General features: G+C 46.1%; 6 protein-coding genes across 14 annotated transcripts; 1 reads left to right on the forward strand and 5 right to left on the reverse strand.

The window, feature by feature from the left end:
- Positions 1–5,150: 5,150 nt before the first annotated feature.
- MRM1 (mitochondrial rRNA methyltransferase 1) lies at positions 5,151–9,178 on the reverse strand. The gene is made up of 5 exons (XM_058560472.1): positions 8,271–9,178; positions 7,977–8,070; positions 6,205–6,337; positions 5,984–6,103; positions 5,151–5,783 (listed from the first exon to the last, which is right to left on the reverse strand). The coding sequence occupies exons 1-5, from the start codon at positions 8,816–8,818 to the stop codon at positions 5,611–5,613; spliced, it is 1,068 nt and encodes a 355-aa protein (XP_058416455.1). The 5' UTR covers positions 8,819–9,178; the 3' UTR covers positions 5,151–5,610.
- Positions 9,179–9,904: 726 nt separating this feature from the next.
- DHRS11 (dehydrogenase/reductase 11) lies at positions 9,905–18,444 on the reverse strand. Of its 2 annotated transcripts, none has more exons than XM_058560476.1 (7): positions 18,169–18,444; positions 15,219–15,428; positions 12,477–12,571; positions 11,685–11,814; positions 10,942–11,034; positions 10,677–10,742; positions 9,905–10,569 (listed from the first exon to the last, which is right to left on the reverse strand). In XM_058560476.1, exons 1-7 carry the CDS (start codon positions 18,313–18,315, stop codon positions 10,534–10,536), a joined length of 777 nt encoding a protein of 258 aa, XP_058416459.1. In that variant the 5' UTR covers positions 18,316–18,444; the 3' UTR covers positions 9,905–10,533. The 2 variants fall into 2 exon arrangements, with proteins under 2 accessions (XP_058416459.1, XP_058416457.1); XM_058560474.1 differs by having other exon boundaries at positions 9,905–10,552; positions 18,169–18,443.
- Positions 18,445–20,830: 2,386 nt separating this feature from the next.
- Positions 20,831–51,211, reverse strand: GGNBP2 (gametogenetin binding protein 2). Of its 3 annotated transcripts, none has more exons than XM_058560465.1 (14): positions 51,052–51,211; positions 50,350–50,542; positions 43,085–43,165; positions 41,353–41,606; positions 38,838–38,936; positions 34,705–34,818; positions 29,048–29,251; positions 27,801–27,975; positions 26,547–26,741; positions 24,225–24,372; positions 23,560–23,685; positions 23,329–23,477; positions 22,550–22,798; positions 20,831–21,475 (listed from the first exon to the last, which is right to left on the reverse strand). In XM_058560465.1, the coding sequence occupies exons 2-14, from the start codon at positions 50,440–50,442 to the stop codon at positions 21,272–21,274; spliced, it is 2,091 nt and encodes a 696-aa protein (XP_058416448.1). In that variant the 5' UTR covers positions 50,443–50,542; positions 51,052–51,211; the 3' UTR covers positions 20,831–21,271. The 3 variants fall into 3 exon arrangements, with proteins under 3 accessions (XP_058416448.1, XP_058416446.1, XP_058416447.1); XM_058560463.1 differs by having other exon boundaries at positions 29,042–29,251; XM_058560464.1 differs by lacking the exon at positions 51,052–51,211 and having other exon boundaries at positions 29,042–29,251; positions 50,350–50,616.
- Positions 51,212–56,923: 5,712 nt separating this feature from the next.
- On the reverse strand, positions 56,924–61,839 carry PIGW (phosphatidylinositol glycan anchor biosynthesis class W). Of its 4 annotated transcripts, none has more exons than XM_058560471.1 (2): positions 61,783–61,839; positions 56,924–59,788 (listed from the first exon to the last, which is right to left on the reverse strand). In XM_058560471.1, the coding sequence occupies exon 2, from the start codon at positions 59,773–59,775 to the stop codon at positions 58,267–58,269; it is 1,509 nt and encodes a 502-aa protein (XP_058416454.1). In that variant the 5' UTR covers positions 59,776–59,788; positions 61,783–61,839; the 3' UTR covers positions 56,924–58,266. The 4 variants fall into 4 exon arrangements, with proteins under 4 accessions (XP_058416454.1, XP_058416451.1, XP_058416453.1 ...); XM_058560468.1 differs by lacking the exon at positions 61,783–61,839 and adding an exon at positions 61,206–61,277; XM_058560470.1 differs by lacking the exon at positions 61,783–61,839 and adding an exon at positions 60,901–61,176.
- On the forward strand, positions 61,467–102,548 carry MYO19 (myosin XIX). 2 transcript variants are annotated; one of them, XM_058560461.1, is made up of 26 exons: positions 61,467–61,525; positions 62,157–62,311; positions 63,532–63,683; positions 66,935–67,076; positions 67,427–67,575; positions 69,141–69,254; positions 82,969–83,101; positions 83,763–83,832; positions 84,386–84,488; positions 85,136–85,232; positions 85,373–85,449; positions 87,132–87,234; positions 87,698–87,869; positions 89,537–89,610; positions 90,402–90,523; positions 90,724–90,837; positions 91,096–91,272; positions 91,636–91,785; positions 92,874–92,981; positions 93,945–94,015; positions 95,799–95,902; positions 97,696–97,862; positions 97,991–98,120; positions 99,451–99,536; positions 100,482–100,787; positions 101,957–102,548. In XM_058560461.1, exons 3-26 carry the CDS (start codon positions 63,672–63,674, stop codon positions 102,083–102,085), a joined length of 2,910 nt encoding a protein of 969 aa, XP_058416444.1. In that variant the 5' UTR covers positions 61,467–61,525; positions 62,157–62,311; positions 63,532–63,671; the 3' UTR covers positions 102,086–102,548. The 2 variants fall into 2 exon arrangements, with proteins under 2 accessions (XP_058416444.1, XP_058416445.1); XM_058560462.1 differs by having other exon boundaries at positions 61,468–61,525; positions 87,132–87,222.
- Positions 102,549–102,627: 79 nt separating this feature from the next.
- ZNHIT3 (zinc finger HIT-type containing 3) lies at positions 102,628–107,628 on the reverse strand. 2 transcript variants are annotated; one of them, XM_058560477.1, is made up of 5 exons: positions 107,494–107,627; positions 107,331–107,362; positions 105,431–105,517; positions 104,326–104,409; positions 102,628–103,177 (listed from the first exon to the last, which is right to left on the reverse strand). In XM_058560477.1, exons 1-5 carry the CDS (start codon positions 107,577–107,579, stop codon positions 102,996–102,998), a joined length of 471 nt encoding a protein of 156 aa, XP_058416460.1. In that variant the 5' UTR covers positions 107,580–107,627; the 3' UTR covers positions 102,628–102,995. The 2 variants fall into 2 exon arrangements, with proteins under 2 accessions (XP_058416460.1, XP_058416461.1); XM_058560478.1 differs by lacking the exon at positions 105,431–105,517 and having other exon boundaries at positions 107,494–107,628.
- Positions 107,629–141,107: the final 33,479 nt, after the last annotated feature.

Raw genomic sequence — 141,107 nt, forward strand, 5'->3', positions numbered from 1 at the left:
CAGTTTACTGGCACTGTGCTACCCTGCTGAGGCATGGCATCCCCATTTTACAGAAGAGGCATTTGAATGTCCTAGTGGATAAGCAACTCGCCTTAGGTCATCCAGCTAGGAAGAGGTGGGTTGGCATTAGAACCCAAGACCGTGCTGTTCATGCCGAGTCATGGGAGATTCCAGAGGAAGACGTGGCCAGGCTGGGATGCAGTGGGGATGGGGGGACCAGAACCTACGGATGAGGGGTTGATGGGGAGGTTAAAGAAAGAGGGAGCCCCAGGTGCTATGCCCCTTGACCAGGCCTCCCAGACTCAGGGGGGAGTGGGCAGTGACAGCCTCCTGGCCAGTGGCCACCTCTCCGCCACATAAAAACCCACTTTATGTGCGTCTGAGCAGACCTAGGAGTGGGGAGCATTGCGCTCTGGGCCGGGTAGGAGGCAGTTAGAACTTTCTGGAGCCCCTCCCCCAGCAGGATGAGCTGAAGACCACCAGGGAGGTGTTAATGAAACAGAGAAGCTGTGAACAGACCCAGGAGTGATTCCAATCTGACACCTCCACTCCAGCCCCCACCAGTAATGAGCTGGGACCTGCCCTTCTCCCAAGAGAGGGGGGGGGGGAGAAAGGGAAGTCCTTGGGCATCTGTGTAGCTTCAGATGCCTCCTTTCATTATTATTATTTTCACTGCAATAAGCTTACATTTACTGAGCACCTACTGTGCCCCAGGCCCTATGCTAAGTGCTTTTCAGACATCTGATCACTAATCCTCACAACAGCCTATATGGTAGGTACTATTCTAATCTCCATTTTACAGATGAAGAAACTGAGGCTTAATCAGGTTAAGTGACTGGCCTGAAGTAGAGCCAAATTTGGACCCGGGACTGACTCAAAAGTCTGTGTTCTTTATGCTTTTGCTACTGTGCCTCTGACATGGACCCACTGAGGTCCTCAGCAGGAAGGTGGGTGGGGTAGAAATGTTCCCACCAGGGGACAGGTCGGAGAGCCCAACCTTTTGGGCACTGGGGGTGGGCCCACACGCCTGCAAAGGGAAGCATGTGTGTGTGTGGCCCCAGGGCCGGAACTGGCATGGTGAACAACGGCAGCATGTCCATGGTGTCCTACAAGTTCCAAAACTGGGAAGAAGGAAAAGCAGGATGCCAGCCCTACCACCAAGCCTCGTAGTCTCCCTGTCCTGAGTCCCCTTTCCACATGTGTGCAGAGAGCTGGGCCAGGGGGCTCCAAAGAGGGACCTCCAGCTCTGCCCACTGCCTGAAGAAGGGGACGGGGAGGGGTGTTGGCTGGGGAGGACTGAAGGAGTAGTGGGGGGTGCTAGGAAGACCCCTGCCTCCTGGCCAGGAAGGGAGGGGCTGAGCAGCTCTGTGAGTGGAGTTCCATGTTTGTAAACATCATTAATCAGGGATTAGCAGATGGGCATGCTAATTGCACCTGTGGAAGCCTGCGACCTCAAGGTTGATTACATTTACAAACTGCGGGGCTCATTGGTGCCCGGCCCTGCAGGAATAGGGAGGAGGGTCTGGTTTAGGACCCCAGCCTGGGGGAGGGAGCTGGCAAATTAGCCTTCCGCCAAAAAAGATTCCAGCCCTGGAGGGGTGCAGGGGCGCTGGCCACAATTCAGCTGCTCTGGGAACACCAACCTTCTGAGACCCTGCCCCTCTTCGCCGGGGAGCCCTGACAAAGAATCCTACAAACGTCATTTCAACAACCCCCAACTCCCTCCAGCTGTTCTCAGGGGTCAATCATTGCGTGTTGCAGCTGAAAGCGGCCCTAGAACCTATGAGGAAACTGAGGCCAGGCTGGCAGGAGAACAGAGCCCAGTGCCCTGACCTCTAGGTCGGCCCTCAGGTGCTGCAAGAACAGCTACCGCCCTCCTCCGGGCACGGGGCTCAGGGCTTTACCTGCAATGATCTTATTTAATCCGCACCACGATCCTCCGAAGTGGACACTACTGTTATCCCCACTTTATCAACGAGGAAAACTAAGGCTTGGAAAGGTAAGGGACATGTCCACATCGACACCAGCAGGTCAGAGCTGGAACTCAAAGCAGACACTCCCTAACAGCCAGGGTCATGTTCTTCACCAATGTTGTCTCCTCTGGCTTCGTCCCAACCCTGCCCTGCAGGGGAGGGACGCCCACCCGGCCCCCCTTCATACCCACGGTTCCCCCAGCTCCCATGTATTTAACCCACTTGCTGAGCAGCCTCTGTGTCAAGACCCAGAGGCCACTCCAAGGAGAACCAGACCCCGTCCTTGGTCTTAGGCCCTGAGGTGCTTTCTCTTGTTTTGGGAATGCCTGGTTTGCATGACACAACTACGTACCCGTGTGTGCCTGGCAGGTAATTACAGCCTCAAGTCCCTTTGGTTCAAGTGAACCTGTCTTCCTAGAGGCTGGCCAGCCTGCTGCCCAGGGGGTGAAGCAGGGAGCAGCCCCTTATGCCTGGCTGTGAGCCAAGGAGTGGCCCCTCTAGACGGTCCAGACCACAGGGACCCAGAAAGCTAATGAACAGCACATCCAACGCAGGTTAGATAGGGTTCAAGATACCACACAGGAGTCCGTGGGCAGGAGAGGAGGCTCTGGACCCTGAGTACCCCTCCAGCCCCAACCTCTAGGTTCCATGCTGGGTTTGGTCCTAGAGAACAGAGCTCGATTCTGTACCCCCACGGGGAGGGGACACCGGGACACCTGAGTTCACTTTCATCAAGTCTTGTAGTCTGGGTTCCCCAGAGAAGCAAAACCAACAGGAGATATATATACATACACACTTACCTACTGATTTATTTATTATAGAGAAGTGGCTCATGCGACTATGGAGGCTGGCATGTCCCAAGCTCTGCAGGGTAAGTCTGCAAGCTGGAGACCCAGGAGAGCTGATGATGTAGCTCCCATTTAAAGGCCAGCAGGCTCGAGACCCAGGAACAGCCCATGTTCAGTTCCAAAAGGCAGGAAGAACTCTCTCTTACTCAGAGGAGGGTCAGACTTTTTGTTCTACTCAGGCCTTCAATGGATTGAATGAGGCCCATCTACGTTAGGGAGGGCAATCTACTTTACTCAGTCTACCAATTTAAATGTTAATCTCACCCAAAAACATGTCTGACCAAACATATGGGCACCCCATGGCCCTGTCAAGTTGACACATAAACTGAACCACCATATCCAGGTTTGTGTGCTGGTCGTGGGGTGCACAGTCTAGTTCACAGAGCGCTTTTTACTGATACGCTCTCATTTTATTTTCATAACCTCCCTGTTGGGGAGCAGGTAGCCAGAGCAGGTGTTGATGGCACTATCCCCATTTTACAGAGGAGGAGACTGAGAAGCCCTCCAGGTAGGAAGCCACGGAGCCAGGGCTGGAACCAGTGTCTTCTGAAGAACCTCAGGGACAGACGAAAGGTTACCCGGCCCAAACTCTCAGGCCTGCGCTAAGGCATGGGCGGGAATGATTTGAAAGCAGTTACTTGGACATGAGCGGGTGGCTCACGGACCAGTGATTCTTGAACCTGGCTGCACATCGGCATCCACGGGGGAGCTCTAAGAAATGCTCGTACCTGGCTCCCTCCCCAGAGATGCGGATTTAACCGGCCTGGTGCCTCTGGGCACCTGGAATATTAAAAGCTATCCCCTTCTCTGACCCGACTCTAAGGTGCAGCCAAGGTTAAAAACAACACTAGGCTCTTGCCCAAGAGCACAGCAGGGATGGGGGGGCAGCATAGCATGCCCAAGGTTGACACGTGTCAGCAGAGGTCACAGCCTCTGCGCCAGTCGGGGACAGACAGCTGAAGGGGGACCAGTGGGGTGGTGATCTATGGAGCTTATGAAGAGGTTCTTCCTCTTCTTGAGAAGAAAGCTTTGACTTTAAAGCAATCTTGGGCCCTTTTTAAACAAATTCAAATGTCTTTCTAAATTGCCATCACCATTAGAAGTCCAAGATCAACCCATTTCACAGAGAAAAAGGCAGTCCTATTTACTGAGCACCTACTGTGTGCAAGGCACTGAGTTCCTACTGTCCTCTGTCTCCTCCCAGCACCAGGAAGGTAGGATTGTCCCCCTTCACCGAGGAGGGGCCTGAGGCACGGGAAGGTGAGGAACTGGCCCAGGGTCACGCAGCAGTCAAGATTTGAACTTAGGGCTGCTATCCTCCAGATCCACACTCTAGAGCAGTGGTTCTCAACAAGGGGCGATTTTGTCCCCCAGGGGACATTTAGCAATGTCTGGAGACATTTTTGGTTGTCATAACTGGAGGGGAGGTGGTTGCTACTGGCATCTGGTGGGCAGAGGGCCAGGGATGCTGCTAAACATCCTACAATGCACAAGACAGCCCCTCAGAATAAAGAGTTACCCAACCCAGAACGTCAATAGTGCTGAGGCTGGGAAACCCTGCTCCAGTGGTCTTCAGCCTGGGCTGCACATGAGACCTTTCTGGGGGCTTTAAAAATCCAGATGCCCAGACTGCACCCTGACCAATTACATAAGACTCTCTGGGAGTGGGTCCAGTGTCAGCTGGTGTGTGTGTGTGTGGAAGATCAGCCCTGAGCTAACATCTGCCAATCCTCCTCTTTTTGTTGAGGAAGACTGGCCCTGGGCTAACATCTGTGCCCATCTTCCTCTACTTTATATGGGACACCGCGGCCACAACATGGCTTGACAAGTGGTGTGCAGGTCCACACCCAGGATCCCAACCTGCGAACCCCAGGCCGCTGAAGCGGTGTACTCGAACTTAACTGCTGCGCCACCAGGCTGGCCCCCAAGTGTCACTTGTTTTTTAAAGTTTGCCAGGTAGTTCCACTGTGCAGCCGAGACTGCTCTAAACTCCTTATTCTAGCGGCTTCTGCTCCATTTGTGGGGCCTGAGGGAGGAGGACCTAATCTGTCGGGCTGTACAATAAACGGCAACCCTGTCCTCACCACCTCCGACAACCAAAGGCCAGGGCTCTGGTTTATCAGTTCTTTCCACAGAGGCTGACTGACTGATGACTCACCGGTGGGGGTACTGGAGGGGCAGTGTTAGGGGAGGTGTTTGCTAATCCTTCCCTTGCCTCTGCAGAGCCACAGCCAAGAATCTCCCCAGGTGGCTGCGAGAGCTTTGAAGAGACTGTGGACCAAAGAGCGAGGCTGCCACCTAATGGAGGAATTGGACAGAATGGCCTGTGGTGGAGTGCCTGCTGGATACTAGGCGATGTTTTATTTGATCCTCACAACAGCCCCCTGAGGAAGTGTAGACAAGGGCCCTGAGGCGCAGAGAGACGATGCCATGTGCTCAAGGGCCTGCAGTGGGGCAGGGCTTGAGCCTGGATTTGCACCTGTCTGGCCCATAAGAGGGTCCCAGGCCTCCCTCTACATTCTCAAATGGATTCTTCCTCAAGAGGAAAGGACTGGGCTGCCCGATTTCCTTCTGAGTCTACACTTTCCCTTGACTTCCAGTAGGAAGAAAGAGACCCTCTGTCCCAGCACGGCCTAGAAATTAATGAGCTGCCATCTCCAACTCCCTGTCCCCCAAGACAGCGGTTAATAAACAGGGGCCTGGGTGCACACTCAGGCAGGAGGCTCTGGTACATTCGAGCATGTGGATGTGTGTGCCCTCCAGCACACACACACCTCGGACAGTCCAAGTCAGCCTCCATCTTGCCTCTCTTTTTCTGATCCTGAGGACAGTCCTGGATGCTGAGCCACTCTCGGCCCTTTAGACATGGCTGAAAGTTCTTGAGGGTCTTGGAGAAGTTGCCCTCTCTTCCTCTCTGCAGGAAAACCCTTCCTCTGACTGCAGATGGAGTGAAGAAGAATTCCTGCACAGACAGACAAAAGGACAAGGGGAAGAGACAGGGTGGGGAAGAGGAAGGACCATGTGATAGGCACTCCCTCATTTCATCCTCAAAAGTATGTATTTTCTTCATTTGGCTCATAAAACAATTGAGACACAGAAAGACTGAGAAACTTGTCTAGGATGAAACAGCTACACGTGTGATCAGAGGGAGAGCAGACTCACCTGCAGCCACAGAGACATTCAAAGACTCAAATCCAGGAGGCAGCTGCCGGCCGGGCAGGATGGTAAGGAGAAGCTGGCAGGAGGCCTGCACCTCTCGGGACAGACCAGAGCCCTCGTTCCCTGCGGAGCACAGGGGCAGAGGGTTAGGGATACCTCAGCGGGACATGCAAGCACTCAGGAAATGCACGTCTGACCATGGAAAAGCAGGGGCATCTACCTACCCAGCACTAGGAGAGTAGGCCGGTCCCAGGGGAACTCCAAGCAGCTAGTAACGGGGATCTCAGAGGACGGGGAAGTCTCAGGGCCCGGGCAGCCCACCGTGCCCACCACGAGCCAGCCCTGCCGAGCTGTGGCCTGAAAGGTGGAAGAAAAAATCTTGTGCTAGCTCACCAAACCCTCATCAGAGCCCCGGCCGAGGAGGACCCAGGCTCTGCCTCTGTATTCATTCCCTCGCTGATCCATTCAATTCAGTCCACAGTTATTAAGCACCTGGAACGGGCAGGCTCTGTTCTAGGCACTGAGGATACGGCGGTGAACAGGCCAAAATCTCAGCCTCGTGGAAGGGTGGTCGGGAAAGGCCTTACTGAAGTGACCTGAAGGAGATGAGGGAGTACCGTGTAGACATCTGGGGGAAGAACATTCTAGGCAGAGATCAGTAAGTGCAAAGGCCAACAGGTGGGTGCTTACCTGGCATGTGTGAGGAACAGCGGAACAACAAGGCGGCAGTGGGAAGGGAGCCACTGAGACAGGAGAGGGAACAAAGGGCCACATAAGATAGGACCTCAAAGCCCACTGGAAGGACTTGGGTTTTTACTCTGAGAGAGATGCAAAGGCTTTGAAAGGTTTTGAGCAGAGAAGTGACATGGCCTGACATGTTTCAACAGAATCACTCTGCCTGCTGTGTTGAGAGCTGACAGCAGAAGCAAGGAAACCAGGACTCTTCTGCAACAATACAAGGAAGAGATGATGGTGGCTTGGACCAGAGTAGTGGCAGTGGAGATGAGCAATGGTGAGAATATGGAAATAACTTCAAGGTCCAACCAAAAGGATTCACTGAAGGGTGGGACACACGGTCACGAGAACAGGAAGAATCAAGAATGACGCCACAGTTTTTGGCCTAAACTGAAGGGACACAGTTGCCATGGATCAAGCAGGGTAATTCTGCAGAAAGGACAGATCCTTGGCTTTGCAAATGTTAAGTTTGAAATGCCCCTTAGACAGCAAAAAAGAGCTGTTGAGTTAGGCAACTAGCAGTAGGCAACCGCAGATGTGAATCTGCGGTTTAGGAGCAAGATCCAGGCTGAAATACACATTTCAGAGGCATTCAAATATAGATGGTATTTAAAGCCATGAGACTGGATGAGACCAACAGAAAATGAATATATGGAGAAACGAGATCCCAAGACTGAGACTTGGGAGATCTGGGGGATGGTCAGGGGAGCTGCCAAGTGCCGGGCAATACTGCCCCCTGGTGTCCAAGAGGGGAAGCACAGCCGAAGACAGAAGCACAGACCAGGAGAGAGGTTTCTTTACTTAGGTTTGCCTCTTCCTAGGTTTTTTTAGTGGTGGTGGTGGTGATGGTTTTGCTTTGCGGAACGGAAAAGGGGAAAGGCATACACTAGTCCTTGTTCAAAGAGCCTTTCTGGGGGAAACCTCTGGAGGAACCTGGGACTCTTGGCCACCAGCTCCTCACAGCTGAACATTTACTGAAGACCTACTGAGCAGGCACTGCAGTAGACGCAGGAGGATTAGAGGTATGCCCGGGGAAGGAGTGCAGCAAGGGGAATGACGCTAGAAAGTCCCTAACTTCAGATTCTGCTCTACTTGTGGTTTTAAAAACTCCGAGATCCTCCCCTTCCCAAAGAGATTTAGAAGGACGTAGGGAGCGTTGCCAACACGTCCCCTTCTCCCATCAGCTGCTAGCTGTGTGCCCTCGGAAAGGCTGAGCTTGGCTCATTTCTGCTCCTTTACTCCTCCCGCCCCCCGCCATTACCTGTATAAAACCGGCCAGGTCATCAGTGGAGAATACGTCCATCACCTCCATAGCGCCGGCGCTGGCCTTGCTGACCACTGGAGTGAGCGGGCAGCTGCAAAGTTTCCCCACGCCCCACATGAGACTAGGTAATCTCAAGCCCGGTGCCCTGCCCTCCCCTGGCCCCCCAAGGGTTAGGGGTGAGAATTCTGGCGATGGGGCGACCTGCCTGAGGGATCACCCAAGGGTTAAGGTGCTTAGGAACTCGGCTTCGCCTCCATATTGGGGCACATGGGGAATAAGGGACGTCCGTGCCTGTTTCTCCGGCTGGTGATGACTTTATCCACTCCGAGGAAGTGAGCGGAGCGCAGCACGGCCCCAAGATTCCGGGGATCCTGGAGCCCCTCGAGGACGAGCCACAACTGCTGGGGGTCGTCGCCTGGCCTCGCCTCACGGCTCTCAGTCCAGGGCAGGGGCTGCAGCGGGCTTGCCTCCATGCAGACGCCCTGGTGGACCTGGTAGCGGCACAGGGCGTCCAGCTGCTTCCGTCTGGGCCGCAGCACTGGGATGTCCCGTGCCTCGGCCACCCGGAGCAGCTCGGCCCGCTCCCCCTGCAGCCCGGACCTGCCGGCCTGGAGCAGGAGCCGGGCCACGCGGCGGCGGGCGGCCTGCAGAGCCAGGAGACACGGGGACAGGCCGAACAGAAGCTCCAGTCTCCCCTCAGACCGCGGGGTCGTCGGCAGGTCATCCAGTCGCAGGCGGCTTAGCTCCTCCCCGCCAGGCCGCACCCCACGCCGCGCCGCTCCGGAGAAACGACGCGTGAGGAGGCGACCGGAGCAACGCCAGGTCGATATCAGTGCCATGGTCAGTGACCCCTGCTGCGTCCTCGGGAGCGGTCACTCCGCCGTGGCCCGTCCCCAGGCCCCCAACACGGGCGAAGGGGACCCGACCGCTGCCCCCGCCCCCTCAGACGGAGGAAAGAACAGCGCGGACACCCCCTCGAAGACTGCCTAGAACCGGGTAGCAAAAACCCGACCGCCTCCTCCGCGGCCCCCACGTGAGCTGCCCTGCTTCCGGGTTCAGGGGGCCCCGCCCCCTGCCGGCGATGTATCGCGCATGCGTAGCCGCTAGGCCATTCCTATAGCGCCTCCTGCAGGGCTGGCTGAGCAGCGACCTCCGCGTCGCGGCCGGGGGTAGGCGGTGCTCGCAGCTGAGCTGACCATCTGTGCCCTTCCAGGTCCCAGGAGGCTGGAGGACCGCATTCACCATACACCAGCAAAGGACATTTTAAGCCAAGGTGTTCGACCAGGCCACTCGCGGTGTTTCCCTCCCCACATCCAGTCCACCACCAGGTGCTGGGGATTTTCCTCAGAAGCTTCTCCTGCATCCAGCCCCTCCTCTGCACCTCCACTGCCTTGTCATACCCTCAGCACCAGTCAGCAAAACCCCCACAATAACCTTCTATCCTGTGGTGGCTGATTCTCTAAGTCAGCAAAACCCCCACAATAACCTTCTATCCTGTGGTGGCTGATTCTCTAAGTGACAGCTCTGTCTGTCCTGCACCTGCTGACAAGCCAACTGATGCCGTTGGCCCACAGGTGATGGCCAGACTGCTTGCTCAGCACTCAGATCCCCAGTGATCAGGGCAGGAGCTGCCTTCTCAGCCCCATCTCACTCCTGCACTAACTTCTGTGCTGTTCCCGCAACACTGCATGCTCTTTCAGGCCTGTCAGCCTTGCACACCCTGTTGTCTTCTTTTCTGGCTAGCAAACTCCTACCCATTTTCAAGACCCAACCCAAACCCATGCCTCCTACCTAAAGTAATCCACAGTCCAGGAGTGATGCCCCAAATCCACCCACTTTCCCTCTCACCTGGAAGAAATTCTGAGACACAACCGCCCCTGATGACAGAGAAGGGGAAGAACTAGAAGACGCCAGAAGCCAAGGCAGGTTGTTGCAATTTTTCCTTTTTAATTATCACAGTGAAATCCACTTGGGAGGCAGGCCCTGGTATTCTGCTGTCATACTCAGAGTGGTCTGATGGCCCCACCGGGGACCGAGAAGCCAGGATTGGGCTGGAGAACTGGGATGCAGGGCAGGGGGTGTGCAGTGGGACAGGGAGAGGAGGAAGCCTGGAGCCCTGGATAACCGTTCAGATAGAAGGTGAGGGCTTCTCTCTGCCACCTCATCCCCGAGGGACAGGGGGTGGGGTGCAAGCAGATAGGGGAAAGATTCCCTTTTGGCCACAGTCCCTCCCCCAGGTCAAAGGGAAGAGATCAAGGCAGCAAACAGAGGCCAAGGAGCCCAAGAAGGGGATCAAGAGTCAACAGGTAAAACAATCAAGGGCACCACCCCCTCTCCCTAGCCCATTTTTCACATTTGCAGTGGAAACAATTTGACAAGATTATATAAAAACCTCAAAAAATTTTTCTAGTCCCTGGTGGGGGTGGGGAGAGGAAGTGGAATCCAGGGGTCCAAAAATCAACACCTAAGATCCAGAGGCAGGAGCCAAGCTGTGAGGGGTGGGGAGGGAAGGAGGCGCTCCCCACAGGAAACTAGGTCACCTGCTCGGTGGGCCTCATCTGGATGTCTCCGATCTGCGGAAGGCACAAGGCTTAAGGCAGCCAGGACACTCTCCCCACCCCCTTAGGGCCTCCCTGCTCTCCTCCTCTGGGGATGGTTGGGCTCCTCCAGGGGGTGGACAATCAAGGCCAGACTCACCTGGACATGTGGGGGTGTGCTGAGAACATAGATGACAGCCTCAGCTACATCTTCGGGCTTGAGACACTGAAAGCACCGGGGGAATGGGTTGAGATGAGGACAGAATGGACCCAAGTTCCCTCCCACTACTGAGGTCCTCTCCACAACCCCACCCCAACCCTCCAGGAAAGGCAAGGGTCTGGCCAGAAGGGTGGGGGTCTGAAGGCCAGGGTTCTCTCTCACTTAGGGAGTGACTGGCTTCACCGGGCCCAGAGGGAGGCCCCACCTTTATTTGTTCATAGCCGGCAGCTGCCTTCTCAGGGTCCTTGTCGTAGAGTTTGAAGGCAAATTGTGTCTCCACCAGTCCTGGAGAGATGCACTGGGCCAAAAGAGAGGCCTGCTCAGGGGCTGAGCTATGTCCCACCCCTGCTCCAATCAGAGGCCAGGCCTTGGGGAGGCTGGAGGGAAAAGATGGAGGCCACAGGGCCCCATCTTCACAGTGGTGGCCTGATGTCCAGCAGCCACCTCCTCCCTCCAAAGCTGCCACCAGTGATTATCACAGAGACCTACCATCTACAGGGCCCTTACTATGTGCCAGGTAAATATTTTACAAAATGGTGTCCCTTAAAACCTCATAGCCAGATCATCATCTTTACAAATGAGAAGACTGAGGCTTGGAGAGGTTAAGTGAGTTGCCCAAGGTCATGCAGCCTTCAAGGGAAGAGCCTAGAGTCCCGGTTTCCAGCCATTGAGCACCTGGTTTCCCACAATCCCTTGCCTTCCCTCTGTCTCACCCCACCACGTTCCCTTCAGGTCAGCCCCTCCCACGTCCAAGTCAGTGAAATGAGGAAACTGAAGTACCAAGCAGGTCCAGGCAAGCAGTGGCAGAGCCCAGGAATTCTGTGCCCAGTACACTCCCAGGAGTTCTAAGCAGGACACCCTGGCCATGGGCTTCCTGGGCAGAATGTGTGTGGGGTGGGGAGGGTCTGTGCCTACCCCATACCCCCCAGGGCCAGGCCACACCCTCACCGTGGCTCGGATGTGGGACTGGGCTTCCCGAAGCTCTTGCCTCAGTCCCTCTGTCAGTGCAGTGACGGCATACTTGGTCGCACTATAGAAATGGGTCATGGAATGGGGTACCACTCGGTGGCCAGACATGCTGGGTAGAGGGAGAGAAGAAGAAGAGTGAGGCTCCCAAGAGACCAGCGGTGCCCCCTGCTGTACGGTCACCCATCACCTAGACGCCACAGGGAAGCCTTCTCAAGGGGGCCTGTGGAGGCCATCCTCATGGCCCACTAATCTAGCTTCTGTTATTCAACCAACTCCTGAAAGTCCTATTCTTCCTAGAAGTCTTCCCTATGCTGACCACAGAATCCACTCTCCTGGTCATGCAGCCTGTCCAAAATCTCTCAATTTCACCTGCATGTTCACTGATACGGTTTTGGTGGAAGATCTCTGGGGGCAGAGGCCATGTCTTCTCCCTCAGACTGGGGACTCCCCAGTGATATGGTGTACTCTCCAAAAGGTGGCGTTCATTCCAGGGCCTGAGGAATGGAGAACCTCAGTCCCAGGAGAACCCCCAGGCTTCAGCTGCAAAGAGAAGGGGCTGAGCTACACATTCCAGCCAACAAGAGACCAGCACTTGACATGCACTGTTCTTTCCCTCACCATAATCGTGCCATCTGGTGTTAACTGGGTATTAAATCCCTATTTTACCACCACGGAAACTGAGGTCCAAAGAGGTCAAATAAGCTGCAGCAGGCCACCCAGCTTGGAGGATGAGCAGTGATCTGCGCTCCAGCCCTCGGCCACCCGCCTCACCTGTTGATGTTAATGATGTGCCCGTCGTCCACTTTCCGCTCCTTCATGGACTGGTAGGCTTCCCGTGTGCAGATGCTGAGGGCCAGCACGTTCACCTGCAGGCCAGGGAGGGCATGGGGTGTCTTCAGCTAGGGCCCATCTGAGCAGGTGATGGAGCCACAGAGCACCTCCCCCCCGGGGGGGCATTCCAAAACAGTGTCCAGATCCTACCAGAGACCAAGAATGGGCCCAGGGCACCTTGCCTTAGGTACCCCTTCCCCTAAAGCCACCAGCCCCTGGGTGACTCCCCAAGTTCCTGCAAACAGTAATGGAAATCCCCCAAACCCACCCATGACCTAGGAGATTCCCTGTCTTTGGCGTCTCCTCTGCAAACAGTAGAACCTCTGCCTTAGGGAACCATCTCCTTTTCCTCCCCAAATACCCTAGTCTTTTCTTCTCTGAGACAGCATCCTTGGACCTGCTGTCTCCTAAACAGCCTAAAATCCTCCCTGAAATGGCTTTAAAAATATTTCCTCAAGCACAGACCCTAGCCTCTCCCCACCTTACCTAGCTACTCTCTGCTCCTTTCCTGTCCCCTCCTTTGAGACCACAAATAAAGAGAAGGCCTGACCCTCTTTCCTTCCATGCCTTCCTTTAACCTCTGTTCCAGCTACAAGACTAGGCACAGAGACTCTTTAGAGGGTAGGGTAACTTGTCAGGATGGCACGGACCTCCCAACACATGGGGGGCTTCCTGCCTTCCTTGGCCCCTGCCCACTCCTACTTGCTCTGGCAGAGGTGACTCCAAATCCCCACCTTTCATGGAACAGAGGCCTGAAGAAGTCTGTCTGCTCCAAAGCTCCTGCCCAGCCCCACCCCTTAGCCTCGCCCATGAGGACAAGCCGAGATAGAGCTTTCAGCAGGTCCTCATGTCTCTCCTCTTGGGAAGAGAGGGGACCAGTGGGGAGATTAGATGTTTCTCTTTATCGGGTGTCAGAGCCAGCCATAAGGACAGAACACCCTCGGTGTGAACCTGCCTCAGCGTTCACGGCAGAAGGACACTGGGAGTTTCCAGCCATTTCTGGTCCTCTTAGCCATATGGGTTTGTGGGGCAGAGAACTCAGCTCCTAAGGATGGAGGGAGTAGGAGAAACAGATCCCCTGGGGCCAGGGGAGCGAATCTCCTAGGTGTGGGGGCCAGGGGTGGGAGTGGAAAAGATGCCTCATAAGATGAGCCTAATAGAATTACATAATGTTCACGTTGAAAGGGGCCTTAGGGATTTAATGTAAGTCTCTCATTTTACAGATGAGCAAGTTGAGGTCCAGGTTTAAAGACCCACTTACTGCAAGTGAGGACCACAGCCTGGATCTCCCAGAAGGCTCTCTGAGGGCAGGGGCAGTGCTTCATTTTCACTGTTCATTGTTTCACTGTTCATTGTTCATTTCCAGGCCCAAGCATCTATTAGGTGCTAAATCTACTGTGAGCAGATGTGAAAAGGACTGTGGGGGAAAAGATGCAGCGTATCCCGTTTACACACTGCTTTCAACTTCTCAGGATACTTGCATACTCTAATATTGCCCCATAATACAGTCCAGAAGTTGAAAATTCATGTTTTCAAGGCTGTATTTGGTCCATACATGGTTTTAAAGCATTTTAAATTCATTTCCAACACGTATTGGAAGGTTTCATTCATTCAATAAATATCTATTGAGTGCTGACAGGCTGAGGCTATACCAGAGAATAAAACAAACAAAAATCCTTGCCCTCATGGAGCTGAGGTTTTAGTGAATGGGAAGGCTGGGGCTCCCCACTCCTCTCAAAGAAATCATAAGATCTGGCCACGCTGGGTCCACACTGTCCTGTAGCAACAATGCTGGACTTCAGCAGCAGCCGCCCCTGTACGTGGCTGTGTGCTCTCCCACTTACTGTGGACCCCACCTGACCTGTCTCACATAATGCTGTACCTACTTGGCCCCAGGGGACACTGGAGTTTGTGACCTCAGATACTGATGGTATAGGTGTATTCATGCCAATTAAATGTGACAAGACTGAAGCTCAGAGAGGGTAACTACCTGCCTGATGCCACAGTTACTGGCAGGGCTGGGTGAGAACACCATCTGCTGTCTCTTGGTTTCTTTTCTTCACATAAGACCATGTTCCCAAGCACTTGGCACAGTGTTGACACGAGGGGGACATTTAATAAACAGCACTTCTCTCCCCTACCAACCTTTCTTCCAACAGAAGAAAATCAGCCTAGACTTTAAGAACTGCCCCCAGGGGCTCAAAAGAAAGAAGAAGGGAGGGGCCAGCCCGGTGGCACAAGCAGTTAAGTGCACGTGCTCCGCTGCGGCGGCCTGGGGTTCGCCTGGGGTTCGCCGGTTCGGATCCTGGGCGCACACCGACGCACCACTTGTCAAGCCATACTGTGGCGGCGTCCCATATAAAGCAGAGGAAGATGGGCATGGACGTTAGCCCAGGGCCAGTCTTCCTCAGCAAAAAAAAAAAAAAAAAAAAAAAAGAGGAGGATTGGCAGATGTTAGCTCAGGGCCAATCTTCCTCACAAAAAAAAAGGGAAAAGATGTGGTCATTCATCCACTCACTGTCCCTCTGGTAGGGAGAGAAGCAAGGGGAGAGTCAAGGTACCCCAGGCAGGAACCCAAAGCTCCCTCTTGCTAGATGTCCTTTCCCAAGCAGCCCTCTGATCCACAGACCTCTGGCTCCCTCCTCTCCTGCCAGCCCCCCACTCCAGGCCTGCAGCCCTTACATTGAACATGTCCTTCCAACCGCTGGTGCTGCCTGCAAGCAGAGTGTCAGGCCGGGCGAAGCCAGCATTGTTGATGCAGATGTCCACACCGCTGTGCTGAGAGCGGACAGCCGAGAACATGGAGAGGATGTCCTCCTCGTTTGACAGGTCACATTTGTAGGGGATCAAAGTCCCGGGGTAGCCTGCACTCTTACATTCGGCAGCCAGCTCCTAGGAAACCCAACAGGGGTCTAACCAGGGTGAGCTGCTCACTCCCACACCTCCCCACAGAGAGACAAGCTCCCTCCGCTGTCACCACTCATACAACTCTCTCCTTGGCGGCCACCTCTCAGCCACATAGATGATGGGACTGCCCATCCCCAAAGCTTGTCCTCTTTGGTCAAAGTCCAGGGGATGAGAGCACTCCCTGAGCAAGGGAGGGGAAAGTTGAAATCATCAGTGGAGGAATCTCAGGGATAAACTCAAGTCTTTAGTTCTAAACAGGGAGGAGGGCTGGGGCTCTGAGGGGCCAGACAAGGAGCCAGGGTCCTAGGAATGGAGTGATACCTCTTCTCTGCCTCCCTGCAACAGGAACACCTTTGCACTCATAGGTAAGATGCACCTCTCACCCCACCTCTTCCACCCGTCCCAGGAGTCAGTGAGCTGGTTACACAAGGGCCTCGATTCTCTTCTTTCCCATTGCCTCACCCAGTCTCTCCCAGAAGGGCTTATATCTGAACTGTCACTCGCCCTCCACAAGCTGCAGCCAGTTGGCTTGGAGTTCTCACACGTACTTTTAAATCAAGCCCAACTGCCAATCTACCCTCACCCTACCTATAGGAGGGGCCAGGAAGTCAGGACAGATTCTTTCTCTCTGTCCCATGTTGCACCAGCCTCTACCCCAAGGTTTCTCTGGAGACTATGAGGCAAGTCAGGTGGCAGGTGACACTGGGCACCACCTGTGCATCACCAGGTGATGCACTGAGGAGCCCTGAAAGACCTGAGAAAGGAGAGCCACTGAGAGATGGCTGTGAGGGAAGCTGACATTCAGAAGCAGGAAGAAAACAAGCAGTGTGGCCTCAGAGGCCAGTGACTGGGCACCTGAGTCTTGTGAAGGTGACTGTGTACATGTGTGGGAGGGAGAGGGTCAGGCGTGTGGGGTGCTCTAGAGGAAGGCCACCTTGGCCAGCTGCCCTGGCCTGGAGCCCCTTCCTCCCCTCAAACCAAGCTGGGAATAAAGGGCTGGATCAGGTGACCTAGAAAATTCCTTCCTCCTTTGACTTTCTGTAAGTTTGAAAAGTATATTCTTCTGGCACTCAGAAACCCCTCTTCAGCCAATTTCACCTACTCATGACCACCTCAGGAAACAGGGCTTCTTTCTGTAGGAAGCCAGAACTCAAACTCTGTTTTAATATCAATCAATCAAAGCAGACTGTGGGCAAGGAAGCCTGGAAGCCTGGAATCCTCCCCTCCCCTAGCATGTAACCTCTCCTTTCCTCCTCCAGATGCAAAGCCCCCACAGGAGAGCCAGAATGGAGGGACTGAGAATATATTTCTCCCTGTCACTGCCTTCTCATTGCCCCACCTGTCCAAAAATGACCTGAAATCATGTCAGTGCCCTCACAGCAGAGGCATTCTCCCCTCATTAAAGGAGTCACCTGGGGCTGAGCGATCAGCCTGGGGATCCCCTTGGGGCTCAGGGACGCCCTTTCCTGGCTAGTTTGGGGCAGGGGAGTAGGAAGAGATGGCAAGAGTGTCTTTAAAAGGGAAGCCAGTGGTCTAATCCCTAGCCTGACCGCCTAGGCTCCAAGGCTGGGACTGGGCTCTGAGCTCCTCAGAATAGGAAAAAGGGAGGGGCAGAGTAGGGCAATGGTGTAGCCAGGTGACCTTGGGACTATCTAGGAGGCTATAAAGTGTACCTTTGGTCAGCAGCAGGGGAGGGGACAGTCCTCCTTCCTGTATACCTTCTCCCTCTGTCCCCACCCAAGGCCTCCTTACCCTTGCCCTGCCAGGGGACTTTGAGCAAGGGTGGAGATGAAGCCCTACAGCTAGGCACTGGCCCAAATCTGAGAATCATCTTCCCAGGGGCAAATCCAAAGATGACTTATGATGGAAATTTCTCCTCTTCTTCCTCCCTGCTCTAACATGGCCAACTTCATTTCATTTTTCTCTGAGCTCTTGTTGCTCACAACTGTCGGGGCTCACAACCCCCCATTAAGAAAAAACCAGGAGTTCCAGTTCCACTTTGCTTTGTCCCCTCAGGGCTGACATGTTCAAAGCCCTGTTTCACCTACTCAGTCCCACCTAGGACAGTGAAATTGGAAAAAGGTCTACCTATGAATATCCCATTTGTCCCTTCTACCCATTGGGTAGGGGTTAACCCTCAGATTTGGGGGGCGGGGGGGGGGTTGAGCCTCTTCAGAAAAGCTCCACTCCCACCACAACCCCACCCTCAGTCCAGGATGAAAAATGATCATGATCAAAATCTCTAGCTCCTGCTCATCTGGCTGGCCAGCCACTTTGCTTGGCTTTGTGGGCTAGGTCTGGGGACCAGAGGAAGCAATCTAGTAGCCAACTTAGCCACTGAGGCTAGAAAGCTGTCTTTCCTTCTTCCTAGCTGCCTACCTAGCCCCTGATCTCTGTCTTCCCCTTTCCTCAGCCCAATATCCTGGGCAGGCAGGGAGGGGAGAAGGAGAAAGATGCCGGAGAGTCAGAGATTAGGTCCACTGCAGTAGGGGCTGTCAGGAGAAAAGGCTCCTTAAAAGATGGGACTTAAAAAAGCGAAGGTAGAGGTCTGCCCTACTAGACATCCATCCCTCCTGCCCGAACCCGCTGCAAATGGCCCTGGAGTGGCAGGCAAGTGAGGGCAGTGTCACAGCCTGGCTCTGGCTACTCCCCCTCCCCCACCCGGAGCCCAACCCCGGCGGAAACGACGCCCCCCAGAGCGACCCGCTCCCGGGCCAGGCCTTACCTCGATGTTGCCCACGGTGCGGGCGCAACCCACCACCTTAAGTCCCTGCTGGACCAGGGCCCGGGCCACAGCCGCGCCAATGCCTCCCGAGGCTCCGGTTACCAGTGCCAGCCGGTCACGCCACCGCTCCATGCCGGCCCTGGCCATGGTCCCGAGCCGTCCGCCCACCTCACTCCGCGAGCCAGGCACTTGGATCGCGGAGCTCCGCCCCGGGTCGCAGGGGCTCGGCCGCTCTCTTGTCACCGCCGCCGACCTGCCCCTGTCCGAGCTGCGCCTGGACCCGCCTCCATCCCGCCCAGCCTCCGGCCGGGGCTCCACCTTCCGCGCCTCGGCGACGTGCCACATCCGGCGGGAGGACGGCCGCGGCCGGGACGCCCCGCGCCACGCGCCCTCCGCCCGGTACGGCCCCGCCCTTTCCGGTCCCGCCTCGCCCCGCGCGGAGGAAACCCTGCTGCCGGCTGCTCGCGGGCTGCCGCGGGAGGGTCTTGGAGTCTTGTCCTGCTCCCCTGGTGAGGTCTTCCCCTTGGGGCAGGGAAACTGAAGTTTCGTGGGGGCTTGCTCCAGGCCCCAGTACACACGTACTTTCGCCTCTTGCTCACTCTCCTTTCCCTCTTCCTGACACCTAAGGCCGGGAAGAGAAATTAAGGGTACCTAAGGTGACTCCAAACGTCCTCCTAAACCTGCCGGTGGCCGAAGGGAAAGATTCAGCCCAGAAAGGGCTGTCTCTCTGCCACCTACGCTGGGTTACCTTGGGAGGGACTCTCAACCCTACCTGATCCCTCAGCCTTACTAACCAAGAACTGATGGTTAAAAATGGAAACCCGCCCAAGTACAGGTGTATTGGGGGATTGTATCCCTGATGGCCCACTTTCTCCAGCTGTTCTGGACCCTCCCACTCCCACGATGTATACCAAAAATTAAAGCAATAGCTAACATTTACTGAGCACTTAGTGTGTGACAGACACTGTTAAGCACTTTAAATATATTACCTAATATGCACAACTGCCCTATGAGATAGTACCTATTAATATCTTCATTTTGTAGATGAGTATACTGAGACAGAAACGAGCGAAGCACGGTTCGGATCACAAGCAGTCCAGTCTCAGGCCAGGGGATGTTTTCCTAAACTGCCTTCACTCCATTTTCCGTTGTCTTTTTGGTTGTTGGTTTGTTCTGAGTAGAGCTCACTTTGCTCTCTGACCAGTTAGGATATTCCACCAAAGCGCTGCAAATTGCCTCACTTCTGCATTCTTAATACAGCCATCCTTCCAAAGTAAAAACTTCTCTGCATAACTACTGGAATCCCTCCATTGCAAACAATGGAATAAGCAGTGAACGTGGCTGGTTTATTCATTCAACAAGCACTCATGTGTTTGGCCCCAAGGGCAAAGATGTAAACAAAACCAAACCAGTCCTTGCTTTTAGGGATCGCAAGAGAAAACTTGACTGCAACAGGTGCTAGAGAGGGGACTGGGCTCAGAGCCAAAGGCTGTGGGAGGCCCTTAGGCATTTTTTATGGATTCCAGGATGAAAGCAAACAAGGGTCAGAGAGGAATCACGACTCATTTTACCTCTACCCCAATCCCTACACAACACTTAGATTTGAAAAGACAACTCAGGGTGGATCAAGGAAATGCCACCACCTACAAAAATTAAATCTCACTAAGCTTCTGCTGTTGCCCACTTGAAATCGGATTAATTGATAGCCCATAAAATTCACTCCATCCCCACTGCACAGAAGTATTGAGTGTCCCACTGCTTGTTTGCTGCCCCACTAAGTATTATCAACATGCAGACAGAAAACTCTGGGCACATGTGTTTACTGAACTATGGACTCCACCTTTTTTTTTTTTTTTTTTTTTTGTGAGATCAGCCCTGTGCTAACATCCGCCAATCCTCCTCTTTTTTTTGCTGAGGAAGACGGCCCTGGGCTAACATCTGTGCCCATCTTCCTCCACTTTATATGGGAGCCGCCACAGCATGGCTTGCCAAGCAGTGCGTCGGTGCACGCCCAGGATCCGAACCAGCGAACCCCGGGCCGCCGCAGCGGAGCGCGCGCACCCAACCGCTTGCACCACTGGGCCGGCCCCTAGACTCCACCTTTTAAATGGCAGCCAAATGCTGCTACTGGCGCAATCTCTCTCCTCCTTTAGTACTTACAGCTTGTGAAAGCAGTAAACTGTAAGGCCACAGTGACTTTATTGTTGGAAACCAGATAAGGAACATGCACTTATATAGACCGCAATGTGGTTAGCTCTCGGCGCAGCCTTTTGATCCCAGTTCTACATGCTCAGTAATTACTTATCAGGCAACCCTTGGTTGAAATTCTGCCAAGTTTTGTTTTCATTCTTCTAGGTCAATATGAACCTCTGAATTTAAGGTGCTTTGTGTTACGTATCAGGGAATTTTTAATAATAGCAATTAAGTCTCATGAGAAAGTAAGATGCTAGCCAGTATTTAAAGGTATCGCAGCAAATTTATTCTTTCAAAACAGAAGACTGGTTCTTAACTCTGATCAAGGGAAGAATTTTAGTCTTCAACAATCTGTATCTCTATCCTCATTTGCACTTCATCCTCTCTAATACCAACGCTGACCAAGTACCAAGCCCACAAGTGGCAATTAAAATACTGCCACACATTAAGTAGAAACATGTACAACAAATTTTACTATGCGTATTAATAAATATTCTTTATTTTAAACTTTGCACATTGCGCTTTAACATTACATCCAAACATTTTGCAAGTGGATGTCTACTTTGTAAAACCATATATTCAGCTCATTGTCATTTCTGTACAGAAGTATAAGTACAACATTACTTTTTGCCACTAAGTTGCTTTAGTAAGTCTCACAGGAAGAGAAACATTTAATGAAAAGAGATGGCTTAAATCATATGGCAGGCCTGTTCAGCCACGCAACTAAAGACACAAGCCTGAAGAAAGAACAAACTAATGAGGTTACCTCCACCGTCTCCCAAAACAAGAAAGAATCACATTGATTTAAGATAAAATTTTGCCGTAAGTCACTAAATTAAGTTTTGTTTGAAAGAGAAGGCGCAGTAGTCATCTTGAGTGTTTCATTGAAAGACAGAGCTATTTTATTTATTTAATTTGCTCCAGCCGTTGTCAACCAGCCACTACAAATGGGCCTCTTGTGATCATTTAAGCGGCAGTATTTATTAAATTTCTCCTTCAGATGCTGTCGGTATTGTTCTCTATTGCTGTAGAAAGACTGGTTATTAGCCATAAATGACTGTATTTCATCTTGTGAGATAAAGACTTCCTCATCTGAAGTACATTCAGACTCATCCTGCAAATCAAAGCAGTAGTTAAAACTATGATTTAAATTAAGAATGCAAAATGCTATGCTGATGGAGGACAGCTAAAATTAAAGCAGTCTAAGCTTTTCAGTTTCATTTCTGTCACATAAAGCCTTTAATTGGAATGTTTACAGAATAAGCATAATGTCATTCTGTCTTAGAAAGTACTAAGTAATAAAATCCAACCCAACCTGGTTTAAAGCTCTGGATCTATAATTTGTCCTAGAAGCCTGAGCCTTGCAGACTACCAACATACCGTTGCCTTAAGAAATAACTAATTAGAGATGGTTACAACTAGTTTCCAAATTTAAAATAACCATACTTATCTTAAGCTAGTCTTATGCTGAAATTTTTATCTCTACAAATTAAGTAAAAGTTAACCTTTTTTTAACTTGTGAAATAAATTACACAGCATCACCATTCAACTTTACAACCAGATACAAAAGAGAAAACTAGTATGCTAAAGAACTTGGTTCCATTAGAATGCTAATTACTATAGAAAAGACACCACCTTTCTCCTTTCTTCCCCCTCCTCCAAGCCCCACACAAACTATGCACAGGGTCACTTGGAATCACGTATAATTCATCTCAAGTATCAAGAATTGGAGTGAATTATAAAAGATTTTCCAAGTTCAGTTATGTTTTTATCCTATATAACACCTAAAGGAAATAAGCTAGAAAGTGGGCTCTGGTTCAGATTCTATATTCTTTCCTGGTCCAGAAGGGTGGCTACCATAAACTGCCACTCAAGAAAGCAGTTTGCTTACAATAACCCTCTTCAAGGAGGCAGACTCCTGGATATAATGCTAACCCTATCCCCCTCTCCCCACTAGTCTCTTCTACCTTTGAGACAGAGGAGGACAAGGAAACATGCTCCAGAGCAGGTGCAAAAACCACAAGTGGAAGAGCAGAAATGAAGTCACCAAAAAATAATGAAATACTGTCCTTAATTTCTTAGAAGCCCCCCCACCCCCCTCAAACTTTAAACCCTCAAATACTGTCTCCTCCCACATCTACCCCACGAGCAATCGGTTATCCACAACAAGACATCATGGCTTACTTACAAGGAGTTCAACTAAGCTCTTGGCACCTTTTCCGGAATCAGGACCAAAGGACGTTTCTGTAGGTTCTGCAAACTGTGGTACATTTTTCCTATGCTCAAACCAAGGCAGTGGCTGCCCACCCTTTTCAGAACTGCAACAGCTTTCAGGATGTGCATCTTTGGTCTTGTCACGGTGAAACACTGTGTGCAGGGTATTTCCTGAGGTCTCTCGATTACCTGGATCTGTAATACAGCTTCCAAGCTTTTGAATCTGAAACCACAGCAAAGGATTTCCCAAGTAAAAAGGCAGGGAATAACAGCAATTATTCTTCAAAGAAAAAAAAAAAAACGCCCTGACAGTGTCTTAAATTTTTAGAAGGAATACTGAATAACAGGGGCAGCTAGCCCTTACTACATACCAGATGCTATGGTAACCCATCAATATAATCTCATTTCATCTTCACAGAACCTAATCTGATAGGGACTATTATCTCCATTTTACAGATGGGAAAACTAAGATCAAGCAAACTGCTTAAGATTACATAGCTAATACATTTAAAAGTATTATGAAAAGAATGAACTGTATTTATGACTCACATGGACTGTTGGACAAATGATCACATCAGACAAACATATGCACACAAAAATTACAAGATGAGCAACCAATGAAACTGCATAAAGTACTCATTCTAAAAAAAAAATAAATCCTAGCAGCTAAGTTGCACACTTGCCACTCCAAGGAAAATAGGTTGTCCTCCCTTCAACAGCAAAGGTTTAAGAATTATAAGTTATGACACTTACATGTTCATCACACTTCAACATCTTGCTTTTCTTTTTCTTCTTTTTATTTTTTCCTTTGGTGGTGTTCTCTTCGGAATTTGCCCAACATTCAACACAACTATCACCATCATCCTCTTTGTCTTCACAGTGATGAACACAGGAGTCATCAACTGCAGAAATCAATAATCTCTTATTTATGTGCTTAAATCAGTCACGTAGTAGAAATAATTGAGAAGCTTAACCTGAACCTACCATGTTCATCATGATTACAAATGCCTTCAGTGCAGGCAACATCCGAACCCTCCCGAGAACCTGTTTCACTCCCTTCCATGCTAGATGAATATCCACAGTCACTACCATTACAGTGTGGAGATAAGCCTAAGAATAAATCAGGTAAAAGTTACAATTAACAGAGCACTAAATATATTAAGATAAAGAGTGAACCACATGAGACCAGAGAAAATTTTCAAAAAAATTGAGGGCTTGTAGAGAGTAGAAAGTAAATTAAATAATGAAAATATGATTAAGGATTTACAGGGTTTTTGGTCAAATAATAACAAACCAAACACCAGAGAGAAAAAGGAAATGCTAAGTATCTGACTAAAGTATATGATATTCTTGGAGCTATAAAGCAGTTCCTAAATTCTAGGTTACAGGATCTCTAAAAGCTTTTATATTTCAAAGACAGAAAGAATAGGGGCCAGCCCCGTGGCTTAGCTGATAAATGCTCATGCTATGCTACTGGCAGCCCGGGTTTGGATCTGGGCGTGCACCAACGCACCGCTTATCCAGCCATGCTGAGGCGGCGTCCCACGTACAGCAACTAGCAGGATGTGCAACTATGACATACAGCTATCTACTGGGGCTTTGGGGAGAAAAAAAGAAACTGTATTTAAAAAGAAACTGTATTTACTTACCTTTCTTTATTTTAGGCGACCCCAAAAGATTGCCACTGCTAGGACAGGTACACGATGTATTTTCGTTGGTAACAATTACTTCTACACAACTATTACCATCTTCAGTGCTGCCACAGGCTTTGCAGCTGTTTTCTATGAAGTCTGTTTCCTTTAAGGATCATATTAAGAGAGAGTAAAAAGCTTTACCTCCATAATGGCTACATCTTAATTTCCTTAACAAAAACTAATTAGATAGGAATTATGAAGTTAACAAATGAAAAAACTATTCTCATGAAAAATCATTAATTCACTTCAAGACTACGAACCAACTAAAAGCAAGTTAAGAGTTAACGGTAACACATAAGTCTAGGATAGCAGTTCTCAAAGTGGGGTCTGCTGATCCCAGGGGTTCCCTAGGTCAAAACTATTTTCATCATAATACTAAGATATGATTTGCCTTTTTTACTGTATTGACATTTACACTGATGGTACAAAAGCAATGGTGGGAAAAGTTGCTGGTGCTTTAGCACAAATCAAGGCAGTGGCAACCAAAGCATACTAACAGTTACTATATTCTTCCTTGTCAAGCACTCTCAGGAACTAAATAAATAAAAGGATATTTCACTTAAGAATGTCTTTGATGAAGCAGTAAAAATACTAATTTTATTAAATATCAATCCATCAGTAGATTTTTTTTTAATAGTCTATATGACAAATGGGAAGTATGCTTAAAGCACTTTCACTGCATACCAAAGGACAATGGTTGTCTCAAGGAAGAGTACTTGTGCAACTGTTTGAGCTGCAAGCTGAACTACCTGCTGGTTTCCTGAAACATCAATTTCACTTGAAAGAAAAAATGAGAGGGGCTGGCCCCGTGGCTTAGTGGTTAAGTGTGCGCGCTCTGCTACTGGTGGCCCAGGTTTGGATCCCAGGTGCGGCACCGATGCACCGCTTCTCCAGCCATGCTGAGGCCACGTCCCACATACAGCAACTAGAAGGATGTGCAACTATGACATACAACTATCTACTGGGGCTTTGGGGAAAAGAAAGGAGGAGGATTGGCAATAGATGTTAGCTCGGGGCCGGTCTTCCTCAGCAAAAAGAGGAGAATTGGCATGGATGTTAGCTCAGGACTGATCTTCCTCACAAAAAAAGAAAGAATGAGAGACAAACTATGACTATTCAGACTTGGATATTTAAAAGACATTTTCTCAAAAATGAATGAAGTCAGCCCATCACTTCAAAGAAAACAATGGACAGTATTTGTTGTCAATGATAAAATTCCAACTTTCAAACTATACATTAGAATTTTGAAACTTGCATACACAAGCACAATGAGCTTAAAGCTTCCCAATACTTAAAGACCTTTCTGATGAGATCAGTAGTGGTTTTAACGTGACTGTCTGCTATTATATAATGAAATGTCAATATCTGGGAAGACCTGCTTAACTCAGTTAGCCATTATCTTTCAAATGACCAATGCATGATGTTACAAAATCATGCATGAGTAAAAGAACCATTCAAAGTGCAAGACAGACCAATGGATTTTAATTTAACAGAGTATGATAAGGTCACTGATAAGGTGTCAGGTTCCACTTTGCAACTAACCTTTAAGAAACCACCACTTGTTGAGGTGTAATGCCAAAGAATATCCACAACTATCTGAAAAGGTTTATGTTAAAATACTCCTCCCTTTTCCTACTATATATATCTGTGTGAGGCCAGACTTTCTTTATATGCTTCAACCAAGCAACATACGGAAATAGACTGAACGCAGAAGCAGATATGAGAACCTACGTGATTCCTTTTAAGCCAAATATTAGAGATTTGCAAAAATATAAAATAATGCCATCCTTCTTTTTTTGTGGAAAAGAGCTATTTCTCAAAAAATGTTATTTATATTAATATATAAAGGTCTTATTTTTATTTTTAAGTGAATTAATAAATAATTTAAAATTTCTCCATTTTCATTTCTAATACAGTAAATGTTGATAAGTATAATCCACATGAACAAAAAAGCTCATTGAGCACCATAATTTTTAAGAATGCAAAGGGGTCCGGAGATCAAAAAGTTGAGAACTGCTCTAGGTCATGCATGGAGATAACTTTCCACATTTGGACTTTGATCTAACAGTATAGTAAGGTTAGGTAAAAAGATAACTACCTAACACTGTCTTTATAAAACAAACATAAGACATTAAAAATTTTGGCTTGTACAGATTATAGTAGGAAAAAAGCCAATACACAAGCTGCAGCTCACATTCTGGAAAAGCATAGTAAAAATGCCCAAATCTAGCAAAAAGTAATACTATGTATTTATGAGTCAATATTAAGGAATATTACCTTCTCTTGGCTTACTTCCTTTTCATCTGCTGTTTGTAAAGGAGTAGGAATATCACACACACATTTATTTTTTCGTCTATTCTTCCGCTTTTGGCGTTTCTTTTCTTGCTTGAGTTCTCTTACTCGTTCCTCCTCTGAAAATTCTTCACAAAGTTGTTCCAATCGGCTAATACCCTGTACTTTTTCCACAGTCATCTATTATAAAAACAAAGTTGAGAATGAATATTGGTCAAAACTTCCTTTATTTTCCATGGAAATTCTCATTTGTTAATTTTAAATGACAGCACACACAGAAACTGATATTTCATGATGTAATTTTGCCAAGTAGTCGCTACAAAGAATCTTAAATTTTAATACCTTAAATGATGACAGTCTTAAAATCTACTCAAGAAGTGAATATACAACTAATCCCTATGGGAAAGGTAGACTTATACACACTCCTATTCCAAACCAGCAATATTCTAGTTTCAAACTTCAGAATTATAACACAGCAAACATTCATTCATTTCTTCACACAATGAGAAGACTATTTAACCTGATTAGATGATCTACTTTCTGAAGACACAAACATACAAAGAGAAAAAGAGTAAGAAATCTGTTCAGCAAGAATTAGTACAAATCTCCTCCAACTCCCCAGAACAGTGCTTACAGTTCATGGATGGGCTTCTGAATAAAGGGTTTATAGCTTTCATACCATTCTCAAAAGGGACTGGTGACCCAGTTAGAGGGTTACAACCATGCCCTATAGAATATAATAAAATTTCACTAGCCAAAAATTTATGTTCTACAGAGTTTAACTGAAAAAAATATTACCAAATCACAAGCACTAAACCCTAACACCAGCATTATAAAGAATGTGCTTCTAAAATGCAGTTCTTACATCATGGCATTCAAACAGCATTTACTTCATACTACTGGACATCAGCAGGCAAATGGGACTCATTAAATGTTTCCAATTTTGTTGCTTATTTTTGGGCTGCTTTTAACTTTTCATTAGTTATGTTTCATAGCAGCATCTTATGAAATAATCATCAACTTCAGTTTTCTTCTCTGAGAAAAAACCAAAGCTGGTAACAGGATTAAAATTAAATTAAATTCCAGTTCCCCAGGAAACCCCTCCCCTAATCCCTCAAAAGCCATAACATTCTATCACAGTGGATCACAGCCCTCTGAGGCAAGGTCAGACTGGTGACTTACATTAACATTTGGTAAAATAACATGACTAAGCAATCTTGGAGAGCCCACTGTTCTTACCTCAAAACTCTTGCGTAAAGCATCAACACCAAGGTAGAAAAGCATCTGCCACGTCTGCTCTTCTGCTCGTAGTTTTTGCCAGATGCGATGCAGTCTTTCATAAAGATGAATTCCCAAGCAGGTCAGAACTTCTTCTTGAGCTATATCTATTGTCTTAGCATGCCTTTCTCTTCGCCTATAAAGGAGAATAAATCATACATAATTCCTAATACCCTTAAATGAAACAGTAAAAGATGGATAACACATCTGCAAGTCCAGGTTTTAAACAAGATCTGCATACCTAATAACAAGACAACTATACATTCAAATTCAATTAAGGTATATATAAATACACAAGCCTACATGTACACAGCCAATGAGAAATACACATGCAGGTAGAACTCAGTCCTAATGCTGCTAAAAATAAGGTAATTCAGGAACTGGCCCTAAAGAGATGGTTTTTTGGGCACAGAGAATTCATGTGTCTAGCTCATAGCAGGCACGACAGTTCCCTTCACCTTCCAATTATAGCAAACACCTATTCTGTTTTTGTTTCTTTTTTTGAGGGAGAATGGAGAAAGGCAATGCCAAAGTGATTCAATCACGGGCAAAAGCCCTCTAGGCCAGTCTTTAGTAGACGTGTTCACAGAATTTCAGTGATAAAAGAAGTCTTTGTATTCTAAATGCCTAACAGAAAGTAGGCACTCAAACGAGAGTTGGTACACAAAACACAAAGGGAAATAGGTTTCATTTATTCTATAAACAACTTTTTCTGATTTTATTTTCACAACAAAGGCAGAGATAAAATTTTATACTCCTATATAATTTAGTAATAATATACACAGTTCATGAATTACATTCAGTAAAGCATTTCTTAACCCCCTGCTGCAAAGACCTCACTTCCTATGCAAAAACCATCATTATGAACAAAATTTAAACACGGAAATGCATGGATGGAGGGGGAAAAATTCCTTCTAATCATTTTCAAATGAAAATGATAATCTATAATAATGAAAGCAAAAAAAAAGCTTGCCTACTTCAAGCAACAAAAAGCAGAGGACTGAACCAAACCCACAGAACACTTGCTCACTATTTTTACTCGGTCAGTTAAAAAACGCATGTTTTAAAGAAAGCAAAATCTTTATAGGCACACTCTAATTTACACATATATCATACGTACTGAGGCAGAAGGTGATGGAAATAAACTTTCAGTAATAAAATGAAGCAAAGCGCTAGATAGCCCATTCTAGCAAATTACATACTCATACCCTCCTGCGAACTCTGGCTCAGCACGACCCAAAAGATGTGCAATGAAGTCTGTTTCACAGCAAACATGTATGTGTCGTTCATGTGGACAGCACCGCAAGCCTTCATAAAGTGCAGCACAGTAGCCCTTCTCTTTGCTGCAATCAAGTTCACCAATAAGGATATTGTATGCTCGGAGAACTTTATTTTTGCAATCAGTACAAAACCTGTTGAAAAGAAAAACCTTAAAATTAAGAACCAGCTGTGTAATTACTTCACATAACATGTAACAGTGTACTAGTAACAGTGTACTAGACAATGACACTCCCCTCCCATATAAAGCATTAAAAAAAGCCACCATACACACATTGAAAACATACACATGTAAGGTAAATACAAATTTAGAGATTATGTAAGTACAGCTAGATCTCCATTTGCAAATGATTTTTAAACTAGAGAAGCACATGGCCTAAAAGAAGGCGGCAGATATATACCTGTTAGTTCATAAAATACATGCCGAGAAAATATTAGTTGCCAAGGACTTGGATATCTCTACTTCAAGAGCTATTTGTACAGGACAGAAATAAAACAAAGGAGGCTACAAAACAATGGCTTGTAGGATCCCTCTCCTTTCAGTCTCTGAAAATAGTTGGTATCTTCAGCCAGTAAATCTTGACTCAAATTTTTACTACAACATTTTAATATGTCAGTAGCTAGGCATTTGGGGTGGGGTGGGGGGAGCAAGAAGAATGGGAAAGTGCTACATGTATTTTTAGTTTACTGGTAATTTCCAAAATGTCAAATTCTTTCTTCCAAAAAAATGCATGTTTCTCAATACAGAGACATAATATAGACAACATATACATAGAAATGTGCTTTAAACTTAAGTGTATATAAACGTGGGAAAAGTGTAGACGAGTGTGTGAATGTAGAGGATGACAAAATTTTCTTTTAGAAACCAAACATTATTCAATCAGAAAAAAAAAAAAAAAGAATAGAACCTGGTTTCTTTATCTTTGAATTCCTAAAACAAAGAAGAATTTGGTCTGGTGAAAAAGCCAGATTCACAATATTACTAACTGGCCCTCTCAGAAGATCAACTGTGGTGGAACGAGGAAATTTTCATCTCTTTGATTTAAATTCGTCTCCCTAGGTGAGCTCATCTACTCCAGTGGCTTAAGCCAACAGGTCTGAGTCTCAACTCTTCAACTCTGTTCAAGTCTCTGCCCTTGCCTGAGGGCCAGACCCATATTGGAAAATGGGGGACATCACAGACGTCTAATAGGCAACGCGTTAAACTTACTGTCCAAAATAAAGGGCAACATGTTCCCTTCCACCTCTGTTAAGAACATCACTATTCACACAGTCACCCAGGATGAACCCTTAGTTAACTCCAACTTCTCCTTAGGTCCCCCTTTTACGGGTGGAATCAACTGGCATCAATTCTGTCTTTCTTATATCTCTTGGAGGTCCTTCTTTCAATTCCCTCTGCCCTGTTTTAAACTGCCTAGACAATTTTTTAAAGCTTCTTAACCAGCTTCTCTGCTTCCACTCTTCCTAGCTCTAATGCATCACTCATACCAAAATAATTTTTTAAAACAAATCTGATTCTGTCTCTCTCAACTTAAAAACGTCCCCACTGTCTACGAATAAAGTTCAAACTCCTTATTAAGGCCTTCTATAACTTCTCTTACCAAATCTACTATTTCCAGCCTTATTTCCCAAGACTCACCTCTCCCTTCATGCTTCCCCCAACTCTATGCTGCCCCCATACACACACCATATATACAATGGATCACTTTGAATATAGCCAACATGTCCCTACTTCAAAGTCTTTTTTCTTCTGCTTCCTCCCCACTCCTCTCCATATCCTTCTTCATTTGCTTAAATCATGTCCATCCTTAAAGAAGCTTCTCCATATCCTTCTTCATTTGCTTAAATCATGTCCATCCTTAAAGAAGCTTTCTACAATTCCCATAATCAGAATTCAATCTTCCTCTGTTACAATTATTTCTGATTTACACTTCCTTATACTGCCATGCATTAGTTTGATACACACATCTTTCTGGGCCAATAGTAAATAACTGTGTTTCTTGAAATGAATATATACTAAAATAGACACTCTAAGCCCACTTGGTAAACACAGGCAAAAATGCTGACAAGTAAAGTTAAATCACTATGTTTCACTAATGCTTCAAAAATAGACATAGAAATATACAAAAATTAACTCAAAATGGGTTAAAGACCTAAACATTAAGACCTGAAACCATTAAACTCCCAGAAGAAAACACAGGGGAAAGAAATTTCATGACACTGCAAAAGGCGATGATATCTTTGATACAACATCAAAAGCACAGGAAACAAAAGCAAAAACAGACAAATGAGACTACATCAAACTTAAAAACTTCTGTGTGGCAAAGGAAACAATCAACAGAGTGAAAGACAATCTATGGAAGAGAGAAAATATTTGCAAACCATATATTAGATCAGGGGTTAGTATCCAGAATATATAAAAAACTCCTAAAACTCAGTAACAACAATAACAAAAAACCCAATTAAAAAATGGGCAAAGGACATGGATAGACATGTCTCCAAAGAAGATATGCAAATGGCTAACAAGCATATGAAAAGATGCTCAACATCACTAATCATCAGGGAAATGCAAATCAAAACCACGAAATATCACCTTAAATCCATTAGTATGGCCACTATCAAAAAAACAGAAAATAAGTGTTGGTGAGGATATGGAGAAATTAGAACCCTTGCACACTGTTGGTGGGATTATAAAATGGTGCTGCCACTATGGCAAACAGTATGGCATTTCCTCAAAAAATTAAAAATAGAACTACCATATGATCTGGCAATCCCACTTCTGGGTATATATCCAAAAGAATTGAAAACAGGATCTCAAAGAGATAGTTACACACTCATGTTCACTGCAGCATTATTCACAATAGCCAAGATGTGGGAGCAACCTAAATGGCCACTGACAGGTGAATGTGGTATATACACACAACAGGATATTATTCAGCCTTAAAGAGGAAGGAAATTCTGTCATACGCTACAACATGAAGGACCTTAGGACATTATGTTAAAAGAAATAAGCCAATCACAAAAAGACAAATGCTGCATGATTCCACCTATGTGAGTTCTCGAGAGTAATTAAACTCACAGAAACAGAAAATAAAATGGTGGTTGCCAAGGGTTGGGGGGAGGAGTAAATGAGGAGGAGCTGTTCAATAGGTATAGTTTCAGTCATGCAACATAAAAAATTCTAGAGATCTCTAGTACAACAATGTGCATATAGTTAACAATACTGTAGTGTATACTTAAAAACCGTTAAGAGGTTAAATCTATGTTACGTGTTTTTTCACCACAATAAAAAAAAGTCTTTCCCTTGGGGGAAGAGATGGACATGGACACAGAAATAACAATACTTCCACATTTTCAGGTTACAAATCTAAGTTTACATTTTCAGGTAAATAAATGGTTAAATGTCATACAGTACCACTAATAAAACTTGAAATATTTTCCCCCATCTTACTGCTTTAAATCCTTCAAGTAGTTTTAATATATGTCTAATTGTACATAATCATTAAGTAACATAAGCATAAGTAAACAGCACTTTAAAAATATTACATAGAAGCCATAAGAATGAAAGTGATTTTTCCTGTTTTCAAAAGTAACCTTGCACATACATTTAAAAAACATTTTTTTAAGGCAGAGATTTCACAATTTCCTAACACCTCATTTCTAACAGAGGTAATGTACTACCATAATACTTAACTAGCTAAATAGTGTTATCAAATCTTTATTATAAAGTGCTCAGAAAAGTCTACTAAAAAAAGAGCCAAAAGGGTACATTATTTAGACGTTTTAAAATCATTTTCAACTGACTATACCCCAAAAACTCTAACTGTACCTAAAACAAGAACTAGAAACAAGAATAACAAGGATGCGCAAATCTGGCAAATGCACTGACTGATGTGCTTACTATGTGCCAGATACTGTTTTAAGTAAACCTTGCTATGTATCATCAATCCCCACAACAAATTTAATCCTACAATAAATCCTGTAAGATCAGTACTATCCTTATTTTTGTCTTAAGAAAAAAACTGAGGCACATAAAAGTCAAGTAACTTGCACAAAGTTATAATCACTAAAACCCAGATTCAATGCAATCTCTCTTTTTTTTTGTTTTTGTTTTTGTTTTTTGTGAGGAAGATCAGCCCTGAGCTAACATCCATGCCAATCCTCCTCTTTTTGCTGAGGAAGACCAGCCCTGAGCTAACATCTACTGCCAATCCTCCTCCTTTTTTCCCCCTTTTTCTCCCCAAAGCCCCAGTAGATAGTTGTATGTCATAGTTGCACATCCTTCTAGTTGCTGTATGTGGGACACCGCCTCAGCATGGCCGGACAAGCGGTGCCTTGGTGCGCGCCCGGGATCCGAACCTGGGCCGCCAGTAGTGGAGCGCGCACTTAACCGCTAAGCCACGGGGCCGGCTCCCTGCGATCTCCCTTAATTACTCTCTTAATCGTACTTCTCCCCACCCTTAAGATATTTATAAAATGGACTCCACCTTCCTATAAACAAAAACACTGCCTCCAAAACACAGGAAATATCTACAACTGTTATAAGAAACTCCAAAACATTAGCTCTGATAACTAGTAATTTATCACCCAAAAAAAAAGCTTTCTTTTGGATGGACCAATTCATAGTGAATATAAGGATCAATTTATAACGAAAGAGAAAAGAATCTATAATGGACCTATATATTTATATATGTTTTGTGTCTATATAATCCCCCTCCAAAAATTCAAATAATTGACACATTCTCTACTCTCTTGGGTATAATCAACCAAAAAGGCAAACAGACAAGAAAGTTTATAATTGAAAAAAGAAAAACTTAGTATGCAGGTTAAGTCACTAGCTCATTGCCATATAAACACCAATCTTGATAATGCCAGTTTTTATCATTCATGTATGTTTTCTAAGTGTTCCCAAAGGAATTGTGATATCTGTCCCAAGGTCAAAGGACACACAACCACAAACCCAAAAAGTGACAAATTTATATTAAAACAGTACAATTCCCCCAAAAAACATCATCTCTAGATGGCTCCCTTACCAGTTTCCTTTCCTACTTCACTCTCCCTCCCTATGAATTTCCAAATGTTAATGACACTTAGAAAATTCCTTTGTAAAGTAGTATTCTAAAAAGAAAAATCTGAAGTTACTTTTATCATAAAGTACATGAAGCACATGAATTATGTTTAGGTTTTGACAAACAACTACAGAAGAAATCATTCAAAAATCAGTAAGTGAAAGCTGCTAATTTAACTTTTAATTTTGAAAATGACATCATGAAATGCTTCTATCATAAAAACAAAGAGTACTAGAGTTTACAAAGTGATTAAAGTACACTTTACTCGATTCAGTCATTCTGTGTTTTTCTGAAAGGCTGACCTGGAACCAACAGGTAAAAATTACAAAAAAAGGCACAAGAAGGCTAACTCTAAGAGTCATCCCATAAAGGAACTGCCTACTCTGACATTAAGCTCCACCTAGCGCCAGGCACGTTGAACAGGAAGGCTGGAGTACTACTACATGAAAGACAGGTCAGTCTGGATGACTGACAGCTAAGGCACCTTCCAACTATACCACAGTGACCTTTAGTCTTACCTGTGTTTTCGCAGATATGTTTCTAGTGTTTCTAAAAGACAACTAGAGTCAATTAGAACTACTTCATCTCTGCATTCTTGGGACATTAGTTCCCATACGTCCATCCAACAACCTCTGCAGAAAGAAACAAAGAAACAAAGTGAAAAGGAGAAACAGATAAGGGTAAAACATTAAAAAAGGCAGAGTAAAGGATTGCTTGATTTTACCTGGCTGTTCCCTGGAAAGGTCCATAATGGAAAATGATCCTACACTTGCTGTCCTTCCTGTGGTCTTCACTACTTCTCTTATCTGTACTTAACTTCTCTGAACTGACACTGCTACTGCTCCCTTCACTGTAGTATACAGTATAGTACAAAGCTTAGTGACACTGAGATAATCTGAAGGAATAATTTCTATAGTCTAAATCAAAATCATGAACTCTTTAATACATTACGTTATTAGTAGGATAAGTTTGTAAATTTGTATAATTACATATTCACTTTAACCATATTAAAATGTTATTTAAACGTGCTCATATCCTTATATTAAAAACTTCTGCTCAAGTATTAAGTTTACCTGATATAATTTAACAACATTTACATTTATCAAGATAGCAACTGGTTAATATACTAAGCATTTTATGAGCAAATCTACTCGGAATGTTTTAAAGTCAAAAGGGCTGAAAAAAATTATAAAACATTTTCACCTATAAACATGGATCAATCTTCCAAAAATTGAAAATTCTAACAAGTTTTGATCTACTTAATGTGATTTTATAGCTCGCCCATGGCAACAAACCTCTTATGTATCTTCACATTTACACGTAGCTGAGGAAGTCACAGATTAATTATAGTATATAAATTTTTAGGTTTACTAAAATAAAGACAGCATACTACGACGAACACTTTACACAGCCTAAATTAGTAATAAGGACTATACAAATAATTTTTTAAAAAGTTCCCAGACTCTCCCTCCCCCACAGGTTGCAATGTGGCGCTGGTCATGCATTTCGCTTTGCTGCAGATGTGCATTCCAAGAGAAATGTGTGTCTATATTATGATAAGTCTTCGTGATTTTTCACGATATTGAACAACTGGCTCCTGCCTGTTCTTCTGCAGGTCTCACTACAGTCCTAGAAATTTATTACCTTGGATGCTTGAGATGGAAAAACTTCTGAATCTTTACTTAACCTACTCTAGATAGCTAAATAGGTATTTCTCAAGCCCCTGCCCACCATACAAAGTCATAAATACAATTCAGCTCCCTATTCCCTCTCGCAAGGGCTTAGGACAAGATTTAGCGCTTCTTATTTTTGAAATAAAAAACCTCAACTCCTGCCCTGCCTTCCACGTTACACCCTTTTACCCTCAACTCGCATATTTCCTCTTTTTCTAATTATGCTTGAGTGATCCATAATCTCCTAAAACTGAGTTAACTCTCAAACTCAAGATCTCATCGAGGGAAAGGTTCATAAAATCAGAGCTGGGCAATGATAATTATATCACCAGAATGCGCAAGTATTCTAAAAAAACCTTTTTCGAAAAAATTCTACAGCTCAAATCAAGATTTAATCCATAATTTCTCTAGATTGTCTTTATATCACTCCTTCCTTTCAAGATTAAGCTTTCTGAAAAACAAGTCTTTCCACTTCCTTGTTCTACTCCCATAGTTTTCACTCACAGCTTACTCCATTACAACCTTACATCGCATTCACTTTTCTACCCATTCTAATCTGGTTTCCACTTCCACTCAACCACAGATCTGCTCATCAAGATCACCAATTATCTCAGTGTTGCTGTATTCAATGAACACTTCTGGCTCCTTGATGACTCAGCAGCATTCAACACAGCCGACCAGAACCCCCTGAAACACTCCTTTCCCTTGGCTTCCTCCTACCTATCTGGCCAGTCTTTCTCAAGTTTCTTTACTGGCTCCTTTTCTACCATTAAATTGAATTCCTCAGCATTCTTCTCTCTTCTACTCTTCCTCTAGGCGATCTTATTCACTAAGATAATCTTCAATCATCAGCTAGAGGCCTACAACTCTGGCTTAGACCTTTCTTCTCGATCTCAAACTTACTCCCAAGACATACAATAACGGGTTTACTTGCATGGGAATACTCTCAGGAAGGCTGAGCTGGATTGTTGCTATTGATTAGGCTGAAATCTAATCAACTGCACAATACTTTCCCTGGAGAAAAGTCTAAACAGAAGAAGGAGGGAATAACAGTGGAAATATAAAAAATGGAGAGTGACAGAAGCATACAAAGGTGACCATCCAAAGCAGAGGCAAGGGAGTCTTGGCTAAGTAGACTGTACTCCCTGGCCCACTATCCATACAGCATGTGAGAATAACTGAAGCTTATGATCAACTCAGGAAACAATGCTTATGATCAACTAACTCCATTCATACTGATTCCATAACTCAGGAAACAACTTTCTAAAACATTTAGCTTCTCATGTGGTGGCGCTGTAACTGAAAGGGGATGTGAAGTCTGTGGAGGTTTGTTTTTTGTTTTTAAGCTGAAAGACAGGAAAAGATAGCTGTATGTCAACTTAATAAAAGTAGATAATTAATGAAGCAAAGTCACTGAGAACAAGAGAGGAGATGGAATCCAGAGTAAAAGTGGAAGGACTGGTCTTTGAAGCAAGGTGGCAATGGCACAGATGTGTAAGACACTGGGGTTTACATGTTGCTTTTTAGTTCCTCAACAAAGAATATTCATAATAAAAAAACCAGCAGGCAAGCTTTTTATTATACCATACTACTCTGTGGCTTTAGCCAACAGGTCACTCAGATAAAAGTTATTGTCTAATTAGAAAACTAGGCTGAATTCTGCATTCAGAAAGTCGGCAATTTTCTAAAGATACTGGTAAATCAGGCATGTGAAATAAATTATCCTTAGATAACCACTTTAAGTTGTGTAGAGTTTTACTGGGTTCAGAGCACTCTCACATTAAGATGTTATGTAACGTGTGGTTCTTGTTTAGATCCTGATTCCAACAAATCAACGTAAAAAGACACTTTTAGAGACAGTTGAGGAAATCTGAATATGAACTTGGGTATAAGATTATTTATAGTTAATTTTGTTAGGTGTTATAATGGTACTGTCATTTTGAAAGAAAATATCCAAATAGAGATGCATGTGAAAATATGTAGGAGTAAAATAACATGATGCCTGGGACTTGCTTTAAAATACTTCAGCAAAGAAAAAGGTTGATAAACAAAACAAATATGGCAAATCTTGATAACTACTGAATCTGGGTGAAAGTGTCTGCGGGGAGGGGAATCCTTGTACAGTGTCGCTACTTTTCTTTGTGTTTGACAGTTCTCATAATAAAATTTAAAAAAAATTTTTGATCCTAAGTATAGGAAAAAAAAACAAAAAACCTTGTTAACAGATTATTAACACGTGGCCACCTGGTCATCCAGGTCTTTTTATCAGGGAGAAAAACGTCTATATAACAGTGGTGTCTACATTACTGATGAGATATTCAAAAACTAATTTTTAAAATTAATTCGTAAGTATAGTTTTATATCATCCCACTCTCTCCACAACACGTTACTTCTTAGAAACTCTTTTCTAACTCCATGGCTTCTCCTTACCACTCCCTACCCCAAGCAATTTTGTAGGGGTCAACTGTGGCCCTGTGCTGGGAGAGGGGGGCAAAAGCAGCCTTGGGCATTGCAGTACTTAACCAAGAAGAAAACTGCAAATTAGTTACATAAATACACATTGCTATAACTGATGCAAGACTTTTTTTAATCCTTGATAAATTATTAAGGAGACCTAGAGACAAGAAAAATACTTTATAGATTATGACTATTATATAGCTTAGAGAATATCACTAATTTGAAAATCTTAATGTTGACTACATAAATTTCCACAAATATCTCAACCTCCTTCCTCTGAAACATATTTAATATAAGAAAAAAAACTTAAAAAAATAAAATAAAATCTATATTGAGACCATATATAGTCACAATGCAAAAAAGGCCTACAGAACCAGGAGACATACTTATTTTGACCTATGTTATAGTGTAACCAAATAATGAAATAAAACTAGTAGTGTTTTTTTTTTCTTTTTACTAAATATGATGAACATTTATAATCTTAACAATGACAAAGCATCTTGATATTCAATTCTACTTACCCCAAAGGTTTTGGTTTGTGCGTATCTAAGGAGTGCAACTGACATCTCTTGTTCTTTTTACTTTTTGGAATAGCATCTATCATGTCATTTAGTTTGGACCTAATTAAAAATAAACCATTAAAGGTTTGATTAATATTCATTTTTCTTTAGAATTTTCAAAATCTCTATTTACTGCCTTTTAGGAGAAGTGTATTTAAAGTATTATAGACACATCCCTTACTTTGAAAATTTCTCATCAAACAAATTCTAACCCAAGAGTCTACACACTTGTCTTCCCGTTCCATCGCCAGTCTGTCAAAATGTTGAAAGAGACATGCTCTGTTCAACGTACTCTTTCCCCCAGACTGCATCTGTCTTACTCATCCTTGCATCTGCACTGTTATCTAGCAACGTGCCTGGTACTCAAATATTTTACAACTGATTGCTACCTAACCCTCAGCCATCTTCCCTCGTCCAAACATTATCTAAATACACACTATCCTTTATAAGAAGCCATCAACAGAAATTTTATGCAAATATATAAATATGTATAGCTAATATCTACACCCTACATCCAACCAATCAGCAACCTGTCAACTCTAACTTTTAAATATATCCAGAATCAAATCACTTCTCATTACCTCCACCATTACCACCCTTGTCCAACTCCCCTCTCTAGCTTAGTTATTTGCAATAACTGGCCTCCCAAATAGTCTTCTTGCTTCCAGCCTTTGCCTTTACATTCTGGGCTTCACTTAAGCAGCTGGAGTGATCTTTTCAAAACAAAAATCACATTACGTTATTTCTCTGTTCAAAAACCCTCCAAGGCTTCTTTTCTCAGGAAGAATAAAAATCCAAAGTCTCTACCACCACCTTTAAACAGGAAAGCCCCAGGATTTGGTCTTCAAACTTCTTCCCTTTTCCTATTTATACTCACTCTTTGGTGATCATATCTCACCTCATGGGTTTAAATTACATATATGTAAAACTTATATACCATACATACACACACACACAGACACACAGTCAAGCACTGCATAACAAGGTTTCAGTAAACAACAGACCACATATATGACAGTGGTCCCATAAGATTAGTACCATATAGCCTAGATGTGTAGTAGGCTATACCATCTAGGTTTGTGTAAGTACACTGTATGATGTTCACTCAATGATGAAATCGCCTAACGACGTGTTTCCCAAAACACATCCTCATTGTTAAATGATGCAAGACTATAGTTTAAATACAATATATATATGCAGATGATATAAATTTTTATATCTATAGGCCAGACCTTTCTGAACTCTACCTGGATGCCCAATTGGTATCTCAAACATAACACATCCAAAAGTGAGCTCTGCAAAATTGCTCCCCACGTCATACCCATCTGAGTAAAAGGAAAGCATTTGTCCTGTTCTTTAGACCCCAAATCTGGGAATCATCCTTGTTGCCCTCCTCCATGTTGAATTTATCCAAAAATCCTTTTGGCTCATTCCTCAAAACATATCCAGGATCCATCCATTTTCCATTACCTCTGTGGCCACCATACTGGTCACCATTATCTCTTGCATGAATTATTAAACCACCTCTGTTTCTCTGCCCTTCCACCACCCTTCCATTTATTCTCAACACAGAAGTCAAAGTAAGCCAAACTTCAAGTCAGACCACGTCACTCCTCTGCTCAAAACCCTCCCAAATCTTCCCATTCCAGAGTAAAAAAAAAAAAAAAAAAAAGAACTCAGGATGGCACTACATAATTGTGCCTTTTATTACTTCTGTGACCTCATCTTTCATCATCTTTTATTACTGTTCCCTTCATTCATCTGGCTCCAGCCACAATAGCTTCCTTGCTATTCTTCAAACATGCCAGGAAAACTCCAACCTCTAACCCCTTACACTTGCTGCTCCTTCTCTGCCTTCCTCAGATATCTACATGGTTCATTCATTCACTTTATTCAAATCTACATTCAATGTCACTTTATCACAGAGGCCTTCCCTGACCATTCCCCATATTAATTCTACCCACTCATTCTCTACCTCTCTTACTGGTTTTTCTTTGTAATTTATCATACCTGATAAATTATATATTTGCTTACTGCCTGCCTCTCTCCACATGAGAAGAGAAACTTTCTAGTCACTGGAACATAGAAGTTATTCAATAAAATTGTTGAATTTGGACTAAAGGTTTGCCCTGACCAAATTAAAAAAAAAAAAATACCACTGTCATCAAGTTTAAAAATTCAACAAAATTTGGGGCCGGTCCAGTGGCATAGTGGTTAAGTTTGCATGCTCCGCTTCAGCAGCCCGCAGTTCACAGGTTCAGATCCCGGGTGCAGACCTACATACCGCTCATCAAGCCATGCTGTGGCGGCATCCCATATACAAAATAGAGGAAGACTGGCACGGATGTTAGCTCAGGGACAATCTTCCTCAAGCAAAAAGAGGAAGATTGGCAACAGATGTTAGAGCAGAGCAAATCTTTCTCATCAAAAAAAAAAAATTTAACAAATCCATTTTTTCCAAATTGATTATACTTACCCATGTACATAAAATAAGGTATAAAGCTTCTTTGCATCAGTCATGCAGCTTCGAGTTACAGATAGGACTCCCTTGGGCCCTACTGTCAGAGGTTCAAGGGCAGGATTTCCAGACTCTACAAGCTGGGAAAAGAGGCGCTCCACACTGCGACGACAACCAACACATGGGACAAGCTGAGAAAGTGCACTCAAGACTTCACGTGATGTCACCACCATGGCAATACTTAGATCTTGTTGCTTAAGCATACTATGTCGCTGAGAGAAAGAGAGAAAGAAAAATGAAGAGTCCTTAAGAAAGACATAAAATTACTCTTTCACTACTACTTCTGGTTCCTATCCTTGTGCAGTAAGTACAACCTGGGCAGGGCTTGCCATCTCTATTTGCAACTGAGTCAGAAAATATGTACTCCTTGTCCATGCTGTACTCAGTTCGCTCCACAAACCCCCCATTCTAGAATCTAGAGTATAAAAAACTCTGTTTAGGACACCAGGGCTAAGCAGTATGTACCCCAGCATAGCAAAAAAGAAGCCCTGCATCTGGAAATTTAGTGCTTGTTCAGCATTACGCTTTGTACTCTCACTTAAAATAAGAAAAGGAAAGAAAGAAAAGAGAAAAGAATAAAGACACAATGCAGCTTTACCATGTCTTCTTCTCAACTTTTAACAACACACTATGTTTAGCTACAGGATCAAGTTAGATGGTGATCATGTAGAGCAGCAATTCTCAACCTGGAGGTATGGACAGGTGTGTTATGGATTAGTGGAAGAGAACAAGGCCTGTCTTACCTATACAGGAGCCTGCAGTGAGTAATTAATATGCTGGTGCATATGAATGTTATCTGTTGGTTACGACAAGGTAAAAAAATGACTGAGAACCACAGCTGTACAGAAATGGGCAAAACTCTAGTAAATAACTTCTACCTGGATGGAGTTATAGTTACACTACTAGTAATGCCTCCAGCTTTACCAAAACAGATGGGAAAGTAAGATAACTCCCAAGAAGGACTTTCTCACATTTACCATTAATCTTTCACTCAAAGTCTTCTCCAAAAGTAGAAACAGAATTTTGAAGTAAAGTAACAATTTATCCTCCATTACCTTGATTATATAGAGTGTATTTATAAAGTATCATATTGCTTATGAATTAAATAAAAATCAAAAAGTTCACAATACAGGATTTTTTTTTTTTTACTTGAACAACAATTACTACAGAAGAAAACCAACAAGTTTTCAATGAAAAGTTGTATACCCTAGCTTTAAAAAACAAGAAAAGGGGCCAGCCCGGTGACACAGCGGTTAAGTTTGCATGTTCTGCTTCGGCGGCCCGGGGTTCACCAGTTCAGATCCCTGGGCACGGACCTACTCACCACTCATCAAGCCATGTTGACGCAGCATCCCACACAGAAGAACTAGGAGGACCTACAACTAGGATATACTACTACGTATTGAGGGCTTTGGGGAGGAAAAAGAAAAAAACAGGAAAAGATGGCCTGGTGAAATTAAAGCCTTATGGACATGTAAAATAATAACATAACACCTCCAAATCTCTTTTACATGAAAGGTACATAAATACATTCACTGTAGCAATAGTAAAAGAAAGCAATTTCAGTGCAATCTTAAGACCCAAAGAGCCCTAGGTAAAATAAAATTAATAATTATAGCAGAAATTTTAAATGACTCTTTAAAACATACACACACACACCATTTAAAACATTGATTTTTAAAACTATTACCTGAATGAACTGCTTTAGTTGTGCACCATTATTTTGATGCCCATCGAGATTTAACACATTGTCAGGAAATTCCATCACCATCTTAATATGCAAAAGAATAAAAATCAATTATTTTATCTTCTTCGAACACGATACAGACTATTTTATAAACTCCTAGGACAGAAACAGACCCCCAAAACCAGATCTGCTCCCCACACCCCACTCCATCCTGCCGCCCACCGAAAAAAGTTAAAAAAAAAATTCCAAGTTATACAAGTTTCTAAAGCCAGAAACGGTACAGTCATTAGGAGCAAGGATACTGAAGTCAGGCAGACATGAGTTCAAATCCCAGCTCTGCCACTTACAACTCTGGGCAAGTTACTTAACCTGATTTTCAGCTTCCTCATTTGTAAAATGAGATTAGGTAATAATTTTTAATCTCTCTCTCAGAGTGAGTTGGAAGGATTAAATTATATTTAAAAGTGTCTGTTGCAGTAGCCAGCAATAGCATTTAATAAGTGAAATAACCTGATGTTATACTAAACACCCTGGTATTTTTAGTTATTCCTCTTAACTATAGAATACAGTAAATCTTACTGTATTATATATATGTAAATGATCATATATATGTATATATAGACCATATATGTAATGACTTCATATATACACACACACACATATATGAAGTACTCAGAACAGTACCTGGCACATAGTAAATGCTTGCTCTAATTACGAACAAAAAGGATACACTGAGATATTTATTCAATTATCAAAATTCACTACCAGAGGAAGAAGGATAAAGTTTAAGGATACTTCAGGATGTCAGATAATGAGGAATTAGTAATTAGCACATTTTACTGATCCGTGACACCACTGATTTTAAGAAGTACCATCGTTATGTACCACTAGGAAAAGAGTAATTATAACTGTAAGACGTCACCAAGAAGTATCCCAATTTCAGAGACGTTAAAATGTGAAAAAAAAAGTATGCCTTCAAAACAGTGAAATAAAGTAACACATTTATATCTTAACTAAAACATTGTTAAAGGTATCAAACATACTGTGCTAGGACAAACTTCTATTTCCAGATGACAAGGGCCACAAACTCCTCCACACCCGAAGAGTGAAGTCAGGATAAAGAGACCCATTTGAGGCAAAACCAAAAAACTAAAAAAACCCACCCAATTGAATGTAATCTTAAAAAGATTCCTCCCTTCACCAACCACAAAGATCTGTTTCTTTAATGAAAGTGACCATTCTTTTCCCTCCACATTAAAAATGAGAGCCTTAAAACATGCTTGTTCTAACAACAAACTGAGGACTGAACAACTAAAGTAAGTGTAAGCAATAGATATAACATCTTTTCTTGATTTGGTAAGGGGAGGATACTGGATATGTGAAGAACAGAACCAAGTGGATACTAAGGATGGACAAAGACGCAAATACCGACTCAGCAATCCAGAGGACTTAACAGAGGATTTCACGGAATCAAAAACTGCATGCACAATATGATTCAAATTTTTTATGTGTATATTTTCTTACAGAAAAAGAAAATACATACTACATTAGATGTGGCTATCCCTAGGCAGTGAAAAGATAGCTTACTTCTTTCTTTATGTGTTCCTATCTTTCCCAAATCTATTACAATGCACGTATCCATCCTACTTACTATCGGGGGAAAAGTTAGTGTTCCTTGCTTCCAATTCTGTATTCATTATACCACGTTCAGAGACATGCTTCCAGCTCAACAGCTTTTACTGTTCTGCAAGTTTTTTCTTTACATACAGACTATATGTCCAAATCTCACAGTTTCAAAGATCAATTATCCAATTTTCAGGTTTATCAACTTCTCTCTAGTTTTCCCTCTCATAGTCTTATTAATATCTCCAAAGGGTGGAGGTAATAATAATAATAAAGACATTTAATGTAGTTTCATATATAGTAGATGTTGTTCTAAGCATTTTCATATATTAACTTTATCAACAGTACAAGTAAAACTGGTCACTATTCTACTTTAATAATGTAGCTCTAAATGAACTGATGAAGATGACTGAAATGGGCAAAATATCTAATAATCCATACTGCTCATTGTATTTATCATATTTAACAGAGTCTACTTAAATTTTTTTAAAAAATTTAATTATCTTGGTATTAGAAATCCTGGCCTATGAAAACTGATAAAAAAATAAAAATAGTTAACAGTACAATTAACTCGCATTATGTTTTCTGGGATCACCACATGGTTTAAAACACAGGAAATTTAACTGTCAAGTCATAAAAAAGGTGTAGGATAAACTTTTAAAGTCATGTAATTCAACAGAAAACTGCAGGGCACTCCAAATCTATAATTTAAGCAACTAACAACTTGATTTGCATTTTCACTTGCTTGATACAAATATACCTTTTCACCACATATCACTTGCCACCATAAAAAAAAGAAATTTAAGACAATTACCTATACTATTTTAAGATCAAAGCTATCAATTTAAGAAACATTCAAAGAATGTTCCTTATTTAACCAAGTCAAGATCTCTCCAGTCCAGTTCATGGGTGAAATCCTAAATTCTGACTCTGTGTAAGTGAACTATTTTTATTCTGATCAACTGCTTTATTGTTTAATAATTAAAGCATAAGTCAAAGAACACATGTAACATATTGAGACCTACTAGCTGAGCTTTAAAAAATATATATCTGTATGTGCATATATATATTTGTATATGCATATAATTTAATGGATAATATCTGCTTTAGGAATTCTTTTTTAAAAGTCAACAAAGAACAAGATTAAAATTTTTAAAAAACAAAACCACCCCTAATTTCAAATAATTTCATTTTCATCTAACCAGTACAGATTACTATCTAGATTAGGTCTATTACTGTGTCTTTCCTGGGTTTCACTGTCTTGGATAGTACTAAATTTTCTCTTGTACTTATACTCTATATCACCCTAGTTAGAAACTCCGCACTCAGACTAAATAATCACTCTGTCCTTGTCTTCCAAACACTTAGGACAATGGCTTTTTACCTTGCTATTTTCTGGCCAATCACTATCTACTCTTTAATGTTGAGAGATGACAATAAGAAGAGAAAAAAGAAAAAGGGGAAGGTAAAGAGGATAGTAGCACTATTTTTTCCCCATTCTTTAAAACCACTTCCTTGACTTCACCTTCAGATTGGTTATCTAAAGGAAGACAGTCATGTGAAGTATTTCAGGTGTGGTTTCACAGAGGCATCATTAGTGTTCAGCTTGTTGATGAGGGTGCCTATCCCTAGCTAGCCAAAAATAGAACAAGTCATTGTCCCACAATTACTGCTTTATAAAGTTTATTGAATCCATTACCCACTTTCACTCTTAAGGATCTGTCCTGGTTTCTCCTGACCACAAATAATGTGACAGCATTCTGACAAGCTCTAACCAACAATACCAAGTTTGTATTTATTAAAATCCATTGTCACTTTAGTTTCAACTTTTTTAACTTCTTCATCCTCACAGCTATTTGTAACATCGATCACCTTTGTTAAAATTAAATATTTAATCAAGAGTTAAAAAAAACATTAAATACTAAACTTTCAACAAATGCTAAACACTTAACCCACAAGTAAATACACTACCATTTATTATCTTTTTAAAGTCTCAGTTAAAAACCCTTATGAGTTTCTAGTCCATTTAGATTGGTTTGAATTAGGAGGGTAAACTATGTTCTAGAAATATTATAGCCGTTTGACAGTAGGTATCAAGAACTTTACAAAAGGTTCTTATCGTTTGAGCCAGTAACTGTACTTCCAAAAGCCTGAGAAAAAAATTTTATTGCAAAGGTTTATGCAATATTTATAGTCTTATAGTATTTATTATTCATAGCAAAAACTAGAACCACGTCTATGTCCAACAATGAAAAAATAATGAAATCATGGAATGTCACACAACAGAGTCTTACATGGCCATTAAAATTGTTTAAGAATGACAAGAGAAAATGTTCTCAATATTACATTTAGTGAAAAAAACAAGACAAAAACGTTACAGAAGACAATACATCTCAACTTTGCATCTATGTATCTGTCTATGACTGGAATTACACTAAATGCTGCTATATCCTTAGTTATCTCTGGGAAGTGGGACTAAGAATAAAGTTTTGTTTTGCGGTTATTTTCCAACATTATTTTATAAGAAGTATATATTTCGAGTCTATTAATTGTTTTTTTTTTTTTTAAACCCACACGGGGCCGGCCCAGTGGCACGGTCAAGTTCCCATGCTCTGCTTCGGCAGCCCGGGGTTCACACGCTCAGATCCTGGATGCAGACCCACGCACCACTTATCAAGCCATGCTGTGGCAGGTGTCCCACATACAAAGTAGAGGAAGATGGGCATGGATGTTAGCCCAGGGCAAATCTTCCTCAGCAAAACAAAGAGGATTGGCAACAAATGTTAGCTCAGGGCTAATCTTCCTCACCAAAGAAAAAAATCCATGCTTATAATTATTCAAAGATGTTTCTATAATAAAATCTGTATTCTGTCCATCTGCTATTTTACAATTCTAATAACACTGAAAAGCATTTTGGCCACATAGCATTTTCTCAATATTCCACTTTCCTACATATTCCACCAGCTTACTTATTTGGGATTTTCTTAAATACACCTACATCAGCACTACACTCAAGTACTCAAACCCACTAAATTACTGAGTTTTTAAACTGTAGATACAACATACCCCATAAAAGAGGAGGCTACTTCCTCACATACCAGCTTCTCAATTTCATTTTACAAATCCAACTTAAAATTGCCAGTTTAACTAAGGCTAGATGTTTCGCTTCTGTTACTAAAATGATAAACATTTGTAACTGATTGTAAACGTCTGTCGTGACTACACCTAACATCTAGGAGCTAACAAGATTCTAAGACTACCGTACTTGAAATAAAGATCACACAATGTTCCCTCAGTGCATTACCTATGAACCCTAGGAACAAAGATCAAACCAAATGTTAACTTTAGTGAGACACTGCCATCAAACTATCAACGGATCAGTGCAGAGCTTAAATCTCTGCTACAGGCATCTTCCCTCCCTCTTCCCCAACAGCTCTGCATTCTTAAGTAGTATTTGGTACAATGGTTCTGAAAGAAACTTGTTTCCCTAAACATGATATATTCTTTATGAGAATTTTCACTAACCAGCATTCAATGATTGTGCAGAAGTTCCAAGATGAAGCAATAAACAGTTCCACTCATTCTCTAGTAATAAAAACTCTTCCAAAGCAAAGAAAAACTGCACCTTTTCCTAAACAAAATACTATTTTGAGATATTTAAATTAAATAAGCCTAAATTTTATTTGCCTTGGTCACAAGTCCACAATACAATAACAGCAAAACTCAACCATCAGGTTCAGTCCAATCCCAACTTCTCTGGAAAAATAAGTACAACAATAAATTACGGTGCAAGATTACATCTTTTTCTACGGAAAATTTTGGAAATTAATATCATTGTACAGAGAACAGAGGATAAAAACACCCCCAAAGTTGGCTATTTTAAAGTGCTATATGACAGATGTATCAATGCTGCATTCACAGTAAAGATGGTTATGTGGGCATAAGGAGAGAATCATAAATGTCTTTAAAAATTTTGTAACTACTCAAATTTATGTTGATTTCCCCTATGTTTTGATATTATACACTTAAGGGTAATCTTATGTCAAAACCCAGAGAATTTTTTTTTAAACTTCAAAGGCATTCTAGGACAATAAACTTAAAAGGTTTAATACCAAACTATGTGCCCTAGAAAACTGTGTTGGTGGGGGAGAGAAGGAAGAAAATATTAACAGATGAACTCATATCAGGAATTTTCAAATTGAGAAATGTATCATTTAATTTGATCATAGTGCTAGGTTTTTTTTTTAAACTATTTAAAATACAAGTCCCTTACACTTTTAATGCAAAAAGTGCAGAAACCATAATCAAAGCATACCAGTAATTTCTAATGCATCAACACAAATTCTATTTACCTCATGTCAGGCCAAATAATTCTACCCTTTTCCATGGAAAAAAAATGCACTTGGGTATTACAGATGCTTTCACTTAAAAAGTTCTAACAAATTAAGTCATTCAATAGCTCTTCTAATCCTTCTAAAAGTACTGCAGCTCAATCAAGTCTTGAGACTGGCAAACAGAAAGGCATAGAGTGGCATCTCTACAATGACTTGCATTTTACATAAAATTTGAAAAAACTTCAATAGATATTTGCAAAAAAATTCAGGAACAAAACAGATCAATTGCCTTTGAAAAGCAAAAATGCCAAAGGTGAAAAGATAAAGAGACTTAGTGACACCTTTTCAAAATAGGCAAATGTATAATCAAAAGCTTCAGCATCATCAAAATGCAAATTTCAAAAGATACTCAGAAAAGGTTCATTTCATTTCTTAAGAAATAGTGGCAAGCAACTGCACTCATTTCCTGTTCAGAGTCAATTCAAATTTCTGCCATTTCCTTTTAAAGGAAATACTACAGCAACACAGGGCAGTGGGTCGGTAATGCTCTACTACCACCAACTCTAAAAATGAAAACTACCCAGAACTAGGTTTTGACACTCAAGATGAGCAACCAGCTTTTTACAACGCTCTCACACATTCAGTAATTCTGCTTCCTTAAGAAAAAAAAGAAAGGCTACCTGTGAACTAAAGAATAATGCCAAGAAAGCCCATTTTGAAGAGTCATGGCCCAGCAACACAACCATTTCGAAGAGTTTTAATGTACTAGACAATACGAGACTATGTACAACAAAATCAAATCATTTTAGTGGAATCTTGACTGTGCAAGAGCATGTCACTCTGCCCTCAGTAATTATGCGTATACAGTGAGAGCTACAGTATTAAGATAGAAAATATACAGGTAGCAGTGCAGCTGCGACACTGCCGGATAATTAAGCCTCCCCGAGGGTAGGTGGTTTCTGTAAGGAACAGGCCCTAAAAGCCCAAGATCCTTCAACCTGTCTCCGAGGCGCGTGCTTTGGCAAAAGCAGCGTCTCCTAAAGGTAAAGGGTAAAGGGAGAGGGTTAGAAAACGAAGGAAAACCTGTGGAGAGGGGCTCAAAGGGCACACGGAGCGCTAGGCTAGAGGCCCGCAGAGGTTACCGAGCAACCCACTGCAAAGGCGAGTTTGTGGGGCCTGCCGGAGAAAAGGCCTCGCCTAGGAGTTGCAACACACTCTTTCTCCAGTGCGCAGCGCTCGGCCTGGGGGAGGGGGAGGAGGGGAGACAGCTGCCAGGGGAGCGGCGAGCCCGGCCCGGCCCGGCCCGCTCACCGTGAGGGTGTCGTCTATGTAGAGGGGAATCTGCCTCCTTTCGAAGGGGAACTCCTCCTCCCCGTCCCTGCACACTGCCACCAGTCGCGCCATCGTCCCCGACGCTGCCGTTGCCACCGTCACCACCTCCTCCCAGCTGCCGCCGCCGCTGCTGCTCCTGCCGCTGCCGCTGCCGCCTCCTCCCAGCTCCTGCCTGCAACAGCCAAACCCCGCGAGCGTAAGCACCCGCCGCCGCGCAGCACATTCGCCACGGGGGGGAGGGAGAGGAGCAGGAGGGGACGCCAGAGCCGGGCTGCGTTTCCCATCACCCGATTCCACACGGGCTCAGCCAATCAGCGCCGAGCAGCGCCGGGACCCGCCCCCTCGCGCCGCTCTCCCTCCCCACCCCCCACCCCGCCGGCCTCCAGTCAGGGTCCAAAGAAGAGGCGGAAGGGAGCCTCCGGCCCCGGGGCTTCCCCAGCCGGTCAGCGGAGTCCCGGCTCCAGGACCCCACCCCTGGCCTCAGCTCCACAGCCCACTGCTCGCTTCCCTCCGCCCGGGAGCCCTCAGCCCATAGCTGACCCCTTCTCCCCCTTCCTTGGTGCGCCCCGCCCAGTCGGTCCCCTGGGCTGCAGTTGCCCAGCGCGACCCCGCCCCTGGGAGGGGTCGACCCCGCCTCAGCTATGCGGAGTGCGTAGAAGGAGGCTCAGACCCTTTCCTCACCCTTCTCAGAGGAGGCCTCTCGCTTCTGACCTTCACCGTTTCCGTGGTCGCCTCCCTGACCCACACCTCTGCTCCCCGTTACCAGCTGACGAGGCTAGCGTCAGGGCCAGCCTAGGCGGGAGCGCGGCTCCGAATGCCGTTTCCTCTCCAGGCTCAGTCAGCCGCTCGCGCCACGGGGAGTGGGGGAGCGAGGGCGGGGGACGCGGGGAGGGTGGGGCAGGGAGGGGCCGAGAACGCCGGGCGGGGGGGCCCACCTCCTCTCGCGAGATTGTACACTGGCGCTCCCGGGTCGCCTCTTTCGAAACCCTAGCGGAGGGGGTGGGGTCCTCCTCCGGCAGTCTCGAACGCGTGTTCGGCGCCCTCCCCCGAGTCTAGCTGCTCAAATAAACCCGAAATAGGGCTGCTAGGAGTGAGTAGAGCTAAAGCTCCCTTCTCCCGCTGCGCTGGCCTGGGAACAGCTCTCCCGAGGGCCGAGGGGCGAAGAGAGCCTAGCCGCCGCGACTCGGGCCCACTGGAGGGTCGAGGCCCAGGGAGGACTTGGGTAAGTGGCGAGGGGCTGAGGCTTTCCAAGTCAGTGAGCGCGAAAGGCGGGAGTGAGGGAAGGGGAGATGGGCATCTGGGGCGTAAGGGACAAACTTTGGGGCTTGGTTTCCAGGTACTTGACGCCGCTTTTCCTGACATCCTGATTCGCCGGGAGCCAGTCGCATCACCGCTTTCCAAGCTGAGACTGCGGCGAGATCCCGCCGAGGGGACCGAAAATATTTAAGTGCTGACAGTTTTTGTTGTCGTTGTTACACTAGAGGCAAGTAGAAGACCATATGGAGAGTGGCTTGTGTATGCGTCCTGGCCAGCTGAGGCTGGGTTAATATTAACTTAGGGACTCAGGACACCGATTCCCTTGGGCAAAGTACTGGTACTGGTCAAAGGCCCTTCCCTCTGACCCTTTCCTGAGAAGCAGAGCTGCTGTAAAGATAACTCATCTACACTCTGCGTGCCAGCATGTACTCAGTTCCTACCTGGAAAGCTTTGGAGGCCTGTCGTAAAGCCAGAATAGTTGTTGGGAAGTATTTTGCCTATGAAAGTCTTGACGATTTTAAGGATAAATCGATTTGCCGCTCTTACAACTAACTGATCCTGATGACAGATCTCTAGTTCCTGGTAGAATAGGCTAGAGCTGTGACACTGACCTTTAAACAATATTTTGGTCATCACACGGAGTCTTAGAGATTCACAACAACAAAAAACCCCATAGTGCACCCTTAGCCCTGTTGACTTATGACGTTGTGTGGTCGCTGCTAGGGTAGGTGACATAATAAACTAGAAGAACCATTGTTCAGTCCCAAAGGTGTAATTATCCAGTAAGTATGTCTTTTGGCCACGTTAGGAGAGCAGAGTTTGATCGTTAGGTTAATGCCAATAGGCATATGGGACATGCATGCTGCTTCTGACAGGTTAGACTACATAGCTGAAACTTGGACATTTTTAGAGAATCTTGTTTTTTATGTAAAAACACTCCTAGGAAAAAAGAATACTGTGGCTTTTAAAATCTAAAGGTGCTCCTATAAAGACTATATCAATTCATGTACCTACTTTATACCTTTTAAACTTCCTATTGATTATGGTTGGTAACGGACATTATAAATGACAAGTTCAATATATATGTGCTAATTTTAATAACTTTCATTATTGAGTACACAGTGGGTACTAGCAAAGAACAGTATTCACCCTGGGGAGTTAAATCTAAGTTAGAAAAGGCATTAAAACTCAGTCATAATAAAATGATGAGACCACAACAATCTCTTTCTATCTGAGATTACTTTCCCTGATTTGGATTTATCTTTTAGGTCCACTGAGCACACTGCTTAGTATCTTTGAACAATGTTTCACATACTGTAGGTATTCAGTGAATACTTATTGTAAGGCTAAAAAGGTGGATAATTTGCTAGTTAAGTTGTTCTTTCTCAAGGAGGTAAGGAGATAGCCTGGGTGCTACAAATATGATAAAAGCAATTATTTGAAGGAAAATGCTTAGAAAATTATTTCAGTGCAAAACAATTTTTAGAAGTTTTAATATGTATCTTCTTAGTTTAGAGCAGGCACTCATTTTTACTTTCACTTTTGGTCTATCTTCTGCTATAACCAATAGTGCTGCAGCAAATGTTTCATGACTAAGTGTCTGACTTTAGAGATCTTACCTCTAATTGACAAAATAAGTGATTACTACATAAAAAAAACCAGTTGTTGCTTATTTTTAAATTTTGATATTGACATTGTGAAGGGCAAGGTTGAAGGATTTGAAAGGCCGGGAAAGCGAAAGCAATCAACAGTAGAGGACATTTTGCTGGTACCCAATAAAGAACCATGGAGTGATGGAGATGTGATAAATTATCAGCAAAATACCATTCTTTTTCTTCTTAGGTCACCAATGTGTGACAGCCAGCCACAAAACTCAGGCATAAATGAGATATGACTGTTCTCCAAGCTACCTAAGTTTAAAAGAAATGGATACCCATTTATTCTTTATATTATTTCTTATCTTCGTAGCCTGTAGTCATGTGCCACGTAACAACGTTTTGGTCAACAAGGGACAGCATATACAACAGTGGTCCCATAAGATTAGTACCATATAGCCTGGGTGTGTAGTAGGCTGTACCATCTAGGTTTGTACTGTAGAGGAGGAAGAAATTTTCACTACCTCCTAAGTTCTTCTGGCTGGTCTAAGAATTAAATTGACATAAGAGAGATTAACAGGGTATTCCAGCCCAGTGGAATAGTGGTTAAGTTCGCATGCTCCGCTTTGGTGGCCTGGGGTTCGCAGGTTTGAATCCCAGGCGCGGACCGACGTACTGCTCATCAAGCCGTTCTGTGGCAGCATCCCACATACAAAATAGAGGAAGATGGGCACAGGTGTTAGCTCAGAGCCAATCTTCCTCAGCAAAAAGAGGAGGATTGGCAACAGATGTTAGCTCAGGACCAATCTTCCTCACTAAAAAAAAAAAATAAAACAACAGGAGAAAACGAAACAAGTTTAATAATGTACACATGGGAAAAACCCAGGAAAACCAAGTAACTCACCAAAATGGCCAAAGCCCTCACCTTAAATACTATCATCAGCTTAAGACAAAAGAAGATGTTGGGGGTGGGGAGAGTTAGGGACTTCAGAGGAAAGGAAGGCAATTCACAGGTAGGTGAAAAGGAGGAAACGTTTCCAAACAAGTGTTTGGCCACAAAGAAACAGAACTACACAGAAGGGAGCCCAAGAAAAAGGTTTTTCTAGGTTCCTCTGTCTACCACCTAGTTCATGTTATTAAGTTGATAGCTTGCTTCCTGAGACAGGTTCTTTTAATCTGAATTCTTTTAGGCAGTTAAGGGGGAGGTAACAAGAAAAACTGTTTGTTTCTTAAAATAACCAGCCTAAAATAATCCTTATGTTAAAGAGACACATTTTGGGGTGGCAAATTTTGTTCCCCTTCAGTATGCTCTATGATGTTTGAACAACAATGAAATCACCTAACAACACATTTCTCAGAATGTGTCCCCATCATTAAGCAATGCATAACTATATTAAACTCCTAGGGAGCAAAGTATGTTTTTGTATGATTTATACAACATATTGGACATTGATGCTCACTAAAAATAAAACTGGTTGTCATCTTTTAAGCACAAAGCTATTGATACATATGTGATAGATATCCCCAGTTTATAATTGTGTGAAATTAAAGTCATGGGAGTGAGTCATTTTCTGAAGGTCATAGATAGGATAAGGTCCTAGACCACATTATATTCTTCCTTTCGTCTCTTTCCCCCTCCCTTCTCTGTCCTTAAAAGTTGGTAGTTGAAAAGAAAATTAATTAGAATACCTTCTATTGTTTTCACTGTAATAACTGCTTTGTTTCATGTGGTTGTAAAATCAACAGCAGAGAGCCAGCCCTGGTGGTCTGTCCAGGTCTGGGTTCATTTCCTGGTCATGGAACCACACCACCCATCTGTCAGTTGTCATACTGTGGCGGCAGCTCACACAGAGAACTAAAAACTAACAACTAGGATACACAACCATGCACTGAAGGTTTAAAAAAAAAATCGACAGCAGAATGTTATGTAAATTACCACAGTTGTCCAAATCTGAGGATTTGTGAACTGGGTTTTCTTTTTCATAAGCTGACAGTGGGAAGTTGTGTTGTATTTGTCAAAAACAGAGACACATTTTCCCCACTTAGACTTTTTAAAAGGGAAAATAATGTCCACAAGTTAAAATGTAAGCCCCTTGAAGGCAGGGACTTTGTCTTATTTTCTCTTATATCTCTGGCACCTATACCTGGTACATTGGATCTCAATAAATCTTTGTTGAATGCTCTCTTTCTCTTCTGTAAACTAGAATCATGTCAGAATGGTCTTTTTTTTTTTTTTTTTACTAATTCTTCTGTTTTCATGAATACTATTTCATTAGCTTTCTCTTACATGACTTTCATAATTAGAAGTGGAAAACACACAGAGTACACTTTGTTCTTTAAGTTATGATTCAATATCTGTAATTGTGAAACATAAACTTATTAAGAGATATTTAAGACCTAGAAAAGGATGAAGGAGCAGTTACTGTTACTGACAGGAAGCACCAGACCAGTTAGACAACATGCTCATTAAGTCATCAAATAACTTACTTTAAATTACTTTTTTTTTAATGAGAGAACAGTATGGTTAGAGCCTCTCAGCCCTCCTCTAACGCTTTAAACAGATAAGTTGTGGGGTATTAGCACTGTGACATAATTAGCAGGAAGACCAATCACCTTTCCTAGTCATGCTTAATTTACATACTATAATCTTATTGGTTAAATTTCAAAAGTTTTTTTTTTTTTTTTTTTTTTTGGTGAGGAGGATTGGCCCTCAGCTAACATCTGCACCAGTCTTCCTCTATTTTGTATGTGGGATGCTGCCACAGCATGGCTTGAGGAGTGGTCCAAACCTGCAAAGCCCAGGGCACCGAAGTGGAGCACACAAACTTAACCACTATGCCACTGGGCCAGCCCGATCAAAAGTCTTCCTTTTTAATTGAAAATAAAATGGAATCTGATTTTTGTTTTTATAGCTATATCCCTATTCAACATACTGATTTTTTTAGGGGGACATTCCTTTCAATAATAGATTACCTCCAAATATAATTGATTGTAAATATAAAATGCCACATAAAGACTAAATTAGCCATCATCAATGTAGCAAGTTAAAGTAAACTAGTACAACAGTCATATTTAACAAATTAAGGAATAAAATTTTGAACTAATTTAGAGGCTACTAATTAAACCAACAGCAAATCTATAATTTAATATTAGAGGAGGCTCCACCTACACTATACAAATAATTAGATTGCTTACTAAATATAAAATTAATTTGAACATCCGACCCCTGCCTATTTCTGCAATAATCAAATTTTTACTTGAAAATACAACAGAATAGAAAGGCAGATTTTTTTTCTCTCACTTTAAACAATATACAGAGAACATCAGAAATGGAAACTAAGAATTTTGTGAGTTTTTTAAATCTTAGATTTTGAACAGCAGGTTCAAAGGTCTGCTTACTTTTTAAATGATTCAAGCTCTCGGTAGGATATTAAAACTTAATATAGGGGCTGGCCCTGTGGCATAGCAGTTAAATGCACGTGCTCTGCTGCTGGCTGCCGGTTCGGATCCTGGGCGCGCACCAACACACTGCTTGTCAGGCCATGCAGTGGCAGCGTCCCACATAAAGTGGAGGAAGATCAGCACGGATGTTAGCTCAGGGCCAGTCTTCCTCAGCAAAAAGGGGAGGATTGGCATAGATGTTAGCTCAGGGCTAATCTTCCTCTCACACACACACAGAAAATAATTAAAAAAAAAAAAACTTAATATAGCCATAGTTTTATTACCTTAGAATAGGCACTTGATGACTTTCTCACTAGTTCTCTTTCCCCTTAACATGGAGATGAAGCATGCCTGATATGGCCACTGCCTGCCTCTTGAGCTCATTAGTCATGCTCCGGTTTCTGAGCTCCAGCCTTTCAGTTCCAAGATGTGCTAGGTTCCCTCCCAACTCAGGACCTTTGCTGAGGGATTCATCCTTCCTAGATTGCTCTCTGCTGTGTACTCCCTCCCTTACCGGCACCTCCTCCCTGCCCCCACACTCCTGACACATGAATATTAACTCTTCATGCCATCCATCAGCTCTAGCTCAGAAAAATACCATGTGTGGGGAAAACTTTGAGTCAGCTAGGTCACTTCTTGATTTAACACTCATGGCAACCTATACTTCATGACTTAACACAGTTTATAACAGTTGTTTAATGTGTTTCCCCACTAGATCGCAAGCTCTAAAATATCAGGAAACTTGCTTATCATCCCTAGCAGAGTAGGGTAAAAAAAATGAACTAGACATAAGGCAAAACTATCGTCTCGGGGCCGGCCCAGTGGCTTAGCAGTTAAGTTCAGGCATTCCATGTCGGCGGCCTGAGGTTCGCCGGTTCAGATCCTGGGTGCAGACCTACTCACCGCTTATCAAGCTAAGCTAAGACAGTGTCCCACACAGAAGAGCTACAACTCTACAACTATGATACACAACTATGTACTGGGACTTTGGGGAGAAAAAAAAAAGAGAAGATTGGCAACAGATGTTAGTGCAGGGCCAATCTTCCTAAAAAACACTGTCTCATAATTACTAAGGGTGTAAACTACATCATACAATTCAGTCTATTCTTTGGAGCACTTAACTGTTTTCTGACTTGTAATATACTATACTTACTTATACTTAGGCTTTTTTAAAAGATTAAAATTGAGCAGTAAATGAGTATTGACAATTTGATAATTCACACTGAGGTGTTTTAACATAAATTCTCTATTATAAAAGTAATACATACAAAAAAATACAGAATGGTGTAAAGTGACATAAGATGTAAAGTAAAAATCCCCTCCCCACCCTCCAATCTTCCAGTGTCACAACTATAAACAACTTTCTTTAAAATACTTTTAATAAATATCTAACAAGTTGCAAGGCTCTTTTTCTTCTCGATTGGTTTGTTTTATATAGTATTGAGATACGTTAAAATATTGAGCATCACTGTTATAGAGAAGGATTGAAACTCTTATAATAAAATAGAGTTGATACTGGGTTGCCAAAAGCCCATTTTTTTCACGTTCAGTATTTACTCTTCCTTACTAAAATAATATTGCTCACACACACTACCCCTATTGATCACCAAAATTTTATAGTCTTATCTTGCAAGTGTAGCACATATATAACTAAACAATTGGCAAACATATAGAGATTGAGCACAAATAAGGCCCACAAGGTACTGCTGTGTAATGTATCTACCAACAGGTTGACCAGGCCAGTTGTTATATTTGACAGCAAGAAAAAAGTTAACTGGTTTCTGTTCATAGCTGTGATTAAACAAAGACTGGGTTCCTTTCTTTCAGCTTCAGAGACTAGAGATTCTGAATGCTTTTTATTTGTAGCAGGTGACTGGATAAGTGTCCAAGAACATGGTACTTGAGCCCCTTTAATTAGAAATTTGGCAAAACTCAAAATTATATCACCCAGTAATAAACTACTAACAAGGATCAGGCTAGAAGCAACTATCCAAATACAAAAGGCTAAATTGGCCATTCTTCGAGATGCTACTTCTACATTTACCTGAACTATGTACAGAGATATGAAGAGGCTAATAGCTGTCAGTAGAATACAATATGCTACTTTTATCCAGTCTTTGATATGTGATCTTTTTTTAAGCACATATGCTCCTGTTTGCACACCAGCCATGTATATTGCCACATACCCCAAGGTAGAGATTATTCCTTCTCGGTTGGCATTTAATAAACCAACCCTTGTGCCACTGCCATCAGTGCCATACAAAATTAACTTTTTCAGTGGGGTAAAGTCAAGGGCTAGCTGGTATAATACAGTAATGCTGATGGCCACAATCCAGGATTTATTTAGGGGAAAAATAATCAAAAGCAGTGATGTTATCAATTTCACAACTATTAAGGTAAAGAAAAAGTTCCAGTGAACTCCATACTCAGTTAAATGTTCCTGATAGCCTATGGATTTTATAATGACTAATCGTCCTATTCCTAAGAAGACTAATGGCCAAACAGAATACAATGACTTTGTAAGATGATAAAATCTGGACCCTTTTGTGTATTTTCTCCTAACCTCTGGACAAACCACTGCAGTCCCAAAAACAAAGCCTCCTACTCCAAAATCCATTGCTCCTGTCCCATAGAGCTCAGTTTTGGCAAATCTTCTGGGAAAAAGTGGGAAGTCCACAGCCAAAATGGCAATAGCAGTAAAAGCACTGTTAATTACACGAAAGCAAGAGATGGCTGGAATGTAATCTGATTCTAGACTGGTTTTCAAGAATTTTTGAAGGATTTTCTGGACAGGCATTCTGGCGCAGCAAGTTCTCCTGCAATATATTTGATAGAACAGTCCTGCCCCCAAGATGATTGCAGCAAGGTGCTCAAGGAGGATAAATGAAGACAAAATGGTCAGAGTGGCCACCAGGGGAACTATTAGGATAACAAAGTCAATGAAGAATCTAGTTCCCCAGGTATGTGAAGAAAACAAGTGCTGTGAGAGAACGAGCAGGAGCCCTCTGCACAGGACACACAGTACAGGCAAGCACAAGCCCTGGGTGATTTCCAGCACGCTGGTTCCATTGTGATTACTGACAAAAGCTTCCTTCATCTGCTTCTGAGACATTTTTTTCTTCTTCCTGTGAAAACAAGAGCAAAGGAGTGCATTTGTGCAACCTTCTTGTGGAATTGGCATGTATGTGTACCTGACTTGATTTTACTCTTATTCCTAGATTTCAGAGCAGAATTCTAGGCCCTAATGATTTCAAATCTGAGCAGAACCTAGGACTTGTGATTCCCCTTCCAAGGATTGTGGGAAGAAGCCTAGCACTAACACATTTAGGATAAGAATGTCATACTAATAGTATGAAATTATTGGTTAAAAATCTTTAGAATAGTCTCAGTGTAAGGCAGACTCTCAAAGTGAATTTGGGATATTAACTCTCAGAATGCAACCAGTCGGATAGGAATTCCTACTAGGGAGCATAGTAGATGTCATGAAGATTATGAGTACACCTAACTAATGACTTCAGGTCAAATCCGAGAAGGAAGGGAGAAAGCGGCAAGGAGAGAGAAGGCATTCAAGTACACTTTGGAGTTGATTGCCTTGATTTCTGTTCAGAGCCTCTCTGAACCTACTGTCTCTAGTACAAAATGCGAGTCCTCCAGCGATCTCCTGAGCCCCAGGCTGTTCCTGACCTCATGTGCAGACAACTACATTTTCAGGTTAAGGTGTAGGTAGGCGGAATGGGCGTGTGCAGATAGCGCGTACTAGTGTTAGTTGTTTTAAAGGGATTTAAAACACCTCTCTGCCACATATCAATGTCTGACAAGTGGCACACAGGAAGAACACATTTGTTGGCCAAACAAGAACCATCTTGAACAAATGAATGCACGCACGCATGGTGGCCTGTTTGGGCCCAGCAACAATACCTCACGTAACCGATCCGAATCGGCTGGCCTTTAAAAATAAGAGTCCTTTTCCTGACAGACACGCGCCAGGGCCGCGCCGGGCCCTATACCTCACGTGCTCCTGGTGGTCCCGGCGCCCCCCGGCCCCTCCGCCGGGGCAAGGGGCAGTCAACGCGGGCCGTGCAGCCCGTGCTCCCACCGCACCCGCAAGGCCACGCGGGAGCACCAGCTTCCGCCTGCCGAGCGGCGCTTCCGGCCGACGCGGGGCTGCCTGCGCTTCCGGGCCGGCCAACTCCGCGCGGCCCCCGCCCAGGATGGTGACCGTTTCCCGCGCACATACTTCTCTCTCAGGGGCTCGCCCAGCCCAGGTCCTCTCGGGTCGTGGCCGTGGCCGTGGCCGTGGGCCGGCCCGTCAGAGGGGCCGGAGCGGAAACGGCGCGTCGCGCGCCTCCTCCCTGCCCCTCAGACCCCACGGCGATGCCCTGTCAGAGCGGTGGGGTCAAAGGGCCCGGCGCAACCTTTCGGCCACGGCGTCCCTTACTGGAAGCCCTCACGGCCCTGTGGGGGCCCGGAGGCCCAGGAAACCCGGCATCCCGCGCCTCTCGCGTCACAACACGAGAGGCCTCCCTTTCACCCCCACCTTACCCCAGGTTCGCAAAACACTTCGTCCCAGATGGACCCCCAACTCCGGACCCCGGCGTCCCCGGCGGGCCACGTGCGCCCCGCGCCGCGTGTGCGCGCCCCGCCCCGAGGGAGGAGCCAGCCGGCTCCCGGCCCCTGGGCCAGAGCGGCAGCCGTCCCGGTGTGATCCGGAGGTCCCTGCTTTCCCTCCCGCCCCGGCTCGCACCCGCCCCCTTCTCCTCCCTCCCCTCTCCGGCCTCTTCCCGCCGCCTCGCCCGGCCCGCCCGCCTTTCCAGTCGGGCACGGTGGGCGCCGCACGCTCGGCGGCTCAGGCCGTGGGACCGGTGAGTGCCACCCCAGCCCAGGTCCGAAGCCCTTCGCGACGCCGAAGGGGCAGGGGAGGCCGGTTTGCCCCCGGAGCGCTGAGGAAGAAGGGGGTGTCTCCCCCTCCCCTTTCCAAAGTGCCGTTTCTCTTCCCTTTTCCCTTTGACTATCTCTTATCCCAGGACAAGGACCTTTCACGGTCACCCTCCACCTTGCCGGCAGGGGGCGGCCCGAGGTGGGGGAAAGGTCCCGGCTCCTGCACCTCTCCTCGCCCTACCTAGGGACAGGGGAGGGGGCGGCTGGCCCCGGGAGGCGTCAGGGCAGCCGCGCCCTTGGCTGGGGTCACGTTCACCTTCCCGGGAAGGACACACTCTCCCTGTGCCAGGTGCTTCTGGGGTGGCATCCCAGCCCTGGGCCCGGCAGGCACCTCGCCGAAACAGGGAGTCCCCGGTTCCCGCCGGGAACCTGGGGGCGGGGCCGGCTGGGCTCCCAGGACCCTTACTCGGCTGTTCTCGTCTGCCCTCCCACTCTCCTCCAAGCCGAGAAAGAACCTGAGGTTGAGGAGGAGGAGGAGCTGGTGATCAGGTTGCCGCTTGCCTTGCCTCGCCTCGTTGTTTCATCTATTCGTTACCATCTCCCTTCTGCCCACAGTGGTCACACCCTTTCCAGAAATTTTTGGCTGGTAACCGCGAAGCCGACGGGGAGCAAGAGCTGGGCGAGCTGGAGAAAACCGCTCTAATCTGACTTGACTGTCTGGGAGCCGACGCTGCATCGTAATAACCAATATTTGCAAAGCATTCTCAGAGGTACTATCTCCTCTGATTCTTAACTCAGCATTGTGAGGTCTGGATATTGGTATTCTTTTTTGCAAACGAGGAAACGAAATAGGGCTTAGAGAGCTTTTCTGAGCTGTGTTCTAGATCTTGTGGGCTTTGGATTCTAACCCCTACAAGCTGTTGTGCTCTCCCTCTGGTCCTCTTAACATGAGCCTCCAGTTGAGAGAGCTTTTGTTCTCCTTGAGTCTCGGGAGCCCTCTACATGGTTGTCCCTTGGGTGGAGTACAGTCAGTGTCCAGGGTGAATGTGTCGAACACAGTCCTGATGCCCTTCTTTGCTTGAATTGTCCTTTTTCCAGTTTCCATGGAAGTCCCTATCCCTGAGTTCTTTCAAAGACTAGATGTATTCAGAGCCTTGAGAAAGTCTCTACCAGGGTTAATCCCTCCTCCTCATCCTTCCTTGCTGGGGAGGCTAGAGGCCTGGGAAATTTCAAGTCTGAGGGTCACTTACAGTTTTTCAGACGTTGGCCTAGGCCCAGCCTCACAACATTCCCTCTCAGACGGATTCCCCTCCTCTGAAATCCTTGCCTTATTGAAGTTGACACTGACTGTTCCACCTGACTAGTGCCCCTAAGTGGATTATCCATCGTTAGTAGGAGTACTAACAATATTCCGCCTCTGAGTGAATATTCAGATTGTACTTTGTGGGGTGCTTTCAATCTATGACCTCGTTGACATTCACAACAACTCCTTGTGAGGTAGATTTTTCTATCCGCATTTTCAAGGTGAGGAATCAAGGTGGCCAGGAAGGTGATGACTTACCAGTGAATGATTGAGCTGTGATTTCTCTCCCACACAACAGCTTTCCTGGAGCATCAAGAGTTGACTCTAGCCTCCCTGCCCCACCACCTACTGGCTGTACTAAAATAGGATACTTCTGTCTAGTGGAGAGGCACGAGGTTTCTCTGTCTCCCAGTCATCCTCCACGGCACACTGACCCAGAAGATTTGCAGCCCCACCCCAAACCCCTGTAGTAAAACTGTCCCAGAAGGAGACCAGGGAGCCTCTAGAGGTTCTCGTAAAAGTTTCCCCTGTTCTCTAATTGGCAGAGAACAGGACAGACTCTCCTTCTGCCCAGGCTCGCCCTGGTTCTCATTTTGTTTCCTCCTGCTTGGTGGGAAGAGCAGGAGAGAGTCACCTTGGAGAAGCCCTCATCTGTGTGTGGCCCTTATCTTCTCTCTCATGCCACAGGCTTGGGGGTGACTTGTCTCGGATTCCTCCAGAACTGAGTTCTTTGCTGGACCCATGCTTCAGCCTGTGCCCCCATGACCAGGTGGATAGCACTCCTTGTGCCGGTGACCCAGAACCCTGGCTGACCACGTTGAAGGAGGATGCTCCAGCAGGTAAAACCTCACCCTTAGATAGCCCAGGCCCTCAAGTGCCTAGGCACCTTCCCATCTTGCACTTGACTGAATGAAGATTCCACTGCCTTGACCTGGAAGGAAGGGAAAGACCCCTAAAGGTCTTTCTTCTTTTCTCTCTTCAGATAGTCTAATGCCTTTCACCTGTCGTCAAGAAGCTCTTCCTGATGCCTAATTTGAATCTCTTGTAGTTTTAGCTCTTTTCCCTGGGATGGGTAAGACAGGAGGAGTAAGGGAATCCTTAGGGCACTTTGGTGACTTTACAAACCTAAACCAGTGAGGGAATCCTGAGAGGTGTCCCTGCCAGCCTGAATTGTTGAGGCACACTGGAAGCCTGGGGCTTCCAAGAGGAGGTGTTCCTTGAAGCTGAGCCTTAAAGTATAAGTAGGAATTACCCGAGTGGAGAAGGAAAATAAGCAGTCCAGGCAGAGGTCAGCCTGTGCAGAAATGTGGGAGAAGATGACCTATGTGGAAATATAGAAGGATTCTGATGAATGGATCATGGGGTGCATGGGGGGTTGCTATTGGGACATGAAACCTGCCCTTACTTCGGATCTCTGCCTCTCTGAAAAGGCTATTATGGCCGCAGGCCTGCAGAATTCCAAATCACCCTTCGCTGTGGAGCCCGATCTCATACCCATTACCATCCTTCACATGCAGCTCTTGGTCCAGAGAATACCAGTAGATGTTTGGTGAATTTTTGTTTACTAAGCATTGCCAGACACTGGGCTGAGGCAGATATTTAAGACGATACCTGCCCTCAAGGAGCTCACAGTCGAGTGGAGTCCTAAGCAGGTAAGTGCCTGAGACTCAACAGGATGACTGAGTGTGAGGCCAGCCAGCCTCAAGGGAGCTATGGTAGACACTGCTGCTTGACCTTTTTCCAGCCTTTTGGCTCCTGAAACAGGCTTGGAGGCTGGAGAGAAGCAAGCAGGCCAGTTATCTCCTCTGGGCTTTCTTATTGTTTGTTTTTAACTTGTTTTTTTCTTATTAAAAAAGCAGTAATGTTCATCATAACCATACTAGCAGCTGCTCTGTGTGAGCCTTTACTCTGTAGTAGGCACAATGCTAAGTATTTTACACATATAATTTTTTTAGTCCTCAAGAAAGATACAGTATTGCATATACAGTGCTGTTATATCCCCATTTTGGAGATAAGACTCGGGTTAAGTGACTTCTTCAAGGTCACTTTTCATTATAAACAATGTGGAAAATATAGATAAGCAAAAAGCACATTAAAATTACCCATAATTGTGTTACCCAGAGATAACCAACATTTTAGAGAATATCCTAGATTTTTTCCTTAATTATATATTTTTAAAACATTTAAAGATATCATACTTTTTGTAACCTGCTTTATTCCCTTGTAAGGATGTACTGTAATTTAAGCTATGTACTATTTGGACATTTGGGTTGTTTTCAATTTTCTTACAATAATAAATGCCTCTGTATACACTCAACATTCTTATGACATTTACATAGGATCATTTTCCTGAAGTAGAATTGCAGGCTTAAGAGACGTGTAGTTTTAAGGCTCTTGATATATTTTTGCCTAATTAGAAGAGCCACTTTTATTTATTTATTTATTTATTTATTTATTTATTTTGTGAGGAAGATCAGCCCTGAGCTAACATCCTCTTTTTGCTGAGGAAGACTGGCTCTGAGCTAACATCTATTGCCAATCCTCCTCCTTTTTTTTTTTTTCTCCCCAAAGCCCCAGTAGATAGTTGTATGTCATAGTTACACATCCTTCTAGTTGCTGTATGTGGGACGCGGCCTCAGCATGGCCGGAGAAGCGGTGCGTCAGTGCACGCCTGGGATCCGAACCCAGGCCGCCAGTAGCGGAGCGCGCTCACTTAACTGCTAAGCCACGGGGCTGGCCACAGAAGAGCCACTTTTAAAAGAATAATAATAGCTAACCTTGGGGGCATATACTAGGTGCCTTTTCTAAATTCTTTATGTGCTTATTAGTATCTATGAGGTAGGTACTACCACCATTCCCATTTTACAGATGAGGAAAATTGAGGCACAAAGAGATTAAGAAACTTACGTAAAATTATACAACTAGTAAGTGATAGAATCAGGATTGACACCTAGGCAATCTAGCTTTGAAGTCCAGACTCTTGACCATTATACTCAGCTATCTCTCTGATTGGATCAGAGCTCTTCATAAATTATGGCTGGGTTTGTGAGAAATTTTTTTTCCCTAGAGCAGACAGAGTTGCATGAATCCAGCCATGCTCTGATCTCAGCACTTATCTAGGAAGCCAAGAGCCTGCCTTCTGCGTTATGGTGGGCTCAAGTTCAGAGAAAAGGCAACGTCTTTGGAAAGAAACTTGTTTCTGGGCCTCTCAGATAACACTTGCCACCATGACTTGAGAGGTTTCAACTTTTAGGGTTCACTAGACTCACTAGAAACCCATACATGTCATATCATGGACCCCTTCCTCCAAAAGCAAATTTCAGCCAGGTTACTGTCTTCTACTCCCACCCCATCTTTCCTGCAGCCCCTAGGGAGACAAGAGGAGAAATAGGACCATGGGGGGAAAATGGGGAGAGGAAACATGAGGAAAGTGTTAGCCTCAAGGATGGGCAAGGGAGAAGGAGAAAGGGCCTGTTCCCCTTGGTGCCCATTCATCTGACTTCTGAGCCAGGCTTCCTATCAAGTAGACCCAGGGCAGAAGAAACTAATTAGCCAGGCTAAATTTAAGCCCCAAGAGCCAGATGATGAAGGTATGGGCTACCTCACAGCTGATTTTTCATTCCAAGCTGAATGGTCTCTTTAAAAAAGGCTCAAACCATGGTTCTTTTCCTTTGTGATACTTCTGTAGCAGCCCCCCATCTTGGGCCTCAACCCTGCCAGGCCGAGTAAGGCTGGTAGCTGGCCAGCCTGGAAGCTGGAGCTCATGGCAGAGGAAAGGGGATAGCATTTATTGATTTATTGAGTACATACTGTGTGCCAGGCACTAAGTGCTTTGTATATCTTTTATTTTTCTTCCCAATAGCCCTGTGAACTGGTTTTGTTTTCCTTTATTTACAAATAAAGAAGCCGTGGCTCAGAGGGGTTAAATTACCTCTGGTCACAGGGCTAGTAAGTAGCAGAACTGAAGTTTGAACCCAACCAGGTTATGATACTAGAGGCCTGTTCTCTTTCTACTCTATAGCCCCCCACCCGTACACAGCTGCCAGCTGGTCTGAGTCCCAGCTCTCATGGCCCTGTTATTACCTCCCAGGTTAATGGCCATAGTTCAGGCTCTGATGCCCGAGGCGAGGAATCCTTCAGAGAAGACCTGCAGGAGTTCCTGGGCGGGGAGGCGCCGCCACTGCACCAGCTAGATGACCTCACCAAGGTGAATCCTGTGACGCTGGAGACAGGTATGGGCCTCCCCCTCCTCAAGAGTGCCATCTCCAAGTGGGAGGAGGTGTGATGTCGGTATTCAGCACAGCTTCCCCTGGCCAGACTGAGGCAGGCAGGACTCCTGACCTGGAGCCTGATAAGCTGCTCAGACGTCTGCCTGGCAGCTACAACCGAGCTCCCCAGCACAGACTTTGCTCCAGATTTGGGGCTCATCTTAATTAGATCTTGTACCTATTCATCAGGGAGCTGCTGGGATCTAATGACACTTGGCTAATTGCAGAGGGAGCGCTGTTAGGCGGATGTTTTTCTGTGTGTGCGGTTGTGTCTACATTTGAGCCAGAGTTTGCTAAAGGCGCCTCTGCCTCAGTCCTGAGGTGTCTGCAGGCCCGGTACACGGCAGACACGTTCTACACCAATGCTGGCTGCACCCTGGTGGCTCTGAACCCCTTCAAGCCTGTCCCTCAGCTCTACTCACCAGAGCTGATGAGAGAGTACCACGCTGCTCCTCAGCCCCAGGTAAGACTCAGCTGCTTCCTGGGCCTCAGGGCTCCCCTACCTTCCTCTAGGCCTCCTTGTGCTTCTCCTTATCATCTATTTACCAGACGTGCAGTCATTCAAAGTCTGCTGGTGTCTCGGCCCTGCCCACCGGGAGCTCGCAGAATTTTGGACACATGAGAGTAGGTGCAAAGTGGGAGATAAATAAATATTTAACTGAGTTTGGAACCTAAAATAGGAACATAGGACAAAGGATTTTTGTTTGTTTGTGAATTTATTAATAGGAAAGGATTTACAAAGGTATTTTTGTGTATTTAACAAACCACTTTTTGGAAAAGAATAAAATTACATGTGATAAGGATTGTCATGGATAATTCAGCACATGTTCATCTCTACTGAGAGGAATAAATTCTTATGGGGGTGGGGGTGGTACAGGCAGAGAATAGACTAGTTGGTGTTAAAATATATGATGTGTTCAGGGAGAGGCAAGAGCAAACTTGCTGGCGGGAGGAGGGCTTTTGGGGAGAGAGGCAGTAGATGAGGTAGAAAGATGAGATAAGGCGGGGCTGGTGGTGAAGGGTCTGGAGCACCACAGGAGGCAGAGAGTGTCCCCAAAGCTTCTTCACCAGGAGCAGAGGTGGGACTGAACAGAGCCCACCATGGGGATGATTACTCTGGAAGTTGAGAGAGTCAGGTTCAGGAAGGTGAGACAGGAGGCAAGGAGAACAGTTGGAGGCTTTGTAACAGTCCAGGTGAGAGGTGGTTGGGGCAAGGGCAGGTGGAGAAAGGGATGGCTCTGGCACCTTCTAGAATGATGCCTTCTCCATTCAGGAAGCTATGGGTAAGTGATAATTGCTGGGTAGGCAGTGCTGGGCTGGCTAGCCATTGTGCAAATGGCCTGGCCTTCCAGATGCTTATACATGATTAAGTGTCCAAGTGGAATCCATGAAAGTCTGTCTTGAGTGTCTGTTTCTGACTGTCTGCCTGTGTCCTGTCTATCTCTGCTTATCTGCCTCCTCAAAGGCAAAAGCCACGTCATGGTCCCCTCTATTTCCCCAGTGCCCATCTTGATGCCCAGCACATTAAGGACAATTATCTGTTGATGGAAAGGAGAACAGTGGCCTTGGAATTCAAATCACATGGTTGCACTTATTTGCTGAGTGGCCTTAGGAAGGTTGTTTAACCCCTCTGAACCTCAGATTTCTCATCTATGAAATAGAGTTAGCTATCCAACTAATGCACAGATTTCTTAGGCAGTGACTTGGAAGACAGTTCTTTGCAAAGTACGGTAACATAAAATAATAGCAGAATAAGACTGTTAAGGTAAGATAAGATGGGAGGATAAAGTGTTAATGTCAGAGACAGGTCAAGGCCAGCACTGCTTCCAGACAGAGAGAAGATGAGTTGGTAAAGCTACCATGGGGGTCCCACAGTTGGGCCTAACACTGTTACATCCAGGAAATTTTTCTAGAGGAAGCCTCCTGGCACTGCTCTTGGCAGCCTCCGCATCTCAGCGATCATTGCATCAGCCACTCCTTAAAGACAGGCATTCCCTCATGTGACCCTTTCACCGCTTGATGTTTCAGAAACTGAAGCCCCACATCTTCACTGTGGGCGAGCAGACCTACAGGAATGTCAAGAGCCTGACTGAGCCAGTCAACCAATCTATCATTGTCAGCGGAGAGAGTGGTGCTGGAAAGGTAGGAGGGCCTCCTTCCCACCCTGTCAACTTCATGACTGCCTAGGTAGGCAGAGAGGCAGGGGGTCCTTGTGGCGTCGTTTGCTGCCTAGTCATTCCCAGATAGGCTGGCTCATGCAGGGAGTCGGGGTGCAGTGGTAGGCAAGCACTGGGCAAGGAGTCAAGAGGCAGGGTTCTAGTCCATTCTCTTCCAACAGCTGTGATTGTAAGCCTGGGTGAGATACTTTCCTCTCTGAGCCTTCATTTTCTCATAGAAGGTCTCTGCCAGCTCTGACACCATTGGGAACAAAAGACAGCTGCTGGGGATTCCAGCATAGTGGTTAAGAGCACATCATAAAGATATTTGGTTTCTGCAAACCTCAGTTCTTTTACTTGTAAAATGGCAGGGAGGGGAGGGCCAACACCTAACTCATGGGACTTCTGTGAGAGTTAAATGAACCAGTGCATATAAGGTACTTGGTGGCATGCTTGGCACGTGGCAGCAGTCCTCTAAAAGTAGCTGGGGTTACTTGTGGGCAGGGGTTACTGGAGTAGCCCACCTGCACCCTCTGGGTTGCCCTTGTTGGCAAGGGCAGTGCACTGGGCCAGCTGTGGGGAAGGACAGAAGATTCTGGTAGGGGTCATATGGCCCCCTGGGAGGCAAAACCACGACAGGTGAGACAGAACGTTGCACAAGGATGAGTGAGGAGTTGCACAACTGGTCAGAGGAGGCTGCTGGCCCAGGCCTCACCACCTTCTTGCCAACCCTCACGCAGCCACCCCACTCTTTCCACAACATTACCTTCACAAGGGATTCTTTGGACCATAAACCCCTCTGCCTACACTTGACGTATGAGAGAATTGCTGAACACTGAGGACCTGCCAGGTTGTAGGCCCTGAGCTAGCCCCTGAGGAGTGGCAGAGGGAGGAACAGAGATGAAAAATGCAACATCTGACTTTAAGAGGGCTCTTAGTCCACTGGGAAAGACAGATAAGGAAGCAGATGAAGACAGTAAGCTGCAGGGATGAGGGCTTGGACTTGGGTGAGGAGGGGATCTTTGAGAGCTATATCAAGGTGTCCAGTGCAGTGGCTGATGCCCAGCTCCTAGATGAAGCCCATTGTCCCCTAGAATTGCTCTGGGAAGCTGAGTCTGGACCTGGCCTGAGACCCATGCAACCCTTTACTGGGCAGCTGCTGTAGTCGTGGGCTGGGCCTGGTATATTTTTTAAGTTTAATTGATTTATTTTTTTTGTGAGGAAGATCAGCCCTGAGCTAACATCCATGCCAATTCTCCTCTTTTTACTGAGGAAGACTGGCCCTGGGCTAACATCTGTGCCTATCTTCCTCCACTTTATATGGGACGCCACCACAGCATGGCCTGGCAAGTGGTGCGTCGGTGGGCTCCCGGGATCCGAACCCAGGCCGCCAGCAGCGGAGTGCGTGCACTTAACCGGTACGCCACAGGGACAGCCCCTTAATTTATTTTTATTTATTTATTTATTGTGTGTGTGAAGAAGATCAGCCCTGAGCTAACATCCATGCCAATCCTCCTCTTTTTGCTGAGGAAGACCAGCTCCGAGCTAACATCTATTGCCAATCCTCCTCCTTTTTTTCCCCCAGAGTCCCAGTAGATAGTTGTACGTCATAGTTGCACATCCTTCTAGTTGCTGTATGTGGAACACGGCCTCAGCATGGCCAGAGAAGCGGTGCGTCATTGTGCGCCCGGGATCCAAACCCCGGCCACCAGTAGCGGAGCATGCGCACTTAACCGCTAAGCCACGGGGCCAGCCCTTAATTTATTTTTAAGGAGTAGTAATATAGTTACACAGTTTAAAAAAATCAAGCAATACTATAAGACTTACAAAGAAAAACAGCAACCGTGCCCCATCTCTCTCAACTCTGTTCCCTCTCTCCAGAGGCAGCTGCTTTCTCGTCTTTTAGTAGTTTATTTGGGTATTTGCATCCATATTTCTAAACGACATGCTTATATTGTTACTGATTTTTCAGTTTTGGACCTTATCTGTTTATTTCCTGCTTTGATGAGGATTTAGCCCTATTTCCCTGCTCCCAAATACATATGTAATTATATCACAATTTCTAAGTTAATATGCAGTGTTTATATTACAACCATGTATATATTGTTCACAGCAGAGCTGTGTAATATACTGATTATATTTCCTTTCTTGTATAATTTTTACTTTCCCTCTACTTAATAATTGTCCCATTTTTTCACTTCTTTAGTTTCTATATATGTATTATTAATTTATTACCAAACTTGTCACCCAAGCTGGAAAACACTTACCCAACTGGCAAGTACATCAAGTTCTTTTTTTTCTGGGCAACACCCTTCCTAGAGCTCTCAGATCTCCCTCCCATCCAGCTATTGCCTAGGAGCTCTCTGCCTCTGGGGATCCAGATTGCCCTCTGTCTCATGATCAGTTCCCCATTGCTGGAGCCCATGGCTCCTGCTTCTTCCTTTACTGCCTTGTTTTTATGGAGCACATTCTTTAGCAGCTTCCTGACAAAGGTACATGAAGGGCAAATTTTTGAGTTGTTGCACATGTGGAAATATTTATTCTGCCTCAAATTTGATATGTTGGATGGGTTTTATAATTCCAGGTTGGAAATAATCATCTTTCCAAATTTAAAAGTTTTTTTCCTATCTATTTTTTTGAGGGTTGCTATAGAGAGTCCCAGTCCATAATGGTGATTTGGTGTTTCTTTCCAAAAGCTTTTAGAGTCGTCTTTTTTTTTTTTTTTTGAGGAAGATTGGCCCTGAGCTAACATCTGCCAATCCTCCTCTTTTTGCTGAGGAAGATTGGCCCTGGGCTAACATCCATGCCCATCTTCCTCCACTTTGTATGGGACGCCACCACAGCATGGCTTGACAAGGGGTGTTTCGGTGCCCGCCCAGGATCAGAACGCGTGCACTTTAACTGCTTGCGCCACTGGGCCGGCCCCCTTAGAGTCTTCTTTTTAATCCGTAGGTATTAAGGTCTTTTTTCACTTACTGTGCTAGATACTTTGTGTGGGTCTTTTTAGCCTGGAAACTCATGTTCTTTTGTTCAGGGAAATATTTTTGTATTATATCTAATAATTTAATAATTTTCTCCCCTCTGTCTTCTCTTTCAGGAACTCCTATTAGTAGGAAGTTTGATTGTCTAATGTTCTTATTTTTCTCACCTATTCTTCCGTCTCCTAATATTTTGTTCTGTGTTCTAGGAGATACTCTCTACCTTCCAATGCTTTTGAGTTTTCATTTTGTGTTAAAAATTTTAATTCTAAGAGTTCTGTATTGCTCTCTGAATATTATTTTCGCCCCCAGCTTCCTGGTCTTATTTCATAGGGTCAATATCTTCTCTTTCTTTGAGGATATTTCGTGATTTTTGCTTGTCCTCTGCTCCTTGCATTGACTATTTCCTTCTAGTTTCTTTTCCTCTATTTGTTGTGATATTTGTCATTCATGTAAAAGAGGTTTGTCAAATAGTTACTGATCCTTAAGTTTCTGTTCATATTTAAGAATAAGGCATTAAGTATCTGATTAGAATCTCTGTTTATGGACAGGATTATCAACCAGAGGGCCTCACTGTAGGTAGCTTTTTCAGCTTGTGGGACCCTGAATAACTTTTCTCGTGAGCTTGTCAGTGTCTCCAGAAAAGATTCTTCCAGTCTCTTCAGCAGAGAGATGGAAACTAGAAAGATTTAAATGAAAATGATAAAAATTAAAAACATAATGAACAATTGCTTTATGCTTATCAGCAGACTAGACATGTGGAAGAATACATCAGTAAACTTGACAGTAAGTCAATAGAAATCCAAATTGAAAAACAGAGAAAAGCGCATCTAAGAGCTGTAGTACAATATTGTATGGTCTACCATACTTGTCACTGGTGTCCCGGAAGAAGAGAGAGAACGTGGATCAGAAGTAATATCTTACAAAATTAACAAAAGATGGCAAGCACAGATTCAAGAAGTTCAGGAAACACCAAGCAGAGGAATACAAAGAAAACACACCTAGGCTCATTATAGTCAAATTGCTGAAAACCAAACATAAGGAGAAAACCGTTTTTTGTGTTTTTTTCAATTGAGGTAACATTGGTTTATAACATTATAAACCAGATTTCAGGTGTACATCATTATATTTCAATTTATGTGTAGACTACATCATGTTCACCACCCAAAGACTAATTACCATCCCTTACTATACACATGTGCCCTATTACTGCTTTCGCCCACCTCCCTCCCCCCTTCCCCTCTAATAGCCACCAATCTAATCTCAGCGTCTCTGTTTGGTTGTTGGACCCTCAAGGTCCATCCATGTTGTCGCAAATGGCAAGATTCCATCTTTTTTTATAGCTGAATAGTATTCCATTGTGTATATATACCACATCTTCTTTATCCATTCACCCCTTGAGGGTACTTATGTTGTTTCCAAGTCTTTCCAATTCACTATTGTGAATAACGGTGCAAATATCTTTTCATATTCGTGTTTTCATGTTCTTTGCATAAATACCCAGAAGTGGAATAGTTAGATCTTATGGTAGTTCTATTTTTAATTTTTTGAGGAATTGGCATACTGTTTTCCATAGTGGCTGTACTAGTTTACATTCCCACTAGCAGTGTATGAGCATTCCCTTTTCTCCATGTCCTCTCCAACATTTGTTATTTCTTGTCTTTTAATTATAGCTGTTCTCATGGGCGTGAAGTGATATCTCATTGTAGTTTTGATTTGCATTTCCCTAATAATTAGTGATGTTGAATATCTTTTCATGTGCCTGTTGGCCATCTGTATATCTTAGGAAAAATGTCTGTTCAGATCTTTTGCTCATTTTTTAATTGGGTTATTTGGTTTTTTGTTGTTGAGATGTATGAGTTCTTTATATATTTTGTATATGAATCCTTTATCAGCTGTATGATTTGCAAATATCTTCTCCCAATTGGTAGGTTGTCTTTTTGTTTTGTTCATGGTTTCCTTTGCTGTGCAGAAGCTTTTTAGTTTGATGTAGTCCCATTTGTTTATTTTTTTCTTTTGTTTCCCTTTCCTGGGGAGACATCGTATTCAAAAAGATAAAGCTAAGACCAGTGTCTAAGAGCGTACTGCCTGTATTTCCTTCCAGGAGTTTTATGGTTTCAGGTCTTATATTCAAGTCTTTAATCTAATCCATTTTGAGTTAATTTTTGTGTATGGTATAAGATAATGGTCTACTTTCATTCTTTTGCATGTGGCTGTCCAGTTTTCCCAATACCATTTACTGAAGAGACTTTCCTTTCTCTGTTGTATGTTCTTGGCTCCCATGTCAAAAATTAGCTGTCCATAGGTGTGTGGGTTTATTTCTGGGCTCTCGATTCTGTTCCATTGATCTGCATGTCTCTTTTTGTGCCAGTACCATGCTGTTTTGATTACTATAGCTTTGTAGTATATTTTGAAAGCAGGGAGTGTGATACCGCCAGTTCTTTTCTCTCGGGATTCCTTTGGCTATTCAGGGTCTTTTGTTGTTCCATATAAATTTTAGGATTCTTTGTTCTATTTCTGTGAAAAATGTCGTTGGGACTTTACTAGGGATTGCATTGAATCTGTAGATTGGTTTAGGAAGTACAAACATTTTAACTATGTTAATTCTTCCGATCCATGAGCACAGAATATCTTTCCATTTCTTTGTGTCTTCTTCAGTTTCTTTCAACAATGTTTTATAGTTTTCAGTGTACAGGTCTTTCACCTCTTTGGTTAAATTTATTCTTAGGTATTTTTTTTTTTTTGTTGGGGTTGTATTCTTAATTTCTCTTTCTGCTACTTCATGGTTAGTATATAGAAGTGCAACTGATTTTTGTGTGTTGATTTTGTACCCTGCAACTTGAGTGTATTGGTTTATTATTTCTAATAGTTTTTTAGTGGATTCTATAGGGTTTTCTATATATAAAATCATTTCTTCTGCAAATAGTGACAGTTTTACTTCTTCCTTCCCAATTTGGATCCCTTTTATTTATTTTTCTTGCCTGACTGCTCTGGCTAGGACTTCTAATACTATGTTAAATAAGAGTGGCGAAAGTGGGCGTCCTTGTCTTAGTCTTGTTCTTAAAGGGGTAGCTTTCAGTTTTTCACCATTGAGTATGATGTTAGCTGTGAGTTTGTTATATATAGCCTTTATTGTGTTGGGGTACTTTCCTTCTATACCCATTTTATTCAGAGTTTTTATCATAAATGCATGCTATATCTTGTCACATGCTTTCTTTGCATCTGTTGAGATGATCCTGTCATTTTTATTCTTCATTTTGTTAATGTGGTGTATCACGTTGATTGATTTGTGGATGTTGAACCATCCCTGCATCCCTGGAATAAATCCCACTTGATCACAGTGTATGATCTTTTTAATGTATTGTTGCATTAGATTTGCTGGTATTTTCTTGAGGATTTTTGCGTCGACGTTCCTCAGTGATATGGGCCTGTAATTTTATTTTTTTGTGTTATCCTGGTCTGGTTTTGGTATCAGGGTAATGTTGGCCTCATAGAATGAGTTAGGAAGCTTCCCCTCCTCTTCAATTTTTTGCAAGAGTTTGAGAAGTATAGGTATTAAGTCTCCTTTGAATGTTTGGTAGAATTCACCAGGGAAGCCATCTGGTCCTGCACTTTTGCTTTGGGGGAGGTTTTTGATTACTGTTTTGATCTTCTTACTAGTGATCAGTCTATTCAGATTCTCTATTCCTTCTTGATTCAGCTTTGGAAGGTTGTATGATTCTACGAGTTTATCCATTTCTTCTAGATTATCCAATTTGTTGGCATATAGCTTTTCGTACTTTTCTCTTATAATCCTTTGTATTTCTGTGGTGTCTATTGTAATTTCTCCTCTTTCAGTTCTGATTTTATTTATTTGAGCCTTCTCTGTTTTTTTCTTGGTGAGTCTAACTAAAGGTTTCTCAATTTTGTTTATCTTTTCAAAGAACCAGCTCTTAGTTTCATTGATTTTTTCTGTTGTTTTTTCAGTCTATATTTCATTTATTTCCGTTCTGATTTTTATTATTTCCTTCTACTGATTTTGGTCTTTGTTCTTATTTTTCTAGTTCCTTTAGGTGTGTCGTTAGATTGTTTATTTGATATTTTTCTTGTTTCTTGAGGTAGGCCTGTATTACTATAAACTTCCCTCTTAGTACGACTTTTGCTGTATCCCGTAAATTTTGATGTGTTGTATTTTCATTTTTGTTTGTCTCCAGGTATTTTTTTAATTCTCCTTTGCTTTCTTCATTGACCCAATAGTTGTTCAGTAGCATTTTGTTTAATCTCCACATATTTGTGGCTTTTCCAGTTTTCTTCTTGTAGTTGATTTCTAGTTTCATACTGTTTGGTCAGAGAAGATGCTTGGTATTATTTCAGTCTTCTTAAATTTATTGAGACTTATTTTGTGGCCTAACATGTGATCTGTCCTGGAAACTATTACATGTACATTTGAAAAAAATGTGTATTCTGCAATTTTTGGATGGAATGTTCTGTATATATCTACTGAGTCCATTTGGTCTAGTGTGTCATTTAAGGCCAGTGTTTCCTTATTGATCTTCTGTTTGGATGACCTATCCATTGATGTAAGTGGAGGGTTAAAATCCCCTACTATTATTGTGTTGCTGTCTATTTCTCCTTTTATGTCTGTTAATAACTGCTTTATATATTTAGATGCTCCTATATTGGGTGCATAGATATTTAGAGGTGTTATGTCCTCTTGTTGGATTTTTCCCTTTGTCATTATGTAGTGCCCTTCTTTGTCTCTTGTTACAGTTTCTGTTTTAAAGTCTATTTTTTCTGATATAAGTATTGCTACTCCAACTTGCTTTTCATTGCCATTTCCATGGAGATCTTTTTCCATCCCTTCATTTTCAGTTTGTGAGTGTCTTTAGGTCTGAAGTGTGTCTCTTCTATGCATCGTATACATGGGTCTTTTTTGTTTATCCATTCACCCACCCTATGTCTTCTGATTGGAGCATTTAGTCCATTGACATTTAAATTAGCTATTGATAAGTATGTACTTCTTGGCATTTTGTTACTTTTTTTCTGGGTGTTTTAGTAGTTCTTCTCTGTTCCTTTCTTCTCTTGCTCTCTTCCCTTGTGATTTGATGGCTTTCTTTAGTATTATGTTTGAGTTCCTTTCTCTTTATTTTTTGTGTATTGTTATAGGTTTCTGGTTTGTCATTACCATGATGTTCATATATAATAACCTATGTAAATAGCAATCTGTATGAAGTTGATGGTCCCTTAAGTTTGACCTCTTACTAAAAACCCTACACTTTTACTCCCCCCAACACACATTTTACGTTTTTGATATATTTAACCTCTTTTTTTGTGTGTATGTATCCCTTAACGTCTTATCATGGAGATAGATATTTTTAGTACTTTTGTCTTTTGACCTTCATGTTAGCTTTATAGGTGGTTGATCCACTACCTTTACTGTATACTTGCCTTTACCGGTGATTTTTTTTCTTTGATAATTTTATTCCTATTTGTGGTCTTTTCTTTTCCTCTTAAATAAGTCCCTTTAACATTTCTTGTAAGGCCGGTTTAGTGGTGATAAACTCCTGTAATTTTTGGTTGTCTGGAAAACTCTCTCTCTCCTTCCATTCTGAATGATAACCTTGCTGGATAGAGTATTCTTGGGTGTAGGTTTTTTCTTTCAGCACTTTGAATACATCATGCCACTTTCTTCTAGCCTGTCAGGTTTCTACTGAGAAGTCAGCTAATAGCCTTATGGGGTTTCCTTTGTATATAACTTGTTGCCTTTCTCTTGTAGCTTTTAGAGTTCTCTCCTTATCTTTAATTCTTGACATTTTAATTATAATGTGTCTTGGTGTAGGCCTCTTTGGGTTCATCTTGTTTGGTGCTCTCTGTGCTTTCTTTACCTGGATGTCTGTTTACCCCAGGTTAGGGAAGTTTTCAGCTATTACTTCTTCTAATAGGTTCTCTGCCCCTTTGTCTCTCTCTTCTCCTTCTGGGACACCTATAATACGGATGTTAGTTCTCTTGATGTTGTCCCAGAGGTCCCTTAGACTGTCCTTGTTTTTTTAAATTCTTTTTTTCTGTTCAGCTTAGGTGATTTCCTCTACTCTTTCATCTAGCTCCCTGATCCATTTTTTTGTGTCATCTACTCTGCTGTTGATTCCTTCTAGTGAATTTTTTATTTCCATTATTTTATTCTTCAGTTCTGATTGATTCGTTTTTGTATTTTCCAATTCTTTGTTGAAATTCTCACTATGTTCATCTATTCTTCTCCCAAGATCAGTGAGCATCCTTATGACTGTTAGTTTGTACTCTTTATCTGGTAAATTGTTATCTCTGTTTCATTTAGTTCTTTTTCTGGAGAATTGTCCTCTTCCCTTATTTGGAATATATTCCTTTGTCTCCTCACTTTGCCTACTTCTCTGTGCTTATATCTATGTATTAGGTAGATCAGCTATGTCTTCCAATCTTGGAAATGTGGCCTTATGTGAGAGATGGATGCCCTAAGGAGCCCAGCAATGTGTTTCCTTCTTGTCACCTGTTCCAAATGTTCCAGGAGTGTCCCCTGTGTGGGCTATGTGTGACCTTTGTGGTGGGGTTGCTCTTGCTGTGAGCACACGAGTAGGCTAGTCTGGAGCCTGGGCTGGCTGGTTGTAAGGCTCAGCAGTATGTGGCTGCTGTGGTCACTTTATTGGGCAGGGTAAGCCCTGGCTTGTCTGTCTGTGAGGTCTAATAGCACACAACTACTGCTGTTTTGCTATTAAGCGAGTCAGGCCCCCAGTGTGGTTGCTTGCTAGGCTGGGGGGCTCACAACTGCTGCAGGCCTCTGGTGCAGTTCTATGCAGCTGTTGTCAGCTCTCTCAGAAGTACAGATGGATAGGGCCATCACCAGGCATGGCAGCACATAACCATTTCAGGCGTTGGAAGGTGGGGCAGATCCCGTGTGGCTGTTTGAGATGGCCAGCGGCACAAGTCTGCTGCAGCCAACACACCCCACCACCTGCGGGCCCATACACCCTGCCAATGCAGGCCCACCCCGTATGCACACCCCACTGAGGTGGGGTAGACCCCCTCCACTCCCCTCACTGCAGAGTTTCCACATACCCTGCCTACATGGGCCTGCAAGTTCACCATGGGCTTGCTGGCGGGCAGGGCCAGTCCCTTGGGCAGGTTGCCTGCCCTGGCTGTGCTCGATTGAATTGGTGCTCTAGTGCATAGCGCAAACCCCTGCGCTAACAGGCTAGAGGAAGGAATCCAATGGCCAGAGTCCTTGTCAGCAGAACTGAACTAGGTCACAGTAATGGCTGCCACCAGTGTCTCAGTCCTTATAGGGGTGGGCCCAGCCACCTCCTACCTCTCTGAGATGTGCTCAAAGCTCAGTGAGTTTCTTTTATAATGGACTATGCACTTTTCTTGTGTTTTTGTGTTGGTTTCCAGAATGGGTGAATCTGCGTGGACCCTTTAAGAGCAGGTTTTTCTGTCTCTAAAGTTTGATAGTTTTTCTGAGAGTATTCCTTGTTAGTTTTCAAAGCCAGCGAACCCAGGTGTTATGGGATCTCATCTCAGTTGTGCTGAATCTAAAGACTGGGATGCCTATTGTGACATAGATACCCTGCTTCTCTGGGAGAAGCTTCATACCTTCGTGCACTTGGCCATGAAGCACTGTGGCTAGGGTGTGGTTTTTTTCCTCAGCAGAGGGGTATTTCTGCTTCTTCCACCCCGTCAGTGTTGTCCCTTGTAGTAGGGGTTCTTCTTTTTTTTTTTTTTTTTTGTGAGGAAGATCAGCCCTGAGCTAACATCCATGCTAATCCTCCTCTTTTTGCTGAGGAAGACCGGCTCTGAGCTAACATCTATTGCCAATCCTCCTCCTTTTTTTCCCCAAAGCCCCAGTAGATAGTTGCATGTCATACTTGCACATCCTTCTAGTTGCTGTGTGTGGGACGCGGCCTCAGCATGGCCGGAGAAGCGGTGCGTCGGTGCGTGCCCGGGATCTGAACCCAGGCCGCCAGTAGCGGAGCACGTGCACTTAACCGCTAAGCCATGGGGCCGGCCCGTAGGGGTTCTTTTTATCCAGTTTCCAGATCTCTCTCAGGGGAAATTGTTGCACTAGTTGTAGATTTGTTGTTTCCGTGGGAGGAGGTGAGTTCAGAATCCTCCTACACCGCCATCTTCCCAGCAATCCAGGAGAAAACCTTAAAGGAAGCCAGATAAATGAAGAAACATTACATAAAAAGGAACAAAGACAAGAATGACAACAGGCATCTTTCAAAAATTGCAAGCCTAAAGACAATAGAGTGACATCTTTAAAGTGCGAAAAGAAAATATCTATCAACTAGAATTCTATTACCAGCAAAAATCTTTCAAAAATGAAAGTGAAATAAGACTTTCAGACAAAAGTTGAAGGAATTTGTTGCCAACAGACTTGTACTACAAGAAATATTAAAAGAAGTTCTTTAGGCCCAAGGAATATGAAACCAGGTGAATATTTGGATTGATACAAAGGAATAAAGAACATCGGAGACGTAAAATATTATTTTTCGTCTCTTTAAAAGATAATTCACTCTAAGGCAAAGATAGTAGCAGTTTATTGTGGAGATACAATGGAATCATGAAAATACTAAATTCAACCATTGGCAATAAAAGAAGAAAAAAGTAATAAAGATCACATGGAACAAATCAAAAACAAATAAGATGGTAGATTTAAACCTAACCATGGTGATTATTACATTAAATGTAAACAAACTAAACAGTCCAATTAAAAGACAAAAAATATCAGATTGGATTTTTTTTAAAAGGCAAGACTCTAATTATATGATGTCTTCAAGAAACCTGCTATAATTTAAAGACAGAGATAGGTCAAACTAAAAGGATGGGAAAAGATATACCATTCCAACACTAATCAAAGGAAAGATGAAGTAGTTATGTTAATATGGAGCAAAGTAGATTTTAGAACAAGAATGTTACTAAAGGTAAGATGAAACATTTCGTAATGATAGATCGGTAAATACATTAAGAAGAGAAAATAAAACTAAATGTGTATGTACCTGATAATGGTTTCAAAATACATGAAGCAAAAACTGATAGAACTGAAAGGAGAAATAGATAAAATCAAAATTATAGTTTGAGATTTGAGCATTCTTTTCAAGTACACATGGAACCAATATAGACCATGTTCTGAGCCACAAAACGAATCTCAATTTGAAAAGATTAAAATCATACAGATTGTGTTCTGTCCTGAGTAGAACTGAACTAGAAATTAATAACAAAGACACCTAGAAAATCCCAAAGCATTTCAAATTAATGGGTGTAAATGGGAAATTAAAGGGTGTAAAAAATTAGTACCCTTCTAAATATCTTACAAAGATGAAATCACAAGAGATATTAGAAAATACTTTGAACCACATGAAAATAGAAACACAGCACATCAAAATTTATGCTTTTAAGAAAAAAGCAGCACCTCAAGGGAAGTTTGTAGCATTAAATGCGTATTTTAGAAAAGAATAAAGAACTCAAATCAATGATCTGAGCTTCTACCTTAAGAAACTAGAAGAAAAAAGAATAAAATAAACCCAAAGTAAGCAGAAGAAGGAAATAAAGTGAAAAGTGAAAAATCGATAAAATAGAAAACAGAAAAATAATAGAGAAAATAAATTAAATCAAAGGCTATCTCTTTGAAATTATTAATAAAATGGATAACTCTCTAGTCAAACTTAGAAAAAAAGACACAAATTAACCATGTCAGAAATAAAAGAATAGACATCACTAAAGATCCTACAGATTAATAAGATTATTATGAACAACTTTATTCCAATAAAGTATACCATTTAGAGGACATGGAGAAATATTTTGAAATACACAAACTGCTGAAGCTTACACAAGTAGAAATATATAACCTGAATTGTCTAAATCTGTGAAAGAAATTGATGTCATAGTTAAAAACCTTTCCACAAAGAAAGCTCCAGGCCCAGGTGGCTTCACTTGTTAATTCTACCACATATTGAAGAAAGTAATGCTAGAAATTCTTTCAGAAAATAGGAGAAGGAACATCTCCCGCCTCATCGAAAGACCTAAAGGATTTACAGAAAAGCTGCTACAAGTAAAAAGTTGTAGTGAGGCATAGAGAGTTTAGCGAGGTGACAGGATACAGAGTCAATATGTAAAAACCAATTGTATTTCTTTGTCCTTACAACAAACAATTAGAAATTAAAATGAAAATATACCTCATTTCAGCTGATTTAAAAAAAAACAGTAAGAATTTTATAATTAGATTGCCAGGGTGTAAATCAGAGCCCTGTCATTTACTAGATATGTGATCTTCAATAAAATTTAAGATTTGTCTATGCCTCAGTTTCGTCATTTGGAAAACAAGTATATACTTGCACCTGCATCTACAGGGTTGGTAAGAAAATGCACAGAAAGTCTCCTTAGCTCAGTGCCTGCCACAGAGTAATCAGTATTGACTGTGAGCCCTCAGAGACACTGAGTAGCCTGCTCAGGTCAGGGTGGGTTGTCCCTTCTCTACTCCAGCCCCGCTCATTTCTTAAAGGTGTCCTCTGGAGCTAGGAGAAGCAGGAGTGAGCACCCCTGTATCACACATGGGGGAAGTGCCTTGCCCAAGGACACAGTTGAATTCAGCATTCACCCATTTAGTCAGCAACAGCCTTGGCGAGAAGAGGGCTCTAGTTGACACCATTCCCTCAGGCAGGCTCAGAAGTGGGAGGGAGCATGACCTCAGCTCCCACAGGGCTGTTTCTGTCGCAGACATGGACATCCCGCTGCCTGATGAAGTTCTACGCTGTGGTGGCTGCCTCACCCACATCCCAGGACAACCACAAGATTGCAGAGAGGATCGAGCAACGAATCCTGAACTCCAATCCTGTCATGGAAGCCTTTGGTGAGCTCAGTGTCCTCCGCACAGTACCTCAGTCCCATTTCCTCTGAGATTTGCCACTTCCCAGGGAGAGGAGCAGTGCTTGAGACCCTTTTGGGGGGTTGGAGGATGAGTGTATCCTTCACTGCCTTTGACCCCCAACTCCTCCCAGGTACCCTTAGCCTCTTTCCAGTTGAGATGACATCATTCAGCTGTCCCCTCTCTCTAGCATATGCAGATGTAAGAGTGGTGCTACAGAGGACTGTGTGGCTCGCCTAGTCCAAATCCTTCTGTACAGTTTCCTGATGGTTCAGAGAAGCAGGTGACTTATCTAAAGATGCTCAATAATTCGTGTGCATCTTGGGACTTGAGCCCAGATCTTGTGCCTTACTGTTTAACTCAATAGTGACAGCTTGTTTTTGACCCTTTCTCTTCAAAGAAGACAGTTCCTGACCGCCTAGGCTTGCTCATTCCAGTTCATTGCAAGGAGCTTCTTCTAACTCCTGAATCACACTTGCTGAGGCCAAGTGCCCTTTCCCTAGTCCTGTCCCCTGTGATATGGAAAACAACAAAGGGGCCTTTAGGTGACTTGAGGAGAGGGGCATGCCCCCAGCAGACCTGCAGCCACCTTGCCCCATGAGGACTCTAAATAGGGGAGTGTTACAAACACAGGTGTGATCTGTAGGGAATGCGTGCACGCTGAGGAATAACAACAGCAGTCGCTTTGGAAAGTTCATCCAGCTCCAGCTGAACAGGTAATCGCTGCTGCCACCCTGGCTGATGGGAGGATGGGGTGAGGAGTTTGAAAGTGGCTGGGGCAGTCTCCAGCCTGGGCCACCCCTATGGACAGAACTTTGCTCCTCCTGGCACATATGTATGTGGGATAAGTGAACCTGAGGGTGATCTTTAAACCTGAAAAATTACAGCTCCTTCAGCCTTAGGGACCCAGGAGCAGTGTGCTTGTCACAGCCCCTGTGTTCCTCCTGGCTTCTACCCTTGCTCGGGGACTTCTAGTTAAAATGCCACCTGTCTGGGCCACACCCCTGTGCTTGAAGCTGGGGTTTCTGCTTCTGCCTTGGGATGGGGCAAAATGATGTACAGAGGCCTTGGCCCTGCCCATCTGAGCTGGGTGCAGGAGAATGTCCCAGACTACCCAAAGACCGGCTGAGTAGTCTGTAGTCCTCATGACCCCCACTGGCTGAGTAGAAGAGCTTGGGGGGAGTTGCTAGGTTGGCACACAGCAAGTGCCTAATAAATAGCTATGGAATGAATGGGCAACTAAATGAGCTCTGGCCTGCTTGTGCCCAGGGCCCAGCAGATGACCGGAGCTGCAGTCCAAACCTACCTCCTAGAGAAAACTCGAGTGGCCTGTCAGGCCTCCAGTGAGAGGAACTTCCACATCTTCTACCAGGTTTGTGCCAGGCTGGGCCCGCAGCTGCCCAGATGCAGGGCAGGGGTCTGTGCCTCCAAACCCTTCCCCCCTGCCTGCCAGTGCTTCATGCCTGCCTCTTCACCTGGCTTTCGGCAGTGCCACCACTTACTCCTGCAAACTTGATGCAACACTTCTGCCTCACACTGGACCTTGGCTCCCAGGGTGGTTTTGGCATGGGGATGTGTTTTTCCTTCTCTATCAGACCAAAAGGGCCTTGAGACTTGGACTGTCACCCTTGTCAGACTGAGGACTCTCCTAGAATGGCAACTGTCTCCTCCGACAGAACAAGGACTTCCCTAGACCTGTGCCTCTTCCATCAGACTGGGGGTCCCTCAAGGTGTGGATAGTATGTCTCCCTGTCTCAAATTGGGACTGGGAGCTCCCCAGACAGGAGTTGTGCTTCCCTCAGACTACAGGCCTCCTCGGCAGGGTTTTGCATCGGGTTGGAGACATCCAGAACGGTTTGCTGCTTTTTTGCCCCCGTGCCTGTCCTGGGCTCTCTACAGGGCCCTCTCAGCCTTGTGATGTCACTGCCATTTCTCACTCCTCTCATCCCAGTCCCAGCCTATGCAGGCCTGGGTGGGCTTCGCGCTCCTAGTCAGCCACCCGCCCACCCCTCCCCACAGATCTGCAAAGGAGCCAGTGCGGACGAGAGGCTCCAGTGGCACCTCCCCGAGGGAGCTGCCTTCTCCTGGCTGCCCAACCCAGAGAGGACCTTAGAAGGTAGGAGGACCCTTACCCAGCACCCTGGGTTGTCCCAACAGCACTCACCTACCCTTTCACAGGGCCTGCCTCCCTCACCTCTCAATGCCCCTGCTGACCTCTGGTCCTGACACTGGGCTGTGACTTGGATTCCTTTTCAGAGGATTGTTTTGAAGTGACCAGAGAGGCCATGCTTCATTTGGGCATCGACACTCCCACCCAGAACAACGTCTTTAAGGTCAGAAGAAAAGCTATGCCACTTACATTTGGCAGAGGTGACGGGCAGCCCCTCTCAGAGGGCCCTTCTCGGAACTTGTGAGTCTCTTTTCCTGAGGATTTAGGACTTTGGGCCCCGCTGTGCTATCTCCAGGGAGTCAACCACCCCTCTGTGCTGCTGAGCATGGAGATAGGGTGTCAGGGTGGACAGGGGCACAGAGGACAGTGATGGAGCACATATAGTATAGAACACAGCCCAGTGATCCATGGAGGTCAGAGGGCAAGGTGCTTGGATGAGTTATTCCTGCAATAATCAGAATAGAGCAATAACGCTACCACATGTTTGTCTACTGTGTTAAAATTTAAAAATCACGTTCACACCCCTTAGCTCACTTGGTTTTTTCAACAGTCCTGTGTGTATGGAGATTATTCTCATTTTATGCTTGAGAAAACTAGAGAGGCAAAGTGACCTACCCACAGTCCAACGCCACTAAGTGATACAGGTAGAGCTAATACCAGACGCAGTATTTCCCACTTCCCACCTTTTTTACCCTCCTATCAGGACACAGTGCTGGGCCCCTCTCATCTCCACAATGGCCTCCCTTCTCCCATCTGTCTCTGCTGACAGGGCTGACTCCCTCCCTCCCTCCTCACCTCCTCACCCACCAGAGCAATGGGAGGGGATATATAGGATGGGCTGCCAGCAGAGATAGGGAAGCCACTGCAGGGAGATGGCAGTGCGTGGAAAGTGACCTCCACCTCCAGATGGGGACTGCTCAGGCAGGGAAGGAATCATGGTCAGTATGGATACCATCAGTCAAGAGCTTGGCCAGGATAGCACATGGTGACAAGCCCGGGGTGAGTAGACAACACTAGGAGTCCCAACAGGAGTGCTGGTTTGGGGGTGGCATGACCCTTTGCCCCACACTGCCCATTGGGCACAGCAGTCTTCTGGGGTGGGTTGTGGCCCAAAAGCCAGTAGCATGTGGAGCCACCCTGCCTGAGACCAGACAGAGATGGTGGGAGAGGCCCTGCTCTCCCAGTACCAGGGTTTCCAAGTTGCTGGACCCCGGGGTCTTCTTTCTGCAGCCCCTGGGGGCTCATCCATGTGGATCATTGAATGCAAAGGCAAGAGGGCACCCACTGTGCAGAGACCAAGATCACAGATCCTCGCCAGGCCGGGCTGTCAAAAGCCCAACAGTGCTGAGAAAGACCTGAAGGGAGCCAGAGCCAACCCCCATCAGACACACGGAAGTAACCCTGGTCCACAAGTAACAGGAGTGTTTTCCCACACAGTCTGCTCCTGGAGAGTGGGAGGCAGAAGGACAGACAGTGAGTGACTTGGGACCCCACTGGCTGCCCTGGAAGGCATCTGAAGTCACACACTGCCTGGGTTCTCATCCTGCCTTTTTCCTTTACCAAGTGTGTGGCCTTAGGCTTGTGACTTAACCTCTCCCCATCTCATCTCTATCCTGGGCATCATCACAGCATGTGCCTCACTGACTGTTGAAAATATTAAACAAGATGGTGCATGTAACTTGTATAGAATTGTGCCTGGCAGAGTCTTGTAGTAAGTGGGCAATAATTGGGAGCTACTATTATTATTCTGTTATCATGATTATATTCAGCAGGAGTGAGGCCCTTCCCAGGTGAGGCTCCAGCCCTTGAGAAGGTGCCCACTGCGTGTCCTCTCCTGCCCCTCAGGTCCTAGCTGGACTGCTGCACCTCGGCAACATCCGGTTTGCTGACTCTGAGGACGAAGCCCAGCCCTGCCAGCTGATGGACGATGCCAAGTGTGAGGGCAAGGGTGGGGGTCTGCACCTCAGGCTTTGGTCACATGCCCAGGGAGCAGGGCAGGCCCTGCCCAGAAAAGAGCCAATGTTGGCAGGATTGGGTTGGAGGCCAGAGGGTGAAATTTGGGATCTGATGCCCTTGATGAAACCATCAGTTGTAGGGCCCCGCCCTGGATAAGTTACTCCTCACCTCCTCTGTGGTGAGGCAGACAGCATGGTCCCCGTTTTACAGATGAGAAAACGAGAGTCAGAGGGTTTGTAAAGTGATTTGTCCCACACGTGACAGTGTGGACTGCAACATAGAAGTCCTGGGTTCAAGTCCGGCCTCTACCAGTGATGGGGGCCGTCGGTGAGTCTTCTCACCCACCAGAACCTAGGTCTCCTCTGTTTAGTTGGGTGGTCGTGGTTCCACTGTGATGACTACACAGTGCCTTGTGAAGAGGGCTGTTTGGATGGACGGGGATTTGTCCCTCCCAGGCTCTGTCAGGACGTCGGCCTCGCTGCTGCTGCTCCTGGAAGACCCGCTGCTGGAGACGCTGCGGATTAGAACCATCAGGGCAGGCAGGCAGCAGCAGGTGTTCCGGAAGCCCTGCTCCCGAGCCGAGTGTGACACCCGCAGAGACTGTCTTGCCAAACTGGTCTACGCACGGTGAGCAGTACCCTGGGCGCTGCCCTCCCCCCAGGTTCTCCCTGTCTCTCGAGTTGGACCAGACACCATCAGGCAATAGGCCTAGGGGTAGGGCTGCTAGATAAAGCAGACCCCTGGGGAAAGCAGGGAGTGGCTCCTGGGTTTTCACCAAGCAAGGCCCTTGGCCTCGATTGCTGAGTACTCGGCGTGGGGAAGTTGCCACATTCCTGGCCTAGATTTCAGCTCATTATTAAAGTACAGGAGCCTGCCCTGGCCTTGGTGATACATGAGGAAATCCGGCCTGGCTCTCTGCTGGTAAGGCAGGCCCCAAAGGTGATCTGGGGCCCTCATGGTTCCAGGTTCATACTCATGGGTGAGCAGGCTCCTGTCTCCATGTGCCCTGTCCTTCAGGTCTTTGTAGTCACCCGGGGAATTTGCCAGACGGTGGTAGAGCCAGACACTCAGCCCACAGTCTTGGGCAACACAGTGTGCAGCAAGTGGGAGCCCAGAACAGGGCAAACGTGAGGGTCCTGGCCTTTTCCTGGTGGGTTACATAGGCACCTCTACCCTCCGGCCATGTGGTTAAGGATGGTTTCTCACCCTGGGTTCTGAGAACCTTCAGGGTGCCTTGTAAGTGCATCAGGGGCCCCAGAATTCTCTGAAATTGTGGGACAGAACATGCGTATGTGTGCATGTGCACATGGCAGCTTGAGCACCTCTCTGGGGAGAGGGTCCCCCTGCTTTCATGAACTTCTCAGAGAGCTAAGAGCCTGAGAAGCACTGCTGAGGGAGAAGATCCTCTAAGCTGAAAATGGCCCAGGGCAGTGGGGCCCAGACTGAACTCATTTCAGCAAGAGGTTCAGTTCCCACTGCCTCAAAGCTAATTTCAGGTCAGAATTTCAGGCCAAAGATTTTTAAAGCCTTTGTGTCAAGTCACTACAAAATGAGCAGATAAAATAAAGTGTGACAATCAATCACAAGTAGAGTGAGCCTCTAACCATGGAACATTTTACACGTGGTAAATAACGGGTCACTCGTTTTTAGTACCTCGAATGAGTATTTGAAGCCCTTGTTGCAAAAATAGAAACCAGTTGAAAAAAGTTGCAGAGCAATTACTTTCAGAAAAATTGTAAGGAAGAAACCCCTTAATAGTGTTGTACATGTCACCTTGTTGTACAGTAACTACCTCATCTTCTGCGGTGGCGATGGTTCCAGAGTGCAAGATGCCATTGTTGGCCTCAGGTGACTCTGGCCTACTTATACAGGACTGAGTGGAGGGCGGGGTCTGGCAGGGCCTTGAGCTCTGGGCTCCACAGGTAGAGTTTTGCCGGAGAGTCCAATGAACTCGGTTCTTTACAAACCCCTCCCAGGCCTGCCCATCAGCCCCCAAGACACCAGCTGGCTGTCAGGCCATGTGACTGATACAGACCCACTGCCTTTCTAGCTCCACAGTCTGGTTGGTCCTGTGCTCACTCGTGCTGGGAGGACAGGCCAGATTTGTGTGTACCTGGGAAAATGCATGACCATAGTGTGCATTTGTAGTAGGTCCAGACAGGATGGGTGGGAAAAGGAGAGGGTTTAGCCCTTGACCTGTCAGGCTCAGAATATAGGCCCTTCAGGGTGTGGCACCCCTCAGGCTCAGCCTGACCTCCTCTCACCAGGTTCCACTCTTCCCTTCACCCCAACAGGCTGTTTGACTGGCTGGTATCGGTGATCAACAGCAGCATCTGCGCAGACCCCAGCTCCTGGAGCACTTTCATAGGTACCAGGGGCTCACCCTGCTGGGAGCACCCCTTCAGAAAAAGAACAGTAGAGCCCTGGGTGGAGGGGCAGGAGCGCTGTGTGACTCCAGGCGGCTCCTTTCCCTTCTCTGCACCCCCATCTCTTCATCTGTCCACAAGAGTTTGGGCGAGGACATCTCTGTGCACATCTGCCCCGTCCATAGCTCCCCAGGCAGACTCAGATGGTGCCTTGTCTGTCAGGGCCCTTCTCTCCCTAGAGACCCAGCTCCAGTCTCAGGAGAGTAGTGGAGGAGAGGTAAAAGAGCTAGCCTAGAAGGGACTTGGGGGACGTGATAACATCGTTGGAACCTGAGTGGGATAGTCAGGTTGGGGAGGAAGTAAGGCTCAAAGGTACCAGTGAAGTTTGCTTACGAAATGGTGGAATTCTAGACACCAACTGAGCTGGTGAACCAAGGTCCTCCAAACTGGATTGGACACAGAAAATGTTCCCTGGGACCTGGTTCCCTCACAGGAGGGCCCTACCAGGACCAGAGGATTCAGACTCAAGTGGACCTGGTGCCCCGGGCTGCCCCTCACTCCTTATTTGGCCTTTCTTCCTGCTCTGAGTTCTGAGGGGCCATGGGCAGAGAGATGGGAACCACCCTGGGGTGGGGTGTTCTGCCCACTGCTGGGTGGCATGCTCACTCAACTTCATCCTCAGGCTGCCAAGTATGAGGCTTCAGGAGGAGCCTTGCCACCCTGGGCTCCTGTAGTCCCCCCGCCCCCCACTTCCTCCCTGCAGTCGCCCCATGGTTCTTCCCCATCCTCCCAGGCCTGCTGGATGTGTACGGATTTGAGTCATTTCCCCACAACAGTCTGGAACAGTTGTGCATCAACTACGCCAACGAGAAGCTGCAGCAGCACTTTGTGGCTCACTACCTGCGGGCTCAGCAGGTGAGGCTGGGGCCAGCCCCCTGCATCCTCTGTCACTTCCTGGCCCCCAGCCCCATCCCAGGATCTGACAGGAGCCTTTTGTTCCTTCTTTAATGCTATTCTGGAATATGCTGTGGTACTGGGGCCAGCCGTAGGATGGCCCGTTGGGGCCTCAGACCACAGCTGCCTTCTACCCCTGCCCCCTGACTTTTGCTCCCTAGGAGGAATATGCAGTTGAGGGCCTGGAGTGGTCATTTGTCAACTACCAGGACAACCAGGCCTGTTTGGATCTCATCGAGGGGAGCCCCCTCAGCATCTGCTCCCTCATAAATGAGGTGGGGAGGGTCAGCTAGTGTGCTGAGCACCAGAGTTGGGCTTTGGGCTTTTCTGGGGCCTTGAAGACTGCCCCTCTCTGTGCCTCTGTCTCCCTATCTGCCAAATGGGCTTGCTAATCCCTATATTCCCTCCCTCTCTGGGTCACTGTGATGCCTGGGTGACAACTCTGCTGCCATGGGGACCATGGGGTGGGGACTACGAGGGTTGTGGTGAGCCCTCTCATTTTTGTGGCTGACTGCCCATCCCGTCCCACACAGGAATGCCGCCTTAATCGGCCAAGCAGTGCAGCCCAGCTCCAGACACGCATTGCGAGTTCCCTAGCAGGCAGCCCCTGCCTGGGCCACAACAAGCTCAGCCGGGAGCCCAGCTTCATCGTGGTGCATTATGCAGGGCCTGTGCAGTACCACACCGCAGGCCTGGTGGAGAAGAACAAGGTGAGGGCTGGGCCAGGGCCTGTGGGGGCCTGCTTGAAATGAGATGCTGAGTCATTGCTGCACGTACATTTCTTATTGTGTATCCTCTCCCTCCTGAACATCCTCCCAGAATCCAGGGTCGCCTCTAGGGCCCACCTGCCTGAGGTCTCTGCTAATCAGACATGACCTGCCCAGAAATGACCCGTGTCACACTGGGTCTCCTGGTTTCTAGGCATCCAGTGGACCAGTTCTCTCCGTCTCAGGCCCTGCCCTCCCCTGGAAGCCCTTCTTCTGGGGCCTGGGTGAGCAGGGCTGGCAAGCCCGTGGACAGCCCTGGGTAGCATTCCACCTGCCCTCACCTACTGCCCTGTCCTTTCCCAATAGGACCCCATCCCCCCTGAGCTGACCAGCCTCCTGCAGCAATCCCAGGACCCCCTGGTCAAGGTGCTGTTTCCTACTGACCCTGAAGAGAAGTCCCAGGAGGAGCAGGGGCAGAGCAGGGCCCCTGTGTTGACCGTGGTGTCCAAGTTCAAGGTGGGTCTGGTGGTGCTGATGTGATGTTTTTGGTTCACTTGTCAATCTCGAATGTTTACCGAACACCTCCCAGGATTGGTGCTGTTTGCTGGGGAGGATTGATGAGTCAAATAGACATGGTCCCGGTCCGCACAGAGTTGATAGTCTCATGTGGAAGATGAGACAGGAAACAGACAAATAAACTATCTGGTATCATTGACATGATGGGAAGCCTAGGGGCCTGTGGGTGGCACAGTGGGGGCCTCACCCACTGCTAATAGGGTGATCATGGAAAAGCAGTAGTCACGTGAACCTCTGTGACTACCCCATTCCCAGTTCTCCACCTTCCTGCTCAAACTCTGTCCTCAGCTAGAGCAGATCTGTCACCTCCTCCAGTATCTTACGCTTTCTGCTGTCTCTCAGCCCTTGCACATTCTGCTTCTCCATCCTGGGATGCTCCTCACCACTGCTCCTTCAACTCCACCCTCACTCCCACCCTCCGTGCCACTTTGCTTAGTTTACCCTTCTCACCCTTCAGACCTCTGCCTTGTCATCACCTCCTTGAGGAGGCACCCTGGGGAGCCCAGATTTGGCTAGCACTTTCCTGCCCAGCCCCAGACACATCACTGAGGGGGCCCATGCAACATCTCTGTGTCCCGTTAGACCCTGAGCTCTGAGACAGCAGCCGACTGCCTGTGTCACAGCCCTGGCACAGCTTCCAGCACACGGGCTGGAATAATAATATGGCTTAATAATAATGCTATTGCCTGAACGGATCGCAGTGGGTTCTGAGATTGTTCTCTTTTAGGAAGATTGCTCTTGTGAGGAGGGTAGGTGGAGGGGAGGCAGGGAGACCAACCAGGTGGAGGGTCACACGTCAAGAAGGGTCCCTGGAGGCAGAGATGAAGAGCAGTGGGAGGTCAGGAGAGGAGTGTGCTTTGCGCCCACTCAGTGAGAGCGTCCACTGGTCATCCCGGGGCATGTGAGGATCCTGGTCTTGGGGCTGGAGGGCTGCTGGAGGTGTTTGAGGTGGTCACTAACCAGGGCTCAGCTGATGCCCCCCGGTGGCCCCAGTCCCTGCCTGACCCCATGGTCTCTCCCCTCTGCAGGCCTCCCTGGAGCAGCTTCTCCAGGTCCTGCACAGTACCACACCCCACTACATCCGCTGCATCAAGCCCAACGGCCAGGGCCAGGCGCAGACCTTCCTCCGGGAAGAGGTAATTCACCCTGGGCCAGAGCTGCTTTGCAGAGAGTCCTATCTGGCCAAAGGCCCTGGAGGGATGAAGGGCAAATGGAGTGACCAGAGGGGATCTCTCAGGTTGGGCCTGACATTAGGGAGAGCCTGTCTCCTCTGCTTTGTCAGGACAGTCATGTACGGTTGTGTGGTCTGTGCACTGCACAGTGATGTAGCCAAGGAGGCAGATAGGGGCTTCAGTGCATCTTGCTCTCTGGTCACCAAGCCATGTACCCTAATGGGAGACTGAAGCTACCCAGAGGAATGGGTGTCTTTTGTGATTAGCTGAAAGTCTGTGTCACCTTACAGTCCATGCACCGTGTGGCCATTTCTGACTGGAGGTAGTTTTTTCTAATGTGCACAAAACCACTCTATGGCTAGCAGCTGCCCTTTGCTCAGGGTACCAGGCTCCAAGGGATGTGGATGAGATGTGAGTGGTAGATGATTCTGGAAAGCATGCCACAGTCAACTGGTAGATGTGGCCTTAAGGTTTATAGCCAGGACCACTTTGCTTTGTGGTAAAGATCTTCATTCAGGTCCCGGAAGAATCTTCACAATATAATCTCCCCTGCCTCTCAGCTATGACTCACTCTAATGCCTGCAATATATAAAATAAATAAAAACTAGAAATTGGGTTGGGCAGCATTGTGAAGCAGAGAGCCTCTACACTGCTGGGAGTGGTGAGACAGGGCCAGGACCAACACCTGCCTCAGCTATATCAGAAGCCATGCATCAGACGAGGGGAGCTGGAGCCACCAGGACCCTTGCTAGCATGGAGATTTTCTCAAGACCCCTTGATTTCTCACTGCCCCAAAGAGTATACCCCCATCAGCCGAGCCTCAGGAGAGCCTGCACATCCGCACCGGCCAGGGCCACAGAAGGAGTGGCATTTCTGGCCTGCTGGCCCCATGCTGTAAATACCCACCGTGTCTCCCCACCCTTGCAGGTCCTGAGCCAGCTGGAGGCCTGTGGCCTCGTGGAGACCATCCACATCAGTGCCGCTGGCTTCCCCATCCGGTGAGTGGGCCGATTACTGCAGGGGGCAGGGCCAATGCCAGGGTGGACCTCGGGACTCAGGCCCAACCAGAGCCTGCCCGACCAGAACCTGCCCAGCCCAGAGAGGGATAAGGACATGAGGAGAAAGAGGTGGATCTGCCAAAGTCAACCTGGAACTTAAGGGGCTGCACGCGTTCATTTATCCATTCACTTTCTTTGCGCTATTTTGTACCAGGCACTGTTTCTAGTATATAGCAGTGAATAAGGAAGGGGAGTCTCTGCCCTCTTGGGGCATACATTCCTGTGGAAATCAGAATGAGAAGTCTAAAGTAATTCAGTGCTAGGAAAGAAACCAAAACTACTATTAGGTAGACTGACAGGGGCAGAGGCTCCTTGGGCTGGTCAGGGAGGGGCCCTCAAAGCAGTCAGGCCTCCAGGAAGCGAAGGGACCAGCCTGGGAAGGTTTGAGTGGGGAAAGCATTGCAGACCAAGGGAAGAACAACCTCAGAGCTCCCAGGTTAGGAACTGGGAGATGCTAAAGTGACTGGAGCATAGAGGGCCGGGAGGAGGGGATAGAGAGGGCGGGAGCCAGGCCCGCAGCGCCTTGTAGGCCATGTCAGGACTTTGCAGTTTGTCCTGAGTGCCGTGGAAGCTGCTGGATATAATAAGGAGGGAGCATTGTGCGCTCATGTTCTAAGAAGATCCCTGTGGCTGCTGTGTGGATGTTGGACGTAGGGTCAGGAGAGAAGGGAAGAGATGAATGAGAAGGCTGTGGCAGGTGTACAGGCAAGATGGTGGCCCAGACGAGGGTGGCAGCAGTGAAAAATGGAGAGAAGTGGGTAAAATTGGAGTATGGCTTGTGATAGAAATAGGACTGTGGATTGATCGACCGTGGGGAGCAGTCAACTTCCAGGTCGCAGAAGCAGCTTCTGGGCTTCCATCTGAAGCAAATGGATGAATTGGGGGAAAGTTCCCCAAGATGGGATGGTCTGGGGAGGGTCAGGAATATGGCGTCATCAGGTTTGAAATGGCTCAGGGTTCAGCAGAGGGGCACTGTGAGCAAGGAGGAAATCACCTAGGGAGAGAGAGAAGGGGTCTGAGGCCATTCCCGGAGGAATGCTCAGATTCTGAGAAGTGGATGATGAGACACCAGCAACAGCAACTTCCAAGGAGTCGTGAGTGAAGAAGGAAGCCAGGATGGTGGGTGCAAGAGAGCTCTACAAGGGAGAGGGGTCAGCTGGGCAAGAGGAAGACTGAGCACTGACCCCTGGATTTGGCGGCACAGCTGATGGCTGTGACAAGAGCCACATTGGTGCAGTGTTGGAGACAGAAGCCAGTACTAAGGAGGAGGAAATACAGGTATCAGATGTCACCAGCTGAGGAGAGAAGCACCATGAAGGGGAGCAGAGAAATCAGAAAGTGGTGGAGGCAGTGGGGTCAGAGAGGACCGGCAGGAGACGTGGCTGAGCACGTGTGCGTGGTAGGAATGGTCTAGTTGTCCGGGGAGAGGCCTGCGAGCCCCTTTGGAAGGAGGCAGCCTGCAAATCCCCTACTAAAAGGGTGAGACATTTTGTTTTGGTTGATCGAGGCTGCAGGAAGAGCAGACTCAGTGTAAAATGCTCTCCGCTGAGTGACCCTGCTAATCTCTCCAGAAGCACAGCCTCGTCCATTCAGTGGCACAGTCAGGGCCGCTCTCTGCGGGGCTGTTGAGCAGATTGAATATGATAGTGTTGCACCCGAGCACTGTGCCTGGCTCACGGATGAAGTCACTTCATTCTCTTCTTCCACCTACTTTGGCTTCCAGAGTCTCGCACCGGAACTTCGTGGAACGATATGAATTGCTGAGAAGGCTCTGTCCTCGCACATCCCCTGGCCCCCACAGCCCATCTCCTGATGAAGGGCGCTCAGGTGAGTGGGGCCCGTTTGTTAGTTGTTTGTTCAACCACAGTTGACTGAACCAGCAACACTGGGCACCTACCCTGGGCCATCTCAAGGCTAGGGGTGGGGGTTCAGAGATGAATAAAACACAGCCCTGCCTTCATGGTTCTTGGTTCACTGAGGGAAACAGACTCAAAAAATGACAAACAGTGGGGAAAGTGGAAAGACATAGCTAGGAACAGGATGTTGTGGGTGTTGCTGGGGAGATGTGAATCAGGGAAGGCTTCCTAGAAGAGGTGGTGTCTGAGGACAGATGGGATTAGCCAAGTGAAGGGCATTCTGCATGACAGAAGTAAACTGCACAGAGGCCTACAGGCAGGAAACAGCACTGTGTGTGTGAGGAGCTCCAGGCCATTCAGTGTTACTGGCTCATGAGGCAGAGAATGGGAGGTGAGGCTGGGGTGATAGGCAGGGCCCAGTCACAGAAGCTGGACTTTATTCTCTGGGCAGATGGGAGGCACTTCCAGGGAAGAAGGGAGTGACATCAGCCTCATGCTTTCTTGAGACCACGGTGGGGGCCCCGTGGCAGGCCATGGGAGTGAGGCTGTTAAGTTGGCCAGAGCAGAGAGAAGCTAAAGATGTGGGTAGTCAGGAAATGTTGGGAAGAAACTGGTCAGACCAGGCAAGCATTTGGTTAGATGCAGAGGGTGAGGAAAGGAGAAAATTAACTCTGCCTGACCAGTGGGGAAGACAGGGTTGGGGGAAGCTGCTGAGCCCTGCCGGGGCTGGCTGGAGCTCCAGGCCCCTGGAATCACCCAGTGGAGACGTCTGCAAGGCCTTTGGCAAGCTTTAATCTCAAGGGGAAGCCTGGCCTGTGGGCCCAATTTGGGGGTTGTGAGCATGTGCATATCACTGAGTCTGTGGGAGTGAGGGAGGCGGCCCTGGCACAGGTGGAGGGAGAGGCCAAGGACCGGGTGTGAGGCCCCACCCAGGAGGACCCCTGCCCCGCAGCAGCTGCTCCTCCCACCCACACAGCCTTACCCTGGGGCCCACCAGACGGGGCTGGGACAATTCTGCTTTGTTTTCCTCCTCTCCTAGACAGTTTTGTCACTTTCCTTTCATCCTTTCTCCCCACCTCTTTTCTCCCCCTTCTCTCCATGGTTTGCTCTACTGCTCTGGGTCTCTTGCCCAAAGCCCCCCTGGCCCCTGGTTGATTTTGCTGCTGTTTCTCATCTGCGGCATCTTCTTTGGCAGCCTCTGTCTCCAGAGAGGCACTGGGTGGTCAGAGCCCTCAGGTAAATCCTCCCTCTACAGGAGTCAGCCCTGCCAGATGCGGGAGGGCAGGCAGGGGGGCCCGCTGGGCCTCCACAGGACTGGGATTTGTCCCTTTTCCTATACATGGTGGGGAGTTAGGGGTCAGGGACTGAGGGAGTGGCCTGGCTGTCCTGCTTCACCGTCAGCAAGTTTGGGGCCTTGGAAACAAATGCTGGCTGAGCAGCCTGGGATACCAGGTTGGAGTCCAGGCACCAAGAGCCTTTAGGCAGCCTGCCCAAGGGGACCCACGGGAATGGAGGCTGTGGGCCAGTCCAGGGCACAGCCACAAGTGGGGACTCTAAGACTTCTCAGGACATCAGGGGCCTGAGGGACAATCGAGGGGCTGCCTCTGATCTACCCCCAAAAAGGAAGGAGGTAGAAATGGTTAGAGGCAAGAACAGCAGGAAAGAAGCCTGTGGAATGTTGGGGAGACCAGAACCAGTTTCTTAAGGCCACAGAGGTATCTAGGCGACCAAGCACTGATGGGACCTCTGTCTCCCATCCCCTAGAATGGTCTCCACACACTGAGGAGGCCACGCTGCAGCCTCTCCTCTGGGACATCCTACACACTCTGCCAGCTCTAACTCGGGCAGCAGCCACACCTGGTGACCCAGCTGAGGCTATGCCAGCCCCAGTGCACTGTGGCAGGACCAAGGTGTTCATGACTGACTCCATGGTAAGCTGGTTTGGGATGAGGAGCAGAGATTACAGAAGCCAGCTGCATGCTTTCTTCAGCAGGATAGGGTCTGGGCCCTCCTCAGGGCAGGAGAGGCTCAGGACCTCAGTGGATGTCCCTTCTTCCAGCTGGAGCTTCTGGAACGTGGGCGTGCACAGGTGCTGGAGCAGTGTGCCCGCTGCATCCAGGGCAGCTGGAGGCGACACCGGCACCGCAAGCAGGAGAGGCAGAGACGGGCTGCTGTGCTCATCCAGGCAGGTAGGAGGGGTGGGGCCCTGGGCAGGCCAGCAAGTGGGCCTAGATGCAGCTGCTGATTGCACACAGACCCCACCTGATACCTGTTTCCTTTGAAATGCTGCCCCTTGAGTCCCCATACCAGGCTGACTGTGTCCTAGCCTCAGCAAGTTGATGGCACATCCTTCTGGTGCCCTGGGACTCAAATTCCCTGTCCAGCTCACCCAGAGCATCTCTCCGGTTCAGTGGATACCAGGTCAGACCACAAATAAGGGTGCTCTGTAGGTAACAGAGGCTAAAAATGTGACTTTAATTCCCCTTTCCCAGATCTCGACAGCTGTTTATACCATCTTTTTTTCCCCTTATAACAACTCAAATCATTACCTGCTGGGCTCCAGCACTTGTAATGAGTTTAAGAAGGTAAAAACTGACAAGATTTGATTCGTCAAAGGAAGCGCTGTATGAACCATGTTCATAGCAGTCTTATTTTGAAAAATAAAAATACTAGAAACAACCCAACTATCTGACAGTGGTGGAGTCATGGCTACATTATGGACCATCCTTATGATGCAGCTAAGAAGTATTTTTGAAGACTCTTTTAAACTTAATGGAAAACCAGTTCCAATATGACGTTGAAAGCTGGATGCCAAACTACATGTCAAAGGTGATGTCACCTCTGTATGGTGCGTTTCTGTGTGTACAGGCATGAAAGAATTCTATAAAGAAACACTGTAAAACCATTTGGGTTGGTGAGATAACAGGTGATTTTTAGGTTTGTGTTTAAACTTTTTAGTTTTCTAGAATCCAAATGTATTAGTATTTAATGGAATAGCCCTTTTTCTGAATATGATTGTACCAAAAAGAATCAGAAAATGCTGAAATTTCAAGAGAAGAAAATAAAAATTTCCACATGATCAGTCCACCATCCAGTAGTTATTACCTTAACCAGCATGTGGGTGTACAGCAGTGTCATTCGTGGATTCATAAAGCAAGCAAGCAAGCAAATTCAACTGAGAGTTTCCCAAAAAAATTGAAATAATTTTAAAAGATGCAGATGATTCAGATCCCTCTTGTTCCCTGGGCACTGCCCCAGACTGAGCCTGCTCCCAGCTGCCCCTCTCAATGTGTAGGTCTCTCCAAGTCTGAGGACAGTCTGAGAGGGTTTTCCAGAGCCAATTTTGCTAGATATATTGACTTTGGTACCTTACATTATGTAGTGGCACGAGGTAGCCATTCATTGAAAAAGGAGCTATTTCAAACCTTTACAGCTGCTCTGGTGTTGCTGAACAGCCAGGTTACCGATAGCACTAATGAACATTTTACTCTCTTTCCTGTTTCTGGGCAAACCCCTCAGCTGTTCGTTCCTGGTTAACTCGGAAACACATCCAGAGGCTGCACAGAGCTGCCACGGTCATCCAGTACACGTGGCAGAGATGGAGAGTGAGTATCTGACTTGAGAAGTCAGGGTGGACAACGGGTATTTTGGTACCAGATAGACCCGGCTGGCATGCTGACCCTGCTGCTGCAAAATGGGTGGCCTCATTTTCCTCATGTATGATATGGGCATGACCCCACCTACACTGCAGGGTGGTTATGACATAAGGAGTAGCATAAGCAACTCTGGGAATATACTAAAACCATGAAATTGTATACTTTAAAAGGGTAGGTTTGGGGCCGACCAGTGGTGTACTGGTGAAGTTTGCATGCTCCACTTTGGCGGCCCAGGGTTCGTGGGTTCTGATCCTGGGCACAAGCCTATACACAGCTTGTTAAGCCATGCTGTGGCAGTGTCCTACATACAAAATAGAGGAAGATTGGCACAGGTGTTAGCTCAGGGACAGTCTTCCTCACCAAAACAATAAAAAATGAAAGGGTAGGTTTTATGCTCCATCAAGTAGATCTCATTAGGCTTTTTTTTTTTTTTTTTGGTGAGGAAGATTAGCCCTGAGCTAACATCTGTTGCCAATCCTCCTCTTTTTGCTGAGGAAGACTGGCCCTGGGCTAACATCCATGCCCATCTTCCTCTACTTTATATGGGACGCCACCACAGCATGGCTTGATAAGTGGTGCATAGGTCCGTACCTGGGATTCAAACCTGCAAAACCTGGGCTGCCGAAGTGGAGCATGCACACTTAACCACTACACCACCAGGCCGGCCCCAAGGCTGTTGTTTTTTAAGGTAGCATATATAGGGTCTAAGCACAGTTGCCTTGGGTATAAAGTTCTGCCACACAGAGCCCACCTAGTTGAAGCCATCCAGCTGTTCATGGCCAGGTGTCCTTCAGTTCACCTTGTTAAGCTGATTTATTAAAGAGAGTTTTGGTTTCCATTTGCATTAAGAGAGCTAATAAAATGAAAGCTATAAAGTGGTGTTCTCTTTTTAAGATCAGAATGGCCTGCCTTGCTTCTAAAGAACTGGATGGTGTGGAAGAAAAACACTTGTCTCAAGCTCCCCATTCCCCAGGATCCTTCCCGCTGCCCCAGGTGCAGACCAGGCTCCTGGGGGCGATAATCCGCCTCTGGCCCCTAGGACTGGTCCTGGCCAACGCAGCTGTGGGTATACGCGGCTTTCAGAGGAAACTGGTAGTCTGGGCCTGCCTCCAGCTGCCCGTGGGCAGCCCCAGTAGCTACACCATCCGGACAGCACAACAAGAACAAGCTGGTGTCATGTCCATCCGAGCACTGCCTCAGGTAAACTGTGTGGCAGGATGGCAATCCTGCCCACCACAGCTCCGGGTCCCTCATACTCCACTGTAGAAGGCAGAGGCAAAGCCCAGCCAAGTCCACAGCAGGAGCAGGATTGAGGGTGGGACGAGAGTCATCCGAACCCTACTGGGGAAACCAGAAGCCTGCGCTTCCCAGCTGGCTGCAGGTTGGGGTAGTTTCCATTGTTACAACTAGGAATTTTCCAGAGCCCTTTCACTTTTTAAAAACTGCCTCTAGGGGCCGGCCCGGTGGCGCAAGCGGTTAAGTGCGCGCGCTCCGCTGCGGCGCCCGGGGTTCGCCAGTTTCGATCCCGGGCGCACATCAACGCACCACTTGTTAAGCCATGCTGTGGCGGCGTCCCATATAAAGTAGAGGAAGATGGGCACGGATGTTAGCCCAGAGCCAGTCTTCCTCAACAAAAAAGATGAGGATTGGTATCAGATGTTAGCTCAGGACTGGTCTTCCTCACAAAAAAAAAAAAAAAAAAAAAACTGCCTCTAAGTGTTCTAGCATCTCCTCTGAATCTTTTAATTAGTTCCACTTTCAAAAAATTTGAGTTGTGATGACAGCTTATTTCCTCCAATGGCACTGGATTTAGCACCATGCTTTCCTCAAACTGTATTACTTGGTTTAACTCCTATTCCAGCTGAAGAAATGATAAGCAGGTGAAGTCCAAGTGCTCTGTTTTTATATTATGGGCAGCCAGGGAAAAAGAGCCAGCACATAAAATGGGCTAATCCTCAACCTATTACATGGGGTCACAGCAAGGATTAGTGACAGTGACAAGGCAAAAGGAAGGAAACACCGAATTTCCATACCAGAGGAATTACTACAGGCCCTAATCTCGATAAGCTCTCCCAAGACAACCAACACACAGCCTAGCCAGAGTGTAAATGGAAGTGTAACCATTTGATCTTCCAGCTTTAGGCAGTCATAAGAACGTGATAGGCGATACTCCTAGTAGGGGAGAGCTCCCTCCTAGTGTTTCTTCATCTGTCTCACGCTGAATGGATGTGAAATTCTATATTTTAATACTGCTTTGGACTTGGCCATTGTTTTAGAATAAGGAAAAAAATCATCAACTCAATCCTGCTCCTGCTGTGACTCTCACACCAGTACGTACTTGTCCACACATCCCTGCATCTCTCTCCTAGGGTTCGATAAGGTTTCACTGCAGAAAGTCTCCACTGCGCTATGCTGATATCTGCCCTGAACCTTCGCCCTACAGTGTCACTGGCTTTAATCAGATTCTGCTGGAAAGACACAGCCTGGGCCACATGTGATCCTTCTCACCTTCTGTCCTCACCTGGCTGGGTGATCCTTGGTGCCTTTGTTTCTCAAGGCCTTTTCCTGCCAGCTGCCTTGCCAAAGACGTTTAATCAACACACAGCTGCCAAATGACTCCCATAGCAACTCCAAGCAGAGAGAGCGAGCAACGGCTGCTGCCTGCAAGCCAGGGCTGCGGCAGTGCCTGCACCGGTGGCCCTGGAGCTCCAATCTACACCTCAAGCCGACATGTGTCAGGGTTGGTAGTTAGCAAACAGGATTAAGAAACATCAGAGCCACGGAGAACTTACCACATCTTACTACCTTCACAGATCCAACTCAGTGGTGTCATTCATCACTACAGTCGGGCACCCCCCCATTCCCCACAAACAAAACAGGCAAAGTCAGCTTGAAATCAGCTCTAAAATTCTGGCTGGGGGAAACCTTGCATTTAGTTCCTTAAGAAGGAACAAAACCTTACTATTTAATATGTTGTTGATTTATTTAATATAATTTCAAGCAATCAGATTATGAACTAAGGATGACAAGCAATGCAATGTACCATAAAACCACCATATCTTGATTTTATTTAATAACACTGAGCAAGTTTTAACTCAAATGGGTGTGAAACTTGATAAATGATATCACTGATGATGTCTACCTTAACTGTACCAAAAATAAAACATTTAAAAACAACCATCTGAAGTTTTCTTTCCATAAATGGTTTGCTATCTTGAATACCCCCATCTGGCTGAAACGCAAGCCCATGGCCATGGAGGTGAAGACCTGCATGACCTACCCTACATCAGCCGGTCTGAGCATCACCGCCATTGCTTAGGGCCCTACACTAGCTGGTCTCCCGGGAGAAGGAGCAGGCAGGTTCCGAGAGTCAAGCACATGCTTGAGCAGACAGCAGAATAATCCATCTTAAGAATCCTCATTCTGAGATGGTTCCACAATCCTTAAACAGCAGTCAGCAAACTCCACAAACAAGGGCTCCTGCATGCAGGCTCTCATGAGCTTTGCCTTGTTATCTCCCTGATCGAGGCTGACCATCAACTGTCTAAGGTGTGGGTTGAGCAGTAAGCTTCTTAGTGCTGCAGACTCTCCTGAAAAATTAACAAGGAAAGAAAGGCCATCTGGATTCACGTGGGAACAGGTGGAGACAGCTGAAAGCTCGATGTTTCAAATGTAATGACTATGAGGGATGTCGCATCCCCTTAATCTTTAAACCCACAAATTAACCCAGTGCTTCACATAAACAAGGTGAGATGAGCCTATTAGATGATTTCCAAGTTAAATGCTACCAGAGATTCCTGTTCTTGATATCTTTGTAAATATTTGAGCTTTATGCCATTTCACCTAAGAAAAAATAATTTATTTTACCAGCACAAATACAGGGAACAACAGCCCTGAGCTGCTGGCATGTTTTCCTCCTGCACAGGCATGAAGGTTCTCAGTGGTGAGGACAATTATACCAAATACTCTGAATGATGTTTAAGCGAGTGCTTGATCCAGCATGAAGCAGGATCAGCAGCAGGAACTGACACTAACATCTGTTGGGTGCTTTACAGTTTACAGAATTGTTTACACTTATGCCCACTCAGCTCTAATCTCAGTCTATTCACTACCAGGGGACTGGGGGCAAAGCACCACCTGTCAGCCTGACTCGTAAATGGGAGGAATGAAAACAACGCCCACCTTTAGGAAGTACACCAGCCTGTTAAGTACATACTTAACTGCTGTAAGGACTGACAGCAGTCCCCCCAAATGCTGGGCATTATTAACACCCGCGTCCCTCTAAGAAATCAAATCCTGGGATTACTCAGTTTGCATTAATGGCTGGGGACATGGGAATAAATGCAGGCCCCTGCCCTACAGATTAGTGTGAGAGACAAATTACCAGAAAATGTGGTGACAGGTATATTTATTATAAGGCACCACTGAAAAAGTGGCTAATTCTGAAAGAGAGAAGAAAAGTCAAGAAAAGTTTAGCTGAGGGAAGGAAACTTGAACCAAGCCTTGAAGGAGCAGCAGAACTTTGCCAACCCACAAAGCCAAGAGGATTCCAGACCGAGAGGATGGCCCTGTCGGCTGGCTGGGAGGTGCGGAAGCCTGTATGTTTACAGAACCAGGCGGCTGGAGGAAGGGCTCGGCACGCCACACTAAAGTATTTAATAACTTTAAAAAATCACATTCTATACAATAGATTAAATGTTATCTCAATGGTTGACAAGTCAACAATGCACAGACTTACCTAAATTCTTTAAATTCTGCAAAGAAACTCTGTCCTCTTCCTCATCACTATTGAGAAAGTCAGCTATGGAGTCATCATCATCATCTAAGGAAGACAGAACATAATCAGCTGCTTATGACTAAAAAGAGAGCCTGGGTGCCAGACCTGAACTACAGTTCCAATGATGAAAATGTACATGCACATGGGGGACAGTAACGGGTATGCAAGTAGATACAGATAAAAGGAACCTCTTTTTTCCTCTGGAATTTGTGACTAGACACACTCCTTTTAGGAAAGGGAAGGAAAGTGAAAGAGAGAAGAATTGGTGACTTTAACGAATGCATCCTAGTGTTCACAGACTTACTCTACGTGTTTCCCTGTGGTCTTTGGGCTTGGAGCCTGATTTTCCAATTGTTATCGCCCCACCTCCCCTCACTCTGGCTCCAGCCCTGTCATGAGCCAAAAAATCTAGGTGCTCTGTAAAAACCTGTGCTTTGAGCGTGGGCAGAAACTGCTGGCACTGCCTGAACCCAACAAGGAAGATTCTCAAGGTGCAGAAAGGGGCCATCCCCTTGCTGCGAGTGTTCAATACCTCTTTGGTGGCACTGGGGCTGCATTCAGAGCCTAGCGTGGTACATGACGCCCAGGAGGTATTAAAGAAGGGCTGACTGGCTGGATGGGATGACAGCCCACTCCCCCTGTAAGCTGTGAGGAGCCCCCAGCAGCAGCAAGGTGACCTCGGCCAAAGGCAGCCTCCCGCCCAGGCCTGGCTCAACTGAACTACAGCCTCAGCCAGAGCCATGGAGGCAGACCCCAAGCTGTGACTGGAGAAGGCTCCTGCCAGCAGGGTCCACCTCTCACCTCACCCCCAAACCATGGCTATGGCCTTTCCCCCTTCTGCCTCCTGCCCCCATATTTCTTGTCCTGAACAATGCCTGCAGGCTACTCTATAATATCACCCGTGACGACATGCGGTCTCACTCCTGGTGCTCTGGACTAAGGAAGCTGCTGCTCCCTAATGAAGCCACCATTCTTGACTCCCTGCCCCAAACCAAGTCTCCTCTGCTTTTTCAACTTATTCTATTTTAAACCCTTTTCTAGGTTTGTTTGAAGTCAAACAACCCACCTTTATTTTCCACAGGCTTTATAGTTTTTGTAGTAAGAGCTGATCTTATTTTTTTCTCAACAGGATGAGTTTCAGGGTTGCACTGCTCTGAAAGAGACAAAAATCTCAGGCGCACATCACCTCCATTCTGATGGCAAGGCTGCACCTCCCCACCAAGCCAGAATCTAGGTGGAAGCATACATATGAAGTAAGGGATGTGGATGGGGGTGGAAATGGATGTAGAGGAAGTGAGAGATCAAAGCAAGGGACAGTATCAGGAAAGCACTGAGCAATCCTGAGCCTGGCAGAAGGCCTCATGCACCCCTAGGCCTGTCCCCATCCTTCCTTGTCCTGCCTAATCTCAACAGGGCTTTCACCACTATTAAGTGGCACACTGACTTCAATTAGCATCAAACTATTTTCTCAGCAGTTTCAGATACCAAATTTGCATGTACCATGTGCCACTGGGAATACACAGAGCTAAGTCATCAGGCCCATCTCTGAGGGGTTTAGTCTTGATGACAGCTAGAGATATGGATAAGATAAGGAGAGTCTGATCTAAGTCACCTGAGAGAGCCAGGAGACAGGACCAAGAGGAGTCTTGGAGGCGGAGGCACTGCTAGTTGGCAAGAGCATTCCTGGCAGAGGGAAAGGCTGGACCAGACCCTTGAAAGAATACGGTCAAGTGCAAGGAGACTGCAGGGAGATGGTGATGAGCAACTGTCCACTGCCTGGTAGGGCAGACCTGCCAGATGGTTGGGGCACAAAACGTGGAAGCCAGAGCAAAAGAATGCCACACACCAGAGGTTTGCCTTTCTTCCCAAGACAAGTGTCTGTCAGCAAGGACACTATTGTGTTCAGGGCAGAAAGCTCCTTAATGGTGTAGTACAGTCTCACATACCACAGGATGTTTATCTGAGCCTATACCAATCACCTGTAGTACCATTAACCCCTCCTCAGCTACTGTGATGACAAAAACATTGCCCCAGGGAGAACAATACCTAGCTTGAGAACCACCGCCTCCTTTGCTAGACAGACTCAGAGTTTTCAGTAAGTGAGTGAACTGCTCAAGTTTGCATTTCAGAAAAATCTAAGCTGGCAGAAGCTGGGCCACGCAGTGAAGAGCTCCTGATTGCCCTAGGGATTCTTGGAGGGACTTCACAGGGCTGCAGAGCCTGCGAGGAAAGCGTTCTGACCCAGCTCCCCAACCCTATTTCCAGCAAAGCAAGTGTACTTCTTTCCTAACTTGAGCTGAAAGGCTTCTTTGGAAAATGCTGCAAAGATATTAAGGTAAAAAAAAAGCAGGGGGGTCGGGGTTTGAAACATACTGCTGTAAACCAGAGACTGGAAGGGATGAAACTAGAGGCAACCAACCACTACACAACTTTAACATAAGAACCAATCGAGCATGAGGTCGTGGGAAAGGGTCCCTGAGAACAGAGAGGAGAGACCGGATTAGAGAAGGACTTAACACATAGACAAAATTAATAGACCAAGGGCATCACTCCTTATGGTAAACAGATCTACCCCACTGTTTCTAACAAGGCATTATTCAAAAGAAAGAAAACGTTCTTGTCAACCTTAGCCAGAGCAGTGTCTGCCAAACGGTGACGGGCTGCGTCAGAATGCTACGATGAGGCAACAACTAAGGTACACTTCCGCGAAAGCAGTCGACTATTTTTAAAGAGGAGGATGACACGTAGAAGGAGAGGCAGAGCAGAAACCAAGTGTTTGATTGTTCAAAATACGGAACGGCATTCACGGGCAGAGGTCCCCCCAGGGGCTCCGACAGGCTCGGGCGCGGCAAGGCCGGGACGGAGCACGGCCAGGGGTGTTCACGTCGCCGAGACGGCGGCGAGAAGTGGGGGCCGCCCCGCACGAAGAGGGGGCCGGCGGCTGAGGCGGGGACGCCGGGCCTTACCTTTGTGCTTCCGGAAGCAGGTCACGGAGCAGCTGTAACAACAGAGCCCACAGGCCGCGTCAGCCACGGACGCCGCGCGGACCCTCCCGCAGTCCCGCAGCTCCCCCGGGCCCCCCCCCGCCCGACACGCGCGCTCTCCTTCCCCACCGCCTTTCGCTCTCACTACGGCACGCGGCAGGCGGGGCAGCGGTATTTGGGCTTCTCCAAGCAGATGACGCAGACGATGGTGCTACAATTGAGCGACGCCATGGCGTCGCCACGGACTCCCTCACACAGGGGCGCGCCGGTCTCTCAGCGCGTGTCCCACGCGCACGCCTTTTTTTCCCGTTTCCTTAACCAGGACCAATCAGCGCGCAGCACTTACTGGCAGTCAAAAGCAATGGATTGACCCTGCTCATTGTTCCAGGCCTGATAAGTAGAAAGTCGATACACTCGATGTACATCCAGTAGCTGCATCATAGGTTTTCCCTGATTAGGTCACATCGTCGAAGAACTTGTTATGTAGCCCCGTCCGTGTCCCTAAGCGGCTGCGTGACTTGGAGCAAGTCATCGTCACTCTCCAGTTCTGTTGCCCCGCATGTAAAAAGAATACGTGGGACTCAATGTTCTTTACTTGCTGGCTTGGACTTTCTGAATCTTGCATGGGCGTTGTGTTCTCCACGCGCACCTCATTCGCTTACCTCTAGCAAATAAGTCCAGACACTGGCCAAACCAGAATCGGTTAGATCACACGACACACACGTGCCCTGCCCAGCCTATCCCATTTTTCTCAAAGGAAAGAAAGACGAGGCTTGGCCACTGACAAATGTTTATTGAGCTACAACAGACGTTGGGCTGGGGACACCTGGGGATTAGCAGGCACGGTCTCTGCCCTCTGGGAGCTTAAGGCTTAGAGCGAAGGCAGGAGGGAGACGAGGGAGGGAAGAGACTCTGCTGCTAGCCTGTACTTGCATGACCCTAGAGTGCGTGCCTCCTTGAATTTTGCATCCTAGGCTCCTCACTCGCCTCACCCTAGTCCCAGCCCTGAATGGAATAGATTGGCCAGGGAACAGACAAGTGACCTCTGGCCCAAAGGTGGAGATCCTGGCCTAATGAATCGAGACAGGTGAACCGTGATGGGCCTTAAATACCACCTCAGGCTTTCGGAATATACAAAGTCACGATTTATTGTAGCCCTGCTCCTCCTTGAAGCCCTGAGCATTGCCCAGACTAACCAGGACTCCCACCCCACATGTGCATTGCCCTTCTAGCGCCATAAGTCACCCTCACTCCCGTGTGCCTCCCCGTTTCTGTTGGCCCATCAGCCCTCAGGATCCCACTACTATAAGGGCCCCCCACGACTGTTGCTGTCTGCAGGGATGAATCTGCTACAAACAAGGCAGCTGTTCAAGTCTTAGCTCAAACCCCTTGCTGGCTGTGTGACTTGGAGAGATCGGTTATCCTCCCTGAGCTCCCTCATCTATTAGAGTGGATGTTCAGGCCTACTTTCCTGAGCTGTTGTGAGGCAAAGGGGAGACCATGTGTAAAAAGGTTTGTAATCTGAAGTGCTGCAAATGGTTATTTAAGTAATATCTAGAAAGAGTCTGTAATTCTCCTGGAGCTCCAGTCCCGACCCCATGAGCGCATGTCCTAGGCCCCAAGTCCCTGAGGCCAGGGTCCTGGAGCTCAGGCCCCTCAAAAAGGGTTCTGCCATCAGCCTCTGTGGGCCAGGCTGGGGGTGGGCACGAGCGACTATACATCCCTCCTTTGGCTTTGCCAGACTGTCCTGAGGGTGCTGTCCAGTCTTCAGTCCTCAGTGCTGAAGTGGCACAGGCCCCTCTGGCTGCTTACCTGCTCCTGCTTGCAGCTGTCCCTGCCACCAGCCTCCAATCCAAGCTGCATCCATACTGACCCAATAGTCTGCAGCATTTCCGTATTCCTCAACAGTTGTGACCATCGCTCGTTTGAACCAGAAACATCCCAGAAGGTCCATGCTTACCTGGGAAGGCTAGAGAGAGTCAGTGACTTGTCCAGGCCACACTTGAATCCCATGCCCTGTCTGGCACTGGTAGAAATTCTCCCACTGTGGACATCACCACTACCCATTCCAGATTTATCCTGTGGATCCTTCCTGCTTGGAGGCTGAGGCCATGGAGAGTCATCACAATTTTCAGGGGCTCCACCCCACCCCACCCACATCCAAACCACGCTGACTCCCCTACCTTCGGGTCCAGAGGTGGTGACTCCAGCAAAAAGAGACAATTCTTGGAATTCCTCCCGTGCACATTCCACACGGTAAAGATACCCTTCCCCCTACTCTAGGCGATCACCACTTCCATGGACACCCACCAGCCACACCCTTCCTGCTCCAACGTCCAGGAAAGGAGGTGGCTCAACTGTGATGGCGATGAGGTTAGGGAATCAAGGAAGCCCAGTACAGCTCCTCTGGGCAGTGGCTAGTTCAGAGAAGACAGACAGGTATGACCCCAGGCCTAGCATCTAGATGGCCACACTGATGAGGCCACACCATGCACCCTCACCATGCCCGCCCTAGCGGCTGTCTAAGGCTGCCTCGTGCCTCCTCAGCGTCAGCCTGAGGCGCAGTGCCGGACCTGGAGAGAGGCGAGGTGAGAATTGAGGCAGAATGGTTTTCAGAGCTCTGATGCCTGCCAGGCGCTGTCCGGCGTATCCCAGGCGAGCCGAGCCCAGCGCCGATGTCAAAGCTTGGAGACGCGTCGAGTCCCAGGCCCGGCGCCCGGGACCGCCAGAGGGCGCTCCAGGTTGAGATTGGCCCTGATGTAGCGGGCGCTGGAGCTGGATTGGAGCGCAGCTCACACCAGACCCGGCGCGGGAGGCAAGGCTGTCGCACCACGCAGGGAGGAGTAAATCCAGGCGCTGGCCCGCACCTCGAACATCGCCAAGTGGCGGGAAAGAGCGTCGAGGGAGCGGTGCCGCAGCAGGCGACCGGAGGGGCAGGAGTATCTCCTCCATGAAAGCAAGACGCACGCAAGCAGAAGCTCCAAATGCAACTGGCTGTCCAGGAGCAGTTCCCCGGTGCCCATCGCCCCCACGCTTCTCGGCAGCCTCAGGAGGTGGAGATCCAGCTGGAAGCTGGCCACCCACATTAGCCTGATGGAAGTTTAACGGTACTTCGGGAGCTTTGGGGTTACTAACCAGAGCAAGAGCCACTGCCCTGCGCCTTCCCCCATGCGATGATAGAGCCAACAGGTGGATCTAACCACCCTACATGGGCTACATGTTGCTCTTATCAGAAGCCCGAGGTTGATAAGGTTGGACTCTCTGTGCTGCCTTGCTAAATCTCAGCTTCTTTCAGCAGCTCTAACACCTCTGTCCCTCCCCAGGGCATGTGGCACTCAGTGTCCACGATGGGGTCCTTAGGGAACCTACTGCCAGGTTCTCCTCTGCTCCTTTCCATTTCCCCTCTGGTATCTGAGAGAGAGTAGTTCAGATGTTCAAGAGAGAGAGATTGCTGGTGGGAGTCAAATAAAGGTGGCCTGAAGTTCTGGTGGAGTGGACCCAGGTAATTGGTTTCCAACTCTCTGCATGTTATTTTATAGTTGTGAAATGTTATTCATTCCCCAACTCTAGACAATGACAGTCTGACCTACAGTTAGACTTCAAGGAGAACTTCCAAACAACAAAAGGAATAGAGAATAATTGCATTATCCACAGTCCCAGAACTATTGGGAGAGCACAGACAGTAGAGGTCACCATCGTTTCACGAAAACACTCACCCTTCCACCCACAACCCCACACTTTTTTCTCACACCTTCTCCCACTTGCAAATCCACTTGGATCTCTCACTTTATATTCCTTAGGACAAACAGAGATCAAAGGAACCAGGACTTCCCAGCCAGATTCTCCAAGAAGCCTCTAAGGGTCCCACTCTAAGGTGGAGTGGGAGTGGAGCTGGGGCTTTGCATAGACCTCTGAACTCATCTCCACCCCCACACGAGAGATGCATAGGAACTCTGCGCAGTGAGGAGCAGGGAAGGGGAACTAGACCCCAAGTTTCCTTCCCATCTTTTAAAAATGAAGACGAAATAAAGACTTTTCAGACAAACAAAAGCCATGAGAATTCTTCACCAGCAGATCTGCACAAGAAATTCAAGCAGGCAAAAGGAAAATGATACCAGATGGAAAGTACATCACAATATGGTATCATCACACACCTACAAAAATGACAAAAATTTAAAAATACTGGTAATACCAAGTGCTGTCAAGGAGGCTGCTGTGGACTGAGATGTTTGTGTCCCCCGAAATTCGTATGTTGAAATCCTAACCCCCAATGTGATGGTATTAGGAGTTCGGGCCTTTGGGAAGTGATTAGGTCATGAAGGCGGAGTCCTCATGAATGGGATTAGTGCCTTTATAAAAGAGACCCCAAGAGCACTTTCTTGCCCTCTTTCCACCATGAGGACAGAGCAAGAAGATGGCCATCTATGAACCAGGAAGCAGGCTCTTACCAGACACTAAATCTGCAAGTGCCTTGATCTTGGACTTCCCAGCCTCCAGAACTATGAGAAATAAATGTTTTTGTTTAAGCCACCCAGTCTATGGTATTTTTGTTATAGGAGCCCAAGTGGACTAAGACAGAAATTGGTACCAGGAATAGGGTGCTGCTGTAACAAATACCTAAAAACGTGGAAGTGGCTTTGGAACTAGGTAATGGGTAGAGGCCAGAAGAGTTTTGAAAAAGCCTACATTGCCGTGACTGGACCTTTAAAGGTGCTTCTGGTAAGAGCTCAGAAAGAAACAAGGAGAACTGTAGAGAAAGCCTCAGTCTTCTTAGAAAATACCTGAGTAATCATGAACAGAATGTTGGTAGAAATATGGACTGTCAAGGCCACTCTGATGAGATCTCAGAGGAACACATTGTAGGAAACTGGAGGAAAGGCGATCCTTGTTACAAAGTGGCAAAGAACTTGGCTGAATTGTGTTTGTGTTCTAGTGTTTTTGTGGAAGGGAGATCTTGCAAGTGATGAAACTGGATGTTTAGCAGAAGACATTTCTAAGCAAAGTGTTGAAGGTGTGGCTTGGCTCCTCCTGACTGCTTATCATAAAATGCAAGAAAAGTTAAAAGACTTAAAAAGACAGAATTGTTGAAAGGGAAAAAGAAATTAAAATTGCTACGCAAAAAGGAAGCAGGACTTTAAGATCCTCAGCCTATCCATATTGCAGAAAATGAGAACACTAACGGTGTGGCCAAGTGACCATTTGATCAGATTAGTACGGATCAGCCGTCTCAATAGAAACCAGGCACTATTCTTCCAGACAATGGAACAATGGAAGAATGACCCAGAAGGCTATTCAGAGATCATCAGGGCTGCCACTCAGGCCCAGAGTACAAGGACCCTCGGGACACAGCAGTTTCAAAGGGTGTAGCTGTTCTCTGGTTCAGGAGGAACAGAATGCACCCCCATGCGTTAGGGGTACCCCCTCATACAGAGAGCCTCAGGCCACAGGCCCAGCAGAGCCGCAGATCCCAGGCAGAGAGCCACTACCATCCTACCAAGCCATGGGGATGTTATTGCCACCCCACTGGGCCTGGAAGGCAGAGCATCAGCCCAGGAGAGCCATGGAGGAGGAACCACTGCCCCAGGAGGCCTGATGGGCAGAACTTTGAGCCACAGAGGATTATTCTGAAGCCTTAAGGTTTATATTTTGGTTTTTTTTGTTTTTTGTTTTTTTGTGTGTGTGAGGAAGATCAGCCCTGTGCTAACATCTGCCAATCCTCCTCTTTTTTTTGCTGAGGAAGACTGGCCCTGCGCTAACATCCATGCCCATCTTCCTCCACTTTATATGGGACGCTGCCATGGCATGGCTTGCCAAGCGGCGCATCGGTGTGCACCCAGGATCCAAACCGGCGAACCCCGGGCCGCCACAGCGGAGCGCGCTCACTTAACTGCTTGCGCCACCGGGCTGGCCCCAAACGTTAAGGTTTAATGTTTGCCCTGTTAGGGGTTGGACTTGGGACACATGACCCTTCTTTCCTATTTCTCCCTTTTGGGAGTGCATCAGCTCTGCCTCCTTTGACCTTCTGCCGGTCTCAGTTTGATCAGTTCCCCTTATAGTGGCCCTGATTTTGATCTTTGATGTTTTCCCATATCCATCACCACCCTACCCACATCCCTTACTCCATGCTTCTGTTTAAAAAAAGACAACAGGCCCAAAATGGAGTCACTTGTGCTAAGCCCACGTCTCCAAACGGAGACTTAACACCTAACCTAATTGCAGTTTCAACCTCCTCCAGGAATGTAATCTTAACCAGTCAGACTAGAATTTCCTGGTCAGCTCTAGTGAGGTCATCCACCTGATGGACCCCTTTTGTCTCCTACAGGAAGGTGACCTTGCCTGAAATCATCCACTCTTTTCCCCCTTCTACCCACAAAAGCCTTCCACTTTGTACAGCTCCTCAGAGCTCCTTTCCACTTGCTAGATGGGATGCTGCCCGATTCACGAATCATTGAATAAAGCCAATTAGACCTTTAAATTCCTCAGTTGAATTTTGTTTTTTAACAGTTTTGATGGCAGCAGTGGGATCAAAGGACCTTCTGACGGCTTCAGGGACGATGAGAAACACGAGTGTGGTACCCGTGAACTCCCGAGTCCTCTGTTTTCCTTGCCATTTCCAAGGGCCATAGGTAAGTTCCTCTCAGTTCTGAGCTCCACTCCCTTTGCTTCGAGCTCCCGATCTAATTGGCTTTCCAGTGTCCCATTGGATTGGAATCTCTCCCCAGATTCTCTCCCCAATCTCCCCAGCTTCCACGTTGAGAACTGCTGGTGGTTACTGGACTAGGTCCGGAGTCGGACTGGGTCTGACTTAAAAACCAGACAAGGTCTAGGATCAGACTGGATCCAACTTAAGCTGGACTGGGTCCAGTGCAAGGCCTTGGGTGAATAAAATTTTAAGTAAAGGCTATTGCTAATGGGAATCTTGAAAGCCAAAAAAAAAAAAAAAGAAAAGAAAACAGCTGCAAAATTGGTGGGCACGAGTCAAGCACTTAAAAGTTGTTGGGGCTCTCACCACCTGACTCTAAGATGCTCCTGTTAGGATAAGCTGGTCAGGGAACAAGTTAGATGGACACGAGGAACCTCAAGAAAATTTCTGTGCAACAAGGTATGCTGTAAAACACCACACAATCCCCAACACAGCAGCGTGTCCCTTTTAGGAATTAGTTTGGCTCCAAAATACCCAAAAGCTTAGCTAAAAGAAATGGAATCCTTAAATTCTAGAGAGAGAAGCAAATGGCAAAATCTTACTTAGAAAATAACCTAGGGCCGGCCCTGTGGCTTAGCGGTTAAGTGCGCGCGCTCCGCTGCTGGCGGCCGGGGTTTGGATCCTCGGCGTGCACCGACGCACCGCTTCTCCGGCCGTGCTGGGGCCACGTCCCACATGCAGCAACTAGAAGGATGTGCAGCTATGACATACAACTATCTACTGGGACTTTGGGGGAAAAAAATAAAATAAATAAAAATAAAAATTTTTTTAAAATAAGCGTTCCCAAATTAAACAAACAGAATAGGATACCTATTTTAATTTCTATGCAGAAGTTTCCAAAAGCCTTCAAGATTCCAAAATAGCTTCATTGAAAGATTCATTGCAGAAGGCTAATGAAAAATTAAAGACACGAGAGGTCCCTAAAACAAAAGACAATCAAACCAACATGACTCCTACAGCTCCCTCTAGCCTCCTTTGCCTGAGTACTCACGTTATGCTAATTCTTTATCTGAGCTGCCTTTCCACTCTGAAGAGACCACTAAATAGTCACCTTTTAAAATAAAACCACCCGAGGTTGCAGGTGATCCTCCTCAGGTATCTTTCACTCCTTGATCAAAGACCCAACTAAGGGCCATAGTTAAAGAATTTCCTAAACCCAGTGAGGAACTCCAAAAGTTTTTTGAAGAATTTAGAATAATTATTGGATCCTATGACCCAGAGTTCCCAGATCTTTATCAGCTTGTGCACATGCTGATAGGACCTGGTGAAGCCCAAAAATGGATGCGAGAAGCAACATGGCAAAACCCCAAGGATGATATTTGAGATCCTTGATCTTCAACATGGTCCCCTCATGGACCAAAAAAAGCTCGCAAAATAGCAACCAATCTTTTAGAAGCCATTCCTAGAGTCTTCCCTGCCCACACTGATTGGTCTATTATTCAAACATGCAAACAAAAGAAAGATGCATCTGTGGCCGACTTTAAAGCCCTTCTGGAAGCTCTCTTCCTATGGTATTCCATATAATATATATTCCACATGATAAATGAGGTTACCCAACCTGCTCTAGCTGCCCTATTTGTAATTGGATTATCTCCTGAGATTAGTGGACTGATAAAAAGGCAGAAGATATGGGGCTGGCCCTGTGGCAGAGTGGTTAAGTTCGAACACTCTGCTTCGGTGGCCTGGGATTCTTGGGTTCAGATCCCAGGCACGGACCTGCACACTGCTCATCAAGCCATGCTGTGGTGGCATCCCACATACAAAATAGAGAAAGATTGGCAACAGATGTTAGCTCAGGGCCAATCATCCTCACCAAAAAAAAAAAAAAAAGGCAGAAAATAGAATGAGAGGCTACTGATCTGACTTAACCTGTGACCATAGCTGAGCACTTAGAAAGGACTTTTGAACAAGATCATAAACAAAAGTCTGCCAAGCTATTGGCCTTACGGCTACAACAGCTCCAAGGCTGGAGACCTTGGAGTCTGCATTGCACTGCACTGCACCCTCTGAGGGGCTTATCATCAAAACACTGGTCCAGGGATCAATGTCTGGGTTGTAATCAACTGGGACACTGGAAAAGAGATTGTCCTCAAAGGCCCTATGCAAATTCTTCAACATCAACTCAAATGCACCCATATCTGCCCCCAAAGGAGGGCCCCTATATGGGTCCCTCCAAGAACTGATGGAACTCTGAGGGGTTCTCCAGTAAACTGCTACCAGCAATTCCCTCAAACAGCCAAGGGGAAACTAAAATTAAAATTATGAGAAAATTTGCCAAATTTTGTGGATACCAGAGCTACATTTTCTACTTTAAACCTTACTCTCATGGGCCGGCCCCGTGGCTTAGCGGTTAAGTGCGTGTGCTCTGCTCCCGGGTGGCGGCCCGGGTTGGGATCCCGGGCGCGTACCTACGCACTGCTTCTCCAGCCATGCTGATGCCATGTCCCACATACAGCAACTAGAAGGATGTGCAACTATGACATACAACTATCTACTGGGGCTTTGGGGAAAAAAAGGAGGAGGATTGGCAATAGACGTTAGCTCAGTGCCGGTCTTCCTCAGCAAAAAGAGGAGGATTGGCACGGATGTTAGCTCAGGACTGATCTTCCTCACAAAAAAAATAAACCCTACTCTCATAGGACAACAAATCCCTTGGAGTGAAAAAAGTTTCCATAGTGGGGGTATCTAATAAAATTCGGAGAGAGTTTCTATCTCAACCAGTGCAAATGACTCTGGGACCTTTTACTGGTCAACATGCCTTTTTGCCCTGTGATACAGCCCCAGTCAATATGTTAGGTAGAGCTCTCCTTTCTAAGTTAAAAGGGCTAATACATTTTGCCTCCAATGGAGACCTCGCCTTAGAATGTCCTGACCAACCTGAACCTGATCTTTTATGTTCCTTACAATCTGTCCTTGATCTAGAAGAGGAAGCATTCCAGCAAAAGATCTCTAATTTAACCGAGGTGCCTGAAAATCTGTGGGCTACTTCTATCTAATACTGACATGGGGAGAATAAAAAGTGCAGAGCCTATAAAAATTCAGAGAGACATAACTAAACCTCTTCCTAAATTGCCTCAATATCCATGAAAGCCTGAGGCCATACAAGGCCTCACATCCATAGTAGAAGACCTAACGCCCAGGGGCGGATCATTCCCCATACCAGCCCCTGTAACACGCTGATCTTGCCAGTCCAGAAAACTAATGGGCAGGATGGTGATTTGTCCAGGACCTGAGAGCTATTAATAACATAGTTATGCCCCATTCTCAGTTGTTCCAAACCTGAACACCTTTTTGTCACAAGTCCCACCAGACTCAAAATGGTTCCCTGTCATGGACCGTTGCTCAGCCTTCTTCAGCATCCCTGCAGACCCCAAACACCAATATCTGTCTGTCTTTACTTGGAACAATCAACAACATCCCTGGACAGTCATGCCTCAAGGGTTCACTGAGGCTCCTCTTACCTCTCCCAAGTGCTCCACTAAGATTTAAGAATCCTCCAATTACCCGGGAAATCACCCTTTTACAATATGTAGATGATCTCTTGCTATGCTCAGTTACCAAAGAGGCGTCCATAAAAGATTCCATTTAGTTGCTGCAACAGTTAGCTGAAGAAGGATGTAGAGTCTCTAAGGAAAAGTTACAATTATCTCTAGACACTGTTCATTACCTAGGTCATAATCTAAGCGCTGAAAGAATCCAGCTATCTCCAAAATGAAGTAAGCTAACCCAAGCCCACAACTAAGCGACAGCTTCATGGATTCCTAGGCCTGGCTGGTTACTGTAGACCATGGGTTCCTCATTTTTCTCTGTTGGCTTCCCTACTCTATGAACTTACCAAAATTTCCATCCTTGAGTCCCTTCCTTGGGAATCTAAACATGAGCAGGCCTTTATAAGACTAAAACATGTACTGCAAGAACTGCCTGCCCCAGGGTTACCTAACCATTCAAAGCTTTTCCCCTTAAATGTGCCTGAAAGAGATAACCAAACTCTGGAAATGCTCACCAAGAACATGGCAATAACATAGGCCTATTGCCTATTATCGCATACAACTTGATTCAGTTGCTCAAGCCTATCCCAACCACCTTAAGGCTACAGCTGCAGCTGCAAAGTTAGTAGAAGCCTCAGCAGATTTAACCCTAGGAAATGACATTTATTTACAAACTCCACACACTATCCAAAGTCTTCGCAACTCTGAACTGACTCAGCATGTCTCTGAAAGCAGACTAACCTCCCACGTGATCCTTCTGCTTTCACCACCTAATCTACGTCTTAAATGTTGCAATGTTCTTAATCCTGCTACATTACTACCTGTGCCTGATGAAGGCGAACCCCATGACTGTAAAGAGATAACATCCCATTTCATGATCTTGCATCCTGATTTATGAGACACTTCTTTGACTAATCTTGAGCTAATCTTGTTTATTGAGGGGTCATGCTGTATAAATGAAAGAGGGAACTTCCAGGCTGGTTATGCTGTTACTACCCAATAAGAACTACTTGAGAGGGGAAATCTCCCACAAGCTAAATCAGCGCAATAAGCAGAGCTCCATCTCCCAAGAGCATGCCAGTTATCAAAAGGATAATAGTTAATATTTATACTGATAACCAGTATACCTTTGATACTGTCATCCATGATTTGGGGATGTTATGGAAACAAAGAGGTTTTCTTACATCCACTGGAACCCCAATCAAAAATGGACAAGTTAACAACATTCTTACTGCTGTTCTTCTACCTTCTGAAATTGCAGCCCACACTAAAAAAGACTGAATCTGAGTATCAGGGAAATGCCTTAGCTGACTTTTATGCAAAGGCAGGAGCAACAGAATCTATAATGGTTGTGGCACATGTGGATGAAGTCCATTCTGCTTCTGCAAAAAATGACCTCTTGTTGCCAGACTTTTGCCATCCTGATGCCCTCGCAACACAGCAGCAGTCTGCTCCTGAATCAGAGAAATTAAGATGGGCAAACAACGGCTGTAAATTCAATGAACAGTCAGGGCTATAGGAAACCCAAGACAGCTCCTTGGTCTTCCTGACTCCCTGGCAAACCCCATTTTTCAGTTTTTGCATTCTTTCACTCACAGTGGTGCATTTAAGGTGACCCAAATGATGAATAAACATTAGTGGGAAGACTTCTACAAAACTGTGAAAACAGTTTACCACCAATGCCCAACCTATCAGGTCTACAATCCTGGAAAAACTATTTTTGTTCCCGGAGGTCTCAAACCTCCTCCTTCTGGACCCTTTTAGCAGCTGCAGTTGAACTTCCTTCAACTGCCACCTAGTCTGGGTTATCAATATGTTCTTGTTATTGTATGTATGTTTGCCGGATGGATTGAAGCCTTTCCCTACAGCAAGACTGATGCCCTTCCAGTGGCAAAGAAACTCTTAGAAAACGTGTTTCCCATTTGGGGTATACCTTCCACAATCTCCAGTGATGGGGGCATGCACTTCACTGGGCAAATTATACAAGCCTTAATGAAAACCTTGCAAACTTCTTGGAATTGTCACTGTCCTTACCACCCTCAATCATCAGGCAAGGTCGAGAGAACCAATGGAACCTCAAACTTAAAATCTCTAAACTTGCTAAATCCCCTGGCCTAAGCTATTGTCTCTAGTCTTGCTGACTGTTCACAGTACCATCTTTGGGAAACATAAACTCATTCTGTGTGAGACAGTCACCAGTAGACCAATGTCTATTGTATATAACTTTCCGCTGGTCCTTTGTTGTCCCATGCTAGAAAGACCAGCTACTGTAAGTCTTTAATGTCTTTTGCTAAAGCTTATCATCAACAGGTTAAAGAAGCTTTCCTGGATCCCAATTCAAAGGATCCTGTTGGTCACAGCCTGGAACCTGATAACTGTTCATTCTGGAAATGTCATCAGAGGAAAACAGGCCTCAAACCCTGTTGGAAGGGACCTTACCAAGTGTTCCTGACCACTGACACTGCTGCAAAACTAGAAGGCATTAAGCCTTGGGAACACATCTCACAACTGAAGAAGGCTCCACCTGACATCTGGTCCTGTGCAGACATTGGAGACCTCCAAATCAAATTGACGAAGAAAAGTAGCTGATATGGAGGTAGACTCCTTCCTCCCAAGACGTAGGCTCGAGACTTCATGTGTTAACTAAACATGAAACCCTTTCCTCTTCTATTTCTTTCCTTTACTCTGGCATTGGCCTGGAAAGATAACGCTATCATCTGTATCTCCCAGGCCATTGCTAAGGGGGGGTAACCTTTCAGACTGCTGGATTTGTCATCAAAGATTCTGATCTATCCATGATGCTGGAGACGCTCTGGTCCTCCCTGTGACCAGTTTCTCTTCTATTCCCAATGTCACCACAAACTACTATCGACGCCCCCTTAGAAATCTCTTACCAAGTTCAACTATTACAAGCAGGATATCCAGTGCCTTGTTTTTACATTTCTCCGATTATAATTATCATTTTCCCTGGGCCTATGAATGCCTAGATGGCTGGCACATAACCGGGCAACGCCTCTTAGGTTATCTAACTGTACCCCTAACTATTCATGAATGAATTGTCATTGAACTACCCAGTCATTGGTCGACTCCCCTGAATTTACGTTATCCAGTTAGAAGGGACCTACCAGGGGGCATTCATGGTTCAGGATTCACTTCCTTTAGCAGGGCCCTACTTCCCTGGTTAGGAGTGAGTATAAATGAGGATATGATCAGGAACCTCTCCTTAACTCTTGAAAGTGTTGCAGAATTTGCTGCTAAAACAATAGCTGCCCAATAAAAATCCTTAGACTCTCTAGCTAAAGCTGTTCTTGATAACAGGACAGCACTTGTTTATCTTTTAGCTGAGCAAGGAAGTGTTTATGTTGTGGCCAATACCACTTGCTGTACCTGGATTAACACTTCTGGGGAAGTTGAAACTCGGTTACACAAGATCACTGAGCAAGCCGCTTGACTTTAAAAGGTGACTCCTGGGGCTGGCCTGGTGGCCTAGTAGTTGGGTTCATGTGCTCCACTTCAGCAGCCTGGGGTTCACAGATTTGGATCCCGGGCGCAGACCCATGCACGGCTCATCAAGACATGCTGTGGCAGGCGTCCTACATATAAAGTAGAGCAAGATGGGCATGGATGTTAGCTCAAGGCTAATCTTCCTCAGCAAAAGAAAAAATAACGTGACTCATTCAGCAGGGTCTTCCTTTGACTTCTTTTTTTCTTTCCCCCCACCAAAGCCCCAGTACAGAGATGTGTATCATAGTTGTGGAGTTGTAGCTCTTCTATGTGGGATGCCACATCAGCATGGCTTGATGAGCGGTGAGTAGGTCTGCACCCAGGATCTGGGCAAACCCTGGGCCACCGAAGCAGAACTCGTGAACTCAACTGCTATGCCACCAGGCCGGCCTCTCCTTAACTTATTTGATTTTGATTGGTTTGGGTCTTAGGTACCATGGCTACAAAGTGCACTCCAGACATTGGGAATTATCCTGCTTATAATATTCATAGTATTTTCCCTGGTGCACTGTATCTCTCAAAAGTTTTAAATGAATGTTTGCAGCCACTAACTACCAAGCAAATGTTCTCCCTAAGCCTAGAACACCAGAAAAGGAATAAAGAGAATGACCAACTTAAATGTGAACCTGAAGGAGTGACCTGTGAGTACCAAAGGAATTCAGCAAAAAAACATCTTGACCTGTGAATATCACACAGAGGATCAGCAAAAACTGCGAGAACTTCAGAGCAGTGGCTGGGAGTGGCGCTAATGCCTTAATTTTTTATCACATCTCTCAGTTAGGCTGAAAGTCTGATCAAAAGAATTGTTTAAAAAAAGACAACAGGCCCAAGATGGAATCACTTGTGCTAAACACACGTCACCAAACTGAGGCTTTACACCTAACCTAATTGCAGTTTCAACCTCCCCCAGGAATGTAATCTTAACCAGTCAGCCTGGAATTTCCTGGTCAGCACTAGTGAGGTCATCCACCTGATGGACCCCTCTCATCCCCTAAAGGAAGGTGACTTTGCCTGAAACCATCCACCCTTTTTCCCTTCTGCCTACAAAAGCCTTCCACTTTGTATAGCTCCTCAGAGCTCCTTTCCACTTGCTAGATGGGATGATGCCCAATTCACGAATCATTGAATAAAGCCAATTAGACCTTTAAATTCCCTCAGTTGAATTTTGTTTTTTAACACTTCATACCTAGATGCTGGCTTGGTGTGAAATGGAGGTGACGTATGCCTGAGATTTGTATCTCTTTCAGAGCAGTGCAACCCTGAAACTCATCCTGTTGAGAGAAAAATAAGTTCATCTGTTACTGCAAAAACTAAAAAGCCTGTGGAAAACAAGGGTGGGCTAGTTGCCTTAAAACAAACAAACAGGGGCTGGCCAGGTGACTCAGTGGTTAAGTTCGAGTGCTCCACTTCGGTGGCATGGGGTTCGTGGGTTTGGATCCGGGGCATGGACATACACACCACTTATCAAGCCATGCTGTGGTGGTGTCCCACATAAAATAGAGGAAGATGGGCACAGATGTTAGCCCAGGGCCAATCTTCCTCAGCAAAAAGAGGAGGATTGGCAACTGATGTTAGCTCAGGGCTGATCTTCCTCACCAAAAAACAAACAAATAAACAAACCAAACAAACAAATCTAGAAAAGGGTTTCAAATAGAATAAGTTGAAAGAGCAGAGGAGACTTGGTTTGGGGCAGGGAGTCAAGAATGGTGGCTTCATTAGGAAGCAGCAGCTTCCTTAGTCCAGAGCACCAGGAGTGAGACCGCATGTCGTCACGGGTGATATTATAGAGTAGCCTGCAGGCATTGTTCAGGACAAGAAATATGGGGGCAGGAGGCAGAAGGGGGAAAGGCCATAGCCATGGTTTGGGGGTGAGGTGAGAGGTGGACCCTGCTGGCAGGAGCCTTCTCCAGTCACAGCTTGGGGTCTGCCTCCATGGCTCTGGCTGAGGCTGTAGTTCAGTTGAGCCAGGCCTGGGCGGGAGGCTGCCTTTGGCCGAGGTCACCTTGCTGCTGCTGGGGGCTCCTCACAGCTTACAGGGGGAGTGGGCTGTCATCCCATCCAGCCAGTCAGCCCTTCTTTAATACCTCCTGGGCGTCATGTACCACGCTAGGCTCTGAATGCAGCCCCAGTGCCACCAAAGAGGTATTGAACACTCGCAGCAAGGGGATGGCCCCTTTCTGCACCTTGAGAATCTTCCTTGTTGGGTTCAGGCAGTGCCAGCAGTTTCTGCCCACGCTCAAAGCACAGGGCATTCTTTTTGTGTGTGTGTGTGAGGAAGATCAGCCCTGAGCTAACATCCATGCCAACCCTCCTCTTTCTGCTGAGGAAGACTGGCCCTGGGCTAACATCTGTGCCCATCTTCCTCTACTTTATATGGGACACCGCCTCAGCATGGCCTGACAAGCGGTGCCTCGGTGCGCGCCCGGGATCCAAACCCGGGCCACCAGCAGCAGAGCATGCGCACTTAATCACTACGCCACAGGGCCGGCCAGAGCACAGGGGATTCTGTCTGGCAGGTGGTTACAGAGCACCTAGTTTATTGGCCCATCACAGGGCTGGAGACTTGGAGGAATGAATGTGTGGCTCAAGAGAAACATTGTCAAATTCAAGCGCTAACCCCAAGGACCAGGTGGAAACACAGTGTTCAAACACTAGGACACATGTTAAAGTGAAATCATCATTCAACTTTCATTTTCCTTCCTTTTCCTACAAGAGGACTATTAATTAGTATGAGGTCCACATTTCAGGGCAGAAAGGGTGTTTTTGTCTGATCCTCCTTGTATAGCACCTGTCGCCATCATGTATATGTACATATGCACGCACACACACACGTTTTACCTATTGGAGAACTGGAAAATCTGGTGTTCAGGTTTTTTTCCTAGTCATAAGCAGTAGGCTAAGATTTTTTTTTTTTTTTTGGTTATAGCATTTCCCTTTGAGGATGACTCATCTCTAGCTGATTTTCTCAATAGTAATAAGAGGACGGAGTCTCCCTGCAGAATTTGCAGAATGTAAATAATCTAAGTCTTTGCTGTGCATTTTAATTACTGTATCAGCCATTGAGTTACATTTAATCCGTTGTACAGAATGTGATTTTTTAGTGATCACACACCTTGGCATGTCTTACAGAGCCCATCCTGGGCTGCCCTCCTCTCCAGTCAAACGACTCTGTGTATGTGGGGCTTTCACAGCCTTCTCGGCTTCCTGCACCCTATTCTCTCTTCCCAGAAACCTTTTGCTCTCCTTGGTGAGTTGGCACATTTCTGCTCCTCCTTTAAGTCTTGGTTCAAGTTTCATTTCTTCAGTGAAACTTTCTGTCGCATCTCTTTCAGGCAATGCTAGGCACATTTTCTGGGTTCTCACATGACTATTACAAATCCACAACTCCCCGTGTGTGATGGTAATTTGTATCTGTCTCCCCAACTAGCTGTAGGGCAAGACCCTCCATCTGTTCCTGTGTCCCCAGTGTTCACTTCAGTTACACAAGCAACTGAGATTGGTAGTTAGTGGATTTGATTTCTTAGGGGAAGATAGGTATTAATAGTGCTTAACACTTGTGTAGGTCATTTAATCTTCATAACAATTCTATCTAACAAGCTGAGGTAGTTTATAATGCTGAGCATTATTTCCATTCTGCCTATTTCCCAGAAACAGGCTGAAAGGCAGTGCTTTTCTCTGGGACCTGGAGTGATTACTGATAGACTGAGGTTAGAATTGGGCAGCATTTTTTAGTTTGAGAAATATAGTGAGTACAGAATTTTTGTAAACTTTTAAGCACTGTACAAATACTACTGTTAGTTTACTGCTATGAGTCCTGCCTAAGACTTTGTTACTTTTTATAGCATTCAGACTTTTTGGGTATACTGTCCTCAGCCCAGAGAACTTTTATTTCTATAGAGAAAGAAAACATAGCATGCCAACAATGGAATGCTCTTTGTTCTTGGTGTATTTATACTGACTGAATACTATTTTTAAAGATTTTTATTTATTTATTATTTTTCCCCCCAAAGCCCCAGTAGATAGTTGTATGTCATAGCTGCACATCGCTCTAGTTGCTGCATGTGGGACACGGCCTCAGCATGGCCGGAGAAGCGGTGCGTCGGTGCGCACCCGGGATCCGAACCCGGGCCGCCAGCAGCGGAGCACGCGCACTCAACCGCCAAGCCACGGGGCCGGCCCTGAATACTATTAAATACTCATCCTCAGCTGCAACGGCATAAAGACATACTAATTAGAAAGAAATGACGAACGAGGTCTATAGCTGCATTTAACATGGAAATTGCCTCACACTGACATGAAGTATTAGGTGAGAAGTGGGTTTTAGTATTAAGGGGTCACAGCACCCTTGAAAGCTGTTTATTTGTTTAAATTTGAAACAGAAATCACCTGTCTCTACCTGTTCCCATGTTAATTCAGATCAGTTTATTGTCTGCTGTTGATTTTTATTTTTTAAAGGAATCTGTAAGATTAAGAAGTGCATTGCTCATTCTGCACCAGTGACAGTTGACAGCCTCAATCAGGTGACAACAAGCAAAGGTCACAAGAATCTACATGTGTCGATGCAAATATTCCATGATCAATCTACAAATCAAAATTGGGGTGAGTACATTGTAAGCAAGATCTGAGGAGTATAGCCTGGGGCCTTCCTCCCCCAAAGAAGGAAGGGCACCGAAGAAGTGGGGTGTACAGAGCAGTTATATACCATCTTAGAACAAAGAGCATAGATCACATATGACAGGAATACCTCTTTCACTACTGTCACGAGATGCTTAGCTGACACAGCAGGTCAGTGGTCAGCAGGTCAGTGGTCACAAGGTGAGCATAGCAGGTTGGTAATTAATCCTTAGTTTCCAGGAAGAGATGCTTATCCTTAAAGAAATGCTGATATGGGGGAAGTTACATCCCTATCTTTAAGGGCATCATTCTTGTCTTTGGGGCATGGTAAATGTTTAAAGCAGATGTACAATGCACGCTCAACAGGCCACGTCAGGCACTTTTGGAAAAACAAGGTAAGGTTGAATTAGTTTTAAACCAAACAGCTTCCTCATATGCTCCAATATATCCTATTGCTTTTCATTGATTTATCACACGCCAGAGCCCTGGTTTGTGGAGCTTGCAGACTGCTACTAAAAATTGTCGAACCATCCCAGGATGAAGATTCTTAACACAAATGACTCTTGATGCCTGAATTCCCTTTTCCCAGGAGACCAGCTAGTGTAGGGAGAGGCCTTGCTGGAGACCTAAGCAAGAAAAGTGGATTTCCAGTGGTGTAGACAGGCTGACACGGGTAATTCAAGCCTTCACCTTCATCTACATATGTCTATGTTTCAGACACTGGGGACATTCAAGGTGGCAAATTCCTTGTAGAAAGAAAATTTGACATTCATCCACTGCCAAATGGTTGTTTTTAAATGTTTTGGATTTTTGGTAAACTTAAGATAGAAATTATAAAAGATTATAGCATTTGGCAAAGTTTTATTTATTAAATACTGTCAAAATTGACTATAGTGGAACCATTTTAAAATGGAGTCAGAGGTGCCTTTCCAGAGAAACTACCTGGCTGTCTTAAACCCCAGAATGGGCCAAACCTTTGGACTGGGCCAAAATGGCAATTGTTTTAGAAAAGCAATTGTTTGAGAAGTCAGCGGGAGAACAGACATCCTGATCACAAAGACTGAGGACTGTGGACTTTCTGAAGACAAAATCAACAGTCAATCAATGTTTAGCCAAGACCAGCTCTCTGCCTCCAATGCCAATTAAAATTCTTTGTAATACAACCTCCCTTCTTTGCCTTTAAAAGCCCCTGACTTTTACTCCCTAGCGGAACACTATTTGGGTTTCCACTTGAATCTGTGCTCCCCAAGCTGCAATTCTTGAGACCCCAATTAAGCTTTTTGCCTCTTAAACTGGTTTCTGTTTTTGTAGGTTGACAATTTGAATATATTATCCTTCTTCATAAAGGTTAATTTCTAAAGTAAGCACAAAAATGGGTCCCTTTGGGCAGGATGGCCAAGACTCTTGGCGGCCAGTAGGATGACTCCTTCCAACCTAGAGTCCCAAGCCTCCCAGTGAGGGCCTAAGAGGGCAGCAGGGCCCAGCCCTCTCACTGCCCCCATGTAGGAGCGAAAGGTAGATGAGACCTCCCCAGCCCTGTGAAGGCCCAGGGGGTCCCACTGCCTGCCCTTCTGCGTTCACAGGGCCCACTCCATTGGACTTGGAATTTACCTGAGGGCTCTGACTACCTCTAGCTGCCCAGTGCCCCTCTGGAGACAGAGGCTGCCAAAGAAGATGCCGCAGACAAGAAAGAGTAGCAAAATCCATTACGACCGGGAGCCAGGGAAACTCTAGGCAAAAGACACGAGCAGGAGAGCAGACCACGGAGAGAGGGGGGAGAAAAGAGAGGGAGGAAGATAGCGTGAAAGGAAAGGGACAAATCTGTGCCTAAGAGGGGAGAAAAACAAAGCAGAATTGTCTCAACAGGGCCTGGTGGGCCCCAGGGTAAGGCTGTGTGGGTGGGGGGAACAGCTGCCGCTGGGCTGGAGTCCTATGGGTGGGGGCCTCACAGCCCATCCTGGCCTCTTCTCCTTCCACTGCCCCTGTGCCTCATCCCTCACTCCCACAGCCTCGGTGACATCTACATGCCAACAACCCCCAAATCAGGGTCCCAGGCCAGACTTTTCTTTAAACTTGCCCAAGTGCCTTTTGGACATCTCATATGGATGCCCTGAGGGTCCCTAGAGCTCAAGCCTAGTTAATTCTCTCCTTTCTTCTCTGTCTGCATCCAATCAAACATGCACCAATTCTGACCAATTTCTTCTCCTAAACATTTGCTGATTGTGCCCATATCTCTGGATTCTCTGACCCCAGCCTTCTTAGCAACTTCCCTCTTGGGTCTTGCCTCTCTCCTGACACTCCCTCCCTCCCTCCCCCACAGCGCCTCCCCATCTGCCCCGAGAAGAAAGTCCAGCTTTCTTGACCTGGGTCCTACTCATCACTCCAACCTCACCTCCCACCATTCTCTGCTCTTACACGTCAGCAACAGTGAATGGCCTGGAGTTCCTCACACGCACAGTGCTGTCTCATGCCTCCAGGCCTCTGTTTAGACTATTTCTGTCCTGTGAAATGTCTTTCATTGGATAATTTCAACATATCCTTCCTCCAGGGAGCCTTCCCTGATTTCACTTCCCCAGCACCACCCACAGCATCCTGTACATAGCTCTGCCTTTCCCCTTCCCATGCTGACTTATAATGGTCTGTTTGCATCTGTTTCCCCCATTGAGCCAAGAACCACAAGGGCAGGGCTGTTTTATTTATGTCTAAACCCCAGCTCCTAGCACCAGCCTAGCTCCGTGATGGTGCTCAGTAAACCTTGGATGAATGAATGACTAAAAAATGGGCTTCCACTTGCCAGGGCTCCCCTTGGCAGTGAGAAACAGAAGACAGGAGAGGGAGTAGCGTGCCTGAGTAATTCATACCATCCTACAACTTTCCAGAAAGAGACCCTGGAAGCTTCGACGTTCTAGCGCAGCTGCTTGCAGAACTCTGACAAAGGCGGGAACTGGAGAGAAACTACATACAGACTGAGGGTCCACATGCCCCTAGCAGGAGGCTAAGTTCGGGGCTACTGCTCGGTGGTTTTTGTCATGGGTTTCCTTGAGTTGGAAGGAGGTTTTCCCAATGCTGCAGGTTCTACCTAGCGCTGGCCCTCTCCTGCCTCGCTGCGTGGCTTGGGGCGAATCGTAGCTCATCTCTGGGCCTATGGTGCATCGGTGCAGAGCATGCTAGCGAAGAAAGGGCCGCTCCACAGCAGGCATCCAGCTTTCTCGCGGAGCCCAGTTGTCCCCGCCCACGTCATTTGCATAACGCGGTCTCGCGGGAAGTCCCGGCACGGCTAACGCGGATCGGCGTCGCCGGCTGGGCCATGTGACACACTCCTCGCTGTGTGCCCGGCCTTGCTTCGCGCAGGAACCTGCCCTCCGGCCCTGCTTTCCAGCCCAGGCCATCCTCGCTGAGGAAAGAAAGGCGAGGCTCGTCCCCTGACAAATAACTGTCGAGCTGCTTTTACTGTGTGCCCGGCACTGAGCGGGCGCTGGGGCCGCGGGGAGAATCCTGCTCCGGGCCTCTCCTGGGGGTGGGGGTGGGGAGCCTGAGCGGGGCGCAGACCAAGGAGCTGCCCAGTGACCTCTGCACCAAGGGAGCCGAGCCCAAGGTGGGGGCCCCCGAACCGGCAGACCCAGCCCAGGAGGTACTGGGTCCTGGAGGCTTGGGGTGTGGGCTGGCCAGAGATGAGTCTCGACACGTAGGTGGTGACGGCCTTGAGCGGCCGGGTTCAGGAATTGGGGCGCTATGCATAGACGGAATCGCGCTTAACGGGAGCCCTGCGCCTCATCCCGGCCCCAGAGGGGATGCCAACCTGTTAAGGGTTCTCGAGCCACGTGCGCTCGCCCTCCCAGAGCCATAAATCGCCGCGGCCTTCCCTTCTTTGTCCGGTCCGCCCCGGACCCCCGCTCGGACAAAAGCACCCTGGCCCCTCCAGGCTCGGGAGGGAAACACCCCCCCCCCCGGAAACATCCCCCCCCCGGAAACATCCCCCCCCGCCCGGTCTTTTCCTTGAGAAGTTCTGGCGGAGAGCTGAGGACAGTTGTTCCCGTAGCGCGCCGCCCTGAAGGCGCTGTCCAGCCCGCGGTGCTGAAGCGTTCTGGGCCCTGCCGACAGAGAACAGACAGCAGGCCGTGCCTGCAGCCGCCATTCCCAATTCTGCAGTCTCCAGGTCTCGTCCACACTGGCCTAATAATCCACAAAGATGCTTGTCTGCCTCAGCAGGTTTAAACTGGAATCGCCTCCGAGGTCCGAGCTTCCCTGAGGAGCCCCAGGGAGGGCCAATGTTTGTCCAGGGGCCACATGGCTTGGGAGAGTGGACAGTACTCAATTCCTGTGCTCTATCCTGGGACGAGTAGGCATTCATGCACTATAGACATCCCCACTGCCCACTCCTGACTTGTCCTATGAGTTGTGTGGCAAGACTGTGCCCAGGAAGGGTCCACTCACTTTCCAGGAACTCGGTTCTTCCCACCTGTATCCAAATCCGGCAGGCCCTGCTAGCTGAGAGGAGGTGGGTGAGACAATCCCTAGAATTCCTCCCATACACATTCCCCACAGTGAGGATGCCTCTCCCTCCACTCTGGATGACCCTCAACTTCTGTGGATGCCCACAACTCCTCCCCACCACCCAATGAGCAGACACGCAGGGGAAATCAGGTATCCCCAGTGAAGGGCTCTGCAACTTAGAGTCTAGAATCTTGCCCTTGAAGGAGTAAATGACACGGTTGCCCAGTGAGTTGAACATAATCATGATGGCAGTGATATTAGGCAGCATGAAGAAGTTGGGTACAGGTCCTGGGGCAGAAAATAGTCCGGAAAAAAAGGGGCCAGTAGGAACCCAGAGGGAGCAGACAGGTGGCTGCAATGGTGCCCAGGACCAAGCCCATACTGGACCTACCATGCCTTGGCTTGCCCCAGAACCCCATGGCTGACCATCATGGCACCCCAGTGCCCAGTTGTACCTCCTTAGCATCAGCCAAGGCTCAGTTCAGGCTAGGAGAAAGATAAGGTACGAGTAGAGGCAAAAGGGTTTTGGGAGGGCACTCCAGAGGTGCTGAACGTGTGGCAAGCACTCATTTGGCAGAAGTGAATGTCATGTCTTGGTCTCCGGGGATGCATGAAAGGACCCAGATCCAGTACCTACAAGTGCCAGGCAACTCTGGTTTAAGGCTTTCCAGGGTGTAGAGAGCACTCTGGCCAGACATAGCTCTCAGGGCCCCAGGGGACCATGCACCATGTCAGGGCTGACTTCACACCATGGGGAAAAGCAGGTGGTGGCCTCAGGATTGTTGAACCAGAATGCGGATTCTTAAAAGTGATTATTGTGCTGCATAGTGAATCATGTTGCTTGACCCTTGAAGTCTGCCCCCTCTCCTTATCCAGGGTGCCTGCCAGTGCACCCTGGTTGAGTGTCTGCAAATGGGGAGTGCTGCTTGGCTCATTGAAGAGACACATCTGTTTGGGACAGGAGTGGGCAGTCAACCACAAGATGGGAAAGTCTAATCCCCCCTACTCCCCCATGCATGGGCCCCACACTGTGGTCCTCATGGCAATGGATTGGTAACTAATATCTCCCTGGGCATCATAGTGACCCCAAGAGGTGGACAAAGTGGCTGTTAGCAAACGATTAGGAAGATGGGAAGACAAAGGGGCAGAGAAGGCATGGGACAGTCACCAAAGCCCTAGAGAAAGCCCAAAGACTAACTTCTGGTGTTCAGCTCACTGCAACACCCTCCTCCCTGTCCCCTGCTCTTCACTTCATCCATCAAGGAGCTGATGCTAATAGAGGTCTCCTCAGTCAGATCCAAACAGCTCTGGTTACCATGGTAATTAACAACCAACCTCTCTAGGCTCTCAACAACATAATCCTAGGGGGTCAGGAGGAGGGTTCTTGTGGCCTGAGAACCAACATGCTACCCTTTGGCTGGCCCCACAGGGCCAGCAAGGACATGAACATCCAAAGAAGGAAGAGACTGCTGGGCAGCCCCTGGGGAAGGGTGGGGGCCCTGGAGGAGGTGCAAATGTCTTGGGGATTTGGTTGCATCCCCACACAGGCCAGGCCCTCAGGCAGTGAGCCAGAGGCACTACTTCAGCTTCTGCTTGCCGCACTTGAGCTCCAGCTGTGCCAAGCTGTTGTTGGGGAAGAATGTGAATCCAAACACATCCGGCAGTCCTGGCAGAATGAGGGACACTGAGAGGCCACTGCAGGGGACCACTAGGAGAGGGTTTCCCTAAAGCCCAGCGTGGCAAGGTTCCTGCTAAATCAAATAATTGGGCGTCCATGTGAACTGGAAGAATTCCGCAACCTGGATTACCTGGGTGAGGTTGGGAACATCATACTGGGTGGTGCACAGAGCAATAACAACCCCCATACACTCACCCAGGGTGGTCCCCATCCCCTCTTCTGCCCCCTCTGTGAGCCCAAAACAGGCAGAATTGGAGGGTAAGATTGAGAAAAATCTCCCAGAAAGCTAAAGAGAGTTACAGAATAGATGGGGGAAAAAAGGTAAGGAACTTAGATGATTAACTTCGTATCAGTAGGAGTTCTAGGAAGAGAAAATGGTGGACAGGAAATTATTACAACTATTTTTACTAATCCCCATAATAGAAGAGCATGAGTTGAAAGATTGAAGGTACTTGTACCTCATCTCCACACAGTGAATGAAAATATACCACACAAAGCACAGCACTGGCAATTTTAACAATACTTATGGATAAAAAGAGGATCCTAAACCTTTCTGCAGAATAAAGTGGTCACACACCAGGGACTAGGAATTGCTACAGCAATGCTGGAAGAATACAGAAGAAAACTTCTAACTCTGGAGGGAAAATTATCTCCAAAATAGAATTATGTGTCTATTCAGAATATCAACCAAATGTGAGAGTGGAAAGAAGATATCATTAGATGTTCAAGGTCTCAAAAATTTGCCTTCTATGTACCTCTACCAGGAAACTATCAGAGAATGTGCTCCACAAACACAAGGACTAAGGATGAGGAAGCTGTGGGGCCCAGAAAAGGGGAATCTGTTATAGGAGAGTCTGGAGGGGGGCCCTGGGGATCCCTGGATGAAGGGGCAGAGATGCTCTCAGGTGACGGTGGCATGGCAGTAGCACTAGGCAGCTGCCAGGAACAGGAGATCTGAGAGCTCCAACATATCTGCAGGAGAAAAGGGGCCGGAGGGACGCCATGTGATCGCCGGCATGAGCGATGGGTGTTTTCCAGCTCTGGTGGTGAGGCTGGGAATGAATTAATCATAGGTATATAAAAAAAGAATAGAGAGTCCAGAAATAGTTCTACACTATATGGTCAATTGATTTTTGACAAATGTACCAAGGCAATTCAATGAGGAAGGAACAATCTTTTCAACAAATTGCCATACGCAAAAAAAAAAAAAAGATCTTCAACCATAACCCTACACTACATAGAAAAATTAACTCAAAATGGATCATGGACCTAAACATAAAGAGGTAAAACTATAAAATTCTGGAAGCAGGGCCGGCCCGGTGGCGCAAGCGGTTAAGTGCGCGCGCTCCGCTGCGGCGGCCTGGGGTTCGCTGGTTCGGATCCCGGGCGCGCACTGACGCACTGCTTGGTAAGCCATGCTGTGGCGGCGTCCCATATAAAGTGGAGGAAGATGGGCACCGATGTTAGCCCAGGGCCGTCTTCCTCAGCAAAAAAGGAGGAGGATTGGCGGATGTTAGCTCAGGGCTGATCTCCTCACAAAAAAAAAAAAAAAAAAATGTAAAATTCTGGAAGCAAACATGTGAGTGACAAAGGGTTTGGGAAAGAGTTCTTAAACGTGACATAATATGTATGAACTATGAAAGAAACTACAGACATAATATGTATGAACTATGAAAGAAACTAAAGAAGTGAAAAATAAGTTAAATATCAACTACGGGAAAAACAAAACATTTTACAAAATAGGAAATTCAATCCTATGGTATTACAGGCCTCTGCTGTGAACATTTACATGGTCATGATAATGGAGACCTTGCATATTAACTAGAAATTGTGATAAAACAGTATTGAGAGTGTAGGAGAAGGAAGTAAAGGCTAAATCCTCAACAAAGTAGGCAGTGAATAGATGTCTAAAATTTAAAACTCAATAAGTAGCAGTAGAAGCAAAGGATTTCAAGATACGGACATAAATACTCCAAAACAGCAGAACAATTTGAAAACAGCTGCCTCTGGAAGGAAGGAACCACGGGGAAACGTGTGGGACAAAGATGCTGTTTCTGTTATAAGCCTTACAGTACTCTTTTTCTTTTCAACCACCTACCTGTATTACTTAGATACAAATAAATTAAATTTAAAACCACATCAGAGGGCCTCTGAGATCTAGCTGCGTTGGCCTCAGGCCAAGTCCCACCCTAGTCTGGTGAGCAATCCTGGGAGGCGAACACAATGGGCAGTGCCCAGGTATCTGCATTCTGGGGATGTCAGGCTTCGTCCAGGAGCTGAGGTCTGGGCCGCTTCATTGCCCAGCCTGACGTAGGTCTCCGAGATGCCTTTTCCTCTCACCCGTGCCTGGCAACCACCCCCCATCCCCGCCACCTCTAGCACTGCCCTCCGCCACAGCACTTCACACCCTCCTGTCCTCATCTGTGTCCTTGACTGTCTCTTCCAGGGGACTGAGAGCCCCCAGAATGCCTGGAAGATGTCCACCACCCTCCCACCTCCAGTGCCTGGCCCAGGGTTGGCACGCTGCAGGAGCTCAACTCTCTTTTGCGTGGATGCTGACAGCCTGGGTTCATGGACAAGGAAGGATTATAAAAGTAGAAGTGCTAGTCATGAGTGAGGCCCTGGCAGGTGGTCCCCTCTGAGCAGTTGGCCACTCCCCACCTGGCTTATACATGTCCTTATACCAGCTGTGGTGCTGCCACCCAGAGGCCCCACTGCCACCCCAGGAGCTTCTGTCCTCCCCCTGCCAGTCCTCAGCACCGCACCTGCCCTTGTGGGAACAGATACGAGTGGGATGCCAATGAGGGGCAGGCGGGCTACCTCAAAAAACCCATTCCCACAAGAAACCCAGTTGACTTCTGGGGGGCTCTGAGCACGTACCACACATGGCACGAAGTGCTTTACATGCACCGGCTTTTTAACCCACTAAGAGGCCATTTTACAGAGAGGCCACTGAGGCCTGGGTCTTGGGGTGGATGTGCCAGGCTCCCTCTCCTGAATTATGCCTTGGGCTGGACCCAGGTGTTAACTCACACCCTTAAGTCAGAAACCTGTTCCTCACAGGCATGGCCGGAAAAGGGCCCTTGACCTGATCCAGGTAGGGTATGATTGTGTCTGTGTGGTCCCCACTATGTGAGCACAACCACCCTGTCGTCCCTGGGGCCCAGGGTACATGGGAGTGGGAGTGGGGAGCAGAGAGAGGAAGGTTGTGCAGGGAGGACATGTGTAGACCAGATAATGTAAGATTTGAATTCAGTTTTGCCCGGACCTGTACTGGACATGGGGAAAAAACACAAGGGAGTGAGGCCCTGCGCTTCTGGGAAAGACCACAACACACCCCTGAGACAGAATCTTAGTGTCAGGGGTATTGGGCAGAAGAATATCATGTAGCAGATTGGAGCAGGCTTTGTAGTGACACTGTCCTGGGTTCACATCTCGGCTACACCACTGGCACAAGTCCTTTCGCCTTCCTCATCCTCAATGTCCTCGTCTAGGAAAGGGGGATAGTGGTTAGGATTGTCCTAGCCCAGTTGGCCTCGGCCACCAGGGGCTAACTCGTAATTTGACCAAGTCAGGATGACTGGCTCTTTGCAACAAAGAGACCGCACACTAGAGGACCTGTGGAGCATCTCACCAAACAAAGGAGAAGAGAGAGTTACTATAGTATTAGGGGAAAGACTGGCGTTTAGATGAAATGTAAATGGAACTTTTCTTTTCATAGCCTCAAAGCACAGTAGGATGTGTGCAAAGGTCTGGTCTGTGAAGTGCACCCAGTATTCTGTTTTCCTTGGAAGCCAGAACTTAAGATAAATGTGAAATACTGCATTCAGAAAACCCTTATGTGAAGCTTCCCACCTAGTTAGGGGTCAAGGCTGTTTCTCTGCATCAGAGTGTCAGACCTTACAGACAAGAGTGGATATATCATTCATAATCTCAAATAGCAAAGTTTCTGATGCTCCGAGTTTAGAAAAAAAAAATGTCTCAGTCAGTGAGAAAGCCGTAGTAATTTAAAGAAGGGGGTGGTTCTGACACTTTGTAGCTATAGCATGTGCTTGAGAGAAATACTGTTTCCTCTTAACTGGGCAGCTGGCTTTGTGTATGTCTATTACACCAAGCCGGTGAACGGCAGGGCGAGGGTTTCCTTTCAGATCTGAGCTAATTTCCACTTCTTTGAAATTCCATGAGATGATGCTATGTAAAGGGCCTGGTACAGGGGCAGGCAGTAAAAAGGGCTCAATAAACTTCAGCTATAATCATTATCTGTGAATTATCAACTATGTTATTAGGACAATGATGGCATTATGCCCAGATATAGGAGCCCAGAGGAGTGGCACCTAACCCAGCCAGTGGGCGGGAGACTGGGGAAGGCTTCCTGGAGTTGCTGAGGACTGACCTGAGTCTTAGGAGATGAGTAGATTTTAACCAAAGAAGGAAAGAAGGGCAATCCAAGCATAGGGAACAGAATGAGAGAAGGCCCAGAGATACAGTGTGCAAGAGCACCTGGTGAGAGGCAGGAGTATTAGAGGTGAGATTGAGAGGAGGTACATGGGACCAGAGAAGTGAGTTTGTTTGTTGGGATTACTGACTTTATAAGGGTGGAAACAGGGTGAGGGCCCCTCGAACCTAGATGATGGAGCTCAACCTCCTCTTTGAGCTATGGGAGAGAAAGCTGAGGCCCAGACAGGGCTGTGGCTCTCCTAAGTCACCCTGCAGGGAGGGAGCAGGGCTGGGATTTGAACTCTGGAATTCTGCCCCTCCCAGTGCTCTCCCATGCCATCCTTGCCTTCCTCGCACTGGGAACCCTGGCCTCTAGTGGACCCTATTCTTTGATAGGCAGCTGAGGCCGAGAAGGCTCTGCAGGGCCTCTGGGTGCCCTTTAGTGTCTGCTGAGATTAAACTCAACACAAAATAAGGCTTAATTAACAGCCTGGACTCACACCCTGGATCTGCAATGGAGAGAAGGGCAGGAAAAGTTCCCTTCTTGCCAAGCCTGAAAAAGCTGCCGCCCCTCTCCCTTCACCTTTACCCCCACCCTAAAAATCCTCCTGGGCTGTTGAGGGAATCCTGGGGGAGTCAACAGAGCGGGGAGAGGGCTGGAGGTGGTCGCTGGGGCATGATGGTGCCTCCCTGGCAGAGTGGGTGGGGGAACCTTCTGCCTTTAAATATTTCAAAATAGCAACAGATATAAAAAGCACAAAAAAATTTCTGCAGCACAGATGGCACATGTTCTCATCTGGCCCAGTGACCGCCCCCCTCGAGTCCCAGGCTCACACCAGCAGGAGGCTGGGACCAGAGCTTCTATGGACTGTCCAAGTGTGTTTACTCACATTCCTGTGGGTCCCTCAGGGCCCTGCTGAGGTTCCCAGTATCCACTGAGGAAGAAAAACGCAGCCCCTGACACCCAGAATGCAGTCAACTTTCAGAGTTAGACCTCAGTGTTGCTGCAAACCAGTCTGACACTCACAGCCAGGTCATTTTCTTCTCTTATTGGACACAAACAATCACAGAACACCAGCCACAGATAAGGTTACTCTTAGACCATGGTAAAATGAGACAGAACAAGACTACTTCACAAATTTGTCTAAGCACAGATGAAAACAAGGTCACTGTGCTGCCACCCATTACACACCCAACAAAGCCCTCTTTTGGCTAAAATGAGTTACTGGAATTTTTTCTTAACAGCTTTATTGAGATATTCACATAGCACGCAATTCATCCATTTAAAGAGTACAGTTCAATGGCTTTAATTATATTCACGGAGTTGTGCAACCACCACCACGGCAAATTTAGAACATTTCCATTGCCCCAAAAAGACACCCCGCACTTCTTAGTCATCTCTTCCAAATCTTCTGTCCCTGACTCCCGTACCCTAGACAACAACTCACCTACTTTCTGTCTCTATGGATTTGCCTATTCTGGACATTTCATATAAACAGAATCACACAATATGTGGTCCTTTGTGACTGGCATAATGTTTTCAAGTTTCATACATGTTGTAGTATGTGTCAGTACCTCACTTCTGTGATGACTAATTTTATACGTCAACTTGACTGGGACACGGGGTGCCCAGATATTTAGTCTAATATTATTTTGAGTGTTTCTGTGAGGGTGTTTTTGGACGAGATTAACGTTTAAATCAGGAGACTGACTAAAGTAAATTGCCTTCTGTGATGTGGATGGGCCTCATCCAATCAGTTCCAGGCCTGAATAGACAAAAAGTTGACCCTCCCCTGAGTAATCTCTTACTCTCTCGAATTCTCCTGCCTGACATCCTTCAAACTGAGACATTGGCAATTCCAGGTTCTATGGCAGCTTGCCGGCCTTTGGATTCAAACTATGACGTTGGCTCTGCAGATTTTGGACTTGCCAGCCTCCATAATCACAGGATCCAATTCCTTATAATAAATAAATATACATATATGTAAGTGTGTGTGTGTGTATGTGTGTGTGTGTGTGTGTGTGTGTGTGTGTGTGTGTGTATGTCCTACTGGTCCTGTGGCAGTATGCACCAAGAAGCTTAACCTTCATACCTTCGACCCCAGTAATTCTACTTCTAAAAATGAACTAACTCTACTACTAATGAAATAGCAAAATCCTGAAAGAATTTATTTAGCATCATGCTCATAGCAGCATTCTTTTAAAAACAAAAAAAATTAGAAAAAGCCAAATAACTAATAGCAGAGTAATGGTTAAATTATGGTACATCCTACATTAGGTGTGTGGCTATGTATATATAACGAAAAAGTTCTGAAAGAAAATACATCAAAAGCATGGAGGTGGTGAGATTACAGGTCATTTTTAATTTTTTCTTTCAAATTATCTACAAATGCAAATATATTGGGTTTTATGCAATACAAATAGCATTTTCTCATTTTAACTTAAAAACAAAAAGTAGGAGTTACAAATCCTCACACAAGGAATTGGAAATCTCATACGCTGCTCATAGGGATGTAAAATGGTACAACCACCCTGGAAAAGAATTGACAGTTTCTTAAAATGTTCAACATGTGATCTCCATAATACATAAAGAAATCACACAACTGAACAAGAAAAAAACAAACAACCCGATCAAAAAATGGGCAGAGGAAATGAACAGACACTTCTCCAAGGAAGATATACAGATGGCCAATAGGCACATGAAAAGATGTTCAACATCACTAATCATCAGGGAAATGCAAATCAAAACAACACTAAGATACCACCTCACGCCCGTTAGAATGGCTGTGATCACCAAGACAAAAAACAACAAGTGTTGGGGAGGATGTGGAGAAACAGGAACCCTCATACACAGCTGGTGGGAATGCAAACTGGTGCAGCCTCTGTGGAAAACGGTATGGAGATTCCTCAAAGAATTAAAAATAGAGATGCCCTATGATCCAGCTATCCCACTACTGGAAATCTATCCAACGAACCTGAAATCAACAATCCAAAGAGGCTTATGCACCCCTATGTTCATTGCAGCATTATTCACCATAGCCAAGAAGTGGAAGCAACCTAAGTGTCCCTCGTCTGACAATTGGATTAAGAAAGTGTGGTATATCTAAACAATGGAATACTACTCAGCCATAAAAAAAGACAAAATCATCCCATTTGCAACAACATGGATGGGCCTGGAGCGTATTATGTTAAGTGAAATAAGCCAGGAAGAGAAAGACAAACACTGTATGATCTCACTCATATGTGGAATATAAACCAACACATGGACAGAGAAAACTGTACTGTGGTTACCAGGGGCAGTGGGGGTGGGGGGTGGGCACAAGGGGTGAAGGGAGTCATATATATGGTAATGGACAAACAAAAATGCACAACCCAAAATTTCACAATGTTAAAAACCATTAAAACATCAATAAAAAAAAATTCTATTTAGTTCCACAAAAAAAAAAAAAAAAATGTTCAACGTGCATCTCCCGTATGCTCCGGCCATTCCAGGCCTAGGTATTTACACCAAAGGGACAATCATTCATGGCAGCTTTATAGGTAACAGCCCCAAACTGGAAAAATCCCGAAGTTCTGTCAGCAGACAAACAGATACATCCATACAATGGAATACTATTTAGCAAAACAATATGAACTACTGATATACACAACGACATAGCTGAATCTCAAAATAATTATGCTGAGTGAAAGAAGCCAAACTAAAAGTGAGTACACACTGTATGATCACATCTATATAAAGCTCTAGAAAATGCAAACTAATCAACAATGACAGAAAGCACGTCACTGGTTCCTTGGGAATTCAGGATGGGAAAAGGGACATGGGGTGATTACAAAGGGCCATGAGGAATGTAGGGGTTGATGGATACATATGTTCACTATCATGATTGTGGCGATGGTTATGCAATGTATACACATCAAAACTTATTGAATTATACGCCTTCAATACGTGGTTTAGTGTATGGCTGTTATACCTGGATAAAGCTGTTTTGAAAAAAATCCTTGTGTGATCCGCCCACCATCCTAGGTCATCACTTTTATTAGCAATTTTGAATATGGCAGAGTCATATCATGGACAAACTCAGCTGAGGATTTGCAAACAAAAAATAAAAGAGAAAGAGCAATCATTTCAGCAGGTGCAGGCAGTTTGCCCCTTTCTATTCCTGGACTGAGCCTGAGGTGGGAGGTGCAACTCTGCTGCTGCCTCTTAAGCGTGGGTGTTTCTCCAAGCTTGAGGGCAGTGTGAGGTATTTTTTTTTAAATAACTTTTGCTTTTTTGTGTGTGTGTGAGGAAGATCAGCCCTGAGCTAACATCTGATGCCAATCCTCCTCTTTTTTTGCTGAGGAAGATTGGCCCAGGGCTGACATCCGTGCCCATCTTCCTCTACTTTATATGGGACGCCGCCACAACATGGCTTGACAAGCAGTGCGTCGGTGCGCGCCCGGGATCCGACCCTGCGAACCCAGGGCCGTTGCAGCAGAGCGCGTGCACTTAACCACTTGCGCCACCAGGCCTGCCCCTAAAATAACTTTTGCTATTTGTGCCAAGTGTAGAACTTAACCTTTATGAAGAAGTATAGTACAGCCTTCATAGACAAGAAAAATACAGTTCAAACTTTTAAGCAAAGCTGGTCTCACTGCAGCAACGGTTACTAATTGCTCTACGGACACTCATTTTTCTCCCTTTTCAGTTTCAGGAGGAAATTATTAGTCACTGGTTCCTGCTTAACCGGGAAACACACCCAGAGGCCACATGCCGAGACTGCGTATCTGACTGTCTGGCCTAGGGAGGCAGGGAGGGCCATGGAGAGAGACTATGGCATCAGTCAGACCTGAGCTGGAAG

Source organism: Diceros bicornis, chromosome 18 (assembly GCF_020826845.1).
Source record: "Diceros bicornis minor isolate mBicDic1 chromosome 18, mDicBic1.mat.cur, whole genome shotgun sequence".
NCBI lineage: Eukaryota > Metazoa > Chordata > Mammalia > Perissodactyla > Rhinocerotidae > Diceros > Diceros bicornis.

Coding starts and splice junctions, on each gene's coding strand:
- MRM1 (XM_058560472.1), bottom strand. CDS start 8,818: ATGGCACTGATATCGACCTGGCGTTGCTCCGGTCGCCTCCTCACGCGT. Junction 8,071..8,270: donor ATCACCAGCCGGAGAAACAG/GCACGGACGTCC, acceptor GAAACTTTGCAG/CTGCCCGCTCACTCCAGTGG. Junction 6,104..6,204: donor GCCTACTCTCCTAGTGCTGG/GTAGGTAGATGC, acceptor TGTGCTCCGCAG/GGAACGAGGGCTCTGGTCTG.
- DHRS11 (XM_058560474.1), bottom strand. CDS start 18,315: ATGGCCAGGGCCGGCATGGAGCGGTGGCGTGACCGGCTGGCACTGGTA. Junction 15,429..18,168: donor GCACCGTGGGCAACATCGAG/GTAAGGCCTGGC, acceptor TGGGTTTCCTAG/GAGCTGGCTGCCGAATGTAA. Junction 11,815..12,476: donor CACATCATTAACATCAACAG/GTGAGGCGGGTG, acceptor CCCTCTACCCAG/CATGTCTGGCCACCGAGTGG.
- GGNBP2 (XM_058560463.1), bottom strand. CDS start 50,442: ATGGCGCGACTGGTGGCAGTGTGCAGGGACGGGGAGGAGGAGTTCCCC. Junction 29,252..34,704: donor ACATATCTGCGAAAACACAG/GTAAGACTAAAG, acceptor TCTTTTCAACAG/GTTTTGTACTGATTGCAAAA. Junction 22,799..23,328: donor TGTTGAAGTGTGATGAACAT/GTAAGTGTCATA, acceptor CTGTGGTTTCAG/ATTCAAAAGCTTGGAAGCTG.
- PIGW (XM_058560471.1), bottom strand. CDS start 59,775: ATGTCTCAGAAGCAGATGAAGGAAGCTTTTGTCAGTAATCACAATGGA.
- MYO19 (XM_058560461.1), top strand. Junction 85,233..85,372: donor CCCAGAGAGGACCTTAGAAG/GTAGGAGGACCC, acceptor ATTCCTTTTCAG/AGGATTGTTTTGAAGTGACC. Junction 89,611..90,401: donor CTCCTGGAGCACTTTCATAG/GTACCAGGGGCT, acceptor CCATCCTCCCAG/GCCTGCTGGATGTGTACGGA.
- ZNHIT3 (XM_058560477.1), bottom strand. CDS start 107,579: ATGGCGTCGCTCAATTGTAGCACCATCGTCTGCGTCATCTGCTTGGAG. Junction 104,410..105,430: donor AAAGCCTGTGGAAAATAAAG/GTGGGTTGTTTG, acceptor TGTCTTCCTTAG/ATGATGATGATGACTCCATA. Junction 103,178..104,325: donor GCAGAATTTAAAGAATTTAG/GTAAGTCTGTGC, acceptor TTAATTTTTCAG/GAGAGTCTGCAGCACTAAGA.